The sequence below is a fragment of the Brachyhypopomus gauderio genome, chromosome 16, assembly GCF_052324685.1.
Source record: "Brachyhypopomus gauderio isolate BG-103 chromosome 16, BGAUD_0.2, whole genome shotgun sequence".
In the NCBI taxonomy this organism is placed as follows: domain Eukaryota; kingdom Metazoa; phylum Chordata; class Actinopteri; order Gymnotiformes; family Hypopomidae; genus Brachyhypopomus; species Brachyhypopomus gauderio.
Window position 1 is genome coordinate 8,665,852 of NC_135226.1, and position 112,304 is coordinate 8,778,155.

The window sequence follows — 112,304 nt, forward strand, 5'->3', positions numbered from 1 at the left end:
GAGTCTTTAGATGTCTGTCAGCAGAGGCAGGCGGCGTTTCTGGACAACGGAGACCACAGTCACGCAGCACTGGCCACAATAAGTGCCACGATTATGTGGCAGATGCCACAAGGTGCCATTTCTGGGTGGCACAGTGGTCACTTTCGTGCTGCTTACATGCTACTTACACGCCAAACAGGGACTGCACTCTTACAGGAAATTTAGCAGCCTCCCAATGACCTCTGATATGTTTTGTGATTGGCCAGATGCAGTTCGATTAGCTCGGAGTTTGTTTGCTCATCCTATGTATCCCGGATGAACCGCATTTCAACTTGAACCTGAATTTCGACCCGAACCTGAATTGCGACCCGAACCTAAATTTCGACCTGAACCTGAATTTTAACTCGAATTTTTGCATACCTGCGAGGATTTTACAGACTGTTTTTTCAAGTAATAATGATTTCAAGTTCAGGTTCTGGTGACACTATAATAGCTCCATAAGAATCAGTTAATATCTCCCCCATATGGTCAGGCACATCACAGATGTATTTGTGTGTTTTTTTATTTTAGTTATGTGGACAGGGGTATCACTTCCTTTTATCTCTTTCTCTGATAAATCCCATCTAAGCACATGTTCATACATGCTTAGCAATGCATATAAAATGGGCTTAAAATAGTGTTGTATTTGCATTTGGCAAAAGAGAAGTGCACAAATGTGCCATGTACTGAGATATCGATCTGAAACATTACTAACTAAACATTATGTTTCTAAGAATGTTGACATTGTGTTAATAGAAAGCTTAATATTTAATTTTTATTTTTGGTGGCCTGTCAAATGTAGAACTTACTCTTGAAATGTACTTTTAAAAGAGCTTATATCTCAGATCTCAATAGACTTGTCAGTTCATTTTAATATATTTTTTTAATTAGACATGACATGCAAATTAAACAGCTCAAATCAGAGATCCTAAACATTCTGAATACATATTGTTAAATCATAATTAAAATATTTGTGTCATTCAATTTGATAAAAATTTATATAAACAGGAGGGCAGTCAGGACATGAAATACGAACAGACTTGGACTCACGGACCAGGCAGGAAAAACTGAACAAGCTTGGAACAAACGAGAAACACAAATACAAACACTAGAGCTAGATAACTTGCACAGATACACGTGAACCGAACAGAGATACATGAATTTCACAAAATAACCGATAACCAGACTGGGGGAAAGTTCATATAAAGGGACTATATGAACATGGAACTAACAAGACACAGGTGAGGACGATGATAACAAGGCGTGGCAGACAAGCAGACAAGGGAAACCGGGGCAACAGATGAGCTGGGTGGGATCGATGAGCAGGGAACAACACAGACACGAGAGAACAAGGGAAACCGGAGTGACAGCTAGGAGAGGGGGCATAGCCCTACGTGACGTACGTATATATATATATATATATATATATATATATATATATATATATATATATATATATATATATAATACAATTTATGGTGAAATCCTATATATATATTATATATTTTTTATATTTATGTACATATATGAAGATATATCCATATATACTGTATATATGGATATTGTATTATATTATGTTAAGTTGTGTTGTGGTTATTATGTTAATATAATATTTGTATGTAAAAGGGGTAGGCAAGATAAGTATTGGCTTCAGCCACCTCTTTGGTGAGAGAATAGCTTTGGTAAACTAGCATATTATGTTTATTGGTGGCTGTGTTATTGCGACCAAAATAAAGCATTAAATCAAATAAAAATCAATAAAGGTAGACAGCCAATTGAACCATCAGCTGATTCAATGTTGGTTAGTCCTGTGTTAACAACAGCCTACTTATGAACCTATGAACTTCTCTCCCAGAACAATGTTGAAGGTCAGAGAGAGAGACAAACTATTTTCTCTTCTGGAGCAGCAAGCCAGATAAAACACTTTCCTTTATGGTGAAATCCTTGCTGGAAAGTCAGTTTTTTTCAGTAATTACAAATATCTCAAAAACAAAACAAAACAAGCATGAAACCCACTAAAAAAATAAAGGCAGGGCTTGAACTGGCAGCATCATTAATATTCAGAGATCAAAACGTCAAAGCACATGATGATGAGTGCATTGTGGTGGCTTCACTCCTGAGATGTTTTACTCCTGAGAGGCTTCACTCCTGAGAGGTTTCACTCCTGAGAGGCTTCACTCCTGAGAGGTCCAGGCACTCCATTCCTACACACAGACAATAATATGTAAGTTGCATTTTTCTTTACCCTATAATATGTTTGGCAATATTCTAACATTAAATATTATACAAATGGATATGTATGTATATACAGTTTAATATTTTTATAAAAATGAATTATGAAAGTTGAAAGAGTTCTTTGTTGATTGGATAATTGCTACTTATAAAACCATATTTTCCCAATGAAGTTCTGTATTATATAATATTAAAGAATATATACTTACAACATGCACTAATATACACTACAAAGACATTATTATGTTTGTAGTAGTAAAATAATTATTCATGTGTTTTTCCTTCATTAATGCCTATTTGCTGTTCCAGGATGGCTGTACGAGTGAGATCTGTGTTCTACTGGCTTTGCCTTCAAGGTGTAGATTTCATTCACTTATATATTCTTATTATTTATGGTTTCTATATGTGTATTTCTTCAAGTATTTGCAGAAGACACATATCGATTGATTTTTACAGTGTTTCTCGATTGGTTCATTTCTCCAATCAGAATGGAAATTCTCAAAACTGTTCATTCAATCTCCACATCTCCTTGTCACTTGTGCACATCATAATTGCATTTCTCTTTGTGTTTCACATTTGCAAATGCTTTTGTACATTTTGTAAATGGACATGGAAAATTGTCTGTTGTTTCTTACATTATCAATTGCTTATGTCATGTTTATCAAAATGTGTTCTACGGATTGTCTGTTGAATTGTCTTACCCTCCAAAATATTTAGTCTTTAGGTCATCGCCTAGGGTATTACATGCAAAAGTGCTGAACATTTGTTGTCACATCCAGCTCCGCCCTCCTCCCTTGTCCCGCATAGCTTCCCTTCTGTCTGTCACGCCCCTGTCCTCAGTGTTCCCACCTGTGTCTTGTTTACATATGTTGTGAAAAGCGCTATACAAATATAAATTTGATTTGATTTAGTATCCTTGTCCCAGTGTATTTTAGTCCCTCTGGTTCTGCCTTCCATGTCGGTCATTGTGTACGTGAGTCCCTCTTTGCTTTCTTGCCTCGGTTCTTTATGTTCTTGCTGATCGTGCTTCTTGTTCAAGTTCTCTGTCTTGTCTCCCATTTCCCTTGTGGTTATGTTTTCTCCTCGTTGCCCCGCCTCCCCGCTCCGCGTAGTCTGTCTTGGTTAGTTGGTTAGTCTTGGTTAGTCTGTCTTGTTAGTTTCCCTTTCGCTGTGTTGTACTCTGGTCATGCTTCTCTTCAGTCTCGTTTAGTTATGTTCCTCCATCATCTGTTTAGTCTCTCGTTTCTTTATTTTCCGTTAGGCGCTGCTCCCCTTGTTATATTATGTTTCTCCCCTTTACGTTCATGCAGCGTGCGTTATGGTTATGTTCCCATGTGAGTTAACCCTTCCTAGATATCTGGTAGTCCCGTTTTATAGTTTAGCCCTTTGTTGTTTAGTGGGCACCTGTTTCGGATGCCACCTGGACGACTTCCTAGATAGAGAGAAATTGGACTGGAATCAAATTTGTACAGCAATATTGCTCGCACTGCAATTTGTTGACAACAACAAATCTGATTGAAATTCAGAAAAGACAGACAACTGACTAGAAAAACTGCAAAATTAGAAACTTATTCTACACATTTAAAACAACCTGAGCACAGCCTCCTCTTGTTGTGTGAAAATGGAACCTCTGCTACCCCCATGAGCTAGTCTTGATATCCTATATGGTATAAGAGTGCAAAAATGCACAAAAAATTAAATACAGTACCATGTCAGAATTTATGTCAATGTGTAACATTACAGCAGAGAGCACATTTCTGAATTACATACATGTTTTCACTATGAAATGTTTGAAGACACTTCCAATATTCGGCTGCACCCAGGAACCAGCTTCAGCCATTGTGAGACCAGGACTCACATGTAAAACATGGTCCAAAATTGTTGCCCTTAAGTATTTCACTGTTTTGTCCCCACAATCTTACCCTTCTACACCAAAGTCTTACCCTTCTACACCACACAGTCTTACCCCTCTACACCACTGTCTTACCCCCCTACACCACACAGTTGGTTAATCTAAACCAGGGGTACTCAACTGGCGGACCGTGGTCTGGATCCGGACCCAAACGCAGTCCTGTCCGGACCCAATCTCATTCCTGATTAACTGGATACGGACCAAAAAAAAAAAAACAGAGCATTTATTTCAGGGCTATTGAAAAAACACTCCGTCACGAGTGTTACGTTTGCCACCCCCGCTCAACAACTTACATTCGCCACCCCCGCTGCACCGGACCTCAGGTCACAGGTATCTGCCAAAATTGGACCGCAGACAAATTTAGTTGAGTACCCCTGATCTTAACCTTTGGTTGATCTAAACCTTCACAAACTCCCTTTCTTACTGTAAGTGAATGTTCAAATTAGGATAAATTACCAAAATGTATAAAAAAATTTAAATAAATCAATAAATGTAAAAATGATGCCTTAGAGATTATGACAACATGTTCAGCACTTTTGCATATAATGACCTAGGCAATGACCTAAAGACTAAATGTTTTGGAGGGTAAGACAAATCAAAAGACAATCCATACAAAACATTTTGATAAACATGACATAAGCAATTAATAATGCAAAAAACAACAGATAATTGTCCATGTCCGTTTGCAAAATGTACAAAAGCATTTGCAAAATGTGAAACACAATGAGAAATGCAATTATGATGTGCACAAGTGACAAGGAGATGTGGAGATTGAATGAACAGTTTTGAGAATTTCAATTCTGATCTGAGAAATGAACCAGGTAGACTGAGAAAAACTGTAATAAATATTCATATCTTTGCATTTGCATCACCCCTGCTTCTGATAAATGTAAAAGTTGTCAATCTCTAAGGCATTTTTTTGTTACATTTTGGTAATTTTATCCTTACTTGATTAAATTATTTACAGGTGAACATTGTTACAGTAAGTAAGGGAATTCGTGAAGGTTTAGCTCAACCAATGGTCTCAACCATAGGTCAAAGGAGCGTCTCATGAACCTTTACTGTAATTGGCAAACATTTATAGATGCTAAACACTGCAGTATCACAAAGTCTCATAATGGAAACACGAGACCATGTACAGGGTGAACAGCCAAGAAGACGAGTTAGACTGTGTGGTGTAGAGGGGTAAGACTGTGTGGTGTAAAACTGAGGGTACCAAACAGTGAAATAAGGGCAACAATTGTGGACCATGTTTTACATGTAAGTCATGGTCTTACAATGGCTGAAGCTGGTCACTGGGTGCAGCTGAATATTGAAAGATCAACTGTGTCTTCAATCATTCAAACATTTCATAGAAAAAACATGTATGTAAATTCAGAAATGTGCTCTCTGTTGTAATGCTGCACACTGACAAATTCTGACATTATTAATTTTTTTGTATAGCATTTTTGCATTCTTATACCATATAGGACATCAAAATGAGCTCATAGGTTCCATTTTCACACCTCAACAAGAGGAGGCTGTATGTGCTCAAGTTGTTTTGAATGTGTAGAGATAGTTTCTAATAGAAGTTTCTAATTTTGCAGTTTTTTACAGTCAGCTGTCTGTCTTTTCTGAATTTCAATCAGATTTGTTTTTATCAACAAATTGCAGTGCGAACAATACAGTCAAACAATATTGCTGTACAAATTTGATTCCAGTCCAATTTCTTTCTATCTGTCAGGGCTGGCTCGGATGCCACACCTTCTACCTCCAGAAGAGGCACCCGAGTCAGTCCTAGACTAGCTGGGCGCAATCAGCGCTGATCCGTTTCAGCCGTTTCTAAGGCTTCTTAAGGAAGCTTGGTGAAGCGGATCAGTGCTGATTCGTTTTGGTGTCTTGCCGTCACGGTCTCAGCCTTCTCTCTCTCTTGTCTCTTCTCTAGTGTTGTGTGTCGTTACAAGGTGTCTCATCACCTTTATCTCTCTTACTTACCTGTCACTTATTCGAGTATCTACCTCCTGCGCCACTTCTGGCCCTTCTCAAGTTTTCCTCCAGCTTTATCTCTTCCTGTCAGTTACTCTTTTATTTTTGGGAAAGGTTTTGTTTTGTTGCGGCGTTTGCCTGTGTCCAGTCTTCCCCTGGAGTCCTTTGTTGCGTTTTCACGCATTGTAATACTTCCGCGTTATTTCGGTTGCCTTGGTTATTTATTCCTCCCGTGCCTAGACGGTTGAGTTTCGTTTACGCGTTGAGTTTTCCGCGTCTATTTTAGTTTCGTTTTGCTTCGGTGTGTGTGTGTGTTTTTATGTGCATGCAGATTGGTTTTCATACGGCATTTGGGTTCACGTTCCCCTTCGTTTCATAACGCAGTGTGTACCGATTTGTACGCCCTGCGTTACACTATCAGTCTCTATCAGTCACAGTATCTTTGTTTTCTGTGCCAGTTTGCATTTTGTGTGTACCATATTGTTTCATTTGATATACCACAAAATGTACAGCATTCTTGAAATCAAAAACTTAGCTAGTTTCCATCAGAATATACTGACAGTCTGCACTGACTGTGACTTATAGTTGCACTAACAACATGGCTAAGTATTTTGACTGCCTTGTTCATAGGCGATGGCACAAGACTAGATATTCTGACGGCACTGACAAATTGATTGACCTAAATATTTGCTTTTGAGGCAAAAACAAAGAATTTTGAGTGAAGTATGTGCTTTTGCAGGTATTTCATTGAGTTTTGCTATTTGCACTAACTGTTTTGAGAAATGCACTTGTTGTGATGACAATGTAAACCATGATGTGAGAAATGTACCAAATCGACTGAGAAACTGTAACTGCACTGTCCCTTAGCTGATATACTGTATCTCTCATCTCTTTATCTCTCATCTTCCAGTGAGCTTTGTCTCTGTGCTTTCTGATACATGGAAAGCAGAGGTTGTCCCTAAAATTGATGCGCTAGTCAAGTCTTGTGTTGTGGTGCCCTGTACTTACAACTACCCTGGGATGAGTCTTCCAACCTCACAATTGAGGGCAATCTGGCACAAGAAGGATCAGAAAGAATACATCTATCATAAAGATTCAACACTGGTTGCAGACAACTTCAAGGGCCGCACAAAACTAATTGGAGATCTGGGTCAGAAAAACTGCACCTTGGAGATAGATGGAGTTAAAGACCATGACAACGGCCCATTTTGCTTTAGGATTGAAATCCCAGATCTAGACAAATTTTCATTTGTGGAACAATGTGTCACCATCTCTATGATATGTAAGTATGATTATAGATCTAAAGTAGTTTCACAACACTGAACATTTAAGGGATACCTCAAAGATGATTTGTTTTTATTCTTAGGAACGAACAATACATTTTATTTGTAATAATTCATTTCAATAGTATTAACTGTTATTGCACTTGCTTTATAGCTACTGGCCCTCAACCAGAGCTGCAATACAAAAAATCTTTTGAGGAGGGACAACCTGCTATCTTGAAGTGTAACATCAGATACACCTGTCCATCCCACCCCCCCAGCCTCACATGGAGCCGTCGAAATGAATTTGCTGAAGTCAGTTACAAGGTCCAGCAGGCAGGCGTATGGGAGATGGAGTCACTCCTGAGTTTCAGTGCAACAGAGCAGGATGATCACACAGACATCACCTGCAAAGCCGATTTCCACGGTGGCTTGACAACGGAAGCTACAGGACAGATATATGTCAAAAAACAATCGGGTACAGTCACATAAAAATAACAGTAACTTTTTTTCTTCTCTCGAACATTTACACAATTTTTTTTATATAAAGGCAATAAATCACACATTGTGACAAATTTCCTATGGTTTGTCTGAATGGACTGTGACCTCTTGAAAATAATGCAAAAATAAAGTTTTGCATCGATGGAGTCGTAATGCAGACCGTTCATGAGATGGATATGACACATGAGTGCAGAAACTAGCTCTATTGAGGGCAAATCCAGATTCAAAATAAAAAACAGTTCAGGGTCAAATTAGATGGATAGATAGATGGATAGATAGAGCACACAAGAATAAATTATCAAAGTAATCATCAACGTAATGTCAGTAAGGTTTATTTTCCAGGTAAACCCATCTCTTACATCATACCTGTGGCTGCAGTGATTGGAACCTCCATTTTGTTTGGAGTGGTGTGTTTCTTCATGGTGAAGAAATATAAGTAAGTTTGAATAAGTCTTAAGCTTTTACATGTAAAAGCCTAATGCATTTATGATGCCTACTGCATTATGGTTACCTAATGCATCAGTAGTATATTTGCTGTCCAAGAACCTTATATAATATCTACTAGGCAAACACTTTATTTCTATTTTAACACGTATTTTCTATTATAAATCACTGAACCCACCACCAGGAGACAGATTCAAGAGCTCCAGTCTAGAAATGAGAATGGGTAAGTAACAAGAATGTTACTTACTGTATTATTGTTATTCTAAATTTCGTTCCACCTCATGTACCACATGTGATGTAAATGACAAAGTCTCTCCTTGAATTGTTACCAGCACCATGATTTTGCCATCATTGCCTACATACAGAACAAGACAAAATATTAGACTAGGCCACTCTTCAATTCCAAGGTAGTGTCCTAGTTTACTACTGGAAGTGAGTGGACACCATCAGTGTCCATCGCCAACAGTGATAATGCGTAAAGTAGGCACTTCTCTGACAGTCTTGAATAAGGCACAGCATGGCACAGGGGCACAGGGCCAGCACAGCACATTGGCACAGAGCCAGCACAGCACAGCACAACACAGGGGCACAGGGTCAGCACAGCACAACACAGGGGCACAGGGCCAGCACAGCACAGGGAGAGTATAGCACAGGGGCACAGGGCCAGCACAGCACAGGGGCACAGGGCCAGCACAGCACAGGGGCACAAGGCCAGCACAGCACAGCACTACACAGCGACTGTTATCTGTCTCTCAGCTGGCTGAATGTACAGTGACAGACTGACTCTTCCTTTTTCTTGCACACAGAATTTGGAGTCGTATGTCCAGAATGTCCCAAAGGTGAGCAAGAGGCACTCCCTTCCATTCCCATACATTCCCATTATTCCCATTCATTCCCTTCCAATCCCATCCGTTCCCCCAAAATCCCAAAATATCAATGTGGTCACAAACTAGGCAGAAACTAGTAGGCCTATGGCATATTTACAAGGTAAGAAATAAAATTATATAGTTGGTAGGCACACATTTCATTGTATGTATACATCGTTTAATATATGGCTGATGAAACCATTACAAACCATAGATTACATTCACTTTAATCTCCACCATTACTATTTTTTACTGTTTTAGTTAATGTTAATTTAAGAAGTAAATGTTTATATGGAGCTTTTTTAGTGTCACCAGAACCTGAACCTGAAACCATTATTACTAGAAAAAAAAAAGGTCTGTGAAATTCATTCAGGTATGCAAAAATTCAAGTTAAAATTCAGGTTCGGGTCAAAATTCAGGTTCAGGTCGAAATTCGGGTCGGGAAAGCATCCGGGATACTTAGGATGAGCGAACAAACTCAGACCTAATCGAACTGCATCTGGCAGGCGCGTCTTTCTGTAAGGGTGTGGTCCCTGTTTGGTGTGTAAGTAGCATGTAAGCAGCACGAAAGTGACCACTGTGCCACCCAGAAATGGCACCTTAATCATGGCACCTTAAGCTGCCACATAATCATGGCAGTTAGTGTGGCCTCTGCTGTCCAGAAACACCGCCTGCCTCTGCTGACAGGTACTAAAGACTCTTGGGTGAATCTGCGTATTGGTCACTCGCTGCCTATGCCTTTGTTGAAATGAAGATGATTCATAACTTTTGTTTGAAAATTATGTTGAGTGAAAGATACTAGCCGACATCCAGCTAGACAACTCTAAATTACTAGTTCAGAATACTGTTTGGCGATAACATCAAATTCAGATTATAGGAGGGTACGTGAATCTACAGTGGTAGACCGTTAATGACAGCACTGTAAATCTAAAAGATTTATTGAAGATTATGGTTATGAGTGAATGTTCCTCCACGCCATCAGTGTAATTTAAACCACTGCGAGCGAGTGGCATCGCATTTGTAGTATTTCGTGCAAATGTAGATAGTTTAGCTTTGTATTGGTTTTGATTGATTTTGCGTAACCTGTAACCAGTAGTGAGGAAAATAAACAAAAAAGAAAGATCTTTAGACAAGATGTGGTGATGATCAACATTGAATTAAAAGCCGCAGCATCAGCCATCAACCACCGAGCGGCTCCTGCCACTGCGAGTGACTACAAGCCATCAGAAGTTATCGGCTTCGACCCTCCAGCCTTTCATTTTCCACACTTTTAAATGACACCTGTCAAATCACGTTGTCTCAAGGGATAACACCCATAACGTCAGTTATTAGAGCTTTCCAGAGATATAGAATTTCTATCCGAACCTGAATTTCGACCCAACCCTGAATACCTGAATGACTTTTTTTCCAAGTAATAATGGTTTCAGGTTCAGGTTCTGGTGACTCCATGTTTACCGCTGCACTATGGAGTCTGAGAGTAATGTCATTTCAATCCTGTGTATGTCCTGTACGTATCACGGATTTGAGAATACAGTTGACTTTGACTGTCTGATGTGGATGTGCAACTCAAATTCTGTCCTAACATTTGATTATTGTCTCACTCTGTGATCAACAGGTTCAGGTCAGTGGACTAGAACCTTCAGAGATCCCAGAGGCCACAGGGTTCATATTTTAAAATCTGGTCCAAGAAGATTTCTGTGTTGAACACCTACTTTGTGGACATAGCTGATTTAAGAGATAGGATTGGAATTAGGTTTAAGGCTATAAATGGATTTAAGATTAATACTGGAACTGGCACTTTAGACAATTGTTTATCATTGTTTATCAATTGTTTATTTGTTTGCTCTTTAAAAACACTGATCAGAAATTATTAAATTAAGCATGTTTAATGATCATTTTTAATCTATTTACCCACACTGCCTTATAGAGAAAGATCATTAGCCAAAATGTTGCCTTTCTGGTTTACTATAATAACTAATGCATTATAAAAACTAGTGCTGTCAGTTCCAGGTGCCGCGATTAAAAGTCCTCACCAGGATTTTGCTCAAGCTTGCTAGATTTTCTAATTAGCAATCCAGGTAAAATTAGTGGAATCAACACAATCCAGGAAGCCTGAGCAAAATCCTGGTGAGGACTTTTAATCGCGGCATCTGGAATTGACAGCACTAATAAAAATCCTTATTCACAAGCTATGTGGACACAATCTCCCATCAAGTCATCTGGTCTATGAACATATATAATCAAAATCAAATGCTGTTTTAGAAGATTATGGAAATGTGGAGGCCTTTTGTCAATTATGAAATGAAGTCGCATAATTGCACAATTTCCCCAGCACACACACACACGGTCATTGAATTGTGCACACATTATTGGATAAAGATCAATCAAGGTCAAGCTTATTTAGTGGAGTACATAAAATGTTGCTGTTTTTTTCAGGAGCCGTTATAGGCGAGACACGGACATGCAAGTTGCCAATCGGTACGTATTTTTATTACTATACTGGCATATGATTTGAGGGCACTCAAATGTAACCATGGCACCATGTATGTGCATCATGTAGCATAATGTCAGAATACTGTGATCAATATGAGTCTACATGCTGCAGCACAGTCAAAATACAGAACAAAATGTATGTGTTCATAGATCCAACAACTTTGTAAGTTGGACTCCTGGAACCACAGGACTCTCTAAACCTGCTTTTCCATCACCACTTCCGTCGTTGAGTACACTTCCACTGACAAGCCTAATATTGATCATAATGCCATGAATTCAATTATGTTCCTGTTAAACTAAATACACTACCGTTCAAAAGTTTGTGGTCACCTAGACAATTTTGTGTTTTCCCTGAAATCTCATACTCTTATTTATCAAATGAGTTGCAAAATGAATAGAAATATAGTCCAGACATTGACAAGGTAGAAATAATGTTTTTTTTTTTATTTGAAATAATTTTCTACTTTAAACTTTGCTTTCGTCAAAGAATGCTCCCTTAGCAGCAATTACAGCATTGCAGACCTTTGGCATTCTAGCTGTTAATTTGCTGAGGTAATCTGAAGAAATTTCACCCCATGCTTTCAGAAGCCGCTCCCACAAGTTTGATTGGGTTAATGGGCACTTTTTTCGTACCATACGGTCAAGCTGCTCCCACAACAGCTCAATGGGGTTGAGATCTGGTGACTGCACTGGCCACTCCATTACCGATAAAACTCCAGCTGTACCTGTCTACTGTCAACTGTCAGGCTGTACCTGGCTGTACCTGTCTACTACTACGGTTTCCTGTTGCAAGTACGCTGTGCGCGTTTGGTTGCCGCTTTGCTCCAGGGTTTTTTGTGTTGTTAGTTAATTAGTTAGTTAAATTTGGCTCCTGTTTTATTATCATTTCCAGGACTTTTACTCGCTGTTTGCTCGTGCTACTCGTGTTTGTTTTTATTAGCTCACTGTTTGTGCCTGTACCTGGATACAGTGTGCTTGGATTTCCTCTCCTGCTGAAACTCCTTCCACTGGAACTTTCTTCAATCACTACAGTTGGACTCCCCACTGCAGGTTGCTTGGACAGTTTCGCTATGCTGCTGTGACTTTTCCACCCTGGTTGTGTGCTATATGCTGCGCTTCTACTCATGCATGTATGCTGATACCGGCCTAACACGAGCTTTCCCTCTTCACTCCCTGCCGACACTAACCTGCTACATTCGAGTAAGTTTCCACTCTCTCGCTTGTTGTGGTGTTATGTTCCTCTTTATGCCCTGAGGAGTAAGTATAACTGCTCTGTCATGGCGTATATTAGTGGATGTGATTAGTAGGCTAACGTGGTGTATTATCTGGCTGTGTTTTCGGTTGTGTGCTAAGATGAGTTTGGCTAGCCGGCGTTTAGCAGCTGTAGTCACCCTGGGTGTCCTGGTTCTTATCAAAGTAGCTCACTGGATTATCTGTGGCGTCGGAACTCCCCTGCATCTCTCTATGGCAATTTCGTACACTGCCAGCGAACTTCTGCAGATTAGGGACAGGAGTTACAGACTCTCCCCTGATGTGTTTTACAACTGTTCCCAACTGGGAATAGCTCGTTGCCCCCGGTATATGCATCGTGGCACTCGATCCACTCCATCTCTGAGCTATCACACTGCTAAACCTGGATCTATTCCCTGCATCTGGAGTTCTAGTCGCCGCTGCTCTAAAACCCGGCGCTATGTGGATCCTTCAGTACTGTTGAAACTCCCTAAAACCTCTGACTGGTCAGCTACACATGACCCTGCCTCATGTAGGAATACAAAGTTTACTTTGCTTAATGTGCGGTCTCTCAATAACAAAGCGACTTTTATATCTGATATTATTACGGACAATAACATTGACTTTTTATTCCTGACTGAAACATGGCAACAACCAGATGATTATCTGGCACTGAATGAAGCTTCACCCCCTGGTTTTCAGTACATTGATAACCCCCGTACAACTGGTCGTGGAGGTGGACTGGCGGTCCTTTATCGTTCCACCTACAGGGTCCACAAAGTGTCTATTCCCCCGACATCTACATTTGAGTGTCTTGGTCTGAAGATAGCTGGATCAAAGCCATTGTTGATCTTGTTGGTTTACCGTCCACCTAAATCCAATTCTGTACCGCTCTTTCTGTCAGAGCTGTCTGAACTGCTAGCCTTGCACTCTCCTCTGTTTCCTTCTGTGTTAGTATTGGGTGATTTTAACATTCATATGGACTCCAGTCAATGTGCTCACTCTGCTGATCTTCTTAACCTACTGCATTGTTTTGATCTCACTCAACATGTAGCCTCAGCCACTCACTCTCATGGTCATATTCTGGACCTTGTCTGTACTACCCCCTGTATTTCTCCATCTAATTTGCAGGTTACAGAATTTAATGTTTCTGATCATGGAGCTGTTGTATTTTATCTACCGCTATCACTCCCTTCCAAGAGAATGCATACACATCGCAGCATTACTTTTAGGAATTTTAGAACTGCCAGCCCTCTTGCTCTTATGAATACGCTAGCCCAGTTCACAATTCCTCCGATCCTGTCGTCTCCTGAAGTCCTGGTCGATCACTATAATAACATGGTCTCAGCCACACTTGATCTCCATGTTCCTCTTCAGACACGGGTTGTGACTTTCCGTCACTCTGCCCCTTGGTTTACTCCTGAGCTCAGGTTAATGAAAGCTAGAGGCAGGCAACTGGAGCGTCTCAGCAAAAAAATGAAATTGACCGTCCATGCAGTTGCTTATAATGATCATATTCTTGAATATAAAACTGCGTTGAAAATGGCTAAGGCAGATTTTCATTCCTCCAACATCGCTAACTGCCAGGGAAATCCCCGAGCCCTGTTCTCCACAATAAATAAATTGCTGCAGCCCGCTAGTAAGTTTCCATTAACCCCCTCATCATCTCTCTGTAGTGAATTTTTGTCATTCTTTACCAGGAAAGTCAGGAATATTCACTCAGAATTTCAACATATAACCTGCCACTTGGACTCCTCTAAACCTCAACCTAAACTATATAATGCTCTTTCTGCTTTTCACCCTGTTGAAGAGAGTTTTGTTACCAGGCTTATTAAGGGATCAAGAGCATCCACTTGTGTCCTTGACCCCCTGCCTACTCATCTAGTTAAAGCATGTTTGACAACACTCTGTTCACCGATCACCAAGATCATTAATGCTTCTCTCAGTACCGGTTCAGTTCCTCTCAGTTTAAAGCTGGCCGCTATTACTCCTGTACTAAAGAAGCCAGGACTTACCCCTGATGATTTTAATAACTACCGTCCCATATCTAACCTGCCTTTCCTGAGTAAGGTGCTCGAGCGTGTAGTTTCTGTTCAACTTAAAGAACATCTCATCTCTAACAACCTCTTTGAACAATTTCAATCTGGTTTTAGAACAAATCATAGCACTGAAACTGCCCTGGTAAGAGTCATGAATGACCTACTGCTGGCAGCTGATTCTGGACTAGTGAACATCCTTGTCCTCCTTGATCTTACTGCAGCATTCGATACTGTCTGTCATGACACATTGCTCCACAGACTGGAATCCTGGACTGGGATCACTGACATGGCAATGGCCTGGTTCCGGTCATACGTCACGGACAGGCAGCAGTTCGTTTCACTGGATGGTTTTAGATCAGACACTTTGTCTCACTCCTACGGTGTCCCTCAGGGTTCAATTCTAGGCCCCCTTCTTTTTATCATCTACATGCTTCCACTTGGTAATATTATCCGACAACATGGTCTTCAGTTCCATTGCTATGCAGATGACACACAAATATACATCAGCACGAAGCCTTCCGACCCATTGCCTCCTGATGCATTGGTTAGCTGTTTAACTGACATTAAAAAATGGATGAATAACAACTTCCTGAAACTGAACAGTAATAAATCTGAAGCCATTCTTGTGGCATCACCCTCCACACTCATGAAGATTGGCCAACCAACTATATCTCTTCCCGGTTTCGTCACATCCTCGGTGGCACAGGTTCGCAATTTGGGTGTTATTTTAGACTCCACACTCTCTCTGGATGCACACATAAAGAACGTCACCAAAATAGCCTTTTTCCATCTTAAAAACATCGCCAGACTGCGCCCCTCCCTTACTGACTCAGTGGCGGAGACACTTATACATGCTTTTATTACTTCTAGACTTGACTACTGTAACTCTGTTTTAATTGGGCTCCCTATGAGTAGCCTCAAGAAGTTGCAGTATGTCCAGAATTCGGCAGCTAGACTACTCACGCACACCAGGACATGGGAACACATTACCCCCATATTAAAAGACCTGCACTGGCTACCGGTTCATTACCGTATCCAGTATAAAATACTACTTTTGGTTTTTAAATCCCTGCATGGTTTGGCTCCTTGTTACCTTTCTGGCTTACTCTCTACATACACACCATCACGCTCACTTTGGTCTGCAGATGCTCACCTTCTATCCGTACGCACTGCAAAACTCAGCACGTATGGTAGAAGAGCATTTAGTGTTGTTGGTCCTAAGTTATGGAACTCTGTCCCCCTCTATCTCCGCACATGTACATCCCTAACTACTTTTAAGAAGCTCTTAAAAACTTACCTTTTTAGTATTGCCTTCTTGAATATGTAGGTTCACATGTGTCCGTGTTTATGTATATGTGTGTCCCTTTTCTCATCTGCTGCTTCTTTCTAATGTTTTTAGTTATTTAATGATTTATTTTAAATTGTTGTGACTTATTCTAATCCTTCTTAGTTTATTTAATCTCTTGTTGCCTATTCCCTTGTAAAGTGTCCTTGTGTGTCTTGAAAGGCGCTTATAAATAAAATTCTATTATTATTATATTATTATTATTATTACCAGCTGCCTGCTTCTTCTCTAAATAGTTTGTGCATAATTTGGAGGTGTGCTTTGGGTCATTGTCCTGTTGCAGGATGAAATTGGCTCCAATCAAGCGCTGTCCAAAGGATATGGCATGGTGTTGCAAAATGGAGTGATAGCCTTCCTTATTCAAAATCCCTTTTACCTTGTTCAAATCTCCCACTTTACCAGCACCAAAGCAGCCCCAGACCATCACATTACCTCCACCATGTTTGACAGATGGTGTCAGTCACTCTTCCACTCTTCATCTTTTCAGTTGTTCTGCGTCTCACAAATGTTCGTCTGTGTGATCCAAACACCTCAAACTTTGATTCATCTGTCCATAACACTTTTTTCCAATCGTCCTCTGTCCAATGTCTGTGTTCTTTTGCCCATATTAATCTTTTTCTTTTATTAGCCAGATATGGCTTTTTCTTTCCCACTCTGCCCTGAAGGCCAGCATCCCGGAGTCGCCTCTTCACTGTAGACGTTGACACTGGCGTTTTGCGGGTACTATTTAATGAAGCTGCCAGTTGAGGACCTGTGAGGCGTCAATTTCTCAAACTGGAGACTCTAATGTACTTGTCTTCTTGCTCAGTTGTGCAGCGGGGCCTTCCACTTCTCCTTCTACTCTGGTTAGAGCCTGCCTGTGCTCTTCTCTGAAGGGAGTAGTACACACCATTGTAGGAAATCTTCAGTTTCTTGGCAATGTCTCGCATGGAATAGACTTCATTTCTCAGAACAAGAATAGACTGTCGAGTTTGTATTGAAAGTTGTTTTTTCCTGGCCATTTTGTGAGTTTAATCCAACCAACAATTGTAATGCTCCAGATTCTCAACTAGCTCAAAGGAAGGTCAGTTTTATAGCTTCTCTAATCAGCAAAACTGTTTTCAGCTGTGCTAACCTACTTGCACAAGGGTTTTCAAGGGTTTTCTAAATATCCAATAGCCTCCTTACAGAGTTAGCAAACACAATGTACCATTAGAACACTGGAGTGATGGTTGTTGCAAATGGGTCTCCATACATCTATGTAGATATTGCATTAAAAACCAGATGTTTACAGCTAGAATAGTCATTTACCACATTAATAATGTATAGAGTGTATTTTTGATGCATTTAATGTTAGCTAAATTGAAAAAAACTGTGTTTCTTTAAAAAATAAGAACATTTCTAAGTGACCCCAAACTTTTGAACGGTAGTGTAGTTTAAATAAACTTAAATAAATTGTTTTTCAAAAAATAATTTAAAAATAGTACAAACATTTTGCTAAAGCAACAAATATATTAGAAGTAACAATGCACAGAAATAAGTATAATCATGTGATTTTTTACTGTGAGGATACCGCTACAGCCATTTTATTTTCTCTCTTTTTTAAATAATGCATCACAGTGATCGAAAGGACTACAGCAAATCTGGAGGAGGATGCTTAGCTGTAAGTAAAATCTGCCCTCTTTCTAACTGACTATGCATTTATCTTTATACATGTCCATATATTGTATATACACTCACCAGCATTTTTATTAGGTACGCCTGTTCAACAAGCAAATACTGAATCCATCATTCACATCGCAGTACTTCCATGACTTTAGCCACATAAGCATGGTCAAGATGACCTACTGAAGTTCAAACTGAGCATATGAATGGGGAAGATAGGCGAACATGGTCTGTTTGTCAGTGCTAGATGGGCTGCTCTTAGTATTTCAGAAACTATTGACCTACTGGAATTTTCACATCCAACCATCTGTGGGGTTTATGGAGAATTGTCAGAAAAAGTAAAAATCCAGTGAGCTTCAGTTCTCTGGGCGAAAAAAATGCCTTGCTGAGGCCACAGATCAGTGGAGAACGGCCAGACTGGTTTGAGCAGAGACAAATGCAACGGTAACTCATATAAGCACTCGTTACCGCCAAAGTATGCAAATGAGTCTCTGATCACATGACACGTTGAACATTGAAGCAGATGGGCTATAGCGGGAGAAGACCACACTTATTCCAGTAGCTACTCCAGTCAGCTAAGAACATGCACCTGAAGCTACAATTCACTCATGCTCACCAAAACAACCTTTGCCTGGTCTGGTGAGGTTTGATTTCTGTGTTGGCATGTTTGGCATGTTAAACATAAAAGCATAGGTCCATCCTGCCTTGTGTCATTGGTTCAGGCTGCTGTTGTAATGGTGTGGAAGATATTTTCTTGGTAGACTTTGGACCTCTTAATGCCATCGAACATTTTTTAAATGTCACAGTCTACGTGAGTATTGCTAGGGAGATTTGATTCATGGATGACAAATCTACAGCAACTGTGAGATATTGATCATGTCAGTATGCACCAAGGAGGAATGTTTCTGGCACCTTGTTGAATCTGTGCAACGAAGAAATAAGGCATTTCTGAAGGCAAAAGGGGGTTCAACCCCATCCTAACAAGCTGGACCTAATATAGTGACCAGTGAGTGCATATATCAAAAGAAGATTCCAGGTGACTAAGTGCAGTGAACTGTAGTAAGGGATGTAGAGATATTCAAAATAGTGAATTTTCCACAGAAACAGGATGCTTAGGACAGTGGGTCTTCATCAGCTGTGCAAGCAAAATGTCTGTCTAGTAGTGTAGCACACAAGTCCATTTCCTTGTGCAGGTGATTGTAATTCACTACTCCTAATTGGAAACAATGCAGTCCTGATGGTTTTCTTTCATTTCTCTGTAGGATGATCCCCAAAACCAGGATTGCAACATATATGGAAATTACTGAAGATGGGTGTGAAGATTATATCAAATAGTATATCAAGTGTGCTGTTTCTAACCTTTTTGCATTTATTTTCATAAAATTCACAAATTGCAAAGCTACATTATATACACAAGAATGTGGTACAAATTAGATAATGTCTAGATAATGGTAGTAACATTATACCTGCTCACTAATAAATGTAACTAACTAGATGTCTTACATTTCCATCATTTAATTTAATTTGTTTAGAATATTAATTTCTAAACTATCCTAACATATAGCAACTCAAGAGGCAGCTATATTGGAATAATAAAATCAGAGCCATAAATCAGGGCCCGTATTTATCAAACTTCTTAGAATTACTCTTAAGAATGCTGCTAAGAATTTACTTATGTATCCAGATGTTCCTGAGGTAGATTTATATTAAATAATGTTGGAGATGTTGTAGTTGATACAGCTGTACCCAGAAACGCAAAAGGGAGAAAGTATTGCAAAAAAAAGCAGAAACATAAAATGTGAAATGCAAAGAAAAGAAAGAAACGCAAAAGGGAGAAAGTATTGCAAAAAAAAGCAGCAACATAAAATGTGAAGCGCAAAGAAAAGAAAGAAACGCAAAAGAGGGAAAGTATTGCAGAAACAAAATAGGAACGTAAAATGCAAAATGCTAATCTTATATTTGCGATATATATATTTTTTCTCGTCACCATTAAAGACCCTAATTTGACTCCATACATGGCTACCCAGATGCACGTAACAGGTGGACATAAAATAGCACAAAAAAAAACACTCCTGTTTAAGTGGGCCTGTTTATTCAGAATACTAGGTAATGACATTGACTCCTGTAGTTTAGAAGTTTTCTGGTTCAAGTGAATCTTGAACTCTGGCCTATCTGTGCTATTGTCTAGGAAGAATTCTGTGAACAGATGCAAACCACTTTGTAAATCGCTCTGGATAAAAGCATCTGCTAAATGCCTTGAATGTAAATGTAATCACAGTCCTCTAGAGTTCTTAGTTCGAATGTTGAACTCAAAACCAATGCCTGATGTACTGGTCATTAATTGTACAAGAGTTTCACTTAAACATTGTGCACAGTAAAGGAATATTATGGCTATACATAAGCAGCTGAGCACTGGGACTACAACTCATAGGCGCTCTTAAGGAATGATGTCACATGGAAATTACCCTCTCCCGCGTATTCAGGTGAATAATCTGACTGTCATCTGTTCATACTTTTTGAACTGTGCTTTCCTGTTTCTCCCTTGTGAGGTATTGCATACTTAATCTTTGTTGCATACTGAGCATTGTATTTTGGATTGCCTACTTTGTTCAACCCAGTTTGTTTCTTACTACATTTCTCTGGATCTCTCCTGGTGTATGGTATTTTGTTGTATGGTTATCAATCTTTATGTCTTTGGATTAGCCATTTAGTCAGTACAGTGTGCATTTCCACATGCATCAGCATATTCCTGTCATTGTTACAGCAGCATTCATGGTGACTGAGCATATGTAAATGATAATTATCTGGAACATGATCGCAGCAGCAGAAAGAGAAAGACGTCTCAGCTCATGATTGCCACCTCTGCATGGTACAGAATGTCTCTCATACAAGTAGCAGTGTCAATTAGATCACACTCTGGTTTTCATGAACCTGCCAAATCAACCCCATGCAGGAACTGAAGCACTGAGCTAACAAAGCGCCAGAAATAAGTATGACCTGTAGAACCAAAATAATGCCTGACAGTATGAACCATTATCTCAAATGTTAGAAATAGAAATAGAAGCTACAACTCAACAGGCTCCAAATGTCATGGCTGCACTGGGGCATTAAAGCCACCTAATCCCTCATTTTCCTAATGTGTGTAAGGCAGACGCACATTTATCACAAGTTTTGTAAATTTGGTGGACAGAAATGTATCCAACTGTGTCAAAGTGGGTGGAGGAGACCAACAGGGGCTGTGACATTTAAAATCCAGCAGTGCAACATTAATCTTGAACATGATCTGCTGTTACTATTAAATATGAAATAAGACAGTTGGCATGTCATTTTTCACAGAAAATTATAACTTAAATTTTTGTTATAATTGTAAATGGTATTGTAAGTAATTACAGTGAACAATATGCATTTATTATTCTGTCCCTGACGAGTATGTCTATTTTCTGATTTTCCAAAACAGAAAAGTAAGAGAATATAGACCATATTTGTATCATTTGGTTTAGTGAGTTTAAAACAGACTAACTGATGGTATTAAGTACAAACGATACGAGAGACAGTAGCCATGGAGCCCATACTTGTATTCTTGAGAGGTGGACACCTGGTGGCCAGAGGTGGGATTGCTGGCAGGGACTTGATGTGTAGACATGATGCTCACTCTCAATATAAAATATTAGAAGGTTTTCCAGTAACTTCTGCTCTCCCAGTGAGTTTAGGATTTGGCTAGTATGAAGTTGAAGTGACAGAGGTACCATGCACCCTTGGCGGAAGGTAGGAAAACCCCTGGCTAACTGCTCTGCACCATGGCATTTATTCAGGAACAAATCATGGCACCATCTGAGTCAGAGAATAATTTGCATATTTCACATTTCCTCTTTATAAAATCATATGATCTTCAATTCCAATTTAAGTAGAGCATTTGTGGATACCACAAAACCACAACATTTGTTGTGTGTTGCTAATGTTTGGAGCAGGAAAGGTAAGAAACTACACTTTTTTATGAGCAATTTTGCTAAAATGATTATAGTGCTTAATTGCATTTCATTTTCAAAGGTTTGAAGATTTTTGAAGACTTGGTCCTTTATTAAAAATAAACTTTAGCACTATTATTAAGCATAGACAGTAAGACAGGATAGACTGTCTATATTATACTTAATACTTAATATAGACAGTATGTAATATAGTATAGTATGTACATATTTTGCACCTCCAAATGATAAAATCAACATGAATCTTTTGCTCAAAGAACTAGAGGAAAATCTGATCTAAAAATCAATTAAATTAGCAGCCTATAATGTCATTACACAAGTACATTTAGAATTTGTATGTTAACCTTGCTATGCAGTAAGAGTAGTCTTAGTACAAACGTCACACTTATGAACACAATCTTTACCTGTTCTGTAAATTAAATCTTATATATATATATATATATATATATATATATATATATATATATATATATATATATATATATATATATATATAGAATGACTGCTATATATATATATATATATATATATATATATATATATATATATATATATATATAATGACTATATAGAAGTCTGAATATATGGAATGAAACCTGAGAATGTGGAATGAAGTCTGAATATATGGAATGAAGCTTCATGCTATGTTAATGCTTCATGCTATATATATACATTGATTTCATGAACATGAACTGAGATGATTTAGAGTAAGAATTCAAGATGCAGAGTGTCGTGTCGTTGTTGTCCCCCCCCCCTCTGTAGAGGGCATCAGAAGGCATCTTCACCAGACCACCTGCACCCCACCCTCAAAAAGCTGAAATGAAACCTGCTATACCTCAACAAAAAACGAAGATAGTAATAACAGACTCCACTCCACCGCACAACGAAACAGACATTAATCCACTTCTCATTAAAATCATGCTTAAAATAAAACAATCCATACAATCCCGTTTGAACACATTATCACTATATCACTATACACAATTCGTTCACTTAGGTTAAACAAACACTTCCCTTCTGCATGAGTGGACTCACTATCAAGGCGTTCACCTCTCCTGTAATTCATCACACGGGCACTTCTCTACTTCTACACTTGTAACTCACTTTAAGATCTTAAGATATCTTACCCAATATCCACAACACTGCTGCAGTCTCAGGGTTTCCCAACCAATTGTTTGCCACCGTACAGAAATATTCACCACAGAGCTCGCACTACAGATTCAGCGTGTACATGTCTCTCTTGCTCGAATACTCAATACGCTTATATAAAGCACCCAATCGTTACACGGAATTTCCTATCCCAATTAACAGAACAACATCTTGTCACTTCATCACATGTAGATATGCTGAAGATATTGTATTATATTTTTTGCAACTGACTTTTGATTTACTTATTTTCCCATTAACTCTATCAGCATTGCAGGCAGGGCTGGACTGGTAATCTGGCGTAGGCCGACAGTCCTCTATGGAAAAGATTCCGTGCCAATTCGAAATGTAATCGCTACTAGGCTAAAATGGAAATGCAATCCACAAAATGCATTGCTTTTCCATACAAACATGCAGAATACGTGCCACAATGAAATGCAAAAGCACTATTACATTACGTTTCAATGCACTTTATCTCTTTATTGAAAAACAATACACAAGAATTACCATTCAAAACCAAAACGCTGAATTTGTGCCAGAATTGAATATAATACAGCTCGAAATGTAATCACGGCACCGAGGTATTGCTTTTCACCGTACGGTATTTCTGACATAAATGTCTCCTTTAAATGTAATGATCACGAGATTGATTTAAACACTGATGTGATGAAAACATGCCACAATGAAAAGTAAAAGCTCCAGTGTGTGTGGATTTGTATTTAAAGAAAGAAACGCTGAATTCCTGCCAGAAGCCACCTTGAAATGCAATCGACTGAACGTCATTTAGGCCGTAAGGTGAACCCCGTTTTCGTTCTGATCCGCTCCGCGATCTCCGAACTACATGCCCGTTAGCTGATAAAACGATCAGGTTATATTGCACTTACCAAAAAAGTTTCGCGTCACAGAATCCTGTACTTTGTTTGAACCGAGACGTTTTCTGAAGAACTATTTTCCTCACGCTGAATGACGATTTTGACGTCAAAAGACATCGCGTGACCGCGCTAAACCAATCACGTAACCGATTTACGACAACAAACGGGAAAAAATGACAACCTGCCTAGTGCTGTCAAATATAATCTACAGAAAGAAATCTCCCAAAATATAATTTTATAGTGGGCATAAAATAATTATTATCAACAATATCGTTGATTAATATTATTTTATGCCCACTTTATATACAATAACGCACTATTTAGTATTTATTTGGCCCTCAGAAATACATGAATGAGCATTATCATAATCCTCATTCATGTATTTCTGAATTGGGCCAAATTAATACTAAATATTGCTTTATTTACAGCACAAATTACAATTATGCAAGTGACCTTTCATGTTGTCAGTTGATCAATTAATGGAAATAATTCCAATAATTATTGATAGCCATCCATGTGTTTGTAACAGGGGCTAAATGAATTCCAAGCAGTGTTTTATTTATAGAACAAACAACTATTGTGCAAGTGGATGATTAGGTTACCCTTTCATGTTGTCATTTTTATAAATAAATGGAAATAATTTTATTTATCAATAATTATCAATAAGGACCCTTCAGGTATTCATTTATTCACTAACAACACATAAAAAACTATCAAAACAATGAGGGTATACACATCAACTGGCATAAACTTATATACGTATATACATAACCATAATAAAAGGAATGACAATGACACAAATAGAATAGAGGTAAAATCTCTCTCTCTCTCTCTCACACACACACACACACACACACACACACACACAGTGTGTGACATGTAGAACAGAATGAGGGGCTGGATTTCTTGTCATCATGTCACTTGAAGGTTTCCATGAGGATGCTCTGGTCATCCTTCACCTCAGCAGCTTCCTGCAACTTGCCTTATACAAAAGAAAAGAACAAAGGATGAATAAATAGGCAGGCAAAAAAATGAAGACTTCATTTTTCCTGGTGGTGTGGTGTTGTAAAAATGGTGCTAGGTGTTGCACCCAAAAAAAGGATTTCTTGTGCACACAGATGTACAGCACAGCCAGCAACACACAGGGACGGTCCCAAGTGTTCAAGTGTGAGAGGGGCAGTGCGGGGGTGGGGGAATGGACCGGGGGATGGGCCTGCTGCTGTAAAGCAGTGTGTTGACCAGATAGGGCATCAGGCTGAGGAGCCACAATTCTAAACAGGTATTCAGTGGCATATTAACATCAGGCATGATATGACATTTATACAAACATACCCAGTACCCCATTAAAGTCAAAGTGTGCTTCATTCTATATCAAAGATCTCAAAACAATGGGGGGGCGGGTATTATAGGCATAGGGATGTTATGTATTGGAAAGTAATTTCACACCCACACACATCACATTATGGCAATTCAGACATACATTGATATTAGAATTAGACAAATACAAGGATTGTGTAGCAGTGTAGGCTACATAGTCATTCAACTTCTCCCAACATCTGTGTGTGTGTGTGTGTGTGTTGGGGGATGGGATGCATTTGCATAGACTACCTACTGTGTGGTGGGGGGAGAGGGTGATACACAGTCTTACCTGCAGTTAAAGTCTGTGTTTTTGTCAAAGCTTCTTTATGGCGTCTGCCACCCGCGACGACAAATTTGCAGCCTTTCTTGCAAATTATGCAGATGTCAGGAAGAACGGGGCCAGAGCTCGAGATGGAGAGGCTTGATCTGTAACGAAGTTTCCTGGTCGGAGTAGTCCCAGTAGTTTGGGGGTCCTGTTGGTCATCTCCCCTCGCACGAGACGCCGTTTAGTTCTTCCGATCTCTCGCTGGTCAATAATCCTCCGGTACCGTGTGGGACGTAAACCCGCGTCATCGGGAATTTCTTCAAATCCAGTTCAAGAGTGTTTGAAACTTTCTGCTACGTCTCTGCACTCGCCCCGCAACTCTAGCCACTGCCGAAGACTATTTCGAAAAGTATTCCACCTTGTGCTGGTGAAATTCTGTATTTCCTCATGTTTAACAGACGATATATGCATGTAACAAATCTTATGTTTCGAAGATTTCTTTTTTTGAACACTTTCGGACGAGATTTCCTCTTCTTCGGTACCGCTGGATCAACGCGCTGCTACAACGACGTCTGCTTGTGTTTACTAGTGATGGGACATCTGACGCTACGCTTCGAAGCGTGTACCGAGTAAAAAGGGGCGTGTCCGATGAAGCCCCGCTTCGGAGCTTGTGTTAGATTGAGCAAAATCACGTGATCAGCAACGAACGAGGCCTCGCATTACATCGGCCACGTCATTGCTTCATTTTGCGTATCGTTTTTCAAAATAAAAGCGCTATGAACCCTGTTGCTTCGTGTTGTAGAAGGTGGTTAAATTTAAAATCTGGAACGTTCTAAATTCTTTTTGTTTGATCAGGATGTACATCAGATTCACACATCAAAAACAGACTAAAAACCATTGGAAGAGGCAAACCTTATTTGTAATGTTAAAAACATTTTACATTTGGCAGACGCCCTTATCCAGAGCGACTTACATTTTATCTCATTTTTATATAAGTGAACAATTGAGGGTTAAGGGGCGCCTCAGTCATGGCCTCAGGTCTGGGAATCGAACCCACGACCCTCCGGTTACAAGACCAGTTCCATAACCACTTCCCTTCCCTAACCACCAGGCCATGACTACCAAACCAGATCTAGAACCCCCAAGAAGCAATTATTTAAAACACATTTTGTTTTTTTTTTAATCAGTTTCTAACTCAAAATATTCAGTCTGCCTCAACAACCACTCAATTCCCAATATAGTAAAGTACAACATATCTTCATTGTCAAATACGTTCATGACATACAAGAAAACCCAACACAACCACTAATGGTCAAGGATTAGATTGGCTACAAATCATTTTAATAATTAAAACATGACAATTAAGTATGATTTAATTGATTCTCCTGTTACTAAACATGAGTTTGATGGAAACTTTGTGACAATATTGCATTTACAAATTTTTGAAAGTATGATCCAACTGAATGACGAGGCTGTTACAGTTTCACCAGCAGATGTCACTAGTGAGTGATGAATGAAGCCTCGAGTAATGAACCTTTTTGCAAAGCAAAGGGTTGGAAAGCTTCATTGCTTCAAGAGGCTTCATTTGCCCATCACTACCTTACGGCCTAATTGTATACTGCGAAGCTGTATTCGTGCCAGAATGAAATCTAATCACTGTCCAATAGGAACGCTCGCCTGAATTTGGGGCGGGGCTTAGACTCCAGTCAGAAGCAATCGCTCATAGTTGCCGGATACAAATACATGTTACTGCTGTTTAAAGGAGGGAGCACCTTTAACCTGAAGAATTAGAATTGAGCTGTTATATCAGAGAAATTCAGAAAATATATATTAGAGATGTTTTCAATAAAATCATAAAAGTGATTGTGATATAATAATGCTAAGATTGAATCCAATGACTTTAAACAGTAATTTTATTTATTTATTTATTTTTCCATGTCGTAGCCCACATACATAAATTACAAGTCAGTTGTGCTCTGCCAATTATGAGGGGCCGGTCTAAACCAAAAATTCCAGGGCCGATTTTTTGTCCCAGTCCAGCCCTGATTGCAGGTAGCATATTTTCCATTTCCTGTATTTTGCGACTTTTGAACATCTCTGTCTTTTTGTTTGCCTTCATTTAGTCTGAGAAGATGGCAAGGATTCTGACTCTTTCTATCATCGTTTATGGTAGTGTGATTTCTTTCTTACTGTGTTATGCAGTGGGATTTGCCTATAATGCAGCAAACACAGAAAGCTATGCAAATATAAAAGTTCTGTTTACTTGAAACTAATTTAACTCCATTCTTTTGTCAAATTGATCTGGTTTAAGAAGATCTGTAATATGAATTAAAACTTTACAGAATCCTTAGCCTATTTTACTTAGCAATGAACAAAAACATTAGAATCACATTTCCCACAAAAAAAACCTTTAAAAAAATCAAATCCCTGTATAAACCTGGATAGCATTTTGGCATGTTGAAGTATTACAGTATTTACAAGAGTACAGTCCTTTCTTTACATAGAGTATTATGAACTGCTTGTGATTGTTTCCCTAGGGTAAATAAATAAATTACCTTATATCACTAATTAGACTTTTATGGTCACACAGGATTCCTGTTTAGTGCTACATGGAGTTGGTGGATCCAAATGCCCAACAGTGTTCAGGGTTTTTCAGGTTCCTGCCTGGTGATTCCATGTTCATTCAGTCCATCATATAGTGTTCCAAATCCTGATCGGATTGTGTGGTATGAATATCACAAACTGAAGTATCCTATAGTGTATGATGACTGGTACACTGGGGATGTGATGGACGAGTTTAGAGGAAAAACCAGCTTATTTAAAAGGTCACAAAGAGGGTACCCCATAGGAGGGGACTGGATGAGAGACTGCAGTCTGCTGATTACGGATCTCAGCCTAACCCACCATGGAAGAACAGTATATGCTTGGATAGATCCAGAAAATGTTGGGGAAAGGTTCTACGATGTTACGTCTAAAATATCCATCAAAAGTAAGTGATCTTTCCTCTCAGCCCTCTACGGTGGACGATTGTTAAAATAATCATGGCAAAGGCGTTAAACATGTTTTCTGAAGCATAGTGTTTCTAGGCTAAGTGGAAACTCTCCTGCACCCAATGTGTCACATTTTAATTCCATTGTGATTAACAATTGTTCATTTTGCAGCATCAGCAGAACAACCCATCATTCAGATTGTTGGAGGTCACACAGTGGGGGAGAGCATCACTGTGCAGTGCTCCACATACCACTCCTGCCCATACCAGCCTCCCACTCTGAGCCTGAGCACTGCGCAAAACATTGAGGGAGCAAGTGACCAGATACAGACAATTTACCTTAATGACGGCAGATGGAAAACCACATTAATACGCAAAGGAGTTGTTCGGTCTGTAATCCAGACAGTTCGTTGTGCAGTCAGACACCCGGGGTGGCTCTCTGCATCAGCAACTAAAACACATCATGCAAAGTGTAAGTGAGACATTACATTTCTGAACTTTCAAAAGCAAATCATTGTGTTGTGTGTGAAAAGGTGGTGACCATTACTATACCATTTATGATATGTGTATTTTCTGTCTCTTATGACATTTGCTTTTAGAGTGACATAGATGTATATCTGTATCGTATTATAAGTGAGTGTTGCTGTCACTATCACAGGTGCTATTTATCAACCTCAAATTACTCCTACTGCAAACCCAGAGTTTCTGGAGGGTGTGGAGAAAGAGATCCTGTGCACTGTATTGTACATGTGCTCTGAAAACCGGCCTTACATCACATGGAATGGTGGAGGGAACCCTGGCATCACAACTTTTGCTAAAGGTGTAAAAGATGAGGCCAGATCCATATTAAAGTTTACAGCTAAGGCTAGTGACCAAGGTAAAGTCATTACCTGCACAGCAGAGTTTAAAGGAGATGTTCAAACTGCCAGCATTACTGTACAAGTAAAACGTGAGTAACACATTTGTTATACCTTTTTTAAATCATCTGTGAACTTTATCATTAAGTTTGATAACTGTTGTTTAATGTGGTTTGTACATCGTGGACTAGAGACATTATGAGCATTTATGTGCAATGTTCTTTGAAGGCTCTATGTTTTCCCGGGACTGGACCTTCTCTGTGCCCAAAGCTATCAGAGGCCTCCCAGGTTCCTGTGTGATCATACCTTGTAGTTTCAACTTCAAAACATCCCAGCCCGGCAATGTCAAAGTGAGGTGGTACAAGTTTTCCAGTTCAGAGTACCCCTTCGTGTATGATGAATCAAAACAGAAAATAATTGACAGTTTTCAAGGCAAGACAAGTTTGATTGGGTCTCCTAATGAGGGGAACTGCAGCCTGAAGATCCAGCCTCTCGAAAAGCAACATGATCGGGAGCGACTGTATCCCTGGATGGATCCAGAGTCCATTGATACATACCACAGAGAAAAGTATGAGGATGTAACCATTACCCTTGAAGTGGGAGGTAACACTCAAACTTTTTACTGCATATAATCTATCTATCTAGATGGATGGATGGATAGATGTATCCATGTATCCATCCATCTATCTATCGCTCAAAACAATAAAGGGAACACTAAAATAATACATCCTAGATATCAAGTAATAAAATATTCCAGTTGAAAATCTTTATTTATTACATAGTGGAATGCATTGAGAACAAAATAACATAAAAATGATCAATGTAAATTAATATTATTATCCCATGAATGTCTGGATTTGGAATCATACTGTCACGCCCAACTCCGCCCTCCTCCCTTGTCCCGCCTTGTTTCCCCGTTGCCATAGTGTGATGCGCGGCATAGCAGGGAAGGATGAGACACGAATCCTCGTTTGCAACAAACGTCACTTTTAATTTGGACACTGATTGCGCAATATAGTGCACGTAAAACATGTAACACACACAGACGTGTCAACTATAGACAACGACAACAGGACACTGCGCGAGCGCACATTAAATAGACAAACCACATTAGCCCCACGTGATTACGAGACGAGTCACAGGTGATACTGATTATTCACACGACATGCCATAACCACGGATATCCATAGACGCAGACAAAGCACGTGGACCACGTATACACACGTCCAAAAGAGAGGGGCCGGGGTCCTCAACGTGACAGACGCCCCCTCCAAGGGCACTACCCGTCCCGGGGTGCCAACAGGACCGAGTGCCCCGAACCCACGACGATGGGCGGATCCGACGCGCTCAGTCCTGCGTCTGGGAGGTGACTGCCCTTGGCGAAGCGTCCGTCACGAATCGCCTAGCACACCCTCCCTGGGAAGACCGGGGAAAAAACGTTAGACAAGTTAAACAGGACATTCACAAACATACACACAGGAACATTAACACATAGAGGAACAAATGGGAAGAATGGGTTTGGAATACACACGGGAAGACTCACAAACACTGGGACATACAAACACGTAACAGGTGCCAGGCTGCGTGCCAGGAGGAGAGCAAGTAGGGGAGAGAGATCCGGAGCTGCTGGTGCTGCGTTAGGCGGCCCCCCTCCTGCCTTCGCTGCGAACCCTCCACCGGGTGCAGGGCGGCTGGAGGACGTGCCCGGTGCAGGGCGGCGGGCAGACGTGCCCGGTGCAGCGCGGCGGGCAGACGTGCCCGGAGCTCCTTCCTCTGTCTCCATAGGCTCCTCTTCATCCTCCAGGATCCCCTCCATGGACTCTACCGGGCTCTCTCCCCGGGAATAGTTCATTGAGCTAGCCCTGGAGGGTCTGGAGGACACGTTCTCGCCGGGAATCCCTCGCCCCTTCACAGTTCCCACGGAGGAGGGAAGGCTCTCCTCGTCTTTCTCCGTGCAGGAGCCCTCCTCCTCCGTGTAGAGGTCGCTGTCCGTGAGCTCGGACACTCCCGAGCACACGGACGGGGGATAGTTCTCCTGCTCCCCTTCACCGTAGTATACGGTCAAAGCATCATCGTAATCCGATGGGGGATAGTTCTCCTGCTCCCCTTCACCGTAGTATACGGTCGAAGCGTCATCGTAATCCGAGGGGGGATAGTTTCCCTGCACCCCTTCACCGTAGTATATGGTAGAAGCGTCATCGCGAGCGCACATTAAATAGACAAACCACATTAGCCCCACGTGATTACGAGACGAGTCACAGGTGATACTGATTATTCACACGACATGCCATAACCACGGATATCCATAGACGCAGACAAAGCACGTGGACCACGTATACACACGCCCAAAAGGGAGGGGCCGGGGTCCTCAACGTGACACATAGTTCCCTTCTGTCTGTCACGCCCCTGTCCTCAGTGTTCCCACCTGTGTCTTGTTTAGTTTCCCTGTCCCAGTGTCCCGCAAAAATATTCTCATCTTCTAAAGGGGGGCACGGCAGAAAAAGTTTGGGAACCACTGGGCTAGCACATGGAGGTCTGTGCAGCAAAGAAATGCCTCCCCACTCCATTACTGACCCACTACAAAACCGGTCATGCTGGAGGATGTTGCAGGCAACAGAACATTCTCCACGTCGTCTACAGACTCTGCCATGTGCTCACAGGGCACCAAAGGCGTTTCTGCCAATCTTGGTGTTCTCTGGCAAATGCCAATCACCTTGCACGGCATTGGGCTATAAGCACAAGCCCCACTTTTGGATGTGGGGCCCTCATACCACCCTCACAGAGTCTGTTTCCGACAGTTTGTGCAGAAACATGGATATTAGTGGCCTGCTGGAGGTCATTTTGCAGGGCTCTGGCCCCTTCCTGTTCCTCCTTGCACAAAGGAGGAGTTAGTGACATAGATCCAGATTAAGGAAATAATAACCAGCAGTCAACTGGTACAAAGACAAGACATATATAGACGAACAAACGACCCTCAGGTGAAACGGATCACGGGTTCCGCCCACCAGAGGGACGAACATCACGTGACCAAAACAGGACAGCCGCCGCTGTAAACGGGGGCAACTGGCAGAGCCCCCCCCCCCCCCCCCACAATGTGACATATATATATATATATATATTGCTATCAGCAGTTTTAATCCCTTTGTAATACTCAGCAGCTACTCCCTTCAAAATATAACCATCATGCAAATTTTTTTCAAAAAAAACCATCAAAAAATTTTTTTTACATAATTGGTTTCCATATACTGAAATTATCTCTACTCACCACTTCTGATATTGGTGGTCATTTCAGAGAATCTTGCAGTAATTTTAAAATTGTCTGATCCTTAACATTAAAGCAGTCTATGATATCTAATGTAACGATAAATCATTTGCAGTGTTTTAACTATGGTGACCATATTTTTATTTGGGAAAACCAGGACACTTTGTGTGCAAGTTGTTGAGCGGGGGGTAGCGAACGTAAGTTGTTGAGCGGGGGGCGAACATAACACTCCACTTTAAATTTAATTCTCCCGTCTCTCTCGGATCCGGACCGCGGTCCGCCAGTTGAGTACGATGAGGCTCAACTGATGAGGCTCAGGGATTCCGTGTCATGCAGCGCCGTGCTCAGGGTCCTAGTGCCTGTAGAATTAATGGCCCGATTAAAGTAATTTAAAAACCAGGACATTTCCTCATAAAAAAAAAAAACCAGGGACGCCCAACATAAAATACGGACATGTTCCGGGAAATACGGACATGTTCCGGGAAATACGGACGTTTGGTCACCCTAGTTTTAACAAGCACACACTAACAGTCTTTCAACTCAAGTTTGGCCTCTCAGTGTTCAGTAAAAAATGATGATTCCTTTTAACAGATGTTATAGAGAAACCGCAGTTAGACATTATTGGGATTCCCAAGGTTGGAGAGCAGATCACGTTGTCCTGCAGTGTGCTACACGCCTGTCCTCCTACTCCCCCAACACTACAAATCAGTATCTCCCGTGGGACTGAACACCTTGTGCACATGCCTTTAAGTGAGGGAAAATGGAAGACAATGAAAGAAATAACATGGAACATTCAGGAGGATGATAAGACTGTTTCCTGCATTGTTAGTTACCCAGGTGGACAGACCTCTAAGGCTGAAGTCAGTCTTAGCCCATCGTGTGAGTATAGCACCGAAGGTGTAGGCCTTCATAGCCTCAATTATATGCAGAAATTCAGATTGAGTGTATTTTTATGCTTTAATGAAGCTGGCTAGATAAACCAGTTGGGATTATATTGTAATTTCTGTTTTCCAAAAAACATGCTATTCATTTCAGTTAAATAATGTTTCACTATTTTCTTAGGTGATTTTGATAGTCCAAAAATAACTCCAAGAGAAGATGAGACCATGGAAGGTGTTGAGAAGATCTTTCGTTGTTCTGTGCACCACGCATGCCACAAACAGAAGCCAAGCATCACCTGGAACTACCAGAATATGCCACATTCTGCTGAAACACGGGCGTCCTCTAACACCTGGGAAACTGTTTCTACAATACGGTTTAAAGCATCAAAGGACGACCATGGAAAGAGACTGATATGCACTGCTCAGTCTGTGGAGGGAGAGAAGGTGGATTCTGTTGATTTCAAAGTGAAAAGTAAGTATTGGGCCGTAAGGTGAACCCCGTTTTCATTCTGATCTGCTCCGCGCTCTCCGTACTACATGTTATATTGCACTTACCAAAAAAGTTTCGCGTCACAGAATCCAGTACTTTGTTTAAACCGAGATGTTTTCTGAAGAACTATTTTCCTCATGCTGAATGACGATTTTGACGTCACAAGACACCGCGCTAAACCAATCACGTAACCGATTTACGACAACAAACTGGAAAAATTGACAACCTGCCTAGTGCTGTCTATGTAACGACTCTAACTCAGAGGGAGCAGGGGGTGGACACAATTGCGGAGAGAAACCATTTAATATGCATGTGCTCTCGAAGGAGACAAACAACCAATTGACAGATCAGACTTAGACTTACGAGCACGACGGGGCATAATGAATAAAGAATGAACAAAAACAACAACACATCAATTACAACCGATCAAATCTAGAGATATACAAAAAACAAAGACACAACTCAAACTCACTAGATAAGAAACTACTAAACACTAAATACACTTCTACCTTCAGTTAAATGAAACCAACTAAACAAAACCAAGTATGACACTCCGGAATGACTTCAAAACAAAACACTACGACAGATAACAACGTAGATCCTACGACGTACAACTACGAAAACACACACGACTAACCAAAGGACTTGACTTCGAGACGGTATTACATTTCCACAAATGAACTGGGACAAAGAAGGAAAACACCAGAGAACTAAAACACGAATCACAAGGAAAAGCACAACATAACACTTATGCACACAGACTGAAAGTAACACTCTGGAATGACCAAGGAACACCACCAGGATTTAACGTAATATCCTTGACCTAATAACAAACAAGACTTGAACATGAAACTCTGCCGAGACGCACATACATAGAAACAATCACCAGCCACTCAAGAAACAAAAGCGGGCATCTAAATACAAAACCAGATAACCCTTAATCACTTACAGGTGAAACTAATGACACAAAACAAGGGGTTGAACATAGGCGTGGAAACTACGTAAAAGTGCACATGGAAAAGAAAACAAAACCAACAGGGCCATGATTGACGTGAAGGGGAGGGATCACACGTTACAGTCAAATATAACCTACAGAAAGGAATCTCCCAAAATATAATTTTATAGTGGGCATAAAATAATTATTATCAACAATATCGTTGATTAATATTATTTTATGCCCACTTTATATACAATAACGCACTATTTAGTATTTATTTGGCCCTCAGAAATACATAAATGAGCATTATCATGCTCATTCATGTCTGGCCCATGTCATGTTTAGTAAATCATCATTAATCATTTGTGGAAAGTTGAAAATAGTACTTGTTATTTAGTTTTATGTTATTTAGTTTTTGCCATTAAATCCTTTCTCCCTTAATAAAGGAGGAATGTCTAATTTGGACTGGACTTATTCCATGCCAAGTAAGATGAAAGGTCTCCGAGGTTCTTGCATGGTCATTCCTTGCAGCTTTGACTTCAAAACCAAACTGCCCTCTAATGTCATGGTGAAATGGTATCTGGACTCCAGTACAGGGTATCCTTTAGTGTTCTCACAGCATGGTGAGAATGTTGTTGGTAAGTACTGGGGGAGAACAAGACTGTATGGATTGCCAAGTGACCGAAACTGCAGTCTGGAGATTACATCACTTGTGATGGATCATAATGGAGATAGGCTATATCCATGGATGGATGCAAAACCAGCTGACACCTTCCACAAGGAAAACTATGACAATTCTTTTGAACTTCAAGTAACAGGTAATGTAACTAATAAAAAGAATCACAAAACATTGTTTATTTTGCAATGCATTTACACTTACTACACATGTCTGAATTTTGACAGGACAACCAGATAAACCGAAATTGAGCATCACCGGCATACCCAGGGTGGGAGAGCAAATTACAGTGTCCTGCAGTGTATACCACACCTGTCCATCCAGTCCACCAGTTCTGTCCCTGGGAGAAGCATTACCAAATGACATAACTGTGCACACTCCAATGCAGAATGGTGTCTGGGAACTGACCAGGCATCACACATTTTACACAATGGAAGATCACGTTGTTACATGTAAAGCCACGTTCCTAGGCGGACAGATATCAGAAGCTCAAATAAATCTCAATCCTCAGTGTAAGCATTAAACCAAGAAGTGAAATATTATATTATGAAATATGATAATGAGTAGTTTGTTTGACGATCAAAACTGCTTTGTTTGGTTAGCTAAACAGTTTTCAGACCCCTTTCAGTTTTTTCTAATAACTATACATCATCTTACTGTCATGGTGACAGCTCCGAACCCTTCCCTGTGGGCGTGTCGCTATGTCGTCTGCGTGCAGTTATGTCCATGTTTGTAGTTCCATGGGTGTGGGTCGTCTGTGAGCGTGTTCGTAGTCTTACCTGTGCTTTGTCTCGAGATCACGAGGGTATGCGTTAATCACCTATTTAATGTGCATTCGCACAATGTCTTGTGCTCGTCTTTGTCTAAAATTTCGTGCCTGTGTGAGAGTGTCTTGTTGTGCTTGCCCTCCGCACGGAGCTTATCGTGTTTATGGTCATAATAAACATTTTATGTTGCACCGTTCGACACCCTTTGAGCGTCACAAAAAGACGAGCCGCAAGATGCCAGGGTACACGTCAGCACGCAAGAAGGGTAAGAAGAAGGCCAAGCGCCATCACGCCTCTTCCCCTGCGCGTCGCCGCGACGTACAAGACCCAGGTGAGAGGATGCAGCAGGACCCAGTGTGTGCGAGCCTTCTGCGTCAGGCTCAGGCAGCTGAAACCGAGTCGGAGGCAGAGTGCTTCCGGCTGGCTGCTGAGAGGGTATGGAGCGAGAGGCGCTGCACTTCGACCCTGGCATTCCCCGAAGAGGAGTCCAGTGAGCCCATAGTGGTGGGGGTAGGCCCCTCACCCCCGCCCCCCCAAATTCAAATTTGGGAGTGAAGACTCCGGAGAAGAGGAGAGTCTCCCCCCTTCCGGGTGCTCGGATGAGGAGAGCGAGGAAGAAACCAGCAGCTTTCCCTCCGTGTCGGTAGCTCCCAAAACGTCTGAGGGGGAAGAGGGCAGCCCCACGCTATCGGTCCACTCGGCACCCACCGAGCACTCCGGTGAGGAGGAGGAGGAAGAGGAAGAGGTCAGTCCCCCTCTGTTCATATACTCGTCCCCCACCGAGTATTATGGGGAGGAAGAGGAGGACGTTAGTCCCTCTCCATCCATCTACTCGGCTCCTACCGAGTATTACGGGGAGGAAGAGGAAGTCAGCCCTCCCCCATCCATATACTTGGCACCATCCGAGTATTACGATGAGGAAGAAGAGAATGTCAGCCCCACTCCATCCATTCACTTGCTCCCCTCCGAGCACAACGGCGAGAGTGAAGAGGAGGTTATTGACGCTGAGTGCTCTGAGGACACCATGCAGTCCGCGAAGGACGTTCCTCTGGCCCCCTCGGAAGGGAGCAGTATGGACTGTTCCCGCTGCCCGACCATGGAGGAACCCATGTCACTGGGTTGGGGCGTCTCAGAGAGTGAGGAGGAGATGGGGACGTCGAGGGGCGAAGCGACGGTATCCCCGGGAGCACATAGGGGTCCTGGTGTAGCCAGCGGCCCGAGGTGGGGGTTCAGAGCGCCCGTGGAGACGCCGCGGATACCAGCCAGCGCCAGGACTCCAGTAGCGCCCAGAAGGTTGGCCGAAGCTCCCCGAGGGAAGCCACCGGGAGCACGGCCAGCGGGAGCTCCAATCAGCGCAACGCGCGCTCAGAGTTCCGTCCTGAAGACCGGAAGGACTCCACCACCTGTCTCGCCTGCTGCGTTTGCTTTTGGCAAGCAGCCAGAGCGATTTTGTGGCTCCCGGTGTTTGTCTGTCTCCATGTTTTTCCCAAATCCCCTTTTCCCTCTTGTGCCATTCGTGTTCAATGTCCCAGTATGTGTGATTGTGAACGTGCCCGTGTTCAATGCATTTTCCCCTGTCTTCCCAGGGAGGGTGTTTTAGAGCTGTTCGCGGCGGTTCCTGCCATCGGGGGAGACGGCTCTCGGAGGCTCGTGACCTGCTCTCGGGGAGCTCCGGACCTGCCCGTCGGTGTAGGTTCGGGGCTTTCCAGCTGCGCCGGATGCTCCGGGAGTAGCGAGCCCCTGGTGGCGGGCTCTGTCACGGTGACAGCTCCGGACCCTTCCCTGTGGGCGTGTTGCTATGTTGTCTGCGTGCAGTTATGTCCATGTTTGTAGTTCCGTGGGTGTGGGTCGTCTGTGAGCGTGTTCGTAGTCTCACCTGTGCCTTGTCTTGAGATCTCGAGGGTATGCGTTAATCACCTATTTAATGTGCGTTCGCGCAATGTGTTGTGCTTGTCCTTGTCTAAAGTTTCATGCCTGTGTGAGAGTGTCTTGTTGTGCTTGCCCTCTGCACTGAGCTTAACGTGTTTATGGTCACAAAAAACATTTTATGTTGCACCGTTCGACGTTCGTCGTGCCTCCTCCTTCTAGCGTCACACTTACATTAACTCACAAATTGACACCCCAAAATATCCTATAAAACTCCCCCAAATTGCTATATAGCATAACCAAACATCACTGTAATATCATCCTCAATACAATGATTACCAAGCATCTTTAAGCAATATCTATAAGCGATATCTGAGTTATATCTGGATTTTTGTTTAGCATAAAATTAGCATTTTGTCGCTAGGAATTCTGATACAAATTCAACTACCATTTCAGGTATCCATAAAGACATAACCATTGTTCCAGAGGAAGCAGACGTCACAGAAGGTTTTGGAAAGAACTTCACCTGCACTGTTTACCATTCTTGCAAGACGCAGGCTCCAGAGATCTCCTGGAACTACGAAGACATGCCAGAGACTACAGGGACCAAAAAAAGCATTGGGCTGAGCTGGGCTACAACTTCTAATATATTATTTTTACCCTCAATGGAGGATAATGGTAAAAAACTCACCTGTACTGCAAAGTATCCTGATGAAGGGATCACAGCCTCGGTTGTTTTACAGGTTTTAAGTGAGTGACAGCAAATTTTGTAAGACTAAAGTTACTTACCCACCATGTGTGCATCCGTTCCATCATTTCACCTGTGGTCTTTGTTCATTTGCAGAGTATGTGCCCAAAGATGTGGATCCATTTGAGAATGACAGTATGCTTTTCCTATTTCCATTCCTAATGCCACTCAAGTACAGTTTGATAGATAGATAGATAGATAGATAGATAGATAGATAGATAGAAGCTGTTATAGTTTCAATTCTTATATTTTACTGTTTCTATTTCAGCTGTCCACGTATTGGAGGCGAATGTGGTGCCCAGAATCAGTGCTTTGGTGCGCTCATGTGTGGTGATACCATGTACATTCAAGACTGGTGACGAGCCTCTTACCCGCCTCCGTAGCTTGTGGGTCACCAGGAAGGGGGAGTTTGTTTTCCACACTGGCCAGAGCAACATCGTGGACAACTTTAAGGGTCGCACCCAGCTCCTGGGGGATCCCAACGAGCAGAACTGCACTTTGCAGATAGACAATGTCCAAGCGCACGATAATGGCCCCTTCTGCTTCCGTGCTGAGAAAGGAAACGACAAGTACACATTTAACCACAGCTGCGTCTTTCTCTCCATGAAGGGTGACGACCGTCATAGTTGACTCACTTTCTTGCAAAATTTGTCATGTTATTTATATTTATATATTTCAATATATATAATCAAATCTCATCGTGGCACATAATTTGATTATGTCCACTGCTATTAAGAACCAGATACAATATCTGATCGAGAAATGCGTTTTAATGGCTGTTTCTTTGTGAATGCAGCATCTCCTAACAAGCCTGTGGTATCGTCCCTCCCTGAGGAGATGGAACCAGGCAAACGATTCACAATAAGCTGCTCCGTAATCCACACGTGCTCCTCACACCCCCCTACAATCACATGGAATGTCCCAACTGTCAGGGATGTGGTGAGCCACACGGACGTCAGGTCGGGCCAATGGGAGACAACCTCCACGATTACGTTCATCCCAACAGGTTACGAAAAGCAAGAAAATCTGATTTGCAGTGCTTTGTTTTGGGGAGGAAAGAAACAACAAAGTGAAACCTACCTGAGTGTGAAGAGTGAGTATGGAGCTAATGTGAAAAGCTTCAGGCTTATTGAGGAGTTGTTTGAAACAATGCTGTGCAGTGAGGATTGAAAGTATGCACACTCTTTTTAAGGATATGAGGGGCTTGGAATGGAGACCATAGGGCCTTGCGTTATTGCACCTATGTTGCTTCTGTGTGTCATTGCTGGAATTATATTCATTATTTATAAGAAAAGGAGAAGAAAGTAAGTTATTTTTTTTATTTCTTGTGGAAAATGAATCTTTTTTGCATAGTCAGACTTTTGACTTATGATTCTCTTTGCTCACTCTACTGATTTAAAGCAAGGCGGCTTCCAGAAATACACCTGAAAAAAGGCAAGCAATGAATTATTAAAACATTTTTGTAAATTGCTAGTGGAGGTTAGTGTCAGGGCTGGCTCGGATGCCATGCCTTCTACCTCCACAAGAGGCACCCGAGTCAGTCCTAGACTGAATCGGCGCAATCAGCAATGATCCGTTTCACCTGTTGCCATGGCTTCTTAAGGAAGCTTGTGGAGACGGATCATTGCTGATTCGTTTTGGTCATGCCGGTACGCTGTCAGCCCTTCTCTGGTTTCTCTGGTGTTGCGTTTTGTTGTAAGGTGTCTCGCCACCTTAATCTCTCACTTACCTATACTTATTCGAGTTTCTATCTCCTGCGCCGCTTACTGGCCCATCTCAAGTTTTCCTCCAGCTATCTCTCTTCCTATCCGTTACTCTTATATTTTGGGAAGGGTTTTGTTTTGTTGCGGCGTTCGCTTGCTGCCAGTCTTCCCCTGGCGTCCTTAGTTCCTTTGTCACACGTTGAAGTTATTCCGCGTTCTTTCCGTTGTCTTTGTTATTTTCTCTCCCGTGTGTTCACGGTTTTGTTTATTTTTACGCGTCGAGTTTTCCGCGTCCTTTTAGTTTTGTTTTCAGGCGTTGAGTTTATTCCGCGTCCTTTAAGTTTCGTTTTTGTTTGCCTGTGTGCATGTTTTTGTGTGCACACAGTTTGGCTTTGCTGCACTGTAAAAAAAAAAAAGTGTAAAAAAACGGTAATTTTCTGGAAATGGGGGCGCCAGAAAATTACTGTAAAAAAACAGATAAGTACTGTAAATTTAAAAACATACATAAACTGTAAAAAAACGGCAATTTTCTGGCGCCCCCGTTTCCAGAAATTTACCGTTTTTTTACAGTTTATGTAAAAAAACAGATAAGTACTGTAAATTTAAAAACATACATAAACTGTAAAAAAACGGTGATTATAACACTTAACATGCAACACTGTCATTTTAAAGGAAATATTCCTAAAATTGAATGTGGTCTTTACTCTAGTTCACATTCAATTATAACAATATTGCAGTGTGGTGTAGGAAGGAGAGGTAGCAAACAGATCCACCGCAGCACAAGGCTTTTTAAATTCAAACTGCCTCAACAACATAATCACGCCAGACCCCACGATCACGCAGAAGAGACTTAATTTAGACACAAAACATGAGAGAACGGCAATAACACGACAACACTACACAAACATGGCATAGAATAATTTACACAGTACAACTACATAAATTGATGAAGGGGGACTTAAACCAAGTAATGCACATAATCAAGTACACAATTAATCAACACATGCATAGACATCACATTAACAGATAACGATACCGGAGTCGCAGAGACTCATGGGAAGTAGCGCCGTCCCCCATTGGACCGACGCTTCAATATAAAAATATATATAACATTAATAGTTAAAATGAGCCATAAACTCCGAACCGTCAGAACACACATTTCAACGCTACGGTTATAGTTAAACTATGATCGGACAGGAATGCCAGACACATGTTCTAGCACTATATGAACCGATAAGAATATATTACGCGTTAACTAAATAAGTTACATGCACTGAAAGCTGACGTTGCAAATACTCATTTGAAGAAACACTGATTTCAAAACTCATGCATTTGGGCTGCAGCGGGGTGATAACGAAAGGTTCTTCAAACAATATGCACAACCAGAACAACTCTTCATGCACACTGTGCAGTGGTCCGATTCAAACAGGCCCCACCCCTACCAATCATAAACTTAACATATTCAGTTATCTTTACTTAACAAGATCATTGCAATGCCTATTTCAGCTCAATAATGATAACAACTAGTTTTATTTAGTAATGGCAATATTTTTTATGAAACATGAAATAATAATTAATGATTACTAAAATAATTTATTAAAACCTAATCCGGGTTTACAGTGTAGATACAGTGATACAGATACAGTGCATATTTAATAGTGGATTGAAAATGAGATGGATCTGGAACGCCTTAACTCTTTATGTATGTTATAAAAATAAATCACAGTCAAGAACATTTTACTTTTTACTCACTTTTATAACATGAAAATCACATATTTAACATGTCAAAACTTAAATTAAAACATGCATCAATGTTGTCTTGTAATATTTCCTTGAAATTAATTCCAGAAGATTCTATTACTTTGTCTCATTAAGATTAATCAATATTACTTTCTTTTTACAGTTTGTTTAGTTAAAATTATTATCTAAGAATTGTTAAAAAAACAGATTTATAATGTATTTAATTTATACAGATTTTTCTTGTTAAATCACATGACATTTTTAAATAAACAGTTTGTTCTGGTAATTGTAATACACTTTCCCTGTCATTTTAAAATACAGGAAAAAACTGTAAAATTTATTGGGAAAAACCTGTAAAAAAACTGTTTTTTTTTTACAGTGTGGCTTTATTTCCTGCCTGCTTTATACGGCACTTGGTTCTGCCTCTCCCTCTCGTTTTCTGACGCCGTGTGTGCCTGGTGTACACCCCGCGTTACAGTTAGATTCACAATCAGGTTAATGTGTCCTCCATTTCTTAACAGGGCATCATCATGGAACCAATTTTCCAGGTCAGTTAACATCCTTTAAAATGCAACTGTATAATAATGTACCTTTATAAACATACTACAATGATAACATCAAATATCTTAATACTGTGGTAATAACTGAAAAAATCATCTTAATTTCTGTCATCTTAAAGAAAAAAAGTGTTTGGGGTGGATGAAGTCATAGAGAGCATATGCAGTAGCCAAGATGTTCAGATTTATTAACAAATTAACACATGTCTACGCCACCCTCATTTCTTCCTACAGGGAGTGAGAGACACCTGTTATAATCTGTCCGCAGTCAAGCATTCATCCATTAAGGATGCCAAAACCAGCACCACAGCTGTTCACATCACTAATTTGTTATCTTGTGCTGACACTGGCTGGGTCCTAAAGCCTGACCGCTTCTGTTTCTGCAATCACAGATATTTACCAGGTCCTAAATTTTACCTCCATATGCATAGGGTCCTACTCCCTATACCCGACACATGATTCACAAGCAATCTGTTATATGTTAATAAATCTTCACACCTTGGCTACAGCATATTCTCTCACTGTATGCAGTGAACCATAAGGACAAATTCATGTACCACTGCACCCCACACAGTTTCACAAGCAGAGGTTCCACCCAGAGCCATAAGCTGTTTGCTGTTAGCAAGTTTGCAACATGACATACTAAGCGTAGCTCACGATCACTGCCATATGACTGAATCAGTCACACTATGGCGAACACAAATGACACACAGATCAACTCACGTGCCTGTTTCAAGTCAGCTGAATGGTGGATAAGGACAATGTGTCAGTGCTGCAGAGTGTATGTGCAGAAACACCTGAACATACTAACTACAGCATTTTACATTTGGCAGATGCTCTTATACTAAGGAATTACATACCAAAGCAGAGAGGACTAAAAACGTTATAGAAGAAATGTGCATGTACATTTATTCAGGCTGGAAGTTTTAAATCAGTTTTGTAGCTGACTGTTACATATAAATTATGTTTTTTATCCACCCTTCATGAAAATATGACCTATGCAAGAGACATTCTGTTACATAATACACTACATGCTGCATGTTTGTGTACAGTAAATAAAATCTCGTTTCCATTCTAAATGACACTCTCTAAAAAGGAGATTGGATGATGGTGCAAGATGGTTGAACCCCACCAGGATATCTACGTAAGTACTTGTATTCTTTTATTTTGAATTATTTTATTTATTGTACATTTGAAACACAGCAGTTACCTGAACAAGATGATTCAAAACATGTTTATTATGATCCACAGTAAACCACAAAGACCACCAAAACCTGAAAGAAGGCAAAACATATTATAATACCATAAATACCAGAGTAACTGTAATAAAGCAAAACAAATCACATCAAATACCTCCAGCAGAATAATCTGGATGTTTTATATCCATTAGGAGCAGACAAAGTTTCTGGAGCAGATTTTCAAGGTGATTTTCTTAAGATATTGAAGATATTTTTCAATTTTTATGTTATTATTGCACAGTAAAATATTTTAAAGAAACTCCATCTTTCGTACTTAATCTTACTTAATAATCTTTATTACTTTGTAATCTCAGGAAAGATCCTCTCATCAGTTCAAATGTGAGAATGGAGAACATGTGAGTTATGCTTAATAAAGTCATAATTATATAAGTTATCCATAAAGGGACAGTTTATTTGATCCAGGTACAGTCCATGTAGGGCTTGTTTGATTCCAATAGTTTAATCAAGTAGTGTCAGTCTTCAAACAACTGATGACTTGTCAGCCCATCTCAGTTAGAATACCTGACCTAATGCATTCAGCATTCTGTCAAGATCTAAAAATTACCTTTGCATTTCTGGTTGATAATATGAACTGGTAAGATGTCATTCCACCAGTGTTTGCTGTTGTTTCAAATACATTCATAAGCATATTTCCTTACACCCAGTGTAATATGTGCTCAGTCAACATGGGACTTTTGTCCTCAGAGTAAACAACACAAGTGTGGGGGCTGCAGCCTCAAGATTCTCCAAACCACGCCTACCATCACCAAAGAGGTGACGATGCGTCTCTTGATTAGACTTTTCCCATTTCTGAAGTTTACGATTATTAGTGGTTTAGTAAACTATCTCTCTACCCCTCTCTCTCTCTCTCTCTCTCTCTGTGTGATCCTCTTCTATTTTAAACTATGCATCAAAGTTCACCAAAATCAAACTACAAAGGTGGATGTTCAGCAGTAAGTATGTTTATTTCACAAACTCATTTTTCCAATTACCAATTATCATATAAACACTACCAAAAACTGCAGAACTTGATTTAGCTCAGATAATTTTTCAGATATCAGATCATTCTAATTTTACTGTAGTTTCACTGTCCTGTCCTCAAACGTCCCCACAGCATTATGATAATGATGACGACTACACAAACACCGTTGATCTCGTGCTTTATGGAAAAGCCAGATAAAGGACTTGGAAACCCTATGAAGGACAAACTGTATATTTCAGAGTTATTTACAAGTTTGATGCTACCAGCACCAGTAATGTTAAAGAGCACTTACCCACTCAAATGAACATCATTGTGTTCACTGTTTTGTTAACCAGAGACTATTTAATTCTCATAGTTGAGCTCAATTTAGTGCTTCTCAAGCTGTATGAGCTCTCTTTGTATGTATCTTTTTTACTTTATGCTAATATTAATCCTGTTTACAAGTATCAACTGTTAGGAATGGTTATGAACTTTCTTTTTAACTCATTTGAATAGAAATGTCTTAGTAGTAACTATTAGTAAAATTTTTAGAAAATAGATGGAATTGTAATCACTTTTACATGGCTTTATTTATTTATTTTGTTTAAAAACATGAAAGAATAATAAAGCTAACCAATTTATTGGATATAAATTACTGAAATCTTCCATCTCCCAGTCAGATTCACCTTTTTAGAAACATACACACACAAACATATCATTTTATTTTCCTTTTTGATGACTTATTTTATGATGAAATAATATATCACCATAAAAAATTATATCACCATCATCCCCTTCCCATATTTCTCTCATCCACTGCCTGAAATAATACCTCAGCTGTGTTTTGAGCTCATTTAAAAGAATATAAAAATGTAATGTCAGAAATTAATTTGTTTTTGTGGAAATGTTTTGTCACACAAATTTGAGAGCAGGTCCGGTGCTAGAGCAATTTTAACACATTTGTTAACATGCCACAGCTGCTAGCTGTTACGGAACAGCTCCGGGACCCTCCTTGTGGGCGTGTGTTTGTCGTCTGGGTCTGGTTGCCCGTGTATGTGTGTTCGTGGGTGCGGTTGTGAGCGTGTTAACTAGTCTCACCTGTGGCTCGTCTCGTCATCACTTGGGGCTTATGCAGTTTGTCTATTTAATGTGCGTTTGTGCAGTGTCCCGTGCTCGTCTTTGTTTGAAGCTTAATGCTATGTCTGTGTGTCGTTCAGTGTTATATGTTGCTGTACGCTGTTTGCGCCACCGTTATATGTTTAAATAAAGTGCCCGTTGACATGACGCACCCGCCTCGTCCTGCCTGCCTTCCCAGCGTTACAGAAAGACGAGCCACCAATGCCAGGATACCCCTCCCGATCAAAAAAGGGGAAGAAAAAGAGTAAACAGCAACATGCATCTTCCCCTAGGCGTGCGCGAGAGGTCGAGAAGGAAAGGAGAGAAGATGTGTTCTTCCAAGCTGCGTGGAGGGAAGGACTCCACGCATTAATGGAGGAATCCTCTCCCCTGGCATACCATGGAGGAAGGTATGGAGGACCCATCCGTAGTGTATGTGGGGATGGGAGAGATGATACCTCCCGAGTTTGAATATGGAAGTGAGGAATCGGAAGAGGAGGTGAGCCCGCCTCCCTCCGAGTGCGCGGGCGGAGAGACGGACTGCGGAGCCAGTGCCACTCCATCCGTGTATTCCGCTCCTACGGAGTACTACGGTGAAGGTGAGGAGGAGTTCAGCCCTCCGCCGTCCGTGTACTCTGCTCCCACGGAGTATTACGGCGAGGGCGAGGAGGAGATCAGCCCCCCTCCGTCCGTGTGCTCAGCGCCTGCGTATGGTGACAGAGAGGCCGGAGAGGACGTCAGCCCTTCCCCTTCGGTGTGCTCGGTACCAACTGAGTATTACGGAGAGGGCGAAGACGTCAGTCCCCCTCCGTCCGTGTGTTCTCCCCCAACCAAGTACGACAGCGGGGGTGAAGAACAAGTCAGCCCTTCCCCATCGGTGTACTCGGACATGACCGTGAAGTCAGGAAGGGGGTGTCCGTCAGAGGCCGTTCCTCTTTTCCCCTCTGAGGGGAGCAGCATGGACTGGTCGCGGTGCCAAGGCTCGGAGGAGGCGATGTCACTCAGCGCGGCGGCCTCAGAGGGGAACGACCTTATGGACACGGCGGAGGAAAAGTCTGCCCGGCCTCAGGAGAGGAGACAGGGAACCGGTCCTGCGAGGAACATGCCGGGGATGTTTTGTTTCCCCCCGGAGGCGCCCCGAGAAGTGCCAAGGGCAAGTCGGCAGGCAAGCCCTCCGGTGGTGCCGAGTGGAACTGCAAGCACGACCACCACGAGGAAAGCTGGCATGCCATCCTCTGAAACCCCTAACAGTGCTGCACGCGGGGGAGGGTCTACCCCGAGGACAGGGGTGGCTCCACCGTTAGCGTCGCCTGCGGCCCTGGGGGGGTTCTCTCCGTTTGCTGCACTTCTTCAAGCGGGAAGCCTTCTGTCATGGGTGCCTATGCCAGTGTGTGTGTGTCTATCCCGGTGTTCATACCCAATCCCCTTTTCCCTCTTGTACCGCTCGTTTTGCATGTTCCTGTGTGTATGTTCGTGAATGTGCCTGTGTTTAACGTGTTTTCCCCCGTCTTCACAGGGAGGGTGTTCTAGGAGACTCCGTGGCAGGCTTCGCCATCGGGGACGTTGACTCTTGGAAGCTTGCGCTCCCGGCGGTTCCGGATCCGCCCGTCGGTGTGGATTCGGGGTCTTCCAGCGGGGCTGGACGCTCCGGGAGTAGCGGACCCCTGGTGAGGGGCTCTGTTACGGAACAGCTCCGGGACCCTCCTTGTGGGCGTGTGTTTATGTCGTCTGCGTCTGGTTGCCCGTGTATGTGTGTTCGTGGGTGCGGTTGTGAGCGTGTTAACTAGTCTCACCTGTGGCTCATCTCGTCATCACTTGGGGCTTATGTAGTTTGTCTATTTAATGTGCGTTTGCACAGTGTCCCGTGCTCGTCTTTGTTTGAAGCTTAATGCTGTGTGTCGTTCAGTGTTATATGTTGCTGTGCGCTGTTTGCGCCACTGTTATGTTTAAATAAAGTGCTCGTTGACACGACGCACCCGCCTCGTCCTGCCTGCCTCCCCAGCGTTACATTAGCTCATATCAAGCCCTGAATATACAGTAGTTTTGGCTTTTAAAAATGCCTCCCCATCACGATTTGTTTTACTGCAGCATTATTGCATATACATTATACACTTTGGTCAAGTCTTGTCCATGGAGAAACATGTCCAACTATAGTTCCATGAAGTTGGAACTTTTAGGGTTCAAATGGGCCATCACCGAAAAATTCAGAGAATATCTATTGGGGGCCAAGTTTATAGTGTTCACAGATAACAATCCCCTGAGTTATCTCTAAACAGACAAGTTGGGTGCTGTTGAGCAACGTTGGGCCTCCCAGTTTGCCCTTCTTAATTTGGAAACCAAATATAGACCTGGAAGTACCAGCTGTGTATGCATTGTCTCAACAACATGACCTGCCTGCACCATCTTGTATTAAAGACATTGCTTTGGGGTTTTCTGTTCCACCCCAGGGTATTGGTTCCATCGCTACTATTGATGCATTTCCCATAGGCCAAAAAGTGGCCCTCCAGTTAGCTGATCCAACCAAAAACCAAAGGTGCTTTTCTAGTGTACCGGCCCCCTTCTTTTGAGGAGCGAGCAAAAGAAAGCAGATGAGAGGGCAAGACGGGGTGCTATACTGCGTGACGCATAGGCCAGGGGAGTATAAGGAGTTGTTGCAATTGTTACTACCCGGGATCTTACAGGCTGAAGTCTTACCTGCCTTCCATGACGACCATGGCCATCAAGGGTGTGAACGAACAGCATATCTGGTGCAGAAGAGGTGTTATCATTTGGCATTAACATATCCAGTTTAGAAATTCTCCCTCAGAGTGAGGCCGTTTCTGACCACAGCCTCATAATGTACGAGTTGCGTTTGATTGGCTGCCCCGCTACCAAATTAAACAAACTATAACACCCAGTACCATAGCTGCGCTCACTGATATTTTACAGGGTCTGAGGTTACACCATTACGATATAAGAGAGTCAGTGAGAGAAGAATGGCGCCATGGTACAACGAGCACACGCGTACTCTCAAACGAGTGGCGCAGATCCATGAGCATAAATGACGAAATTCAAAGTTAGAAGTGTATAGACTATCATGGAAAAGCAGCCTTAGTGAATATAAGCATGCCTTCCATATGGCAAAATCCTCATACTTATCAGCCTTAATAGAAAAACATAAAAACAATTCAGGACTTCTATTTAAAACTGTTTCCATCCTTAAGCCTTGTTTATACTTTTGCAAGTGACTGTAGCGCTCGACTCCGCCCACCTCGTGCGAACCTCCGCGAACAGTGGAGGCGTTTATACTTTCTGTATCACAATCTTTGTAGTGTTGTCCGAAACGATATGTGGTAGTATAAAGAAACACCCCTCAAAAACAGGGGAAGGAACATTTACCTGACGAATTTTAATGTTGCTTTGTGTTTCAGGTTTGAAAATGCGGGAATTTAGGCTAAAGTACTTGCAAATGCTTGAAATTGTAACTACTTCGTTTCACAACAAATAGCTATCTGACTGAACAGTTCTGTATTACGTTAACAAATACAAGCCTCTTGTAATTCCAGGACAAAACATGAGAGAACGTGAAGACGTTAAGATTGGGGGTTTTGAAAATAAACAACCATTAAATAATGTGATAAAAAACAAATTTTTTCGAATCATTTCAAGTATATGTATAAATATTGAACTTAATTAAGTTTAATGTGCTAGGAAATATTGAAATGGACCTTTAAAGTGACATACAAGAGCTTGAATTCCACCATGTAAAGGTGTATGAACCCTGAAAACATGACTTTGTTCATTGTGCTGAGGCGCAGCGCGCAAAGTTACAAAATTCGAGAGGTGCACAACCTCTCAAATCGACAGCACGCGAGGCCTTTGTGCACAGGTAAAGCCACTGCAATTACGTCATTTTCGCCAGGCGGACCCTCACGCTGCTCATGACGCATCAAGTAGAAACCAGTCTTTACGAGGAGCCATGAACAAATCAATTCACTAATCCCACTAGAGTGTAGCAGTAACAATTTTATGAAATTCTGAGGGTTTTTTGTATACATTTATGTAAAAACATTTTTACCTATTAGCAGTTTTTCAAAAGACAAAACTACTTAAAATAAGGTTAAAAATATCAGAGCCATTTTGACTAATCAATATGCCACTTATATGCCATTATAATTCAAATATTATGTTTGTGTCAATTTCACATTTTTTCAACCTTTCACAAATCAAATCTCAAACATATGGTTCTGTAGATGAGGAGACTTCTTGCAAGAGATCTTGCACAGTCTCATATGGCAAGCTTTCAGCAGCAACCACCCATACCTGACACACGCCTCATTTACATAACACTGGAGGCAAGTTCAGCTCTTCTCCCCCCTGCTGATTCCTCAGGCAATGGGCACTTTTGCAAATGAATGGATGTTAATTGGAGCCACCAGAGGTGTCAGTTTGGACTAAGGTTCTTTGGACCCTCTTTAGGGACTTCAGGGGGGTGGTTGAAATTTCAGGGACTTCTAGTGTTAATGATAAGATTGATAAAATTAGGGAAAAAATTCCCTATCTCAGAGCCTGTCATCATTCAAATGCACCTTGACAGCTGTCTGGTCATCTCTGACGCCCTGTTAGAGTCCTTCTCCCCAATTGGTCGTGTGGAGCTTATTTCACTGGTGGAATCTGCTAAGCCCTCCACATGCATACTAGATGCTTTACCAACCCATCTACTTAAGACTCACCTATTTAATGAAGCCTTCAACTAATATTCCCCTTGTAAGGTGTGGGGCTTGTGGGCCCCCAGACGATTTATGGTAGTCTGAGATGTTGATGCTGTCATCCAGCTGTGTCATGGCATCACTCAGTTGTGACAATGACTTGACTGGAAAGCAATGTCTCAGTGAGCCCTCATGACTGTGGTCACCTCCAAACCCCTCCCTTTAGTTATGCTGCTATAGATTAGCCTGCCTGAGCCACATGCTAATCACTGGCACGTGAGCTGTGTACTGTACATTTAAATAAATGATGGTTTAAATTTATGTCCACAAGCTCAGTCTTTATTGTCTATCTTTTTGCATGCTTCCACGCAAGACGATTGCATACAAGGACCTGGGAGATGGTCTGGCTTGCCGGTGAATGTACTGATGCCGGGGTTGGATGTGCTATTTCCGCAAGAGGACGTGCTGATGGTAGCTTCTACCTGAAGCTCACCATCTACACCAAAGGGACTGTGCTTGGCCAGGGAACAAGGACCTTAACTTTATCTGTAGAAACATCCTGCGCACCACGAACTTGTGCTAACGGGCCGCCCAATGGAGGATGGGTTCCCTTTTGAGTCTTGGTCCTCCCGAGGTTTCTTCCTAATCCCTACCACCATAGGGAGTTTTTCCTTGCCACTGTCGCCTTTGGCTTGCTCATTAGGGATCTGGACCCATACGATTGTAAAGCTGCTTTGTGACAACATGTGTTGTGAAGCGCTATATAAATAAATTTGACTTTAACTTTATTGGCCCTAAATGGGGGGGGGGGGGGGGGGGGGTGGAGTCAACAGTGCACCCGCTGTGTGTCAGCAAAAGCTATGCTCCCGAAAATGCGAACCTTTCCAGGGCATTTGTCTTCTTCCAAGACTTCGGAGATTGTGGCCATAGATTTGACTTTGATTGAAAAAGCCAGTGATGGTCAAGAGAATGTATTGGTGGTGACTGACGTTTTTTTTTATTTACACAGGCCTTCCCTACTCCCAATCAAATGGCAAGCACTGTAGTATGTATTCTGACCGAGAAGTGGTTCTATGTGTACAGGGTGCCACAACGAATACATTCTGACCTAGGACGGTACTTTGAAGGTGAGATGCTAAAAGCATTGTGTAAACTGTATGGGGTGGAGAAAAGTCAAACAACACCATACCATCGAGAAGGCAACAGACAATGTGAAAGGTTTAATCGCACCATGCATGATTTGCTGAGGACTTTGCCAGTAGAGAAAAACAAAGATGGCCCAGACATCTTTCCCAGTTAATGTTTGCATACACCACCACGGTGTATCAGTCAACAGGCCACATCTCTTACGAACTGATGTTTGGGAAGAAACTTCCCATTGATGCACTACTGGGCATTGTGGAAGAAGACATGGTGGAATGTATGGTAGGAGAGTGGGTGAAAGGGCAACAAGAATTCCTACAGTTTGCTTATGCAACAACTGACAACAGCAGCCTTGCAGCGAGTACCCATCTCATTCAAAGGAATCGCCCCTTTACTTCCCGAAGATACCTTAGTTTATAGACAGAACCATGTGCAAGGTCTGAACAAGATCCAAGATATGTGGGACAGCACACTGTATGAGGCGGTGAAGTGGCCGGATTTACACCATTTGCCCAATAGAGGGCCTAGGTCCTACCCGAAACCTTAACAGGTCTGAACTGCAAGTGGTCCCTGGACAAACTACATCGCCAGTATGTTCCAGGACAGAAAATCTAATCCCTGTTGCATCAGTGAGAGAGTATTGTTCAGAAAGCAGCAGCGAAGAGGATGCCTCTTCTGGCCAGTGGGTGGTGAGGTATGAGGCAGCCCATGAGTCAGAGCAAGATCTGGAACCAGTAGGAGACCCTGTCACACAAGACTGCGAGTTGTCCCCTTCAGTGGCACCAGCACCATTACAGAGTTCAGCCCATAAAACAGCCGGCCAGCACTCAAACTTGTACAACCTCCCACAAACAGTGGCCTCCCAGTGTGAGGTTGTAGGGGCTACAGATCAACCCACCCTCAGTATGGTACAGTGTTTTTTCAGACTTTGGTGATGGTTATGATTCATTTAGTCACCGGGACGGTGACATTTCAAAGTGGGGGTGGATGTGACGGGTAGAGGTACAGTGCGAATTAGGAGGGACTTTTATTTTGAAAGCGGCTGTCTGCCTGTAGCTACCTTCAGTCTTCCTGTAGCCTGTATAGGTTCTGGGCAGGCACAAAGGGACTTTTAATTTCATGGCTGCCCTTCTGGTTGATCTTCGCTTCAAACTATTTATACTTGCGTATGGTTGAATCAAAGTAGCGTTTGGTCTCATGGCGGCAAATGCTAATGGGTACCCATGGTAATGGGTAAAGCTCCAGTCGGAAACTTGGCAGGCTTACGGTGCAGTGCAATTTTATTAGAAGTTCATTGTAGATGTTTAATTCGTGTTTTAAGCATGGGAGAAGACAACCAGGATGCGATTGTTGAGCCATTTGGCCCGGTGTGTGTGTGAGAAGCCCTCTTTGAAGCAGGGAGATTGGGAGCTCCAGGAACCAGCATGGTGGGTGTGCAGATATTGTATGGAAAGTACAGGCCTCTTAACACTAGAAGCGCCAAAGCTCCGGTCATTTGACCGCTGTGACGTCTACTAGAAGCGCCGCCTCTGGTCGACCTAATTATACCTAGAAGCGCCGAGCACCGGTCACTTGACCGCAGCAGCACAAAAAATAATAATATCTTTGCACTGGATCCAATTTCAGAACCCTCCTTTCATGACTTTTCCCAGAACTGTCCTTTTAATAAACTAGTATTTTTACATTGTTAAAAGAAACCCTGCACATGCTAGTTTCAATCGATTTCGCTCGTATCTCTGTAATATTGTCGTCGTCGCCTACACTTCAAGACTGTGATTCTCTTTTCTGCCAGCGGGTGTCGCAAAGATTCGTATGTCATTTAATATTTAGTATAACTAAATAAAGATCAATAGTTTTCAAAACTAAATTATTCAAAGTTCAAACTGATTATTGTGTAAAGACAAAACGGAATTCGTCCGTTGAACGAAAGTGAGTGTTTCACTTTCCAAAGTCTTAAAATATATACTTTATTTATTAATATTATTTAATATATACTATATATAAGTTTACATCAATGGTTTTCAAACCGTGAGAGCGTCTTGCTTTGCCTAATAAATGCTTTAGTAGTTTGCAGGAATTCTGCGAATGGTAATTAGCCTACTTATCAAGTCAATATCTCAAAGAAATGATCTCTCGGGTATAATCCCTCTTCGCCAGGGCTAGCTGTTAGATACATACATTATGTATGGCTGCTTTTGACACACTGGCATTACAAAAGAATTAAGCAGAATGCAAGTTACGTATGTAAATGCATACCTTTGCGAGCGAAACTGAGATGATGGCATGGGCGGTGCTGTTATGAACACTTTATTCACAATAGCATTCATGAGGCAACGTGAGCTATAAATTCGTCGGGACGCGGCTACACAGTTTGAGTGAAAACTCTGCTTGGGCGATCGAACAGCAACACAGTTTGCTTGAAAGCTCGGTTTTGGCGTTTGAACAGCAACATAGTTTGCGTGACTCCTCGGTTTGGGCGTTTGAACAGCAACACAGTTTGCTTGAAAGCTCGGTTTGGGCGATCGAACAGCAACACAGTTTGCTTGAAAGCTCGGTTTTGGCGTTTGAACAGCAACATAGTTTGCGTGACTCCTCGGTTTGGGCGTTTGAACAGCAACACAGTTTGCTTGAAAGCTCGGTTTGGGTGATCGAACAGCAACACAGTTTGCTTGAAAGCTCGGTTTGTGTGATCGAACAGCAACACAGTTTGCGTGACTCCTCCGTTTGGGCGTTTGAAAGGTTGCATAGTGCATTATAAAAATGGCACAGAGAAACATGTACACCCCAAAGCAAGTGCTGGACATGCTGTGCAATATTGATGAGATGGAATCGGAGGGCGAACAATGTAAGGTGTCGGATGGAGAGGGCGAAAGTGAAATGGATCTGAATCTTGAATCTGATTCAGAATCGGACTCTGAAACTGAGTGTGGTGGTGACTCATTTCAGGCCAAAGATGGTACGGTGTGGTTTGAAACTGCTGGCAAACCTCGGGGTAGAGCACAAGAGTGCAATATTGTGAGAGAAACCCCAGGGCCTACGTGTTATGCCAAGGACAAAATTAAAAGTCCACTGACCAGCTTACTGTGTTTGATTGACACAGAAATGTGGGGCGCAATTCTGAAATACACAGAGGCAGAGGCTGAACGAAATAATGCTCAGTTCAAACTAACAGCTGACGAATTGAAAGCATTTGTGGGTCTCGTTTATTTGAGAGGTATAACAGCCGGTAAAAGCATGAAACTTGATGAATACTGGTCTGCTGACTTAGGAAATCCCATTTTCAAAGAGACAATGTCTAGACAGACATTCAGAGATATCATGCGCTATCTGCGCTTTGATGACAAGAGCACAAGGGCTGCCCGCCTTGCGACTGATAAATTTGCTATGATCTCGGAGATATTTGATAAATTTGTGAAAAACAGTATTGCTTCTTACACGCCCGGTGAGAACATAACTGTTGATGAGCAACTGTTCCCAACTAAAGCTCCCTGTCGTTTCACTCAGTACATGGCCAATAAACCCGATAAATTTGGGATTAAGTTCTGGGTGGCCGCTGATGTTGAAACAAAATATATGTTGAACGCCATTCCCTATCTAGGAAAAGATGAAAGCAGGCCGGCTGGTCAACGGTTGTCTGAAAATATTGTGTTGCGTTTGATGGAGCCTTTCACGGGTAAAGGAAGAAATGTAACGACTGACAATTTCTTCACTTCATTGGCACTTGCAAACACCCTTTTGGCGAACAAAACCACTATTGTTGGTACGATGAATAAAATGAGACGTGAGATGCCCCCATGTACACAGGCACAGTTTTCCACCAAGGTGTTGCGGGCTGGAAAAATAACTCTAACGATTTACCAGGCAAAACCTAAAAAAAATGTATGCATCCTGAGCTCAATGCATCAGACAGTTTCAATTGATAATGGCGCAAAGAAACTGCCTGAAACTGTTACATATTACAACACGACTAAATGTGGTGTTGATGTTATGGATCAAATGGCACGACTGTATTCGGTGAAGGGAGGCACCCGTCGTTGGCCTGTCGCGGTTTTCTACAACCTCCTAGACCTGGCTGCAATAAATGCACATATATTGTTCAAACAGTGCATGAACGTTAACCACAGCGGTGGAGGTTTATTCTCAAGTTCACAATTCACTACATAAATGTAACTTAATTTGAGGTGGGGAACGAAACTTATGCAATATACGCTAAAGAGAGACGGGATGCACCCGTTGTTGGCCTGTAGCTGTGTTCTACAACCTCCAAAACCTGGCTGTAATTAATAAATATTGTTCAAACAGTGCATGAACATTAACCACAGCGGTGGAGGTTTATTCTCAAGTTCACAATTCACTACATAAATGGAACTTAATTTGAGGTGGTGAACGAAACTTATGCAATATACGCTAAAGAGAGACGGGATGCACCCGTTGTTGGCCTGTAGCTGTGTTCTACAACCTCCAAAACCTGGCTGTAATTAATAAATATTGTTCAAACAGTGCATGAACATTAACCACAGCGGTGGAGGTTTATTCTCAAGTTCACAATTCACTACATAAATGGAACTTAATTTGAGGTGGTGAACGAAACTTATGCAATATACGCTAAAGAGAGACGGGATGCACCCGTTGTTGGCCTGTAGCTGTGTTCTACAACCTCCAAAACCTGGCTGTAATTAATAAATATTGTTCAAACAGTGCATGAACATTAACCACAGCGGTGGAGGTTTATTCTCAAGTTCACAATTCACTACATAAATGGAACTTAATTTGAGGTGGTGAACGAAACTTATGCAATATACGCTAAAGAGAGACGGGATGCACCCGTTGTTGGCCTGTAGCTGTGTTCTACAACCTCCAAAACCTGGCTGTAATTAATAAATATTGTTCAAACAGTGCATGAACATTAACCACAGCGGTGGAGGTTTATTCTCAAGTACACAATTCACTACATAAATGGAACTTAATTTGAGGTGGTGAACGAAACTTATGCAATATACGCTAAAGAGAGACGGGATGCACCCGTTGTTGGCCTGTAGCTGTGTTCTACAACCTCCAAAACCTGGCTGTAATTAATAAATATTGTTCAAACAGTGCATGAACATTAACCACAGCGGTGGAGGTTTATTCTCAAGTTCACAATTCACTACATAAATGGAACTTAATTTGAGGTGGTGAACGAAACTTATGCAATATACGCTAAAGAGAGACGGGATGCACCCGTTGTTGGCCTGTAGCTGTGTTCTACAACCTCCAAAACCTGGCTGTAATTAATAAATATTGTTCAAACAGTGCATGAACATTAACCACAGCGGCGGAGGTTTATTCTCAAGTTCACAATTCACTACATAAATGGAACTTAATTTGAGGTGGGGAACGAAACTTATGCAATATACGATACATGTAAATCACCGAATGGTGATAACGCTCGGTGATAACACGGTCGTTAGGACGTGGGATCACACATCGGCTATTCACCGATCAAACACCTCATTTGAAACGGCAACACAATACGGCAAGATAAAAAAGTGAACATTAGAGAGGACAGAGGCAACTATATTCGTGAAGCCATCCGTATCATTTTAATAATTTTGCGTTTTGTTACGCAAAGGTACATAGCCTACCTTTTATAATGATATTTTTGTAATTATTTTGCCTATTTATGCTTTTTGTTCTTTGTCTAACACAAAACATTATAGACATTTATTTGTAGATTTGTTATGTTCACCATAGCCTACAATTCACTAACATACACAACTTTTAGACATTAAAACTTGAAATGGCGTAACATTGAGTATACAAACAAACTTGCTTTAGCTCGGTCTACGGGCTTCACTTTGCTACTCTGAGTATCGAACAAGCTTTTTGTGGATGTGGGGGTGGAAGGCTGCAGCGCAGTCTGTTTCATTAGCAAGACAAAAGACGTGAACGCTTCACAGTGGGGGTGCGGGCCAGTGGGTTAGTGGTGTGGCGAACGTACATGATAATATAGTGACATATATGCCAACAGAATAACACACAGACAAATAAGCAAACTATTACACTAACCAAGCAAACTATTACACTAACCAAGAAACAAAACTGAAACTATATTTTGCATTTACGTTTTCGCACAAACCAAGAAATGCAATATGAAACTAAACAAAACTGACAATGGGAAAGCTACTGAGAACAAGGTCACAAGGCACTGATTCAGGTTTAGTCACATTAATTTGTTAACATATTGACGTTACGTGCAAATGTCACCATTACGAATATTTTGTTTGGGCGGCTCATTCTTCCTTTTGTGCAAAACGCCATCTAGCGTTAATTATGTGTCAGTACCAGCTCCCCTGTGTAAAGACTCAGCGGTCTTTTGACCGCCCGAGGCGCGCTTTAAGTAGGTGAAAACAATACGGCGCTAGTAGGAGGTGGTGAAATCGGTCAGATGACCGGCCCTCCACGCTTCTAGGTATAAGTATGTAAATGAGGCGCGGCGCTTCTAGTGTTAAGTCCCATTGTTCTTGGTGGTGGTGAGTATATGTACTCAGTTCTGCGTGTATGCTTCATAGAGAGAATCAAGATATCTGAAAGTGCTATGAAGTGAGGTCTAGTGGCGTATTTCACTGGTTGCGGTTACCTGCTATGTACCTTTTTAGAGTAAACTTCGGGGATGGTGAGTTGAAGGCTCACATGTCAATTGTGACTAATGATTTCATCTGTGTTTTTAGGTTTAATTGGTACAGCCAGCGACAATAGCTACCATTTTTCCCCTTCCCTTTTTAGTATTCATCTCTGCCTTAACTAAACATACTTAATGGTGTTAAATTAGATTTTGGAGACCTCAGCCACATCATTTAACCCAGGGCTGTCCTGGAAACCCTAGAGTGTTTTATCTGGTGCCTTTTAATAAAAATAATTTTTGGTTTTATAACTTGGTCTATAGGGTATAGTCGGCCTTCTTGAGATTTGGGTTTCCTCCCCCACCAGTATTTTGAGTGTTTTTCACAGTTGGGTCATTTAAATTTTAAGGTGAATTGTTTGATCGTGTAGTTGCTTTATTCTGGTTTTGTATTTATTTTATTTATTCATTTATTCATTCATGTATTTATGTATTATTTTTGGTGTGACTTTATCTGGTGGTACTTGGTTTTAAAAGTTTATTTATTTGTCAATATATCAGCTTCATAGTGTTTCTGTGTGCCTTATTTAGGTAAAATCTGGAGTTGGTTTACTAAAGTGTAACCGAATTGTCAGGGCTGGCCCCAGGGCAGGTCCTCCTGTCGCCACCAGGAGGAGCACACGAGCCAGACCACAAGCTAATCAGCAGTGATGGCATGCACCTGTCGTCCTGGGTTTATTAGGACGACAGACGCAGTGCCTCACCGCTGAGTTGTCTGCTTTCCATGTCGTCAACCTCCAGCCCGTTTTCTCGCAGTTGTCTTTTCTCTGTGTCTCGCCACCCTGTATCTTGCTTGTTTCAGTTGTTTTGTTTATTACTCTATTAGAGTACTTACCTCCTGCACCGCTCCCTGGCCTCTCTCAAGTTTTCCTCCCGCTGTTATTCTTCCTATCCATTTGGTTTTGGTTTTTGGGAAGGGTTTTTTGTTCTTCGCTGCGTTTGCAAGCTAGCCAGCCACTTCCCCTGGTGTCCTTTGTTTTCTCTTTTGGTTATCTGCTTGTTATTTATGCGTTGAGTGTTTATGCAATTGTTTTCTGTTTTCCCCCATTATACACATTGGGTATTTCTGCGATTATTTTCAGTTCTCCCGTTTTACGCGTCGAGTTTCTCCGCAATTTCTTTCAGTTCTCCCTCGGCGTCGGCACTGAAAATACAGCGCAACGTGACTTTGTTTTCTCGCGTGTGTACTATTGTTCAGTGCACGGACCAGGCGCTTGGGTCTGCCACCTTAAGACATCCGCGGGGGATTTTGTCTCCTATATCTCCCGCTCTGACACAAATAAAATAACCAGAGGTCACAGGTATATTTGCTCATGGGATTTGTCTATAATTCAGCATAGAAATTGATGTAAATATGAGAGTTCTATTTACTTTCAAATAATTCTCCACTTGAAAATAACTCCAATTGTTTTCCCAAACTGATCTGTAATATGGATGTAATATGAAGGATGTAACCATTACCCTTGAAGTGGGAGGTAAAGCGTTAAGCTTTCCATCCATTCATCCATCCATTTAGCAGGTTTACATTTTACATTTACAGCATTTAGCAGATGCTCTTATCCAGAGCGACTGACTTACAAAGTGCTTTGAAGGTTTCCAGCCTTGCTGTTGGTAAGTACTAGCTATCCTGATTTTGCTAGCGGTGTAATGTTTTGTGGTGTTTATGGTAGTAATACACAGAGACAGATTTCACGAGACTGTTCTCTTTACTCCATGAGTCACGCACACTTCAACTCTTCTTTTCTTGTTCTAGGTTCGGTTACATAACAAGGGTGCCATCAAGTGGTAAGTAGCTGAACTACAACTACATACAATACATCACATCTCTCTCCTTAAGACAGATATACCCTGAACAGTTCTATCCTGTTGAAACTTCTGTTAATTATTGACTTGTCTTTGAACACCAAAACATATAATTTCTTTTACTAAATAAACACTTACTTCATAGTACAACCGTACAACTAAATGTTACTTGGCAGTATTTCTCTTACTTAAAATTCACAACTTAAACAATGCCTTATAGAAACAGAATAACAACACAAAACTTTCTTTCTTTCTTTCATGACTTAAGTTCATGGAGAATAACGTGATGGTGGTTTGATCCCTCTGCCCACTCGTGACCTCTTCACCACTTCTTCATTCAAGGTAGGTGTTGCAGATATTTTCACAGGTGACGATGCTGGTGTCTGGACTGATGCATCATGTTCTGCAGGTTGTCTTTCTCCTGGATCATAGTCTTCCAGATGTGGAGGACTCAGTGTTGTGAAAGTCTTTTCTCTGGTTTTCAGCAGGTGTCGCCTGTTTCTTCTGTAGGTGTTTCCATCAGGTGTTTTGATGACAAAGGATCTTGGCGTATCGTGACTTTTCAACACCGTTGCTGGTTGCCAGTTGTCTTTCACTTTTACTCTGACTATTTCACCTTCCTCGAGAACTGGTAGAGGTGTTGCTCCACTATCAAAGTAATGTTTCTGTTTCAGCTGCCTGTCTTTGATGTGTTTGTGTGCTTTCTCGTGTACTTGCGGTTTCAGTAGCTGAGTTGATGTAGGCAATTTTGTTTTCAGTCTACGTCCCATTAACAACTGAGCAGGAGATAGCTTAACACCATCTAGTGGTGCATTTCTGTACTCCATCAAAGCAATGTATGGGTCGTTCTGGCACTCTGCAGCTTTCTTTAACAGATTTTTCACTGTCTGAATTGCTCTTTCACTTTGTCCATTAGACTGTGGAAATCCTGGGCTGGATGTGGTGTGTACGAATTCCCAATTCTGTGTGAACGCTCTGAATTCTGCACTTGAGAATTGTGGACCATTGTCCGACACTACTTCATCAGGAATTCCATGTCTTGAGAAGATGGACTTGAGAGCTGTCACTACATGTCCACTTGTTGTTTGTGTGAGCTTAGCGATCTCTGGAAACTTGGAGAAGTAATCCACACACATCAGATAATCACCTTGGTTGTAGTGAAACAGATCAACGCCAACTTTCGCCCATGCTCTGTCTGGTATTTCATGGCTGATGAGTGGTTCTTTGGTGTTATTGCGTTTAAACATATTGCAGACTGAACACTGCGTAACAACATCCTCAATGTCTTTTGCCATTCCTGTCCAGTACATGACATCTCTGGCTCTTTCTTTGCATTTCACGATGCCTAGGTGAGACTCATGAATTCTCTCCAGCATGTCTGACCTCAAGCTATGCGGTACCACAACTCTTGAGCTTTTGAAGAGTAGGCCATCAGAGCATGTGAGCTCTTCTCTGAAAGTCCAATACTTCCTGACTTCTGATGGAACGTATCTGATTTCTGCAGGCCATCCTGTCTGTACGCAGTTCATCACCAGTCGCATCTCTTCATCTGCTGCTGTTGCTGTCCTGAAGGCATTTAGCCTCTCAGTTGAGATTGGCAGGTAAGTTGACAACACATGAACTTGTAATTCCTCTTCCAATAGTGGTTCGGTGTGCTCTTTGAGATAGGCACGGCTCAGTGTATCTGCAATATACAACTCTTTGCCAGGTTTGTATTTCACTTTTAGGTCATAGGGTTGCAGTCTCATGAGCATTCTTTGTAATCGAGGAGGGGCTTTCTGTAGTGACTTTTTGAACACTGTCTCTAGAGGTTTATGGTCTGTTTCAACATGCACAGATTTCCCATAAATGTACTGGTTGAATTTCTCACATCCAAAGACGATAGCTAAAAGCTCTTTCTCAATCTGAGCGTATCTTTTCTGACACTCAGTGAGAGACCTCGATCCAAATGCTACAGGCTGTCCTCCTTGCAGTATCACGGCCCCTAATCCTTCAGAACTTGCGTCTACTGACAGCGTGACGTCTTTACTGACATCAAAGTATCTCAATACTGGAGTGTTACTCACCAGTGACTTGAGTTTTCCGAAGCTCTCTTGCTGCTCAAAGTCCCAATGCCATGCTGTGTCACTTTCCAGCAGTTTTCTCACCGGTGCACTCACTTCTGCCAGATTCGGTATGAATTTCGCCAGATATTGCAGCATTCCCAGGAACCTCATCAGAGCTGCTTTATCTTCTGGTTCGGGCATGTCCTGTATCGCTCTGACCTTTTCTGGGTCGGGTTTCAATCCGTCTGCTGACAAGACATGTCCAACATAGCTGACTTCAGTCATCCTGATCTTGCACTTCGCTCGATTCAGTTTCAGGTTGATGCTCCTGATTCTGTCTAAAAGCTGTCTCAGTCGTTTGTCATGCTGCTCCATATTTTCTCCCCAAACAAGAATGTCATCAACAATGTTCACGACTCCCTCCAGGTCTTCTAGACGCTGTGCGATGCACTTTTGAAACACCTCCGGAGCAGATGAGATACCAAAAGGTAGTCTGAGGAAACGATACCTTCCAAACGGAGTGTTGAAAGTACACAGTTTGGAGCTTTTGTCATCGAGTTGCACTTGCCAGAAGCCATGGTTGGCATCAAGTACAGAGAACACTTTGGCCTTAGGCATTTCCGCGACTATCTCTTCAACTGTGCGTAGTGGATAATGTTCTCGGCGTATCGCTTTGTTCAAGTCTTGTGGGTCAATACAAATCCTTAATTTGTTTGGTTTGTCTACAGTCACCATGCTATTTACCCAGTCAGTGGGCTCTGTTTGTCTCACAATGACTCCAATGTTTTCCATCCTGTTTAGTTCTTCTTTGACTCTGTTTTTCAATGCTACAGGTACTTTGCGTGGTGGATGAATGACTGGTGGAACATCTTTGTACAGCTGGATATGGTGCAATCCTGGAACACATCCTAAGCCTGTGAATAAATCTTCATATTCACCTAAGATGTCGTCCTCATTTCCTATTTTGAACACTCTTTTGATCAGCCCAAGCTCTGTGCATGCATCTCTGCCAATAATTGCTGTTGAATTACCCTCAACAACTTGGAATTCCAGCTTATATTCTTTGTCTTTGTGGTAACACTTGAGCTTTGCCTTGCCTTTTGGCTCCATCGTGTGGCCAGAATAGGTAACAAGCTTGCACTTGGATTTCAGCAGTGCTTTCTTGTTTGCTACTTTCTCATATTCTTTATATGGCAATACATTGCACTCTGCTCCTGTGTCTAGCTTAAATGTCAATGCATGGTTATTTATTTTCAGTGCTTGTGTCCATTCCTGATTTTCCTTTTCCTTTGCAGAAACTTCATCCATTCGTTTGATTGGCACATTTTCTTTCATTTCAATGCACCCTAGGAACATTTCAGCATTTTCTTCCTGTTCCAATTCATGAACTTTTCTCTCTGTTTTCTTTGTGTTGCCCTTTTGTTTTGGTGTTTTGCACATACGGCCGAAATGATTCTTTCTTGAGCATTCGTTGCACACTTTTCCGTATGCAGGACATTTCCTTGGCTCGTGTGTGTATCCACATCTGGTGCATTCATCATTGCCTTTCCTAGCACTTTTTACATGCATGCTATCTTGCTTAGCTCTGGGCTTTATTTTTGTTATTTTGTTCACTGCGATGTCTGATTCCTCTTGCAGAGCTTTCATGTGACTTTGAGTAACTTCGTTAGCTCGACAAATGTCTAATGCTCTTTTCACATCCAAGTCCTCTTCTCGTAAGAGTCTTGCCCTCACTATGTCATTGTTAACTCCACACACTATGCGGTCTTTTATTAGTTCATCTGTCAAAGCTCCAAATCCACAATCTTTAGCCTTATTTTTCAAATCAGTCACGTATGCGTCAATGGTTTCGTTTTTTCCTTGCGCTCTCGTGAAGAAGATATGTCTCAGGTAAGTTACATTCTTTCTTGGTTCACAGTATTTTTTAAAGCTTTCTTTCAGCGCCTTCAAATCCAATTCTCCCTCACCAAATTCCATTGAGTTATATACCTTCAAGGCTTCATCTCCGGCCACATGTAGAAACGTTGCACACTTCCTTTCTTCACTCTTCTCCGCTAGCCCAGATGCGATGAGATAGAGATCGAACTTTTGAATCCATATTCTCCAATTTTCAGCGACGTTCCCCTCGAAGCTCAGACTATTTGGAGGTTTCAGTTGCTCCATAGTTTTACTTGTTCACTTCTGACACCATGTAATGTTTTGTGGTGTTTATGGTAGTAATACACAGAGACAGATTTCACGAGACTGTTCTCTTTACTCCATGAGTCACGCACACTTCAACTCTTCTTTTCTTGTTCTAGGTTCGGTTACATAACAAGGGTGCCATCAAGTGGTAAGTAGCTGAACTACAACTACATACAATACATCACAAGCGGTACTTGCTAACGGGGGAGTGTGTTACTGTATATCTGTGGGTTTGTGTAACTTGTGTATGGTCGGTGTGTTGACGAGCGGCTATTTTATCATTTTAAGTAGTGCCTTGTTTCCCATGGCCTGTCTTCTGTCTTGTCAGCCCTTGCGTGCCCCGGAGTGGCATGCTTAGAGGGGGGGGTGCTGTCATGTAGGGCTCTGCCCCCTCTTCTAGCTGTCACTCCAGTCTCCTGTTCCATGTGCCTGTGTTTGCCTTGCCTGTTTATCCCACCTCGTTTCCATGGTTTCCCTCTATCTGTTACACCCCTGTCATCAGTGTTCCCACCTGTTTCTTGTTAGTTCCTTTTAGTTCTGTGTATCCCTAGTCTGGTGTCAGTTATTGTGTTCAGTCATTCCCGTTCTGCGCTTCCTGTGCTTTATTGGTTTCGTAAGTAATTCCCTGTTTCTCTGCCCTGTCGCCTTCTGCTATTGTTCCTGGTTATTTGTCTTGCGCTCATTTTGTTTTGTATGTTCCAGTAGTTCCTTGTGTTAGTATGTCACTACGTGTATTTTTGAGCTAGACTTTACAAACTTTTATACAAAGTACAGACATTTGTTTATTACAAATGGCACCAATTCAAACCTCAATTCAAATATCACAGCCCTCGTGAGTTGATGTCAAATATATGGTGTTCCTTTGTTACAACCTACTCCTCTACAGGGGTAGGTTGTAACACATGCTGGGGTAAGTTGTAACAATTAGACAAAAGAAGCAAAAACAGAGGCCACACCATGCAAAATGCTTCAAAAAGAGGTTTTTTAAATAAAATAACAATCCAGAACCATCTCATCTAATACAATGTACCTGTGTAAAGAACATGTAGGTCAAATAGTAAACAACGCCTGTGTGTGTGTGTGTGTGTTACATGGCAGATACCATGTGCCTTTGCAACTGATTTGACTGACTTGCCCTTCTTTAAAAAAAAACATTTGCAGGCACACCTGTCAGTCTTTCTTTAAATTATTTAAAATCAAGAAAGTTTTCTTAGTTGTATGTAAGGTGATGGTTGTACCACTTTTTAAAGCTTTGTTACCCCTGTCGGCCATTGTTTAACTAGCTGTATTAGCAAGGTGATTTGAAATTAACAGGGGAAAAAAAACCTCACAATTGTTACATGGTCATGTTCCGTCTCTTCTGTTTCTTGCGTTTCAATAGTCTTTGTGAAGTGTTAGCCCCGCCCTCTGTGTTAGTTTGGTTTCTAGAGTCACTCAGCTGTTTTGAGTTCTCGGCTGATTAGTATCCAGTTATATTCTCCGATGTCTAATCTCCTGGCGTGAGTCATCCTGTTCGTTACCCGTGCTTAGTCTCACCGTTTCTCCGTGGGTAGACTTCGTCTGTCTAGTCCGGTACTGTTGTTCTTCCATTTCTGGTCATTGAGTCGTGCTCACCTGTCGTTCCGGCTTTCTTTATCTACGCTACCAAAGTTAAGTAGTCTCTCGCTTTGATCCTTGAGGTTCTGGGGTTGTTAGGTTTGCAGAGCCGTTTATTCTCTGCGAGGTTTCTGTGTGCATGTGTTATGTACTGTCGGTGATCTAGTCGTCACGTAAAGAGTGTTACTGCCCAGGTTACATACGTTATGTACTGTCGGTGATCTAGTCGTCACGTAAAGAGTGTTACTGCCCATGTTACATGTGTTATGTACTGTCGGTGATCTGGTCGTCATGTAAAGAGTGTTACTGGCCATGTTACATGTATTATATACTGCCTGTCTATGAAAGTAGATCTGTCTCAACACGACTGGCCTATGTAAGGCGTTGAGTTATACTGCCTGTCTGTTAACGTAGATCTGTCTCAACACGACTGGCTTTGAGTATACTGCATGTCTGTTAAAGTACTGCTTGTCTGTTAAAGTAAAGCTGTCTCGTGTTTAACATGCCTCGCCGTTCCCGTGCGTTAAGGGTTGGCACGATTCGCCTCCAAGAGGCTCAGAGTGTTTCTCTCAATAAATTGAGTTTTCTTCCGCATTTGCGTCCGTCTCCAAGTTGCGAAACGTTACAACAATTTACCTGAGAAACTACAGTTTAATGTAATATAATTCATATGGTTTTATCTGCAATAGTATATGTACTAAACAAAATATAGTCTTGATTCAGAAATTTACTTTCTCACCTTTTTTCTCTATGGAATCTGCATGTGCCTGTTTCCAGCCTTGATATTCACCATGTGGGAACAGGGAGGAATTGGGTAAATACTGGAATGATCATATGACTCCTATCTTATCTGTGATGGTGTTACAACTCTCCCCCATGTTACAACCAACCCAGTCTCCCCTACACAAATAACGATTTCACATGTAAATAGTGCCAACAGACATATTAGTCATGTTGATTTATGTATATAGCAGTTATTCACTGCATCAGTAATTACACTTTTAATTGTTTTCTCTTGCAATCCAAATGTCTTGCTAAAGTACATTTTAAGGGAATTTCAGCAACTGATAATACTTTGTGTACTTTTTTTAAAATCACTAAACCCACCACCAGGAGACAGATTCAAGAGCTCCAGTCTAGAAATGAGAATGGGTAAGTAAACAAGAATATTACTGATCAACCACTGTTATGTTTTATTGTTTCATAAGCTTCTCTCTAAGTCTAAAAACCTAAGTAGGCTATATACTACTTTTGCAAAGACTCCACCCTATAATTTTTTTAATTTATGAAATACCTTTAGGTTATTCTTTTATGAGTCCTCCCACCCCACAAGAAACCTTCAGTGTCCTTGTTGCTTTGGATGGTAGAGGACATGAGGGCCAGCACTGATGTTCTTGGTGACATCTCTGGTCCATCTGTGGAGTTCTGGGACTTCCCATGCCCAAATGGGAGCTCCGGTGTGGGATGTAGTGGATAAGCGGGGCTACACAAAACAAGTGTTTCAGTAAATTACTGATAATTGCAGTGTAGTTTGGGTTGACCTCCTGCATAAATGCTAGAGCAATAAAATATCTCACTAATAAATTCCTGTTTGTTTTTTGTCTAAACATAATGTTTGAAAACCTGTCTTGTGCTCAGATTATGGAGCTGCATCTCCCGAGTGTCCAGCAGTTAAAGAAGGGCTGCTGTAAACACTGAAGCTCTTCTTATAGTTAATACAGAACAACTGAAATGATTATACACTGATTACATTCTCACTCTGTAATCACCAGGTTCAGGTCAGTGGACTACACATTTCCTGGAGAGGACTACAAGCATTAAGGCCTGGTCCACTAACAACTAACCTTAGGGGTCTTGTAGATGCTCTACGTTCACAGATGTAAAACAGAATTAAAAGACGACGTAGATGAAGTAGAAACAGAAACATTTCTCAACATGATTTCCACTTCTGTGGTATTATGCATAGAGTCTTATGGGTCTTAACTATTTAGAATTCTGAGAAGATGTACATGCTGACATTTCCAGTCGTTATATTTAACATGAAGTCTGGGGTCGAACATTTTCTGTTCCTCTTTTAAAAATACTTTTGGTTGTAAAAGAGCACACACTCCTACACTTTCCCACACCACTTAGAAAGGCAACAAATTCACAACACTATATACAAAAAACAGATTACATACTCATACATCAGTGGGGAACCGTCAGGGCCCTCTACGCCCTCTCAGAGGGCCTAAAATATTCTTAAAACATTATATATATAATTATCCAATTTTATTTTATCTACTTACAGTTTTACAATCGGCATCTAAACAATTACAAAATTATAAGCAAATAAAATATTCAACCGTGTCTATTCAATCTGTGTTGGAAGGTGAGGGGTTAAGTGGGAGCCTGTGTCTTCCCCTATCAGGACTGTGATGCCCGCTGTTCATTTACAGAAGGCCTGGCAGTTATAATTCAGCGCAATACCAGTTTCAAATGACAGTAAAATATCATATCTTCCCTCTTAGTGGGCGGGCTTAACTGTATGATAATTTCCGCCCGCTGTGGCGACGCTAGCTGTCGTTAGCGTACCACCGCTAGCTAGTTTAGATTCAGTCCTTTGACGTCCTCATTTACATATTCCGCTTCTGAGAACCACGGAGCTGTGAAACCTTATTTTGTTTGGAAACTTATTTTGCTTAACAAGTTATCTAGTACAAATGTTATTGTTTATTGCGTTTCTAAAGCTATACTGTTGTCTCGGTTTTTTCTTTATTCTTTATTGCAGTTTATTAGGAGAGGAAAAAATTTTTTTTTTCGGGGGTGGGGGGGTAGCAGGCCCAGGTTTAATGGTCACGGTTCGCTACTGCCATACATACATACTCGTTATAACCGGATCATTGTAACTGGATATGGTCAGTTCAATGTAAGGAAGCATTGACAGAAGAAGTTAAAGAAAAATCATTAGTTCAAAATCAAAGAAAATATAAGAAAATAATTTGAGGACAGCATGTTATCTTGGTTTGGCAGTGTGACCTGAATTAATTGTTTGGTCTAAAATGAGCAATTGTTTTAGAATTTATAGGTAGGGTTTGAGACATAAAAGGATACAATATTACCTTTAATCTAAATCAGGGATGGGCAACTGGCGGCCCGCAAATAGAAAAATAATAATTAAATAAAAAAAAAAAAAAAGATAGAGCAGGACTTTTTTCGTTCTTGTCACGTAGGGCTAAGCCCCCCTCTCCCGTGTCGGTGTTGTTCCTTGCCCGGTTATCCCGCCCTGCGTGTCTGTTGTCCTGGTTTCCCTCTGTCTGCCAAGCACGTGTCGTCATTGTGTTCAGTTGTGTCTAGTTTAGTCCTGTGTACTTGTATCTCTGTGTTTCGCCCATTGTCGGTTATTTGTGGTTGGTTCGGTTTTGTGGATTATCTGTCATCGCTGTTCTGGTATTTTCCATCTCCGTTGTGTTTCTGTTACGACTCCTGCCTGTCCTGTTGACCACTTGGACGGCTCTCCCGTTTTGACCCGTGCCTGTACAAATGACTTCGCCTATGGAATTCCCCTTATTAAATCTCGCTCTTCTCAGCGTTTGTATCCGCCTCATCGCTCCGCAGCGCGCTACGCGTTACACTTCTTTGATATGAAGTTCAAATTCAGTTCAAATTCAGTTCAAATTCCTTTTTTGCACTTTTTTATTAAGCAAATGTTTTGTCTTTTTTGCTTATTAAGGACGTTAATGCATTTATATGCAGAAAATAGATGTATGTTGGTGCAATAAACATACAGATCTGAATTCATTTAAAATGTGTTCTTATTGAGAATAATTTGTAGTGTCTTTCATATCCAATTATTTGAAGTGCGTGGTCATGTTACATTACATTACATTACATTTACGGCATTTGGCAGACACCCTTATCCAGAGCGACTTACATTTTTTTCTCATTTTTATACAAGTGAGCAATTGAGGGTTAAGGGCCTTGCTCAGGGGCACCTCAGTCATGGCCTCAGGTCTGGGAATCGAACCCACGACCCTCCGGTCACAAGACCAGTTCTCTAACCACCAGGCCATGAATGCCTCATCATGTGGCTCTCCAATAATAGTGCTGAAAAAATTTTGGCCCCCTTTGTCATGGAAGTTGCCCATCCCTGATCTAAATTCATTAGGGGTCATATAGTCTAATATAACATTTTACTGTATTACAGAATCCCCAGTAGGTTGGAAACTGGTAGGGTTTTTTTTACTAAGTATACTGGTTAGTGATAACAAAAGTTTGATGGGCCCTCAGTGAGTAAAAGCCTTCTGTAAGTGACACATCTTAACTCTCAGTTACAGCTTAACCATATTCACTGCTACCACACTTTCAGCATTCTTTAAAATCATACTTAGAATATAAATTAAAGTTTTATGTTTAAAATGCGTTATTGGTAATTAAACATTAGAGAAACTTAAATTTAAAACACATTCTAGTCTGTTTGAGGTATAATTTACTTTGATACTTTTCATAGAATCAAAAATAAGATTACATATGTCTGAGTCTTGTTTTTATAAAAACTTTAAATATTACCATACCATATTGTGACGGGTGGGGGTGAGCAACAAAAAGGAAGCAATCACGCCAAGTCTCAGGGAAAAAGGATGGTTTAATAGAAAATGTGCAAACCTAAAACCCGTGTTATATCTCCAAATTAAGGATATAATGACCAGCGGTCAACTGGTACAAAGACAAGACATATATAGGCAAACAAACGACCCTCAGGTGAGACGGATCACGGGCTCCGTGTCCCTCAGGTGGGCGGAGCCCGTGATCCGTCTCACCTGAGGGACGCACATGACGTCACCAAACAACAACAACAGCTGCTGTGGACAGAGGCGGCCGGTAGGGGGCCGCCTCACCGTGACACATATTACCTGTCTGTTAAGAGATATTCTGTTAAGTAATATTCTATATTTTTTCTGTCTAGAGATAACTTACAATCCTGTAAGTTTCTGTAACATTCAATGTCTCATTGTCTCAAAATGTCCTATAATGTCATAGATCGAACAACTGTGCAAAAACTGGGTCTGAAATGACTGAATCCTCAAAACCACGCAAAATGCAAAATGCACGCTGTCCATCTCCAAAGAGGTAGAGTACATCCTCAGTACAGGGACTAATATTGGTAATTAATACATGAATGTAGAAAAACAAAATAAAAAAATAAATGCTCACACTAGAATAGAATTTAAACCTTTATACCTTTTGTTTCTGTCTGTTTTTTCTTTATTTTTTATAAATATCACAGTGGACAAAAAACATACAACAGACCAGAGACCACATGTTCAGTAGTAAGTGGTTATTTATTTGTTTATCTTCACATTTATCTTATGCTTCCAGCTTAATGAGCTTTTACTGTGTATTTTACTTTTCTACCTTGTCATTTTAAGTGGTAACATTTTACAACAAAATGTTCTAATAAATAGCAACTGACTAATTATAGCATTGGATTATAGGTATCAATAAATGTGATGATTTGAACAATTAACCATTTACATTCTGGTCTTAACATGCAATTACCAAGTAAGACCAACATTTCTGGGCTTCAACATTTTATGGAAACCAAGTGAGCCACACAGCGATCATAACATTAACAAATAAATTGACAATAATGAATTTTTTTATCTTTTGTGTATTATGTATGTCACGTTACGGTCCCCGAACCCTTCCTTTGGGGCGTGTGTTAACGTCGTCTGCGTCTACTCGTCTGCGTCAGTGTATCTCCGTGGGTGTGGGTGTGTCTTGTGATTATCCGTTTCACCTGTGACTCGTATCGTCATCACGTGGGCCTTATGTGGTCTGTCTATTTAATGTGCGTTCGCGCAGTGTCTTGTGCTCGTCGTTGTCTAATGTCTACACGTTGCCGTGTCTGTTTATGTTAAACATGCGCTGTATTGCGCAATATTTGTATCACATTAAACGTGACGTCTGCTGAATTCGGAGGTTGTTTAAGATTAGAAATTTTTTAGTATCAGGGCTATTTAGTTTATTTAAGTGCTCCTCTTTAGAACATTGCTGACTGTCAAAACTACATCCTTACAGGACTAAGATGATGACTACCCCAACCTAGCAGACTTAAACATTTATGGCAATGTCTAACAGATGTAGAGATGCCTGTTCCATCGGTGCTGTGTATTGTTTGTCTGTGCATTGTTTAGTTGTTACATTGTATTAGTTCTACTTACAATTGTATTTGTTATAATTGCTTGTGTCATATCACATCTCAGTCATAATATAACCATGTTTAAAATGCTGAAATTTATTGTCACTGTTTTTTACAAGTATATCAACATAACTTAATTTTCCATATTTATGTGCACATTTTTTCCCTCTTTATTTCTGTGCATTTATTAGAATTCATCATGTTAATAAAATAAAGTGATATTGATGCCTTTTTAAACATTTTCTCATGGTGTCTTATTTACTGTGGAGTCTAGAGTGATCGCATAGGATGAACACAGTGTAAAATATGAGAAGTGGATATGCACCCTATGCTGTGTGGTTGAGCAGGAAGAGATAATTATCAGTTAATCACACCTGTGAGGAAGGAATGAGCACCCCCCCCCCCCAAACTGTATAAAACACACATGTTTAACTAAAAGTTGCTTGCAACACATTTTCTTGTGTTTCAGACAGTTGTATTTTTGAGTAGATACTTTATTTTAAGAAAACAATAGTTGGAGTGCAGTAGCATTTAAGGCATGTTTAAGTAAAAACACACGCACACCCCTGGGGGGGGGGGGGGGGGGGGGGGGGGGGGGATTGCTCATTCCTTCCTCACAGGTGTGATTAACACTTGGAGATGGGGGTTTTACAGCAAAACAGTTGAGATGTTGCCTGTATATGCTGATTCTGAGACAATTGCATGCTTTGCCTAGTAGTCGGATGTAATACAGATATTACCTTTGAAGAAAAATAACCTTGATTCTAGTAACTGTGTATATGGAAAACATATTTGTGGAGGACACAGTGATAACCATTTACACTAAATTGATCATAATGCTCAACTAAGTGCCTATATATATGTTTTTTTTTTTTTTTTCACAAACGGCCCGATACTGACTTCAGCCATGGAGATGTGTGAGTAGCTCTTCATTGTTTTACCATTTGGATTTCTTAACCCCTAGTGTTTTGTTAATTTAGTCTTGGATTTATGCTAGTTCTTCAAACTTATCTATCACTCTGAACCCTCAGAAAGAAAAAAAAGGTCAGGAGGCATTAAGACTTGTTAAAGTTCTTTACTGCAAGGAAAAAATGGAGTTTGGTTGTGATTACTGCATTGTGTTGTACTGACTGAGGAAGTCACTGTAGCGTGATTACAAAACAGAATCGCTGTGGGTGCATAAGGACACAGTTAAACTGGTGGATTTCTAAATGGTTTAGACATTGTGAATACACATGTAACGACTTTGGCAGGCGTAGAAGATTTAAAGGAAAACAATCTTTATTGTTCACTTTGTCATATAAAACACCATTATTACATTTACTGTCAGAAGACCCCTGTCTGAGCACAAATGATGCTGAAAAATTAAATAAATAATTTTTTTTAAGTTGATTTGCAGAAATTTAGTAGAGTGAAATAGTATGTATCTAAAAATAATGTTTTGCAGAATAATGACAACATGAAATTCATATTATATGTTGGAAGTAGTGGTGGGACTTTAACGCGTTAATTTCGATTAATTAATTACAGGAAAATTAACGCACTAAAAATATTAACGCATTTTAACGCATTTAACGGACGAGACACTTTTGCACCGTAGAATGTTTCTCAGTGCACGAGTTCCAGACATACAGATTATATGGACGCACAATAAGATCATGATGGAGATGACTGAAGAGGCTACGCTGGTGGATGGGACATTTAAATATAATAAACTTCCAGATGGAAGTACAAACAAAAATAGTGTTATTTACACTTTATGTAGGAAGGAGTTCGCTTATCACAGGAGCACTTCCACCCTTCGTTACCACCTCAACGTAAAACATGTTGGGGCTAACGCTGGGCGTACACTGTACGATATTTTAAATCGTGTACTCAGCTCCAGCTCAAACTGTACGACTAAATCGCAGGGAGAGTCGGCTCGTGGAGCTGCTTCAACAGTGCGATACTCTCACGAGGAGCGATTTGAATTTCAAACATGTTTGATGTTCTTGCGACGCTGCGATTTCTGATCGGGAGTTGTGAATCGCTCCTCGTTTACCTGTGTAAACTATACGATGCACGACACGCGATTGAGCCGAAACGAGTGAAAAATCGGCTGAAAATGGGCCAAAAATCGCACAGTGTACGCCCAGCTTAACGCGCAGGTCAGTAATGATAACTTAGCTGCTAAATGTATTCCTAGTACGATAGGGTGACCAAACGTCCGTAATTCACATCCTGTGAGGAAATGTCCTGGTTTTTAAATTACCTTCATTGGACCATTAAGACTGGATTAAACTTTCGCGAGTGGCCGTAGCGCTCGACTCCGCACGCGTTTAAACATGATGCGTCACATTATTTGTGTTGTCCGCTCCCTGTGGTCGAAGATAAAGACTTACAAGAAGCGCTGCACATTGCGTCAACTGATGCAAGTTACGAACTACCGTCCAGGGGTGAGTTTCCCAAAACGTTCTTAGCGCCAAGTACTTCTTAACCTCGTACGTAAGAATGAGGTAACGAAGTACTTGGCGCTAAGAACGTTTTGGGAAACTCACCCCAGAAAGACAATGTCGAAGAAAATCCAGCAGCTGTATGATGAGGAAAGAAGTAAAACAGGTTATTGTGAAGAGCGCCACAAATGTGTCTCTGACTGGGGATCACTGGACCTCTGTTAGCAACAAGAATTATCTTGGTGTGACAGCTCATACAGATGATGAATCTATAGATGATGAAGATCCAGTCATTTGCTTTGAGCATGCAGAAGACCACTTCTAGGCACTATGGAGATGCCTGTGGCAGAAGCCTGGGAAATTAAAGAAATTGCTAAAATGCTATTAAAAAACATCTTCTGATTTACTTCAATTCTTCCAATATCCTGAGCAAAACTCCCAAAATTAAACAACATTTTTGATCAGAATTTCCAATGTTCTGAACTGTTTTCTGCACACTACACATATATTGGTCTGTGTAGTAGACTGGTGGAAAAATAAACAAGATGTTGAAGTTTATGATTATGTTCATTGATTCATTCATCATTCAAACTTAAATTAATATTTCTCATGTTAAATACTGAAATGCGATTAAAATGCGATTAATTTCGATTAATTAATTACAAAGCTTCCGATTAATTCAATTAATTTTTTTAATCGCGTCCCACCCCTAGTTGGAAGTAATGTGTGCATGGTTTTTGAAAAGGATGAAGGATGTTTTTCTGTAAAATATTACAATCCTTATTCAATGGTTGTTGGCAGTATCCATAATTGAGATGCATGCAAAAGTTTCAAATCCAAATCATACATTGACTAAGTTGTATGCAAAAATAAACAATCAATCCTCACCAAAAAAGTGCTAATGTAAACAGACTGATTGGGTAAAGAGCATATGCCTGTAGCCAAAATTCCTAAAGGAATCTCAATTTCTGTGGTACTTAATTTAAACACATCTTATTTCATAAGAAAATCCGCCCCAGCTTCGGTAGCTATTTTGTGATAAAAACTATTGGCACTTTGAATGTTCAACTTCGCATTGTTTCTAAACAGAACCAACCTGGAAGTACATGAAAACACTGAATTGTTTTCAGATGAAGGGTCTCTGGCTGAGATTACTGAAATGTGTGGTACTAACTGGAAAAAAGTCACTGAAGTGTGACTTATTGTGGCAGCCTAACTGGTGGTTTTCTACTCTGTTTAGACTTTGTGAAGAGAAGTAAAGCAATTTTGGCAGGTGTAGAAGATTTAAAAGAAAAATCTTTAAAATAATTCACTTTGGGTATATAAAACATTTTACTTGTAGATGGATCATAACACCAGGTACTAATGATCCTGTTAAAAAAATTGATTTACAAAAATTTTGTAAAATGAATTAGAATGTAAACAATAGTATTGTTTTGCAGAATATTGGCCTGACCTGAAATAATGCATATTATATGTTGAGGTAATGTGTGCATGGTTTTTGAAAGGTTGAAGGAGCCAATCACCTGGTTTGTGATAACATTTAGCATTCCTAATTCATGGGTTGTAGGCTGTAGCCATAATAGGGATGCATGCAAACATTTAGCGCAAATTCAGTGTCTGATTGGTTTAACTTACTGAAACAATCATGAAAAAGAAGATTGTGCCACTTAACACACTTCACTCATCTCTCAAATCGCCCTGAAATGTCCTCAGACTATCCAGAGCAATTGCAATGGCGACCTATATCGCAGAAAAATAAAGAAAAACCTTGTGCTGCTACTAGAATCTTGCTCCTGCTATCAAAAGCATGGTGCGTGCAGTTCTGTTATAGTGAAAAAATCCTTACGGACAATGTAGGTCCATGAAGTTTCGTCCAAATCCGCGCTCGGCTGACTGATGTGTGATGTGTTTTGGGTGCGATCACAGCGCTGGTACTATGCTCCTCCCCTATTGGACTACTCCCTGACGAAGGTGATGGGGTGTGCCGATGATGGGGTGTGTCATGTAATATTTAGTTACACCAGTAAAAAAAAACCAGTGTGCAAAAAACCTTGCGCTAACGTTAACAAAATGATGGGTAAAAAAAAAAAACACATGCCGGTAACCAAATGTTTGTAGGAACCTTGAATTTCAGGTAGTTATTGAGACATGGCTTGTTTAATAATCTAATTCGCCCTGTGTTCAACCGCTGTTTTGTGACTAAAACTGTTGGCAATTTGAATGTTCAACTTCATATTTTCTCCAAACAGAACTGAATGGGAGATGTGAGGAAACACAGAAAATGGCCACCCGAAATTAGCAGACTGGCTGAATTGTGTTTTTAGATAAAAGGCTAAATGTTTGCCGCTATCGCTTTGGATCATAAGTCACCATAGCATATACATGCATTGTTTTTTTCTGTGTAAGCTGGACCTGTGAAATAAAACTATCACTGCGCCAACAATTGTCTCTATCGACTGCAATTCTGACCGTAAAGACACAGTTTGATGATACGTGAGCGAACGAAGATGTCTTTGGCAGATTTCTGGGCAAAAAGTTTTGCAAAATAAATAAATACATGTGTGCAAATAAATACATGAATAATAGGCGAATAGGTAGAGTGTAGAGTTCTGAACTTTGATTATATATTCAATACACGTGGACGTTATGTAAAACCATGAAAAGCAACAAAAAGGGTAGTTATAGCTGTGAAATCCCAGTCTTGAGCTTATGGAAACAAAAAGATAACAGTGACCAAGATACAGGTAGAAGTAGCATGTGTTTTCCCTCATACGATTTGTTACGTGATTCTTTAATACAGTTGATATAAATTAATATCACACTTGTTTGGGTACGGTTACCTTCTAAATTGGCAGGAGCCCTTCTTCGATGCTATTCACCTCTGTGTCAAAAGACAATCAATTTACAGCAACTGAGCTAAAAAGTGGGAAAAGATTAGGTCTATTGTTATAGGCTACTCGGTGACAGGCCAATTTGTAAGGATTTAGTTAGAATGTCATTAACTAACTAACATTTGCAGCTCAGATTTGCGTGAAATAAAAGCAATCTGTCTTCAAACCCTATTTTTACCCATTTTGACATTTTTAACATAATATTAAAATGTATAATGCTGTGCTTCATAATAGGGCAAGCTTTAATTAATGTACTGTTTGTAACTTTTATGAGTCAAAAATAAAAGAGAATGAGTGTAACAATAATGTTTAGGTCGTGTTTTTACACAGTTGTAAAATGAATCATTCGAGCAAGTTTGGGTATAGGTTAGGTCAAATAGAACAACTACGAAGTGTTACGTCAAGGCTGCAGTTTCAGCATCATTCGGAAAGCAGGGCAAGCAAAATATGTTTACATGTTTCAAATATGTGGAACTTCAAAAACAAAGGTTTAGGAAGATAAAATGTTTATGAGGGTTTCATAAGCACTTTATTAAATAGCCAAACAAACAAAAAATATTCTGAGTAAATAGATGTTTACTTAAAAAAAGATTTTGCTGGAGGTGGTGAAAAGTTAAGACTTGAAAGTTGCAATTACCTTTAAAACAGGTTGTAGATTTTAGTTTTACTTGTTCAACTTCAAAATACATTTCTAAATGGACAGAAGGAGTATTTTCAATTGTTTACATCAGAAAACAAGTGGAAAACAAATGTTTTATATCCCCATGGCTGTAAAGTGAATGCTTGTACGAGACCTTAAAGTGCAGCTGTTATTTGTGATATCAAATGTGAAGACAACCATTAAAAACATGATTAGGAAGAAATATTTATAATGGCGGTTTATTAGCAAGCTCATAACTGTCAGTGACCATGCTCACGTCATCAGTGGACAGGGCGGGGACTTACTCTTACAACTTATTCTTCAAAAAGACAATGGAGGGGGGCAAATGTTTTGGGGGGGGGGGGGGGCAATCTATGTACCTGGAACACGCACGCACACACACACACACACACACACACACACACACACACACACACACACACACACACACAGACCCCCCCACACACACACAGTTTATACTTCAAAGAAGAGCATTTAGGTTTAGGGACTCCTGATAATCATCTAAAATAATTACATTTAGGTCTCATGCTCAGGATGTACAAAGGAATGTACATTGAGTAATAAAATGGAGGATAAGGGGGTGGGGCCATAAAGTTTTATTGGGGGGCAATAAACCTGTCAAAACAGTCTGAAGACCAAGAACCCTATCTTATACTCACTCTCAATAGAAAAATATTAGAATGTTTTACAGTAACTTTTGCTCTTACAGTGAATTTAGGATTTGGATAGTATCAACATGAAGTGACAGAGGTACCATGCACGCTTGGTGGAAGGTAGGAAAACCCCTGGCTAACTGCTCTGCACCATGGCATTCAGAAACAAATAGATAAGGAGTATTTCATTGAATGGAGTGAACAACTGACCCAACAAACAAAGCCTCTTTGCCTGGTTTCATGCGGCTCCCCAGGTGGTCCGCACTCTCACCTGCACAAACGGTCTGTGCAGTGGCCCAGTTACCTCATCAGCTCTGAGGGCGACAGACTGCTACATCTTCGTGGTGCACGGTTTGTTTACAAGCCTAGCGAGCCGCTAACACTTTAAAAAACCGGCATAGTGGAAAACGGTAGACTAGCGGTATGAAGTGACACTGCTTTTAGTCTCGTTGGTGAGACGCAGTCTTCTGTCACACGTTTGGGATAAACCACATATGAGGTGCAGCAAAGGCACCGCAGACGACTGAGGGAGGTTTAAAAACTATTGATGCGATCTGTTCTCTTCTTCCTAAAAGTGAGCGCAGGTCGGTGTCGTTGTAAAAAGTGTTTAACAGAGTTTATCCACTTTTTACCTAGAAAACAACAGCTGCGTACATAACAGCTTGTAGTGTGCGCCCACCTCCTCCAACCTTGCCAAAGTCCTGAAGCATATCACGACTTATGTTTATATCGAAGTTTGTGTTTGTTTTTTTAATGTGCTGTTCGCTTTGCTTGAGTTCACCCCGGTATTTTTGTCAAACGCGCATGTGGGTGAGATGCTTCCGCTTCCCTGTCAGGACGAGATCATTTCAATAAACAAGTTGTGTCAAGTTTGCTCTCAAAATAGGGAAAAATGCACAGCAAAACAAAAATATGGATATGAACAGAGAACGTTTTTAACAGATTTGGCAGCCCCAGCCCGGGGACCTTGTGCCCAGGGCTGGACTGGTAATCTGGCATACCGGGCATTTGCCCGGTGGGCCGACAGTCCTCAGGGGCCCACAATTTATAGGTGGCGGCCCATTGGCCCATCTTCAATATAGACAGTGGATTGAACCAATCCGGATATAGGACGAAAGCGGCTCCACCCTTTCTCCGTCCTCTGTAACTCCCACTACGTTCAGTGTTGAGCGCGTTGTTAAAGAAGAGGCAGCATAGATCAACAAAAGCAGCAGAAAGGGGGTGCAGAGAAGTTACGTGCAAAGAAATTGAATAGTCTCAATGTAGATGCTACAAAATGTGTAAAAATCACAGACATGTTCGCTGCTGTAGCCTCCGTGTCCTCTGTAGATGAAGACAGCAGCAGCAAACAGGGAGAGCAGCAGCCAGAGATGCAGGCTTGTGAAAGACAAACTGAGGGACAGACTGAGCGGGAAAGTGTAGTACGTAAGCAGGTAGTAACGTTAGGATAACACAGGGACTTTATTACATGAGAATGATGAGCAACGGCAATTGATTAGTATCAATATCAAGGCAGTCATGGCCTGGTGGTTAGTGAACTGGTCTTGTGACCGGAGGGTCCCGGGTTCGATTCCCACACCTGAGGCCATGACTGAGGTGCCCCTGAGCAAGGTCCTTAACCCTCAATTGCTCACTTGTATAAAAATGAGATTTAAAAAAATGTAAGTCGCTCTGGATAAGGGCGTCTGCCAAATGCCATAAATGTAAATATTAATTGGTATTTGCATACTTCCCAAAATCTGGCAGCCATGCGCCCTTATTCTGATAAAATAGCAAATGGTCAAGACTGAAGTGTTGGATGAGCAGCTAGTGTCCATTTTAGGCTATCATAGCATTTTAGATATTTAGGTTAAAGGTGTGTTGAAAGGCTGCACAGTAGTTTGAATTTGTAGCCTTTATGCTGTGGTTCAACATGTTTTAAAAACTCAAATAAGTGAAATTACAGATTTTAAAACTTATAAACAGGGTTGCCAACTCTCACGCATTGAGCGTGAGACACACGCATTTGACCGTTTTCACAGGCTCTCACGCCACACTTCCGATATCTCACGCCGAAAAAAAAAAATCTAGTTTATTTACAACTTACGTTCGCCAGGTTTAGGTTCAAATCTCACTCCAAGCGATCTTCGAAAGTTGGCAACCCTGCTTATAAATGATAAATAAAAGCTTTGCAATTTAAGCATGACTACAGTAAGTGTAAAAATATTAGGGGTGGGCATAGATAAATTTTTTTAATCTAGATTAAATCTCACTGAAATCTTGAAATTAATCTATATTAAAATGGCTCATATGCGTGCTACCCAAGTAATGACTAAAAGTCAGTTTTTGAGATAGGGTTTCTATCTAATACAGAGGGTGCATTAGACCAGGGGCTCATCTCCTGTTTCCAAAATGCATCAATGACTGCCTGAGAAAGCTATTCTACTTTGATACTTGAAGAAAAAAAACATGCTCAATAAAATGTAGGCTACTCGTGTTCAACGGTTTATTCAATTAAACATGAATTTGTAAGCCTACATACTGTACATTAAAAGGGGTTGATAACATGTTTATTCAGCTAAACATGATATTTGAAATGTAAGCCAACATTTAGTACATTTAGGGCGTACTCACACTAGGCACAGTTTGCTGGGGCCTGGTTATCCCCCCTCCCCACTCCCCCTCTGGCCTGCACTCACACTGGCTTTATCAACCCGGCCCGAGCACGCTTTATTTGGAAAAAAAGCGCGCTCGCACAAAACTATGGAGTTCACGATTCTCTTTTTATTGTATTTTTGGAGTCGTTTTGGGAGTGCAGAAACACGGTGCAAGCACAGATTTATCGATAATTTAACACAACGATTGTCTGCTAATCGCTTTGCCGCTATGACTGTTTAACGTGAGCGTCGCATCACTGACGTTATGTTTGAGTTTCAGCGAAATGAACCAATCAGACGAGGCACCAAGCGGGCCCGGGCACGGATAGCGCTCACACTAGAAGCGAACCGTGCCCGAGTCCACGCGAATCGTGCCCTGGCCCACCTCTTCAAGCGGGCCCGAGCACGGTTAACTGATCCGGGCCCGTGCACGGTTGGAGCGCTCACACTAGCCAAACGAACCGTGCTTCGGCAGAGAACCGTGCCCTGGCCCGGATCACAGAGCCTAGTGTGAGTACGCCCTTAACCTCACGGATGTAATTTGGGGGGGGGACTTTTTCAAAAGCCGGTTTTGGTCCTCTGCAGTTTTAACGGTTAAAAATAAATATTTAAATAGCGACGAATCTAGCGCTAGGACCATGCAGAAAACGACCGCTCCGAGCTCCGCTCCGGTAACATTTAAGCCTGGTTTATACTTGACACGTCGCGAGCGGCGCGAGAGTCCGCGCGGCGAAAATGACGTAATCGCTGTGGCTCCGCCCGAACTATATAAATTGTGGATTCCGTCACAACACACCAACCTTGAACTACTACACTGCTAACACTGGATCTATTCTGTATGTTCTAAACATGGGACATCGTCACTCGAAAACACACCGCTCAGTGGATCATTCTTTACTATTGAAAGTGCCCAGACTCCAGGACTCATCTCTCATTCAGGACTTGGACATGTCTACAAAATTTAGTCTATTTAATGTGCGCTCCCTTAATAACAAATGGGCGTTCATAGCTGAGGTCATCAAGGACAATAACATTGACTTTTGTCTAATAACTGAAACTTGGCAACAGCCAGGTGAATACGTTACACTGAATGAAGCCACGCCTCCTGGGTTTCAATCGATAAACCACGTACCACTGGACGTGGAGGTGGACTGGCTGTGTTTTATCATTCTACATACAGGGTCCATTCAATATCTGTTCAGTCAACATCATTTGAATGTATTGCTTTAAAAGTTGTTGGGTTAAAACCTCTACTGATCTTAATGGTTTATCGTCCACCTAAACTGAATTCTGTTAATAATTCTGTTAATAATGTTCTGTTTATAACTGAGTTCTCGGAGTTACTTGTTTCACTTAGTCCCCTTTTTCCTTCAATGCTGATACTCGGTGATTTTAACATTCACATTGATTCTTTCAAATGTTCTTACTCTGCAGACTTTCTTAATCTATTACATTGCTTCGATCTCACTCAACATGTTGCGACTGCCACTCACAGAAAGGGACATATTTTAGACCTTGTTTGTACCACACAATGTGTCTGTCCTTCCAATCTGCATGTAAAGGATTTACATATTTCTGATCATGATGCAATCCTTTTTGATTTGTCACTGTCTCCATTCTCCAAAAGAAAGCTAAGCTCACAAACTATTTCTTTCAGAAATATAAAAAATGTCAGTCCTTCTGATTTCATGAACACACTAGACCAATTCCCAGCTTCACAGTTCATATCATCACCAAAAGATTTAGTTAACCATTATAATAGCATCGTCGCTGACACACTGAACTTGCATGCCCCTATTAAAAAACGGGTTGTGTGTTTTTGCCACCCTGCCCCCTGGTATACTTCTGATCTCAGGTTACTGAAGTCAAAAGGTCGTCAACTTGAGCGCCTTTGTAGGAAGACTAAGCTAGCAGTACACGCAGTTGCATATAAAGAGCACATTTTGAAATACAAAACTGCTCTAAATAAGGCTAAGGCAGACTTTCATTCTTTGAACATCAGCAGCTGTCAAAAAAATCCAAGAGCCTTATTTTCCACGATTAACAAACTTTTGCAGCCTGCAAACAGTTTTCCCCTTACATATTCTTCAGCCCTCTGCAATGATTACATGTTGTTCTTTAATGAAAAGGTAAAGAAGATAAACTCTGAGTTTAAACCCGACATGTTATCAGAATTTCCAGAATCAAGTGCAACAGTTGCAAATCCTCTATCCACTTTCGATCCTGTTGATAATAACTTTACAACTAAACTAATTATGGGTTCTAGAGCGACTACCTGCACCTTGGACCCACTGCCCACCGCCCTGGTTAAAGCTTGTCAGTCATCACTTTCTCACTCTTTTTTCTTTTCATGGACATAATAAATACTTCTCTTACGTCAGGTTTTGTTCCCCCAGCTTAAAATTGTCTGCCATTACACCCGTTTTGAAGAAGCCAGGTCTTGCCCCTGATGACTTTAATAACTATCAACCAATATCAAATCTCCCTTTCATCAGCAAATTAGTTGAACATACTGTTTCTGTCCAACTGAAGGAACATCTGAGTGCAAACAAACTGTTATACATATCATTAAATATACATCTCATCAAAACCCTCTGCAGGGTTGCCAACTCTCACGCATTGAGCGTGAGACACACGCATTTGACCGTTTTCACACGCTCTCACGCCACACTTCCGATATCTCACGCCGAAAAAAAATATCCAGTTTATTTACCTCAGATCCACATATATGAGTCAATACGTTACTAGTTCGCTAGCTCTGGCGCCATCCACCGGCGATATAACACTGAATTTGTGTCCATTTTACGTTCGCCACCCCCCCCCCACCCCCGCTCAACAAAATACATTCGCCACCAGCTCCAGGTTAAAATCTCACTCCAAGCGAACGTCAAAAGTTGGCAACCCTGCCTCTGATACACTACCTCCTGATTCTTTTGTTAGCTGTCTTGTTGATGTATTAGGAACTGGATGGCTAAGAATTTCCTTAAATTAAATAGCGACAAATCTGAAGCTATTCTCATCGCATCCGCTTCCACTTTCAAAAAAATGAGTCAATCCAGAATATCTATCCCTGGCTTTATTCAGTCCTCTGCGGCCAAAATTCGCAACCTTGGTGTCATTTTAGACTCCACGCTCTCCCTTGAGAACCACATCAAGAACGTAAATAAAACAGCATTTTTCCATCTGAAAAACATTGCCAGGCTGCATCCTTCTCTCACAAACTCTGTGGCTGAAACCCTTATACATGCATTTATTTCAGCAAGACTTGATTATTGTAACTCTGTCCTGGTCGGGCTCCCATCCAAAAGTCTAAAAAAGTTACAGTATGTGCAGAATTCAGCAGCAAGAGTTCTCACACACACTAGATCATGGGAACACATAACCCCAAACCTGAAAGAATTGCATTGGCTTCCAGTTCAATATCGCATTCAATACAAAACTCTCGTCTTAGTTTTTAAATGTTTGAATGGTTTAGCACCTGAGTATCTCTCTAGTCTGCTGTCCAGATACTGTCCTTCTTGCTCTCTCCGGTCTGCTGATGCTCATCTGCTCTCAGTTCCTTCCACTAAGCTGTGCATGTACGGTCAAAGAGCTTTCAGTGTTCATGGTGCAAAATTATGGAACTCAATCCCTTTGTATATCCGTACTTGCCAATCATTTGATGTTTTTAAGAAGCACTTAAAAACTTATCTTTTTGAGATTGCTTATATGAATTCTTAATTTATTTTAATTGTAATGTATTTTATTGATTTAATTTATTAAACATGTGCTATGTCTTAAGTTATGTACACTATGTAAAGTGTCCTTGAGTATCCTGAAAGGCGCTCATAAATAAAATTATTATTATTATGATCTGCTGGCCATTCAGGTCATATCAGCTGAATGAAGCTGGTCTACCAGCCTTACCAGCTGACCTACCTGGTCAACCAGCTATGCCAAGCTGAGTCAAGCTGGTGTACCAGCTCTAACCAGCTTGACCAAATGGTCAACCAGCCTTAGACCATCTTGACCAGCTTAAAATCCAAGCTGGTTTAAGCTGTTTTTTTTTTTCCAGCAGGGACCCCATATACATAAATTATAAGTCGGTTGTGCGCCACTAATTATGAGGGGCCAGTCTAAACCAAAAACGCCAGGGCCGATTTTTGGTCCCAGTCTGTCATATCCATGGTTACAGTTATGCAGGTGGTTATGGGATGTAGGAGGAGGAGTCTGGGAGTTGTTCAATAAAGTGGGCTAATGAGCAGACGTGTGTCATGAAGCGTGCTTATCTTGAAAGATTTAATTCTTAAATATACCTACTGAATGCCGAGCAAAAGTAGATACACAACATTGACGACGAGAAGATTTCCTCAAAAGGAAAGAGGGGAAAGCAAGTAAGTGGTAATGCAAAGGCAAAACAAAGCAAATGCTGTAAAAATGACGGAAAATGCTACCGATGCGGCAAAAGCGACCATATGGGACGAGATCCGAAATGCCCCGCACGTGGGCAGACCTGCAACAAGTGCCACGGGAAAGACCATTATGCAAAAATGTGTCGCATCAAGAATTTGAGAAGTAGACAGGCTGTAAATAGCGTCGAAGATACAAGTAATGACTTTGCATTTGTAGTCAACGATGGTGACATGCCCGAAAGGCTTACATTCCATGTTGGTGGAGTGAATGTGAAAATGCTGGTCGACTCAGGGGCTACAAGCAATGTGATGGGGGAAAATGCATGGGAAAAATTGAAAGCAGAACATATAAAATGTCACTCCTATGTCCCTAAGACAGAAAAGAGGCTTTATTCCTATTCCTCCAGTGAACCACTTGCAGTCAAAGGTGCGTTTACGTGCGACATCTCCATTGGGAACAAAACCGAACAGGCTGAATTCATCGTCATCAAGGGAAATGGTGAACCACTGCTGGAGAGGGAAACGGCAACATGCCTGAGGGTGTTGAGAATAGGCGCCAGCATCTCCGCTGTGACTGACCTAAAGCACACACTCCAACAGCAGTATCCCGAGGTGTTCAGGGGAGTAGGGAAATTAAAAACACAACAGGTCAAGCTGCACATCGACCCAGAGGTGAGACCTGTAGCCCAGCCACTTAGGCGCATTCCATTCAACCTTAGGGGGGCAGTGGAGTCCAGAATTAAAGAATTGGTGGACTTGGACATTATCGAACCTGTAAATGGTCCCACCCCATGGGTGAACCCGGTAGTGATAGTCCCAAAACCAGGAAATGATGTTCGCCTATGTCTTGACATGAGGCGGGCGAATGAGGCAATAGTGAGGGAACGCTTTCCAATACCTACCATGGACGAGCTACTTTAGGACATGAATGGCTCAACCATATTCAGTAAGCTGGATCTGAAATGGGGTTACCACCAACTGGAATTGACCCCAGAGTCACGCGAGATCACCACATTTGCAATACACAACGGCATATACAGGTACAAAAGACTGCTCTTTGGTGTATCATCTGCCAGCGAGCAATACCAACATGAAATCGCCAGTGCACTAACTGGGATTGAAGGTGTGGAGAACATCTCCGACGATGTAATCATACATGCTGCTGACCGGGAGACGCACGATCAACGACTGCACACAGTCATGGCTAGGCTCAGAGAGACCGGGCTGACTTTGAACCCAGAAAAATGCCAGTTCAATATGGACAGACTGATCTTCATGGGAATCCTGCTGTCAGAGAAAGGAATCGGGCCAACAGAGGAGACAGTGCGCGCTGTGGCTGAAGCAAGAGAACCAGAGAACGCCACAGAGGTGCGTAGTTTCTTGGGGCTAGTAGGTTACAGTAGCAGGTTTATTCCCCAGTTTGCAACTCTGTCTGAGCCACTGAGACGCCTAACAAGAAAAGACACACCATTTAAATTCAACCCAGAGCAGAAACAAGCATTCAGTAACCTGAAAGCAGAGCTAGCTAGAACCACAACACTAGCTTACTTTGACAAGTATGCTCCTACACAAGTAATAGTGGACGCAAGCCCTGTGGGATTAGGCGCAGTACTGATTCAAGACCAGAAGGGAATTAAAATTCCAATATGCTATGTGAGTCGCAGCTTAACACTGTGCGAACACAAATACTCCCAGACAGAGAGAGAGGCACTAGGTCTAGTGTGGGCCTGTGAGAGATTACATCCATACCTCTATGGAAGAAAGTTTGATTTGGTCACCGACCACAAACCATTGGAGGTGATATATGGTCAACGTTCCAAGCCATGCGCACGGATAGAACGCTGGGTCCTGAGGCTACAGCCGTACGACTTCAAAGTGGTCCACATAGCAGGGAAGAACAACATTGCCGATCCACTGTCACGACTCCTCACTGGGACAGTGAGAGAAATGCAACACGAGCATGGAGCTGACAAGTACGTGAGGTTTGTTGCAGTGAACGCGACGTAGACATGAGTTATGCGCCATAGGTTACCTGGTTCTGAGAGGCACACGCATCGTGTTGCCACAGGTGCTGCGAGCAAGGGCACTTGCGCTAGCCCACGAAGGACATCTAGGCATAGTGGGAACATAGTTAAGATGCCCTGGAGAAACACTCCATCTATTGTAAAATTTAGGCAAGATTGTAGGCAGGCTGAGAGACGTTGGCGAAAGTCAGAATTGCAAGTACATTTTGATATTTATAAAACAACATTGCAGAATTACAACAGTGAAGTGAAATCAGCAAGGAAAAACTATTTCTCTACCTTAATCAATTCATCCAATAATAACTCAGCTGTCTTGTTCAGAAGCATAGATCAGCTAGTAAACCCCACCTCCTGTGGCTTCCCTGAGACTGTTTCAGTTGAAAAATGTGAGGAGTTTGCTATATTTTTTAGGGACAAGATTACTAGTATAAGGCAGAACATAGCAACAAGCACTAATAGACCATCAACCCTTATATCAGTTACTCAGCCTAACTTTAATATGTCTTATTTCCTAGAAGTTGACATGGTAACACTACTTGATGTCATTTCATCACTAAAATCCTCTACTTGTGAACTGGACCCTTTACCAACAAGCTTTTTCAAGCAGGTTCTGAGCTCATTAGCAAATGAAGTTCTAACGATTGTTAATCAGTCTCTGCAATTGGGTGAATTCCCTAAAATTTTTAAAACTGCAATGGTTAAACCACTATTAAAGAACAGAAATCTTGATCCCACAATTCTTAATAATTATCGACCTATATCTAACCTTTCCTTTCTTAGCAAAATCATTGAAAAAGTAGTGTCAATCCAGTTGAATGACTATGTCAAAGTAAATCAAATAAATGACACTTTTCAATCTGGTTTCAGAGCTCTCCACAGCACTGAAACAGCCCTAGTTAAGGTAGTAAATGACTTGAGATTGAATAAGGATGCAGGCAAACTCTCAGTCCTTTTTCTGCTAGATTTAAGCGCCGCTTTTGACACCGTTGATCATGAAATACTTCTTGATCGACTACAAAGCTGGGTAGGCCTTAGTGGCTTAGTCTTAGACTGGTTTAGATCGTACCTAACTGGGCGTGATTACTATGTAGCATTAGGTACCTCTTCCTCCACATGTCAAAAAATAACTTGTGGCGTCCCCCAAGGATCAATTCTTGGGCCGTTACTATTCAACCTATATATGCTTCCGTTACCACACATCATTAATAAACATGGTATTAGTTATCATCAATATGCAGATGACACTCAACTTTATATTTCGCTAGAACCTAAAGCCCTAAAATCAATTTGCTCACTGTTTGACTGCATAGATGATATACAGACATGGATGTCTGACAATTTTCTGCAATTAAATAAACAGAAGACAGAGGTTCTTGTTCTTGGCAGTGATTCACAAAGGAATGATGTCCAGACTTATTTAAATCAAATGAATCTGAAAGCCAGACAATGTGTTAAGAACCTGGGCGTCACCTTTGATAATGAGCTCAGCTTCAAATCACACATCATGACTACATGCAAGACAGCTTACTTTCATCTTCGAAACATCGCTAAGGTCCGAGATATGCTCTCTCCTGCTGACAGTGAAAAACTTGTCCATGCATTTATCACATCAAGGCTAGATTATTGTAACGCTGTTCTATCTGCTCTCCCAAAGAGCTCTATTTCGCACCTACAGCGAGTTCAGAACGCGGCTGCAAGGATTCTGACCCGCAGGAGAAAGAGAGATCATATTACACCTGCACTCCACTCACTGCACTGGTTACCTGTCAGCTTTAGAATAGATTTTAAGGTTCTAGTCATGGTTTTTAAATGTCTTCATGGTCTTGCCCCTCTTTACCTAAGTGAAATGATTGTTAGATATGTTCCAGTCAGGTCTCTCAGGTCTTCAAACAGTAATCTACTGGTGATTCCTAAAAGCCGATTAAAGATTGGCGAGGGTGCTTTTAGCCACTATGGCCCAAAGCTCTGGAATTCTCTTCCTGAAGAGCTCAGAGGCATTTCATCCCTGCATAGTTTTAAGAGCAGTCTCAAAACATTCCTGTTTAGATCCGCTTTTAGTTAAGAAACTCTATCTTAATAGTTTTATCTTATTTACTTTACTTTTTATTATCTTACTTAACTTTTTACTTTTATGTTATTTTAATATTTTTATCTTTAATTTCTTTTAACATTTTCTTTTTGTCTTTTTGTCTTTGTCTTATCTCCTTTTAATGTTTCTTTTATTTATACTGTAAAGCACTTTGAGTTACATGTATGTATGAAAGGTGCTATACAAATAAAGATTATTATTATAACCAAGCAACACCTCAGAACAAAAGTGTGGTGGCCTGGAATGGACAGAGCAGCCGAGAAACACTGCAAGACCTGCCACGGCTGTCAAATAGTGGTCAAGCCTGACCCAACCGAGCCACTGAGACCCACACCGCTACCTGATGGACCATGGCGAGACGTCGCAGTCGACATCCTGGGACCTCTCCCATCCAATCACTCCATCCTAGTCGTAGTGGACTACTTCAGTAGATACTACGAATATGACATCCTGACTTCAACCACAACAGATAGGGTAATAGACAGCATGGAGACAATCTTCAGCAGACACGGACTGCCAATCACATGCAGGTCAGACAACGGACCGCAATTCAAGTCAGAGCAATTCAGACAGTTCTGTGAGGAAAACGGAATCACACACGTGAAAACACCACCCAAGTACGCTCAGGCCAACGGAGAGGTTGAGCGTCAGAATTCATCATTAATGAAAAGGATCAGAATAGCTCAGTCAGATGGACTGGACTGGAAAAAAGAGCTGAGAAAGTATGTGACTGTATACCATGGGATCACCCACACCACAACAGGCAAAAGCCCAGCAGAACTGCTATTCAATAGGAAGATTAGAGGAAAATTGCCTGAACTCATTGAGACTCACACAGATCAAGACGTATGTGATCGTGACACAGAGCAAAAGGCAAAGAGCAAGATGTATGCAGACACACGCAGAGGAGCACGACCCTCAGAGGTGAGTGTGACTGAGACAAGACACACACACTGAACAGGAAGAAACGAATGGGACTGAGAGCATTGATCACAGTGAAGCAGCGATGGAAGGCAAGCAGTCGCTCGCTCCACCGACTTCACACACAGAAACTCGCACACACAGACACAGCCAGACACACCTGTGAGACCACAAAGAGCCAGGAGACCACCAAGCAGACTCTCGGATTATGTTTGAGTGACTTGATGGACTGGATGGTTACAGTTATGCAGGTGGTTATGGGATGTAGGAGGAGGAGTCTGGGAGTTATTCAATAAAGTGGGCGAATGAGCAGACGTGTGTCACGAAGCGTGCTTATCTTGAAAGATTTAATTCTTAAATATACCTACTGAATGCAGAGCAAAAGTAGATACACAACACAGTCCAGCCCTGCTTGTGCCTCACTCAAGGGCACCTCAGTCATGGTTTCAAGGCTGGGAATCGAACCCAGGACCTGTGGTCGCAAGACCAGTTTCCTAACCACTAGTCCATACCTGCCCCCACATTGTATGTGTGACATTTATAATAAATCTGAGCAGAGGTCTCTGTGTGTGTGTGTGTGTGTGTGTGTGTGTGTGTGTGAGAGAGAGAGAGGAAGGGATGGGTGATGTTCAAGCGTGCCCATGTGTATTTGCTGTAACACAGTATAAAAAGTGGCTCTTGGTCTCTGACAGGATGGCCACCCCTGGTCTAGAGGTTTGTCCTCCATCAATCTTGAAGAGTGGTGGGGCAAGGAAGGTTGTACTTGAAGCTTGATGTACAGATCTAGAAGAGAACAGGTCCAATGATCCCATCAATCCATGTTCCCAAACCACAGGCAGCTTAAAACTAGGACCTTTTGCACACATTCCCAGGACATCTACATGGACACACATTTTGTTCATGCTTTCTAACTGGGCTTAGCAAAATGCATCAAGGCACCATCTGAGTCAGAGAATAATTTGCATATTTCACATCAGTGTTTGCATATAAACTCGTCTTGCCCAAATTTGTTTCCTCTTTATAAGAACCATACAATCTTCAAGTCCAATTTAAGTAGAGCATTTGTGGATACCACAAAACCTATTTGTTGTGTTTTGCTAATGTTTGGAGTAGGAAAGGTAAGAAACAAACAAACCAAATTTAACACCCATTATGAACAATTTTGCTAATATGATTATAGTGCTTATTTAAATTTCTTTTTCAAAGGTTTGAAGATTTTTTTATTAAGCATAGTAAGCATTTAATATAGACTGCATTTGATTTAAATCTAATAGGAATTCAGTATACAGTATGTACATATTGTTCAAGTCTAGATTATAAAATCAACATGAAGAATTAGAGGACAATAACTGTAATGTGGTCTACAAATCATTGAAATTAGCAGCATATAATGTGATCACAGAAGTACATAGAAATGCATTTAGAATTTTTATGTTAATCCTGCTATGCAGTAAGAGTAGTATTAGTACAAACTTCACACTTATGGACACAATCTTTAACTGCTCTGCATTTTATCAAATTACACACACACACACACACACACACACACACACACACACACACATTATCAATAATAGGGGATATCATTATGTTTGCCTTAACTTGGTTATTCCTGCACACTGTAACCATTACCTTTGAAGAAAAATTTACAAGGCAATGAGCCGAGGTTTAGTGCAAGAATGCAAGAAGCAGAGTGTGACTTGCATTGGACTCCAGCCTAAAGACTCGTGACTTGACTTGGACTTGTATTTTGCGACTTTTGAACATCTCTGTCTTTTTGTCTGCCTTTGTTTAGTCTGAGAAGATGGCAAGGATTCTGACTCTTTCTATCATCTTTTACGGTAATGTGATTTCTTTTTTACTGTGTCATGCAGTGGGATTTGTCTATAATGTAGCAGACACAGAAAGCAATGCAAATATCAAGGTTCTATTTACTTGAAACTAATTTACCTCCATTCTTTTTGCCAAATTGATCTGGTTTAAGAGGATCTGTAATATAAATTTAAACTTTACAGAATCCCTACTTTACTTAGCAAAGAAGAAAAGATTGTATTCTAGCTTCCCACACACACAAGAAAAAATTATCAAATCCCTGTATAAAACTGGATAGCATTTTGGCATGTTGAATATTGTAGAGCAGGGGTGCCCAACCAGTCGATCGCGGTCTACCAGTCGATCGCGGTCTACCAGTCGATCGCGGTCTACCAGTCGATTGCGGTCTACCAGTCGATCGCGGGCGGAGTTTCAGTCGATCGCGAGAAGTGTTACCATGTAACCATGTATTTAAGGCTCTGACAAAAATAAAAAAAAACACACACACACTAATCAAACCATCGTCAAACTATCGTTCACGAGAGGCCAGTATATATTTTCATAATAATAAGATACAAAAATAAAATTAATTATTTACACAACCTTTTCTGATGAATGCTGGGTATCAGTGGCGTGCACACATAGACCTCACCACCAACTCTGCCCTTTATCAATGAAAGTGCCCTTTTGAAACTTCGTTTTATTATTATTATTATCATTTTACTGAGGTCGGTTTGAAATGATCATTTGAAAACCTGAGCGATTAAAAACAATGCCCTGAAATGAGCCCCCACCTCGCACACACACCCGACCTCTCTCTTCCTTTAGCACCAGACGCGCTGCAACAGCAGTTCAGTTCAGCGAGTGGAAGGAAGCGTCTTCAGCACAGCACGCACGGTCACAGATAGACTTCTTCTCCTGTCCCCACCAGCCAGGTTACATACACATCAAGTCAAATCGTACCGTTTGCCCTCTAAGCCCAACGTGAAATCATTTTCTTGTGCAGTAAAATGTCTCATACAGCACCAAACTACTAAACATTTTTAACCGACTGGTCACCTGATAAACTAGTCGCTCTAGCCCAAATCAATGATAGATAACGTGAGGACGACCACATACAAATAATTAAGGTAGAGTTTGCAAATCTATGTGTTAAGCTGAACGTTTTCTGTTGTATAGGTTTTGTTAGGCAACATAAATGAACACATTCGTTTGTGAAAGAAGAAACAGGAAGTCCCCATTACCTGTGAAAAATGCCCATCTGCATTCGTGTAATGACAACACTCAGTAGCCTATAAATCCTTCTCCTACTTTTTGGTCTTTTTACTGTCTTACTTGTAGGCCTATATTGATTTACTAATTGCAAAATATATGCAACAAGGCCTGCAGACAGTGGAGAGTAAACAGAAGTTAACTGAAGGACGTAACAATGACTGTATATAGTTAATATTCCACGTGGAACAATTCATTATAAAAAAAAAATTACAAGCGCATGTTGAATGAAATTTGACTTTTATTTGTAACATTCTCTAAACGTGAGTTTTCAATGGAAAAAGTCACACCGCCAACTGATAAAATCCATATTCAATATTAAATATATACAGTCATTGTTAAGTCCTTTAGTTAACTTCTGTTTACCCTCCACTGTGCCCACTACAACCCCCCCCCCCCCCCTGAGCACTTGCCCCCCAAAATGTCTGTGCACGCCACTGCTGGGTATGGTTTACCATGGTTGCTAGTTTGTAACCAGGGACTAAAGCGCGAAGACGAAGAGGCCAGAATGGTGGCAGCTGAAGAGATAATGGCGGAAGCCAAAAAAGCTTTAAAAAAAAAAAAGCTAAAAATTATCACTTTCATCCCAAGTGGGAAGAGGACTACTTTTTTACTGATTCAAATTCAAAGTCAATGTGTCTGATCTGTAATGCTACTGTGGCCATACCAAAGAAGGGGAATTTGGAGCCACATTTTCTCACAGTTTACAAGAGGTATGCTAATGATTTCCTGGCGAAATCAGCTCTACTAACCTAAAAGGTAAATGAACTAATAATGAAATAATTAAGTCGAAATACAGAACCACATTGACTGATGACCACCTCGCGGCCTGTTTAAGGCTGGCGCTCAGCTCCTCCCAGTGCCAGAAGTCCCACTAAAATAGAGAAGTGTTTTTTTATTATTCTCATCTTGAATTAGGCATAGGCCTATTCAGGGCTTAATTTGGATCCGTGAACTCTTTCATTTTGAAGGGTGCGTTCCGGGAACTGTCTGCCTCGATCCGGTATCTTTCAAGCCTACTAATTATAAGTTATGAAGAACTCTGTCTGCGTTGAACCAATTAATTGAACAAATAATTCTATAAAATACATTTTTAAACAGAAGATCCACATTCAGGTTTCCTAAATCACATAAGAGCTCTGCTTTTTAGCGATGCCTTTCCGCGTCTCCCCTATAAAGCTAGTTATACTTTCGCGAGTGACCATAGCGCGCGACTCCGCACACCTTGCACGAAACTCCGCAAACGGCGGAAGCGTTTGCCGCGTCACATTCTATGCAGTGTTGTCCGAAACATATGTGGTAGTATAAAGAAACACCCCTCACAAACAGGAGAAGGAACATTTACCTGACCAATTTTAATGTTGTTTTGTGTTTCAGATTTGAAAAGTGCTGGCTTTAGGCTAAAGTACTTGAAAATGCACTTAAAATGCACTTCTGCACTTAAAACACTTATAAAACACATAATATAAATAATTAAAAAGTAATTTATAGATACGAATTGGCTTGTTATTTTGACATTTGTGCGCCTAAGTGTTGCGTTTTGTGTGCGATCCGGTGACATTGTTGGCCTCAGTGACCTCGTGTCTCATGCCGCTGTTTGCGTTCCGGCATCGTTTGATTTACAAATTAAGCACTGGGCCTATTCATATCCATATACTGGACTTAGAAGAGTATGTTAATATCTTGAATTACACATATTCATATCCATATATTTATCTAGAGTTATTGTTATTGTGTGTGTATGTGTGTGTGTTAATCTGTGGAATTACTAGTTTTTTTATTTAGATTTGGGTTTTTTGACTGCTCTTTTCTGAAGTTTTGGTGTGTGTGTGTGTGTGTGTTAATCTGTGGAATTACTTGTTTTTTTATTTACATTTGGGTTTTTTGACTGCTCTTTTCTGTAGTTTTGGGGTGTGTGTGTGTGTTAATCTGTGGAATTACTTGTTTTTTTTTAGATTTGGGTTTTTTGACTGCTCTTTTCTGTAGTTTTGGTGTGTGTGTGTGTGTGTGTGTGTGTGTGTGTGTGTGGCTAAGAGAGATAGAGATGGTGTGAAGTTCTTGTGAGATTCTTGTTCTGTTTTGACAAGCTATTTTTGACGCATTGAGCATTTCCTCATTTGTTGGATTTACTGCTTATTCTCTACCTGTGCGAATAAAAAAACAACTACATTTGAACTACGATTAGGGTTCCTTGTTTAAATTATTGCCCGGCCCTTGTGTTTGACTTGGTAGATCTCGGCATGCTATCAACTTCAAAAGTAGATCTTGGTTAATAAAAGGTTGGGCACCCCTGTTGTAGAGTATTACAGTATTTAAAAGAGTACAGTCCTTTCTTTACACAGAGTATTGCGAACTGCTTGTGATTGTTTCCCTAGGGTAAATGAATAAATTCCCTTATTTAATAATCACTAATTAGACTTTTACTGCCACACAGGATTCCTGTTTAGTGCTACATGGAGTTGGAGGATCCAAATGCCCAACAATGTTCAGGGTTTTTCAGGTTCCTGCCTGGTGATTCCATGTTCATTCAGCGCATTAAATAAAGTTCCAAATCCTGATCGGATAGTGTGGTATGAATATCACTACATGTATTATCCTATAGTGTATGATGACTGGTACACTGGATCTGTGATGGGCGAGTTTAGAGGAAAAACCAACTTATTTAAAAGGTCACATAGAGGGTACTGCATAGGAGGGGACTGCATAAGAGACTGCAGTCTGCTGATTACGGATCTCAGCCTAACCCACCATGGAAGAACAGTATATGCTTGGATAGATCCAGAAAATGTTGGCAGAAGGACTTACAGGTTTTTTGATGTTACATCTAAAATATCCATCAAAAGTAAGTGTTCTATCCTCTCAGCCCTCAACGGTGTTTTCTGCTTGTCAACTATGTATTGTTAAAAGAATCATGGCTAGGCAAAGATGTTAAACATGTTTTCTGAAGCATAGTGTTTCTACGCTAAGTGGAAACTCTCCTGCACCCAATGTGTCACATTTTAATTCCATTGTGATTGACAATTGTTTATTTTGCAGCATCAGCAGAACAACCCATCATTCAGATTGTTGGAGGTCACACAGTGGGGGAGAGCATCACTGTGCAGTGTTCCACATACCACTCCTGCCCATACCAGCCTCCCACTCTGAATCTGAGCATTGTGCAAAACATTGATGGAGCACATCCCCAGATAGAGACGATTTACCTTAATGACGGCAGATGGAAAACCACATTAATACACCAAGGAGTTGTTCAGTCTGTAATCCAAACAGTTCGCTGTGAGATCACACACCCAGGGGGGCTCTCTGCATCAGCAACCAACACACATCAAGCAAAGTGTAAGTAATACACATAATGGGTCTGTCTCAATACCTAGTGAGCTCTCTACATAGACAGCATCTTACGTCATGGGATGCGCGTTCCTGAGAAGTAGGCTGTCTCAATTCTTAGATACCTTAAAAATGCTGTCTACTAAGATACCTTAATCTGACCCTGTAATAAGTCAGCATTAGACCCTTCCCCAGCCGGTAAGGCAATCCCATGATGCAACGCGGGGGAGCATGGCGCAGCTCAACTTTTTAAATCATGGCGGATGGAAGAAGGACGTCCAGCGGCGAAGTCATTTTCAAATGTAAGTTATTTAAGTTTTTATAGCGTAAGTGTTGTATTTTATGGGTTTTCTTGGCATAACAGAATACAAATTAGCGATTTATTGGGTTAGTCGGTGGCCTTTTTCCAGTGTTTTATATATCAATGGGTTAGCATTTATGCTACCGGGTTTTGAAGCGTCAGAGCACTGTTTTAGATGGGCTGATGCTAACAGCTGATGCTAACAGCCCATCTAAAAGCGTTTTTTTAATCAGTCACTGTAATATTTTATTAGTTATCTTAGTTATTCCTTTCTTGTATAATTTGTTAGCCCTGCTGGGTTAATAGGACATGTATGTGGGCTTTTTAACGTGATAGTCAGTGTTCAGATATACAAATGATTTCCACTCTTAGGGACCAGATCAGCAATCGAAGTTGATAGAAAACCTGCTTTAGAAAACTAAATAGTTAATACGTAACTAATGCATTGTCAGTTACAGTATAAGCTAATATTAAGCTAATAATTGCTTAATATTCATGCATTTAGGCATCTTTCTAAACTATTTAAAATTAGGTAGATATTGCAAAATGTTTGATTACACTCGAAGCGTTTGTGTAGAACACTGAGGTTAAAATGTTGTATTTTCCTGAATTATAAAGCATCTTAATGCTGGCAGTGCAAATGTATAACATTTAATGAAAACAAAACTGATTTATTTGTTTCTGGTTTAATAAAATCACTGGACACCAGCAATGTTGGCACAAAGTTGCTCCCGTAATTGGTGGCCACTGACAGCTGTAATGTTGTCGTCTTCCTGCATATCAGCTTCATATTCATCTGCTTCCTCCTCAGGCTGAACAACATCTCCTGCTCCCATGCAGATGTTGTGCAGAGTGACACAGGCAGGGGCTTTGATTCGCACATAGCACCAATCTATTGCACCAACTACAGAGTGGAAAGCTGCATGGTTTCCCAGCCTCACAAAGCCATCAGAGATGCTCTGCAGTTCTTCTGGTTTTGGGTGCCGGATAACTTTCGGAAGGATTCGCCGCATTTCATGGGCCACTCTGTGAATTACACGGTGCACTGTAGAACTGTAGGGTATAGAAAAAGCACGGGATACAATGCGGTATGATGTGCCACAGGCCAACCAAAAAAGAAAAACCAACACTTCGATGGCTCCCCCCCAACCATGGGTGCTCTCATGGTTGATGAGTTGTAAAAGCACTTTCAGGGATTCACGGTTCAGGCGAAAGTCGGGCTTGGTGTCTTGGGTGTTTTGGCTTGCTCATTAGGGTTCTGGACCCATAGTATTGTTAACCTTTTAAATCCTGTAAAGCGCTTTGTGACATGTGTTGTGAAAAGCGCTATACAAATAAACTTTGATTTGATTTGGGTGTCGTCTAGGAATATTCTCAGAAGTGGTACACTTGTGTTCAGAGCACAGTACCTTGTAGGTCTTTCTCCCTGCAAGAAATGGAAAAATAACTTTGTGTGTGTGTGAAGTTATTTTGCGAAACAGAAAAGTGATTTACTTCGTGTTTAAAGAATATCACTTATCTGTTTTGTAAATTAACTGTTCACACAGGTTCTAATTTTATCTATTTATTTATTTAAAATGAATTGTCTACATGTGTATATTTGTATCACTTTGCATAAAATAAAATGTATAAAATGCGTATTTGCAGATGAGTTTTATCCTTTAAAAACATACCTTTTATGCTTAAAAGACAGCATTATAATATGGGGGGGGGGGGGGGGATTAATTGTTGAAATCAAGTACAAGAGGAAAGTTTTTACCTCCGAGAAAATCTGAGCAGATCTTACCCGTTCAAAGACAGAAATCAGCGCTCGTCTTAAATTTCGGCGTCTGGCTGCAGCACGTCGGCTTTCACGTCTCCATCGCTCTTCCTCCAGCGCAAAAACAATTAAAATTACAATAAAAACTGCAACAGGTTCGTCCATAATGCCGGTATAGCGATGACCCGAGGTGTTTCCCGTAGCTGAGGTGAGTAAACAGCGGGCGCGTGCTGTGGGGGGGGGGCCAAGTCGTGACGCAGTCGCTGTCTAACTAGAGTGTCCCAATAATGTGCCTTATGAGGCTGGATGGCGGTTAGAACGTTGTCTAGTTAGACAGCTGTCTACATAGTCAGTGCCTACGTAGAGAGCTCACTAGGTTTTGAGACAGACCCAATATGTTTCTGAACTTTCAAAAGCAAAGCGCTGTGTTGTGTGTGAAAAGGTAAGATAAACCAAATAAACCGAAATTGAGCATCACTCAATACCCAGGGTGGGAGAGCAAATTACAGTGTCCTGCAGTTGTAGGTACCATGCTAAACCAGCAGGTGGCAGTACCACTGGCAACACATGGAACAAGCTTGCTTTGACGGAAGTAAGGGTGTGTCTACAGTTCAGGTGTTTAAATACCCTGAACAGCCATTCATCACTCTCTCTCTGGTTTGACCAACACGAGGTTAGACCTATTAAAGAGAGGCTCCGTAATATCTCTCTCTCTGGTTTGATTGACACCGAGGTTAGACCTATTAAAGAGAGGCTCCGCCATTTCTCTCTCACCGGTTTTTTTTTTGAGAGCACGCGAACTTTGGTACGACTAACGGCAAACAGCTGAAAGTCGTATTAGTTAAATAACGAGCCCGAGTTACGGTGTAATCTAACCAGCAACCGATCAACGTTACCGCGGCAACAGATTCACAGAACGACTTCAATCAAGCTTGTTAACGCGGCCACACGGACTGAAACAAAGGCGATCAATTCCCTGTTGTTAAACCGTGAACGAGACTCTCATTCCTGGACTTCATATCCAGAAGGACGTTTCCCAGCTCACCTGGACGACGCCGCTTTATCAACGAGGAGCCTGTGGTGGAAATTCTCTCCTAATTCAGGGAGGACGACGACACTACCCCAAATCCTCAACACGTGAGACTCTAACCGCTGGGCATAGTTTATAAAAGGGCAAAGTTATTTGAACTGTAGAGTTAACCAAGCTTCTGAATGTGCTTAACTTTATTTTCATAATCTTCATTAAGATTTGTATACAAAAAGTTCTCCACCTTGCATGCAATATCTCCATGTTTTTATTTATCTAATTAATGAACGACTTGTAGTCTTCCCCATTTTCAGACACACCACATTAATTTTTAGTTATTAAGCCAGCTCCATTACCCTTTGTTCTGACCACGTTGGAATAAACCAGCTGAGCTCATTAACATAGTCGCGCTGCCCTACTGTTTAAAGTCGGTAAAATGCAACCATTTTAGTTGCTTTGTTCTCCATAGAACTGAGACTACAACCCCCGCCTCCTCACACGCGCACAAGCGCGCGCACACATTACTCTCCTCCCCTTTTTACACACACACACACACACACACACTGATATACTGATACCTGTTGATGCTGTTTGTGTTTTAGAATAGTTGGTTTTAAATAAATGTATCATTTATTTTCACCACATTGTCTGTGTTGATGTCATTCAAAAGTGGTTGATGCCAAAACCTCCAAAGAATTCATAGTTAAATCCTTCAGATAGCAAACCATTAATTACCCTTAGTTAATAACTAAATGTTATGGTTCTGGTATAATTAGAATATGAGACTGATTCTAAATTAATGAGACTGATTAATTATTAAGGTAAAACAAATTATATCTACTTTAAAGGATTAGTAGGTGAAACCCCTACATAATTGGTGCCCCGTTTGAGGAAGATTTCTGGCTCAACCATATTTGTTTGATATCAACCATATTTTCATATCACAGGCTTTCAAGCCATTTGAATAGGACCATCTCCAAATTCGCCAGAAGAGGGCGCCAGAGCGCTTTCTAAGTCTTCCTATAGAGGAAAGCTAATTCTTGGTAACTTTAGTTTGGTGATATCTTGTTCTAATTTGTTTACCATTTGGTTACTATTCACATTCATTGAGCAGTCAACTGAAGATCAGTATATTTATTTTACTCATTTAATGTCTGATTACTTTAATAGTAATTCAGTTGCTTTAACTTGTGTGGCATCCCACTGATTTCCCCTGTACTGCAGAAGTATTAGGATAATTATTTAGCACAGTTACCAGACTTCACTGTTGCAGTCTTTTATCCAGTGTGCTAGTGTTTAGTTCCAGGTACCATAATCACCTTTTGCACAACTCTGTCCAGGTAATTACCCATTCACCTGCCCACACTTGCCAGACACAAGGTCCTGGCACATTAGCTAAACAAGTTTGCACTGAAGAAGAATTGATTTTGCCCCTTTTTCTAACTACCCTGTAGGTACGCTTAGACTAACCATGGCTTTTCTAAAACAGAATTCTTGCCCATCTTTGGTTGTTCAGCTCCTTCAGATGCTTGAACCAGGTAGAAAGGATGTTGAGAAACCTCTAAAGGACTCCTTTGAGGAGACCCCTACCGTTCCAGATGTAGTTTTTAAAATGTTCCTTCTAAGTCAGCAGCAGGCTCGCTTAGAAGTAGAGGCAGTATGTAAGGAAAATAGACTCCTCAAACAGGACACTGCTAAGCTCAGTTCTGAGGTTGAGAGCCTTCGCCACAACCTTCAACTGACCACTCATGCACTGAATGACGTGTTCACCGAAAGTGAACGTCACACGGGCTTAACAGAAACTGCCCGCCTCCAAAGGGAGAGTGAGCTTGCCCGTGCGAGAGCGCAAGACTTCCTTGCAACTAGATCTGGCACCTCTAGAACTTCTAAATTAGTTACTGTGGAAAGCCAACATAGTCAGCACTCCACAGGTGATGATGCACCTGTCGTACATCCTAAGGCCCCGGCTCCAGTCCCCATGAGTCTTAGATTAGATGCAACTAGTTCTTCCTCAGAGTATCCATATGATACTACTGACTGTTCAGCTTCTGAAGCTCAAAGTGAAGCCTCTGTGGAGAATCACCCTCCTAGAGCAGATGCCCCGTCTGCATCCTCTTGCTACGAGTCAGCAGAGCCCTCTTACTCATCCCTAGCTTCTGCCCACTTACTCTTGAGTAACAAGGAGAGTAATACTAATCCTGCTATGTATTTTGGCCCTCCTTATTCTCTGCATGATGTCCAGACCAGGGACATCCCGTCAGGTACAGCAGCTAGGAAGCCTTACTTAAAAGCTGAGCATCATTCCACTCACCCACGCACAGGCTGGGAGAGTGACGTACATGCTCCAGCTTCTTCCTCAAGGAGAAATGCAGGTATTTCTCAACTTGAGATGCGCAAAGGCTCACTGTTGCCCCCTATGGACAGAGACCAAGAAGGTAGAAAGCATGCTGGTGACCATTATCCTCTGCATGGTGTCCAGACCAGGGACATCTCATTAGGTATCACAGTTAAGAAGCCTTGTATGAATGCTGAGCATTATTCCACTGACCCACGCACAGGCTGGCACAGTGACGTACATGCTTCAGCTATTTCCTCAAGAGGAAGTGCAGAAATTTCCCAACTTGAGATGCACAAAGGCTCACTGTTGCCTCCTATAGACACAGAGCAGGACGGCAGAAGGCATGCTGATGTACACCACTGGCAGAACGTACAGACAAGGGACGTCTCGCCAGGTAGAGCATATAACAGAACTTACCTAAACGCTGAGCATCATTCCACTGACCCACACACAGGCTGGCACAGTGACGTACATGCTCTAGCTCCTACCTCAAGGAGAAATACAGATATTTCTCAACTTGAGATGCATAAAGGCTCATTACTGCCACCTAGGCACAGAGAGACAGGAGGCAGTAGGCATCCTATTGACCAAGAGTTACACCACTTGGATAGTGAAGGTCCACCTTCCTATTCTAATAGACATGTCCTTGAAGATTTCCCTCGTTTAAAGCTGCTAGATTCACTAGCCAAGGACATGGAGCCATTTGACCCAGCAAGTTCAAACTACCTTGTTGAAGACTACCTCAAAGAAATTGAGTGTAGCCTCTCGGACTTGCCTTATGCAACAGAACGAGAGAAAGTGAAGCTAATTTGGAAAACCACCTCTAGATCAGTTCACACGTTCATAGAGTCACAGCCGTTTTCCATTAGGGACAGTTACACTCAGCTTTGCAAAGCCCTCGTGAGGAGTATTCCCCTATCTTTGACGTCAGCATTCATGTCGGCCATTAAAATTAAGCACAAGCGTTCAAAGCATCCCAGAGATTACTTTAATCGCTTGAAACAAACATTTTTCCAGGGAAGAAATGGACCCGGTCTCACAGAAGACCGAACCTTCAAATCCCTATTTTTGCACAATCTCCACCCTTGTGTGAGTACCCATGTCTCACTTTTAGCACGCCAGGGTGACCTGTCGATGCGTGAGATCAGAAAGACCACGCAGACCGTTTGGGAGACTGTTGTGCAGCCCAGTATGCCTGGAGGAGACTCCAAAGAGCTCCAAGGTCCTCCATATGCTTTCCCTGTAAATTCAGACACTGTTCTTTCTGCAGGCCCCTCTCGCTACTCTCATCACAGGGACAGAGCCAAGAGGTGGAAAGAGAGACAGAACCAGTGGAAGGGCGGACAGCCATAGATAAGGATCGGTTAGTGGCCCTCCAGCCTGAGCCAGGAGGAGGTAGAACTGACTTTATACGAAGTTACATGTAAACATTCAGCCTGTAAACATGTAGCTATGTTTCCAGATCTCACAGAATATAGGTAAGCACATCTGCTACCACGGTGGTGCAAACTTGGCAAATAAGTCTGGCATAAATCGCATAACTATTCCTCAGAACCACTAGAGATGTTAGTTATTGCATGATGACGGCTCCCAAAGCCGGAGTGGCTAATCGGGAGATTCGGGAGGATTCCCGATGGGCCGGTTCATGTTAATCTCTAGTTTGGGCCGATTGGGAGGGAAAAATAATTTTGGGCCGGATTTGGTCATAAAACTCCCGGGCTGAAAAAGTGTCCCACTCCGGCCCTGACAGCTCCTGATACTCAAGTGTACACTTAGCAATAGCGGCATTAGAAATGTATTTTGTTTGTTTAAATACTTCACTATCACAGGATAGGATGAGGCATTACACCTCAGTTGAACCCCCATTTACATTTTACTAGATCTCACAAGAAGCCACACTCTAACTGGACATTAACCCAAATGTTTTAGTCCAGCAAGATCTTTCCTTTAAAACATTGTTAGGTTTGTTCCAGCCAACAGACTAACACCAACATGTGCTAACTCCACACCTTTCTCCATGCCTGATGTACTTCCTCTTTTCCATCAAAGGCATTTAATCCTGCATGTGACCTTGTTTTCCTTGTATAAAGCCAAGTGAAATCTAAGCCATGCATTAGTATCCTTTCATTGTTTTTCTTGATTTGGTTAACCTTAGTTACTGTTCAAGAACTGCGCAGTAGTGAACTTGTTGCCCAGATGTATGTCTACAGCATCTCCCAGCCATCTCATGGATCATGCTATGGGCGGGATGGAAAACTTGACTTATGGAATTGATCACCTCCCAGTGGATGCTACAGGGAACATGGACTGCATGGATAACCTTTTGTGCTCTTCAAGACTGTGACATCAGCCCCAGTCTGAAGACCAAGGGGGGAATGTAGGTACCATGCTAAACCAGCAGGTGGCAGTACCACTGGCAACACATGGAACAAGCTTGCTTTGACGGAAGTAAGGGTGTGTCTACAGTTCAGGTGTTTAAATACCCTGAACAGCCATTCATCACTCTCTCTCTGGTTTGACCGACACGAGGTTAGACCTATTAACAGTCCCACCAGGATTTCGCGGGCCTTTTTTGTGATTGTTGCGGGCTAAACTGTTTGATGTTGCGGGTGTTTTTCAAAAAAATTGCGATGGAAGTTGCGGTGTGTTTTTGCTTTTTTGTGAGTACATTACAATAGGGAGTAAATGTTGTATGGTTTCCTCTATTTAGTAGTCCATTTTAATTATCTATTTACCTATTTATTCAGGGTTGCCAACTTTTCAAGATCGCTTGAAGTGAGATTTGAACCTGGAGGGGGTGGCGAACATTAATTGTTGACGGGGGGGGGGGGGGGGAGTTAGCGAACGTAAGTTGTTACCGGGCGGCCTGTAAAATGGACACAAATTAAGTATTATATCGAGATCGATCGCCAGTGGTTGTGCCAGAGCGAACTAGTAACTCACAGATATGGATCAGAGATAAATAAACTTTATCTATGACTTTAAACTTTATCTCAGTTTAAAAAGTTTAAACTTATAAACTTTATCTCAGACCCTCGCCGCTTGCGTGCGCTGCAGTGACTTCGCGGGCTACCGTTGCATTGTGGGGAATGTAGTGTTTGTGCGTGCAAAACACCATCGGGCGGCTGTGGCCTACGGGCCGGTTCTAATAGTAATTAAATATCATCCAGGGGGCCATAGATAATCAATTCGCGGGTCGGATCTGGACAGTTTATCCCCGCTTTCATGTAGTGTACCGGGATACCAGGGCCGGAGTGGGCCACTTTTTCAGCCCGGTAGTTTCATGCCCAAATCCGGCCCAAAATAATTTTTCCCTCCCAATCGGCCCAAACTAGAGATTGACATGAGCCGGCCCTTCGGGAATCCTCCCGAATCTCCCGATTAGCCACTCCGGCTCTGCGGGATACTGCTTTTCCCGATCTTTTTGCCGTTATTTTCGTCGCTCATACTGCTTTCAGTCTGCTCCTCTTGAACGTATATACGGAAGTAGGCGGGAGTTTGTCGACGTCACATCAAGACGACATCAGTGATTGGTCAAATTTGCGGGAAAGTTGCGATGATTAGCTGAAGTTGTAACACCGCCCTGAATTCGCGAGATTTGCTTGAAGTTGCGTTGAAGTTGCAAATCGCAACATCGCGACTTTCTGGAGGGTCTGTATTAAAGAGAGGCTCCGTAATATCTCTCTCTCTGGTTTTGTTTGAGAGCACGCGAACTTTGGTACGACTAACGGCAAACAGCTGAAAGTCGTATTAGTTAATTAACGAGCCCGAGTTACGGTGTAATCTAACCAGCAACCGATCAACGTTACCGCGGCAACAGATTCACCGAACGACTTCAATCAAGCTTGTTAACGCGGCCACACGGACTGAAACAAAGGCGATCAATTCCCTGTTGTTAAACCGTGAACGAGACTCTCATTCCTGGACTTCATATCCAGAAGGACGTTTCCCAGCTCACCTGGACGACGCCGCTTTATCAACGAGGAGCCTGTGGTGGAAATTCTCTCCTAATTCAGGGAGGACGACAACACTACCCCAAATCCTCAACACGTGAGACTCTAACCGCTGGGCATAGTTTATAAAAGGGCAAAGTTATTTGAACTGTAGAGTTAACCAAGCTTTCTGTTAATACATTCTGAATGTGCTTAACTTTATTTTCATAATCTTCATTAAAATTTGTACACACAAAGTTCTCCACCTTGCATGCAGTCTCTCCATGTTTTTATTTATCTAATTAATGAACGACTTGTAGTCTTCCCCATTTTCAGACACACCACATTAATTTTTAGTTATTAAGCCAGCTCCATTACCCTTTGTTCTGACCACGTTGGAATAAACCAGCTGAGCTCATTAAACAGTAGGGCAGCGTCACTATGTTAAAGTCGGCGCCATTTTAGTTGCTTTGTTCTCCATAGGAGAACTGAGACTACAACCCCCGCCTCCTCACACGCGCACAAGTGCGCGCACACATTACTCTCCTCCCCTTTTTACACACACACACACTAGATACCCAGTCTTCACTGTTAATATACTGATACCTGTTGATGCTGTTTGTGTTTTAGAATAGTTGGTTTTAAATAAATGTATCATTTATTTTCACCACATTGTCTGTGTTGATGTCATTCAAAAGTGGTTGATGCCAAAACCTCCAAAGAATTCATAGTTAAATCCTTCAGATACCAAACCATTAATTACCCTTAGTTAATAACTAAATGTTATGGTTCTGGTATAATTAGAATATGAGACTGATTCTAAATTAATGAGACTGATTAATTATTAAGGTAAAACAAATTATATCTACTTTAAAGGATTAGTAGGTGAAACCCCTACACAGTGTATACCACACCTGTCCATCCAGTCCACCAGCTCTGTCCCTGGGAGAAGCACTACCAAATGACATAACTGTGCACACTCCAATGCAGAATGGCGTCTGGGAACTGACCAAGCATCACACATTTTACACAATGGAAGATCACGTTGTTACATGTAAAGCCACGTTCCTAGGCGGGCAGATATCAGAAGCTCAAATAAATCTCAATCCTCAGTGTAAGCATTAAACCAATACGTGAAAGATGTTATTATGAATATGATAATGAGAAGTTTGTTTGACGATCAGAATTGTTTTGTTAGGTTAGCTAAACAGTTCTCAGACCCCTTTCAATGTTTTTCTAATAACTGTACATCATCTTTATTGTTCCTCCATTAACACTCACAAACTTGATAGGCTACCCCAAAATATCCTATAACACTCCCCCAAAATGCTATATAGCATAACCAAACATCACTGTAATATCATTCTCAATACAATGACTACCAAGCATGAACTATAAGCGATATCCGAGTTATATTTGGGTTTTTGTATTCCATTAAATTAGCATTTTGTCCTTACTAATTCTGATACAAATTCTTACCATTTCAGGTATCCATAAAGACATAACCATTGTACCAGCAGAGGCAGATGTCACAGAAGGTTTTGGAAAGAACTTTACCTGCACTGTTTACCATTCTTGCAAGACACCGGCTCCAGAGATCTCCTGGAACTACAAAGACATGCCAGAGACTACAGGGACCAAAAAAAGCATCGGGCTGGTTTGGGCTACAACTTCTAATATATTATTTTTACCCTCAATGGAGGATAATGGTAAAAAACTCATCTGTACTGCAAAGTATCCTGATGATCAAAGCCTCGAGATCAAAGCCTCGGTTGTTTTACAGGTTTTAAGTGAGTGACAGCAAATTTTGTAAGAGTAGTTACTTACCCACCATGTGTGCATCCGTTCCATCATTTCACCTGTGCCCTTTGTTCATTTGCAGAATATGTGCCCAAAGATGTGGATCCATTTGAGAATGACAGTATGCTTTTCCTATTTCCATTCCTAATGCCACTCAAGTACAGTTTAAGATAGATAAATAGATAGTCATGGCCAAAAGTTTTGAGAATTATACAAATATTAATTTTTACAAAGTCTACTGCTTCAGTTTTTATAATGGAAATTTGCATATACTCCAGAATGTTATAAAGAGTGATCAGCTTAACAGCAATTAATTGCAAAGTCAATATTTGCCTAGAAAATGAACTTTATCCCCCAAAACACATTTCAGCTTCATTGCAGCCCTGCCTTAAAAGGACCAGCTAACATCGTTTCAGTGATTTCTCCATTAACACAGGTGTGGGTGTTGATGAGGACAGGGCTGGAAATCAATCTGTCATGATTAAGTAAGAATGACACCACTGGACACTTTAAAAGGAGGCTGGTGCTTGGCATCATTGTTTCTCTTCTGTTAACCATGGTTATCTCTAAAGAAACACATGCAGTCATCCATGCACTGCACAAAAATGGCCTAACAGGGAAGAGTATTGCAGCTAGAAAGATTGCACCTCAGTGAACAATCTATTGCATCATCAATAACTTCAAGGAGAGAGGTTCCATTGTTGCCAAAAAAAGCTCCAGGGCGCCCAAGACCAGCAAGTGCCAGGACTGTCTCTTAAAAGTGTTTCAGCTGCGGGATCGGGCTACCAGCAGTGCAGAGCTTGCTCAGGAATGACAGCAGGCAGGTGTGAGTGCATCTGCATGCACTGTGATGCGGAGACTCTTGGAGCAAGGCCTGGTCTCAAGGAGGGCAGCAAAGAAGCCACTTCTTTCCAGAAATAAACATCAGGGACAGACTGATATTCTACAAAAGGTACAGGGAGTGGACTGCTGAGGACTGGGGTAAAGTCATTTTCTGATTGTTTGGGACATCTGGAAAACAGCTTGTTCGGAGAAGACAAGGTGAGCGCTACCACCAGTCTTTTCTCATGCCAACTGTAAAGCATCCTGAAACCATTCATGTGTGGGGTTGCTTCTCAGCCAAGGGAAATGGCTCTCCCACAGTCTATCCTAAAAACACAGCCATGAATAAAGAATGGTACCAGAATGTCCAGAAAGCAGTTTGGTGATCAACAATGCCTTTTCCAGCATGATGGAGCACCTTGCCATAAAGCAAAGGTGATAACTAAATGGCTCAGGGAACAAAACAGAGATTTTGGGTCCATGGCCTGGAAACTCCCCAGATCTTAATCCCATTGAGAACTTGTGGTCAATCATCAAGAAACAGGTGGACAAACAAAAACAAACAAAATCCGGACAAAATGCAAGCATTGATTGTGCAAGAATGGACTGCTATCAGTCATGATTTGGTCCAGAAGTTGATTGAGAGCATGCCACGGAGAATTGCAGAGGTCCTGAAGAAGGGTCAACACTGCAAATATTGACTTGCTGCATTAACTCTAACTGTCAATAAAAGCTTTTGTTACTCATAATATGATTGTAATTATATTTCTGTATGTGATAAAAACATCTGACAAACACACATAAAAACCAGAGGGCAGCAGATCATGTGAAAATATAATATTTGTGTCATTCTCACAACTTTTGGCCATGACTGTAGATAGAAGCTGTTATAGTTTCAATTCTTATATTTTACTGTTTCTATTTCAGCTGTCCACGTATTTGAGGCGAATGTGGTTCCCAAAATCAGTGCTTTGGTGCGCTCATGTGTGGTGATACCATGTACATTCAAGACTGGTGACGAGTCTCTTACACAACTCCGTAGCTTGTGGGTCACCAGGAAGGGGGAGTTTGTTTTCCACACTGGCCAGAGCAACATCGTGGACAACTTTAAGGGTCGCACCCAGCTCCTGGGGGATCCCAACGAGCAGAACTGCACTTTGGAGATAGACAACGTGCAAGCGCACGATAACGGCCCCTTCTGCTTCCGTGCTGAGAAAGGAAACGACAAGTACAGATTTAACCACAGCTGCGTCTTTATCTCAATGAAGGGTGAGGACCATCATAGTTGACTGACTTTGCTGCTTGCAAAATTTGTCAAGTTATTTATTTTCAAATCTCATAGTGACACATAATTTGATTACATCCACTACTGTTAAGAATCAGATACAATATCTTATCGAGAAACCCATTTAATGGCTATGTTTCTCTTTGAATGCAGCATCTCCTAACAAGCCTGTGATATTGTCTCTACCTGAGGAGATGGAACCAGGCAAACGATTCACAATAAGCTGCTCCGTAACCCACACGTGCTCCTCGTACCCCCCTACAATCACATGGAACGTCCCAACCGCCAGGGATGTGGTGAGCCACACGGACGTTGGTGCGGGCCAATGGGAGACAACCTCTACGATTACTTTCATCCCAACAGGTTATGAAAAGGAAGAAAACCTCATTTGCAGTGCCCTGTTTTGGGGAGGAAAAAAACAACAAAGTGAAACCTACCTGAGTGTGAAGAGTGAGTATGGAGCTAATGTGAAAAGCTTCAGACTTATTGAGAAGTTGTTTGAAACAATGCTGTGCAGTGAAAGTATTGCACATTATTTTTAAGGATATGAGGGGCTTGGAATGGAGACCATAGGACCTTACGTTATTGCACCTATGTTGCTTCTGTGTGTCATTGCTGGGATTATATTCATTATTTATAAGAAAAGGAGAGGAAAGTAAGTTATTTTTTATTTCTTGTGGAATATTAATCTTTTTTGCATAGTCAGACTTTTGACTTATAATTCTTTTTGCTGACTACTGATTTAAAGCAAGGTGGCTTCCAGAAATACACCTGAAAAAAGGCAAGCAATTATTAAAACATTTTTGTAAATTGCTAGTGGAGGTTAGATTCACAATCAGGTTAATGTATCCTCCATTTCTTAACAGGGCATCATCATGGAACCAATTTTCCAGGTCAGATAACATCCTTTAAAATGCAAATGTACTTTTATAAACATACTACAATAACTTCAAATATGTTAAATATGTTCAAATATGTTCATTCATTTAGTCAAAAAAAAGTGTTTGTGGTGTAATAGTATGTGTATATGTCCTTATGTTTCGGTAAATGAAGTCATAGCGAGCATATGCAGTAGCCAAGGTGTTTTATTAACATATTAACATATGTGGCTTCCAGAACACGTACCAAGGGATCCTAACTAATTTTAAACCACTACAAAACCAACTAAGCCACCCTCATTTTGTCCCACAGGTAGTGAGGGACCCCTGTTATAATCTGTCTCAATGTAACGCAGCAAGTACGTGAACATACATATCACGTGAA

The 112,304-nt window shown here is 41.3% G+C and overlaps 2 protein-coding genes and 1 long non-coding RNA gene across 4 annotated transcripts; all 3 read left to right on the plus strand.

The window, feature by feature from the left end:
* Positions 1-1,825: 1,825 nt before the first annotated feature.
* LOC143478203 (myeloid cell surface antigen CD33-like) lies at positions 1,826-19,446 on the plus strand. Of its 2 annotated transcripts, none has more exons than XM_076977167.1 (11): positions 1,826-2,242; positions 2,560-2,606; positions 7,038-7,409; positions 7,565-7,867; positions 8,233-8,326; positions 8,519-8,557; positions 9,141-9,174; positions 11,632-11,678; positions 11,844-11,918; positions 17,907-17,949; positions 19,214-19,446. In XM_076977167.1, coding segments are annotated over exons 1-11 (1,101 nt in total). In that variant the 5' UTR covers positions 1,826-2,240; the 3' UTR covers positions 19,259-19,446. The 2 variants fall into 2 exon arrangements, with proteins under 2 accessions (XP_076833282.1, XP_076833283.1); XM_076977168.1 differs by having other exon boundaries at positions 1,877-2,242; positions 11,844-11,856.
* A 2,384-nt stretch (positions 19,447-21,830) lies between these two features.
* Positions 21,831-111,583, plus strand: LOC143478366 (uncharacterized). The gene is made up of 14 exons (XM_076977322.1): positions 21,831-21,924; positions 27,700-27,745; positions 28,167-28,565; positions 28,738-29,037; positions 29,224-29,514; positions 29,651-30,025; positions 33,276-33,563; positions 33,747-34,037; positions 35,439-35,810; positions 35,896-36,180; positions 38,758-39,051; positions 39,146-39,184; positions 110,684-111,025; positions 111,195-111,583. Exons 1-14 carry the CDS (start codon positions 21,907-21,909, stop codon positions 111,581-111,583), a joined length of 3,729 nt encoding a protein of 1,242 aa, XP_076833437.1. The 5' UTR covers positions 21,831-21,906.
* LOC143478204 (uncharacterized) lies at positions 39,884-40,538 on the plus strand. Its single transcript, XR_013121708.1, has 3 exons — positions 39,884-40,142; positions 40,242-40,353; positions 40,451-40,538. It is a non-coding gene; the product is annotated as an uncharacterized LOC143478204 (long non-coding RNA).
* Positions 111,584-112,304: the final 721 nt, after the last annotated feature.

Coding starts and splice junctions, on each gene's coding strand:
- LOC143478203 (XM_076977167.1), top strand. Junction 9,175..11,631: donor TGTCCAGAATGTCCCAAAGG/TGAGCAAGAGGC, acceptor GTTGCTGTTTTT/TTCAGGAGCCGTTATAGGCG. Junction 11,679..11,843: donor GACATGCAAGTTGCCAATCG/GTACGTATTTTT, acceptor ATGTGTTCATAG/ATCCAACAACTTTGTAAGTT.
- LOC143478366 (XM_076977322.1), top strand. Junction 30,026..33,275: donor CATTACCCTTGAAGTGGGAG/GTAACACTCAAA, acceptor TCCTTTTAACAG/ATGTTATAGAGAAACCGCAG. Junction 39,185..110,683: donor GGATCCATTTGAGAATGACA/GTATGCTTTTCC, acceptor TTTCTATTTCAG/CTGTCCACGTATTTGAGGCG.